We start from the raw sequence: 144,179 nt of genomic DNA on the forward strand, positions 1-144,179 counted from the left end.
TTGTTTTTACCTACGATTCCCATAGCCAGAGCCCAGTCTCTCCATCAAACCGCTGCTGAATTATAGCAACCAATCAGAAAAGGACCTGAGAAAATTCTGATTGCAATCCAAAAAAAAGTGTTGCTTAGATAATTGTATACTTAATTGATGGTACCTAGTGAGGAACTATATTGGAATTTGAATCTTAATGTTTTTCAGTATGATGGCGGCCACGTACACTCAAGACGACCAATCATTTTACAAAATGTAGAGAGTGAATATAAGTAAAAGAATCTTCACCGAGATAGTGGTGAATCAGTGGAATCAGTTTTTACTTAACCTGTATCCTTTGTTGTGGTTTGGTAAGTCTTTTCTTCATTTGTACATTGTCAATGTACAGAGATTTATGTTTTCCTGTAACTTGATTTAATCCTAGATATTGTGATCAGACTGCAACACTAAAGAAGCAGTGCAGCCAATAGCCTACAACTTATTGGATGGGGTGGTTTCCTATTTGCATTAACATAAAAATATTCCACTCCGTGGGTTAGGCTGCATAGATGAGGGACCATCTCTCATGTTTATGCAATATGGGCACCACTAAACCAGTGTCAGTTGTCCATTCCTAATTGGGGGGAAAAGCGATGCTGGAGATCAGAGTCGCAGAGTGTGGAGCTGAAAAAGCCCAGCCAGTCAGGCAGCGTCCGAGAAGCAGGAGAAGGCCTCATTCTTGATGAAGGGCTTATATCTGAAACGTCAATTCTTCTGCTCCTCAGATGCTGACTGACCAGCTGGGCTTTTCCAGCAGGACACTTTTTGACTCCTTTCCTAATTGCCCTGGATCTGCATTCCCACAGGGACACTCACAGCATTATTAAAGAAGGATTTTCCAGATTTTGTCCCAGCAACAGTAAAGGAACACCAAGTCAGGAGCATGAGCAGCTTAGAGGGGAACATGCAGGTATGGTATTCTCATTTATCTGCTGCCCTTCACCTAGCTGGGAGGGATGGTAGGTTTGGATGCTTCCCACGCAAGAACTTTGGCAACTGTTTGCAGCACTGTTGCAGATGGTATACACAGCAGTTCCTGAGCTTCAGTGGCAGAGGAAGTGAATATTGAAGGTGGTGGTTGTGCTGCCAGTCAAGCAGCCTGCTTAATGGATGGTGTCAAGGTTTGAGAGTTCTGGAGCTACACTCATTCAGGCAAGTGGAGAGCATTCCATTTCTGACTTTGGAGCTCAGTTATTGATGTAGATTAATTGAAAATGGCACAAAAGCAAACACTGACTTATCTGCATATGCAAACATTTTTAGATACAAAAAGAGGTTACATATCACATTTATCTAAGCTGAATCCAATTTGTCAATTTTGCCAAACAAATCCATATTTATAATAGTGGCAGGCAAACAGTTGCAGCTGTCAGATCATCACCTTACTGAATGGTAGCATAGGCTCAAGGGGCTAAACAGCCTATTCCAATTTCTATATTAAAATACTTATTTAAAATCCAACCTGTATCATCTGAAAATATATTGTGTGCCTTTCAATTTCATTAAATACAAAGAATTGTTGAGACTTCAATGCAGAGACATCAGTGGTTACTATCCCTACCTGAAGCTGAAAAATTATAGAAATCACATTCACACACATTCCCCCACTTTATTCAGCTCTGTAATAACTTTGATCAGGCAAGTCAGACCCATTACAAATCCATATCAAATGTCATTAGCAGCTGAGTATCCAATTACCAGATCGCCCAAATAATCTACCAACCAATTAACAAGGACTGCCCAGGAGAGGCAGTACATCAGTAAAAGTTATTGTTCATGATTACATTAGACTACCTACTGTGTGGCAACAGGCCCTTTGGCTCAACAAGTCCACACTGATGATCCAAACAGTAACCCACCCGGACCCATTTCCCTCTGACTAATGCATCTAATGCTATGGGCAATTTAACATGGCCAATTCACCTGACTTGCACATTAGATTAGATTACTTACAGTGTGGAAACAGGCCCTTCGGCCCAACAAGTCCACACCAACCCTCCGAAGAGCAACCCACCCCACATTTACCCCTTCACCTAACACTATAGGCAATTTAGCATGGCCAATTCACCTAACCTACACATCTTTGGACTGTGTGAGGAAACCCACACAGACACGGGGAGAATGTGCAAACTCCACACAGACAGTCCCCCAGGCTGGAATCGAACCTGGGACCCTAGTGCTGTGAAACAGTAGTGCTAGCCACTGAGCCAACATGCCACCCCTTCTTTATATTCCTACTTTCTCCCTTTAGTGCCTTTAAAATCTTTCCTGAATATATTAAGGGACTTGACCCCCCACAAACTTCTGATAGCAGATATTTCCATAGATTCACTGCCCTTTGATTTCTCCTTATCTCAGTCCTAAATGGTATCCTGAAGCCATATCGCCTCATTCTAGATTTCAGTGTGGAAGCAGGTCATTTGGCCCATAGCAACCCTTTAAAGAGCATACCACCCAAACCACCTCCTTACAAGGTAGAAAGTCATTTATGTAATGATAGGCAATAAATGCTGTCCAGCCAGTGACACCACATCCCAGGAACAAACAACAAATGATAAACTAGCAATTGGCTATTAGCTGATATTAAAAGGTACTTGCCATTTTCCTAATATTATTATTTTAGCAACGTTCGCATAGAGATCTTTGCAAAACTATTAATACAAGTTGTTAAAATAACAACCTCATTCACAAGTTGAATGTTAATTGTTGTTTATCTTTCATTCATTCTCTCAAATGTGGACATTGATGGCTGGGCTAGCATCTGTCACCCATTATATTGTCCTTGAGACGGTTGCAATGGTCTGCCTTCTTGAAACACTGCAGTCCATGTGACATAGGTACACCCACAATGGTGTTTGGGAAGGAAATACAAGGATTTCACTCAGCAACATGGAAAGAATAATGCCAAATGAGAATGGTGTCCAGCTTGGACCAGAACATGGTGGTCCAATGTATCTGCTGCCCTTGGTCTGTGGGGTAGTAGATATAAAAAACGTTTGGAAGGTGCTGTGTTGATTGGGCGCTGTGCTGAAGTGATTGGGTATTTAAGGTGGTGGATATGGTGCTAATCAGAAAGCTTGCATTGTACTGGGGGGTGTCAAGTATCCTGAATGTCATTGTAACTACAGCCATCCAGATAAGTAAAACATTTAGCACCTTTCAGGGTCTAGATTAGATTAGATTACTTACAGTGTGGAAACAGGCCCTTCGGCCCAACAAGTCCACACCGCCCCGCCGAAGCGTAACCCACCCATACCCCTACCCCTACATCTACCCCTTACCTAACACTATGGGCAATTTAGCAATGGCCAATTCACCTGACCTGCACATCTTTTGGACTGTGGGAGGAAACCGGAGCACGGAGGAAACCCACGCAGACACGGGGAGAACGTGCAAACTCCACACAGTCAGTCGCCTGAGGCGGGAAATGAACCCGCGTCTCTGGCGCTGTGAGGCAGCAGTGCTAACCACTGTGCCACCATGCCGCCTACATAGTTCCTAACTTCTGTTTCTGGAGGAAGTGGTGGATGCAGGTAGTTACAATGTTTAAAAGATAAAGTGCACGAATAAGAAACATTTGGAGTGATACAGGCCAAGTGCAGGCAGGTGGGACTCGTTTAGTGTGGGATTATGGTTGGCATGGACTAGTTGGCAGAAGGGTGTATGTTTCCATGCTATATGACTTTATAGCAGGACAGGCTGAAGAGGCCAAAAAAAGTCACTTCCACCTGCTCCCAACTTGTCTGTTTGTATGTTGATAGTCGAAAATTCAGGAATGGCAATGCCAATGAGAGTCAAGGGAAGAGAATCAGGTGCCCTCTAGCTGGCAATTGCCATTGTTGGTATAATCATGAAAGTAATTCCTACACTGAGGAAGTTAAAATGTCAGAGCAGTCAGTTCCATGCTTTACTTCTCTTTCAGGGCACATTGGGGACTTTAGAGTTAAAAATCTCACGACCAAAAAACTTACTGCAACAACATGTGAAAGCCTGTACTCTTTCAATCCACACAGACAGAACTAATAGCCCTGGCCCCAACCCAGTTAACAGCCTTCCCCTCCCATTGTCTTACTTCCCCTCCATATTAGCATAGGTATGAGTTCCCCATGTGTAGCAGGCAAAACCTTTCTGCTTTAATTGCTTTCCATTAACACATAATCATGGAAGATATGATAATCTGTTTCTATAGTCCATTCACACTTTATTACAGGTCATTGACATTCAACAAGTTTTGTAAAATCGTAATTACCTACTTTAAGTTATGTGATGTCAGTCATCCATGTGACTGATAAATCTTTGTTCAATTCCTATAAAATGTACTGTCTTTGGGTGTAAGGCAGAGATTCAGGAAGAAGAGTTGCTACAAGTAGGCAGTCAGCTACTTTAGTGACGCTTTGAATCTCTCGACGGCTGTATGATAATAAAGCTACCGCTGTTAAACAGAAAATTTGTGTCATCTGGATTTGTGGAACAAAGCAGACACCAACAATCCCACACCTCAAACTGAAGCTTGAACGTTATGCAGCTCTTGTTTCTGGATATGGACTGTGCTGTACCTGAGGAGTTACAAGCCTTTCAGCATAAAGAATGCCACAGCTTTCCCATTACAGATGTACATAAATGATCAAACAGAGATGTTAAATTCATCAGAAAGAAAACAATGCTGTAGGATAGAGTATAGGAAATTGGAGTTGCAGAATGGAATAAAAACTAGCACTGTGACAACTTGAAAAATTTATTTCTAATAAAAAAACTTCTTTTGTTTTTTTTTTACAGTTTGTACATCAGCATTCCACATACATCAGGGATTGAAGTTTGTGACAAGGAGAAGGTCCATGCTCTTGACAATGCTGAGGAATTCTGGTCTTTACAAGCAGAAATCAATCTCCTATTTGTAGTGCGCGAAGCAGCTGTTTACAGAAAGTCTTGACTAAGCTGTATTTAAAGCTGCAGAATATAGGTCCTACAAACTTTATCCCCATACTTTCTGTAGGCCCTGGTTTAATCCTTTTGTGCAAATATCCAAACCCAAATGGTTTTGAAAGAAACAGCAGCATGACTTTTGCCTGAAGAAACTAAAATCTCAAGGGTTGCATTTCCTAGTCGGCATACATCATGATTACAATTACACAGCCTCTTCTCCTTCTGCTCATCTCACACTGCTGCTGCCAAAGGCATTATGCAAAGGGAAGAAAATCCACACCGTTCCCAATAGCCAGCTTTCTAAGGATTTTTGATGTTACTGGAGGTAGCATTCAATGTTAGACTTTCTCTCACAGCCCTAAATTCAAAGAAGAGGTTGCATATTGCAAATGAAAAAGCAAGTGGATTGAACAGTGCTTAGTAAGACTCCCACTTCAGCTCTGCTCTCCTGGTATTCTGACTGAAATGGTGCTTGGGTTCTTGTGGAAATTAGTAAGTTATGCTGGTAGCCCCTAACCGCATTGATTAACCTGGGTTTAGAAAGAAACCAGACTGCTGTCTAACAATTTTAATAAATTTCACCATCAGTACGTTTGATACAAAACTCAAAAAAAGTTAAGAGAAATCTCTCATTATCTGTCAGACTGGGAGACAACACCTGTGTCCTGTGGCAACCCTGGTGCTGATTTATTTAAAAACAAGGTTAAAACAGTGGTGCCAAGTTGCCTTCTAATGGTGATGGAAAGCCATGAGAATTTAAAAACATCCAGTGGAACAGTGCCAGACTGCATTCTGAATCTGATGCCTACAATCAAATGCTTGGCGTTAATTACCAACAGTAAGGCACAGTCTCGCATTCCTGGCAAACTGCATGCTGTCAACTTCCTGTTTCTCTTGAACAGCTGAGTGCAATATCTTCGAGGGTAAGAGCACAACAGGAGTGAAAACTAAACTGAATAAGTAAAAAAGCAAAAGAAGAATAAAACACAATATTTATTTGCCTATACCACTTGCCCAGTGGTTAAACATTTGAAATTAAGCTCATCATTTAGAATCCAGGCAGCATTAAGTCAAACAAAAAATAATCTGCACGTATCCAGTGTGCAAAAACTTAATCACTTTCAAAGAAGTCCCACTTTAAAAACTTAATAGCAGGACACATGTCAAATCAACAACCTTAAACAGACTAATCCTCAGTCTGCACTCCAGGAGTGACATTCTTTCAAACTATTCCCTACTGGGGAGAGCAGGAAAGAGAAACGCAACTAACACCTGAATTAGGAGATGTCTCCAGCCATCTCTCACAGCCCACATAGTTGGATTCCTGCATTCATGTCATCATTATCAAGTACTTTGAAAACTTTGTCTGTCTGTTTTTTGATTCCAGATTTCTTTTGTTCTGTAAAAAAAAAACAAATTAAATACAACATATGTCACACATTGGCAAATGGTTCATGTCAACTAGCAAAATGTCTCAGAAATAAAGCGTATAAACAGTATGTCAGAAACCCTCAAGTGCACTGCTGCAGTACTTCTGCAAATCAGCACAGCTCGTTGTGTCCCCTTGCAGGAAATTTATTTTAAAAGTAGCTCATAGATGGCCCAATGGAGGGGAACAAACAACAGAATATGCATCCATGACTTTGGCTAATGCAGCGCATAATTAGATTAGATTACATTACATTACAGTGTGGAAACAGGCCCTTCAGCCCAACAAGTCCACACCGCCCCGCCGAAGCACAACCCACCCACACCCCAACATTTACCCCTTACCTAACACTACGGGCAATTTAGCATGGCCAATTCACCTGACCTGCACATCTTTGGACTGTGGGACGAAACCGGAGCACCCGGAGGAAACCCACGCAGACATGGGGAGAACGTGCAAACTCCACACAGTCGCCCGAGGCAGGAATTGAACCCAGGTCTCTGGCGCTGTGAGGCAGCAGAGCTAACCACTGTGCCACCGTGCCGCCCACAAAAAAAAATTATGCCCAATTAGATGACAGTCATATTTGGAGTGAGGAAGTTCCACCAATACCTTTACGAACATAACTTTGTAATAATAACTTGACAACAAACCCCTGCTAGGGCTTCAGAATGAGTTCCCTGATTGGGCCAGATTAACAGCCCCAATCAGGGATCCCTGGTTGACAGATAAAAACAGGAGTGTTTCATCAATAGGTCCAGGAAGCAGGCCATGGAGGGAGTCGTTAGGGCCAACTTCCACGGTTACGTTAGGGCCCGGGTGTCCTTGGAGAAGGAGCATGCGGTGTCCACCGACACCCTGGAGTTGTGACTGGCCACTTGAGTGTTTCCTTCCCTTCTGGAGAGATTGGACCATTTCAAAAAAAGAAAAAGAAAAAAAAAAAATAAGTAGGGGATTCAAGCCCGGGTGTCCTTGGAGAAGAAGCACGCGATGTCCACCGACACCCTGGAGAGAAAAAAAATATAAAAAAGAAACAGGAGTGTTTCATCAATAGGTCCAGGAAGCAGGCCATGGAGGGAGTCGTTAGGGCCAACTTCCACGGTTACGTTAGGGCCCGGGTGTCCTTGGAGAAGGAGCACGCGGTGTCCACCAACACCCTGGAGTTGTTCAGGGAGAGGTGGGCACCGCAGGGAGTGGAGTGCATTATTTCCCCCTCCAACTCTATTTTGATTTAGTCCCTAACCTCCCCTTCACTGTTTGATCACACAGCATTTGATGTGAAGGGCAGTGCTTGTCGGGTGTTTCCTTTCTTCCTGGTGGTGGGAATTTGAATAAAGGTTCATGCACTTTTTGTCTTTCACTGTGTCTCACACCTGCACACACACACCATGGGTGCTGGGGAAAATATAAGCACTATCACAGTTAGGCGGTAGTGTGTGGGGTTAATATAAATTTTAAAAAATAAAAAAAAATAAACAGGACTGTCAGGGGTTCTGTTCACTCTGACAGCTGGGGGAAAAAAATACACAGGAGTATCCAACATCCTGACACTCAGAGAGCTGGCTCTGAGGGAGCTAGATCAGTGTGTGCGCAAGGACTCTCCTCCTTGAAGGTGTCTGAAGGTGTCCCTGGACCAGCTGCCCCCAAAAAAAACACAGAAGTGTTCACACAGCATTGCCCTTTGATGTGAAGGAGGGCAGTACTTGTCACTGGCCATTCAGGTGTTTCCTTCCTTCCTGGTGGTGGAATATAAATGAAGATTTAAGCCCTTGTTGTTTTTCACTGTGTCCGAACCTGCACACACACCACATGGGTGCTGGGGGAAAATAAGCACCACCGCTGTTAGGTGGTAGTGTGGGGAAAAAATTAAAGAAAAACAAGAGAGTCAAAGGAAAAAGAAAAAAAAAGATAAAACCAGAGGTATCAGATATCCTGGCTCTGAGGGAACAAGATCAGCGTCAAGGGTGCTCCACAAGTAAAGGGTGACTTGATGTTCAACAGAAACCAGGACACGTGTTCTATTTTGAACTTACTGCTCAGGTCACTGCGGTCCATCAAGATCTGAAGTTCACCATCACTTATCACTTGATCAGTGGATCCCTTCACCTCTCTGTGGGAACAAGTGACAAATCATGTCAGACAAGTGATGAACTAACAGCCATTTAACCAGTAGTCAAATTAAGCAGGATCAATTCCTTAATTTAAAATGGATTAACAGACTGGAAATGGTCAGCAGGTCAGGTAACACTCAAGGTCTGTAGTTGCAAATCATTAGCAGTTTGGCTCCCTCCAGTTGTTACCAGTCCAGCTACATATGTTCTGCTTTATTTCAGGATTCTGGAAAGGAGACATTATCAATATAACAAGGAGGACAAGTGTGTAATATAAGACGGAAGCCAAATTCAGGATCAACTGGAAACACGGCAGACAACTTTGAGACAGAATGGAAACCTAGGTCCCCAAAGTGTTGAGAAATGCCCAAAGGGTTAAACAATCTAATCTACTTTACCTTTCATGATCCCGAGACTTCAGCAACTCCATCAGCTCTGTAGAATCTAGACAGCTCCTGGACTGGTTCAATCCTGACTTGCCCCCTTTGAACTTATCTGAACAAGAATGGAGAAAGACCATTATGAATGAGACAACAGAGTACAAAGTTCTGAGGGTTCTGTGGGTAATACTGCCTTCCCCCACACAACAGGGTGTTGTACAATTTTTAAACTTTGTCCGCCCCAATCCAACATCGGCACCTCCAGTTATTCCCCCATAACAACCTTGGGGATCTTTTGCAAACAGATCGGAATTATCCAATTTCCATTAATTTGCAAATGGAAAATATCATTAAAATTGGTCACAGCCTGGTCAATATGGTAAATGGAAATTGTCACACTGGGTACAAGGTCCCTGGCACTGAGAGGCAGCAGTGCTAACCACTGAGCCACTATGTCGCCCTAATTTGTGCCTTCCTTGCTTTCTGGGGAAGACAGAAAGTGACCTTTAGAGAACAGAATTGCTCTACCTTAGGTTTAAGTGGGAAACCCCTAACTTTTAAGTGATCTTCTCTAGTCCTCGGCGTCCCCAAAAAGGGGGGAAGCATCCTCATAGCATCCAACCGAACAGGACTCTTTTGTTTTGATAATCTCAGTATTCTAAACGCCAATGGATATAGGCCCAACCTGTTTAATCTTTTATCACAAGACAATCCGGTTGTCCCAACAAACAACGTTATCTGAATGGCTTTCAAAGAAATTAATTTTATGTAATATTCAATAATTTGGACATGGAGCAGCCAAAATGGAAAAGATCATGACCCCAAGAAAGAGCAGGCACTGAACGCTAAATTATTAAACAAACACTAACTTTTATGTATCACCATCTTCTCGAGTCGCCTTTTTGCTGTGGCTTTCTCCACAATCTTCTCATCGATGGTATTGGCAGTTACCAGGCGATAAACTACAACCGGCTTAGTCTGACCAATCCGATGGCAACGATCCTGAGCCTGAAGATCTGCCTGAGGATTCTGGAAGGACACAAGGTGAGAGACCTCAGGTTTCACGACAGCATCTCCGTCATTCATCATCTGCCATTCAGGTAACAAATCTGAAGCAGCCACTAGCTTCCTGATGTCGCTAACACTCAAAAATGTTAATGATACTTTGGCATCAAATATAATTGCCACTGCAAACATACATTACACCAAAGTGAGTTGCCTTAAAAAAAAGATTCCAATACATGAGCATCTGATACAAGATCCAGCTAACACAATGACCTGCAAAACTGGCTACTGCCTACGAATCCACAGGGTCTTTAAAAGTGCTCATTCTTCAAGTTAAATCAGTGATTTTACTCAGCTATGAGGTCACCCTTGTAAAATGCAATTTTTAAGACTGCAAAGCCAGTACTCAACTCAAATAAGATGGACAGCTCTAAACTTACTTTAAAATATATGGCTGCATCATGAATAGGCTGGGGCTGTTTTCCCTGGAGCATCAGAGACCAAGGGGTAACCTTACAGAGGTTTATAAATACATGAGGGGCATGGACAGGACAAATGGACACGGTCATTTCCATGGGGTGGGGAAAGACCAGAACTAAAAAGGGCATAGAGTCAGATGTGCAGCATGGAAACAGATCCTTTGGTCCAACTTGTCCAAGCCAACCAGTTATCCTAACCTAATCTAGTCCCATTTGCCAGCACTTGGCCTATATCCCTATAAACTGTTCCTATTCATATATCCCTCCATATGCCCTTTAAATGCAGGGTGAGGGGAAAAGTATAATAGGGACATAAGGGGCATCTTTTTCATGCAGAGGATGGTGTGTGTATGGAATGAGCTGCCAGATGAAGTGGTGGAGGCTGGTACAATTACAGCATTTAAAAGGCATTAGGATAGATATATGAATAGGAAGGGTTTAGAGAGATATGGGCCAGATGCTGGCAAATGGGACTAGATTTATTTAGGATATCTGGTCGGCTTAGACCGAAGGGTCTGTTTCCTTGCTGTACATCTCTGAAGAGGGGATAATGCCTGGACAGTCAATCAACATTTAAAGTTTTCATTAGGAAGATACTTTCCTGCAAATTCTCATGTTGAAATACATCACTCAGTTCCAAATGTCAAACAGCACAGAGTACAGATGGAATGGGGACCTTACACCCAGATTCAAACCCCACCTACTCCACAGGCAATATAATGTCTGAACAGATTGGTGAGAAAATATAGAGTACAGATGGATTCTATGCAGTGTTATAGATCACTAATAAACTATAGGAAATTTATTCAGCATCTCAAAGCAACAGACTCGTCCACCATTAGTTCACTCCTGCACTAAGCAGAAGGTGACATTTACTAAAAACGTCCTGCCACCGAATGCTACACCATTCATTGTGCACAGTGTTAAAAATCCTGACTTCAAGTAACATTCCAAACTGCAGTTTGTTGATCAGCTACAGTAGGTTCTACCCAGTGCACAAAAAAACTCATCAACGTTCACAGGATTAACAGTAAACATCAGTTAGTAAATTTAAAGCTCTAAAGTCACAGTCAGTTACCAATACTTACCCAGTCACTGTCGTATATAATGACAGTGTCTGCTGCAGTCAGGTTAATGCCCAAACCCCCAGCTCGAGTGCTCAGTAAAAAGATGAAAACTTCAGGATCACTGTTGAAATTGTTTATCTGGGGAAAAAAGAAAAGTGGCACAGAAATAAAATACTTTCTAATGAGAATTACTGCTCTCCAACCCCATTGCCCATTCAAAATTCATGGTAGTGATATATGCAGGCTATTGTATCCAATATCACAACACAAGAGGACTAAGTAAAGAAACTCAGCAAGAGGGGAACAAACACATTTAATATCCCATTCCAGAGATAAACAGCCAAAATATTGAGAGACAGAGCAACATTCAGCCCAAACAGGACAAACAAGTCAGAGTGGAAAAGACAAGTTCAGTATCCAAACTGAATAGGGTCAGCATGCTCAAGGGTCTAAAAACAGAGAAGCATGTTTTCCTGAAGGACAAATGAACCAAATGATTTTTTTCTGCCAATTTCTTTCTCTGATATCACCAGTGAATAAATTTTTCCAAATTAATAGGTGGGATTCCTAACCGAGATACCAGTTTCCATAAATGTGCTCCTTTCTCCATCATCTGTTTCCTCACCCCATCATATCCACTCCAAGAAATAAAACACCAAACAACCATTCAGTTCCAGATTATATATCCCTGACTAATATTTTCCTCTTCAATTACATCTTCAGGAAACCATCAGCATCGGAAGCTACAAATGCCCTGTATTAATTCCTCTTAACATTGGTGCAAGTTAACCACATTTATTCATAAGCCTTTGTTCATTCAAGCTTCTTTAATTGGTTTTATTCTTTCAGTTCCATTTTCAACTCAGCTATCTATTTTAAAAGATGTTCACGTTGATAGAATGACTTCTTTAAAATGACATCCCTTGTATCTATTTCAGGTCAAGACTTGAAGGACATAACCAGTGGTATTCCACAGGGATCTGTTCTGATCTCTACTCTTTATGATTTTTATAAATGACTTGGATGAGGAAGTGGAAGGCTGGATTAGTAAGTTAGCCAATGACACAAAGATTGGAGGAGTTGTGGATAGTGTGGAGGGCTGTTGTAGGTTGTAACAACACATTGACAAGATGCAGAGTTGGGCTGAGAAGTGGCAGTTAAGAGTTCAACCTGGAAAAGGGTGAAGTGATTCATTTTGGAAGGTCCAATGTGAATGCAGATTACAGGGTTAAAGGCAGGATTCTTGGCAGTGGAGGAACAGAGGGATCTTGGGGTCCACATCCATAGATCCCTCAAAGTTGCCACACAAATTGATAGGGTTGTTAAGGTGGCGTATGGTGTGTTGGCTGTCATTAGCAGGGGTATGAGTTTATGAGCCAAGTGGTTACGCTGCAGCTCTATAAAGCCCTGGTTAGACTACACTTGGAATACAAAACAGCCTCGATTATCCGAAAGAGACGGGAGCAGAGTATTTTGTTCGGATAACTGATGGATAACGTTTTTACAAGACAATGAAATCTTGTTCAGATAATCCGAAATTTGGATAATTGTCGTTTGACTAACCTTACTTGTGCTTAGTTCTGGTCACCTCATTATGGAAAGGATGTGGAAGCTTTAGAGAGGGTGCAGAGGAGATTTACCAGGATGCTGCATGAGCTGAGAGCATGCCTGATCTGATGAAGTAAGGTTGAGACAGCTAGGGCTCTTCTCATTGGAGCGAAGGAGGAAGAGAGATGACTTATAGAGATGTATAAGATGTTGAGTGGCATAGACTTTTTCCCAGGGTGGAAATGACTATCACAAGGGGGCATAATTCTAAGGTGCCAGAAGGTAGGTTTAGGGGAGATGTCAGAGGTAGATTCTTTACATAAAATGGTGGGTACGTAGAATGCACTGCCAGCAGTGTAAGTAGAGTCAGATACATTGGGGACATTTAAGCGACTCTTGGATAGGCACATGGATGATAGTAAAACGAACGGTACATAGGTTAGTTTGATCTTAGAGCAGGATAAAAGGGCAGCACAACATCAAGGGCTGAAGGGCCTATACCGTGCTGTATTGTTATGTCCCATAACAATCAAATTTTCTCTTCTAGTAAGTGGCTGATTGGTTTAAGGGTCCTTGCACTATTATATTTTTCCATAATTGCACACGTGCCAGCCACTTATAGACAGCTTGTGTAAAAATCTTCATGGAAACTTTGGGTAGCTGGCTGGCTGCACATTTTAAAAAGGGAACAAAATTTTCATATTCCATACTGCTTAGAAATCCTAGCTAAAAATCTTAGCTAAAAAGCAGCAACAACTTTGGAGTGAAGTCTAACCTATTTTGGTGCGTACACTTTCACTAGTTTTGTTATTTCTTTTACAAACAAGAAAGCAAAAACTAAGAAATGGCAAATATTCAAGCTGCAGCCTGAGGGGAACATACATTTTCCTCACGCATTACATAAGACATGGAACCATCCAGCCGGCTGTATTTGTAGTCCCTCAAGTAGCAGTAGTCCATTAGGATGTCCAGCATGGATGTCATTTGAGAAAATATCAGCACCTGTTAAAAACAAAATCAGAACAGTCCATCAGAATAGAGCAAAGACCAAACTGTAGTAGTGCTCAGGGATGTTAAGCTTTTGAAGAGAGAATGTAGCTTGCAGCACTCAGGATAAAAGGACAGGTAAAGTGGAGATGGACTTTTACAGATGGCAGGAAACAGACAAGTCATTATAGATCGAATAGAATTTGCAGCCAAATGATAAGTGGCTTGATGTCTTATAGAATGTGTTAATATTACAGAATTGAACCCGTAGACCATCGCAACAACTTTCACATGCATTAAGTTTTACAAGATTCATATCAGATCTGCTGGAATGTCTGGTGAGCTTCAAAAGTGATGGAGAACAATCCTAAACAACCTGGTGGTGTAGTTTTTAATTCTTGTGGCAATCTGACATGGAGTTAAGAGTCTGGGTTTATCAAACCGCCCCACGTGCAGGTTACATGAGACATTAAAAATACCAGTCCTGATTTACCGAACATTATTTGAGTTTTAAGGCATTTTAATATCGACAATGTGCAGACGATATTCTGAATGGAATGTTAAGATGGGCTTTATCAGACTTCCTAAAATCAAAACTGAAGACCATAAGGTACAGAAACAGAAGTAGGACATAAAACCCATTGAATCCATCCGATGAAATCATAACTGACCTGATAATCCCCAACTCTACATTCCTGCCTGTTCCCCCATAACCGTTAACATTGCCTCAGATAAAAACGTCTTTCTCGGCCTTGAATAAACGTAAATACCCAACCTCAAACAGCCCTCGCGGCAGAGTTCCAGATTCACTACCCTCAAGAAATTCTTCCTCATCTTTGTCTTAAACGAGTGACCTTCTACTCTAAGATTATATCCTCAGGTCCGAGACACTCCACAACAGGCAAGACCCTTCCTGCAACTACCACAAGTTCAGATAAATGTGAGGTGGTGCATTTTGGGAAAGCAAATCTTAGCATGACTTATACACTTAATGGTAGGGTCCGAGGGAATGTTGCTGAACAAAGAGACCTTGGAGTGCAGGTTCATAGCTCCTCGAAAGTGGAGTCGCAGGTTGATGGGATAGTGAAGGCGGCGTTTGGTATGCTTTCCTTTATTGGTCAGAGTATTGAGTACAGGAGTTGGGAGGTCATGTTGCGGCTGTACAGGGCATTGGTTAGGCCACTGTTGGAATATTGCGTGCAATTCTGGTTTCCTTCCTAGCGGAAAGATGTTGTGAAACTTGAAAGGGTTCAGAAAAGATTTATAAGGATGTTGCCAGGATTGGAGGATTTGAGCTACTGGGAGAGGCTGAACAGGCTGGGGCTGTTTTCCCTGGAGCGTCGGAGGCTGAGGGGTGACCTTATACAGGTTTACAAAATTATGAGGGGCATGGACAGGGTAAATAGGCAAAGTCTTTTCCCTGGGGTCGGGGAGTCCAGAACTAGAGGGCATAGGTTTAGGGTGAGAGGGGAAAGATATAAAAAAGACCTCAGAAGCAACGTTTTCACACAAAGGGTGGTACGTGTATGGAATGAGCTGCCAGAGGAAGTGATGGAGGCTGGTACAATTGCAACATTTAAGAGGCATTTGGATGAGTATATGAATAGGAAGGGTTTGGAGGGATATGGACCAAAGGGTCTGTTTCCATGCTGTACATCTCTATGACTCTAATAAGGTCACCTCTCATTCTTCTAAACTCCAATAAGTTTTCTACGACTCAGTTCCCCCCCCCCCTTACCTGGGATCAACTTTGTGAACCTTCTCTGGACTGCCTCCAATGCCAGTGTATCTTTCATTAGATAAGGGGACCAAAATTGTTCATAGTATTCAAGTCTGATAAAGCTTTATCAAGAAAATTAAAGGCCATTACTCAGCTTACTTTCTCCATTACCTGAGTTTGTATTCTAGCTTAAATTAATGCAGGACACCTCCAACAATCCTCTGAGCTGCAGTTTCCACCAGCCCTCCTCCATTAAAACAACATTTGCTCCTAAACTCTGCCTGTTAAAAATGCATTATCTCACATTTCCCTACATTATAGTCCATTTGCCAGGTTTTTGCCCAGTCATCCATGTCCCTTTGCAGACCGGTCATGCTCTCCACTTGCCTTCTCATCTATTTTTGGGTCATCCATAATTGTGGCTCCTCAAATGAAGCCATTATGAGTAGAACTTAAAACCAAAAATGAAGCACTCACATTGCTGGGAGTGTACTATAGTCCCTAAAACAGTCTAATATAAATAGAACAGCAGAAATGTAGGCACATTTCAGAGAAGTGCAAAAATATTAGAGCAGTTACAGTGGGAGATTTCAACTTCCCCAACATTAACTGTGGTAGTCACTGTGTGAAAGGTTTGGAGGGAATGGAGTTGTTAAAATGCATCCAGCAGAGCTTTTCAAGCCAGTAAATAGAAGGACCTATAAGAAAGGGGGCAGTCTTGGACTTCATTTTAGATCATGAAGCTGGGCTAGTGGTTGAAGTATCAGCAGGGGATTATTTTACAGACAGTGATCTTAACCATAAGGTATGGAGTTAAATTAGGTCATTCAGCCCATCAAGTCTGCTCTTCCATTCGATCATAGTGGAATTACTTCTTAACCCCATTTGCTTCCCTCCTCCCTGTAATCTTTGAACTCCTGACTAATTAAGAACCCATTAAATATACTCAATGACTTGGCCTACATAGCAATCTGTGGCGATTAGTCCCATGGGTTCACCACCCTCCGAATAAGAAATTCCATATATCTCTAAAGAGACATCCCATCACTCGGGGACTGTGCCCTCAGGCCCTCAGTGGAAACATTCTCTCCATTTCCACTCTATCCAGGCTTAAGAAAATTCTGTAAATTTCAATGAGATCCCTCTCATCCTTCTAAACTCCAGAGTACAGACCTAAACTCCTGAACCACTCTTAATGTGACAAATCCTTTATTCCCAGGATTATTCATATGAACCTTCTCTGGACCCCTGCAGTGTCAGTACATCCTTCCTTTGAAATGGGGCCCAAAATGTTCCAAATGTGGTCTGACCATAGCCTTATACAGCCTCAACAGTACATCCTTGTATTCTAGTCCTCTTGAAATGAAAGCCAATATTGCTTTCTGTCTAAATTTATGTTAACCTCAAGAATGCTAGGGCTCCTACATCCCTTCCAGATTTTCACAGCCTGTCCCTATTTAGAAAACAGTCTACACCTCTAGTCTTCCTATCGAAGTGCATAACCTCACACTTTCCCATACTGTATTCCATTTGGCACCACTTTGCCCACTCTCCAGGTCTGTCCAAGTCTTTCCTGCAGCATCTCCACTTCCTTAATACTGCGCATCTCCCCGTCTATCTTTGTGTCATCTGCAAACAGCATAACGTGCTCTCTCTTCTTTTGTCCAAATCATTACTGTGTAAATAGTTGTGGTCCCAACACTGACCCTCGCAGAACTCCACTTAATCACTGGCTGCCAAGCTGTAAAAGACCCTTCATCTCTGCATTTTGCCAGTCAGCTAATCCTCTATCCGTGCCAGTACCTTGCTCCTAACCCCATAGGCTTTTATTCTATTTAGCAACCTCCTGTGGGGCACCTTGTCAAAGGCCTTTGGGAAATCTAAATCAATCACTTCTACTGGCTGTCCTTTATCTAAAAGCTGCACATTATCTCCTCAAAAGAATCTTAATAGCTTTGTCAGGCACAACCCCCTCCTTGACCAAGCCTTGCTGATTCAGCCCTATTTTATCAAACATTTCCAAGTATTCCACAATCAGACTAACCTGACCATAATTTCCTACTTTCTGCCTCTTTCCTTTCTTAAACTGGGAGATGACTTCAGTCAGTTTCTACTCCTCTGGTACCCTCCCTGATTCCAGTGATTCCTGAAAGCTGACCCCACCAAAGCTCCCACAATTTGCTAAGCCATCTCCTTCAGAACTCTGGGATGCAGTCCATCTGATCCTGGCTATTTACCCATCTACAGACTTTTCAGCACCTTCTCCTTAGTGATAGCCATTACTCATCTTTACCCCCTACCTCTCGAAGTTCTGATACGTTCCCAGTGTCTTCTACCATGAAGACTGATGCAAAGTACATATTCAGATCCTCTGTCATTTTCTTGTTTCCCATTACTATTTCTCCAGCCTCATTTTCTAGCAGTCTAAAATCCACTCTTGCCTCTCTCATTTTATATATCTAAAACAACATTTGCAATGTTCTTTTATATAACTAGTTAGCTTACCCCCATGTTTAATCTTTTGCCCTCTTATTTTTGTTTAGGTATCCTACACTGCCTTTTAAAGACTTCCCACTAATCTTCACCATACTTTTTCCTGACTTGCCATCTCTTGACTTGCCTTGTCAGGCACGGTTGCCTCATCCTCCCTTTATTAGGGCTGTTCTTCCTTTGGACAAATTTATGCTGTCTCCTGAATTAACCCCAGAAATTCCTGTCATTGCTGCTCCACTGTCTTCACTGCTAAGCTCCCCTTCCAATAAACTCTGGCCCACTTCTCCCTCATGTCTTTATTCAACTTTACTCAACTGTAATACTGTTACATCAGATTCCAACTTCTTCCTCTCAAAGTGCAGTATGAATTCTACCATAGAGTGGTCACTGCCCTTTAGAGTTCCTTCACCTTAAGCTCCCTAATCAAATTGCCGCATTACACATTACCAAATCCAGAATTGCCTGTTCCTTAGTTGGCTGTCAGACAAACTGCTCCATAAACCATTGTGCAGACATTCCACCAATTCTTTTCTTGAGATCTGCAACAAATCTGATTTTTCTCAGTCCACCTGCCTACTGAAGTTCCCTCAGGGATTATTGTAATAGGGCCTTTCTTACATGCCTTTTCTATCTCCTGATTTATTTTCTTCCCATATCCTGAATACTGCCAGGGGGCTTGTAGATAACTCCCATCCGGGAGTTATTTTCTTTGCGGTTCCTCAGCTCTCCCCACAGATTCCACATCTTTCAATTCAATATCACTTCTTGGCCATCAAATTTAATTTAATTTCTTGCTAGGACACGTATCCTTTAATATTTAGTTCCCAGCCTTGATCTCTTTGCAATCACGTCTATGAAACCTGCATCATACCTGCCAATTTCAATACTTTGCTACCAGCTCAGTTACCGAGTTTTGTATACTCTGCACATTTAAATACAACATCCTCGGCCCCGCATTGACTGTTCCCCCCCCTTCCCAAGGTTATCCCCTTATCGGTCTTGCCTGAAGTTAGATTCCTGACTCTTTCCATAATTGGTCCCATTACTTGTTCTGGAAACTGAAATGTCTTGTGGCCACGCTATTTATACTTTCCACTAAAGTGGAAATGGTTCAGGTGAAGGCCGTCCTGAAGGTACAGTTCCCTCCTGTCCCAATACTCATGCCAATGCTCCACGAAATGGAATCCTTCTTTCCCTCACCACTCCTCTAGCCATGCATTAGTTTCCCGATTCTTATCATCTCTTTGGCAATTTGCATTTGAAGCAGGCAATAATCCAGAGTTTACAACTTTTTGAAGTCCTCTTTATTAATTTTGTTCCTAATTCTGGATATTTCCCGAACCAGGGCTCTTCCCCTCCCTCGCCAGTAGCCTTTAAAACTGACTCGAGATGCCCTTCACCTTGACTCCTGGTACAACACACAATTTAACTCCTTTAGATTCAAGATTGTTCTGGAAAAAGACGTGGATGGGTCTGAAATCAAAGTAGTCAACTGGGGGAAGGGAGATTTTAATAAGATCAGATGTGATTTGATCAGAGTGGATTGCTAGCAGATACTTGCAGGTAAATCTCTCTCAGAACAGTAGGATGCATTCAAGAAGGAAGAGAGTGTACAGAAGCAACATATTCCAATAAAGAAAAAAAAACATCAAATCCCATAAACCCTGGAGTGAGGAATATACAGCATTGGATGGAAAGAGAAAAAGGGAGGCTTATGACAGATTCAAGGTCTCAAAGCAGCAGAATTCCCAGAGGGGCTCAGAATCTGCCAGAGGAACCTAAAAGGAAGATTGAGAGCCTAAAGTGAATACAAAAGATCACTGAGATGTAAAATAAAAGGAAATTCCAAGTTGTTTTACAGATACATTAAGGTTACAATTAAGATTTAGGAAGCACAAAATGGGGAAGGACTGATTTACATTAAGTTATAGAGTCATGGAGAGATGTACAGCATGGAATCAAATCCTCCCATTGTAACTGGCATCCACTCCAAACCCACCAGGACCTCAGAATAATGTTCTACCTTCCAAGATTTGGTTTTGCTGAACTCTGCATCACTACAGGTTCTAAATAAGTAAATTGACTGCAAGAGTTTTCTACTGGTCTTTGAGCAAATCAGCATTTCAAATAATGAGCATAGTTGAATGGAGAAGCACTACTCTATACACATAGGACAGACACATCACCTTGTGCCCTCTTCTCTGAAGTTCTGGCAGCATTCGGTCCAAAATAAGGAATTTTCCTGAGCTTTTCACCAACTGTTCATCTATCTACAAGGAACAGATTTAAGATGTCAAACAATACAATAAAGTCATATAATTTTTCACTATTTATCAAGCTTGTGGATAACTCAAGGATCAGTTGAGAGAAGCAAATTCCAGGCGGCAAGGTGGCATAGTGGTTAGCACTGCTGCCTCACAGTGTCAGAGACCCAGGTTCAATTCCCATCTCAGGTGACTGACTGTGTGGAGTTTGCACGTTCTCCCAGTGTCTGCTTGGGTTACCTCCAGGTGCTCCAGTTTCCTCCCACAGTCCAAAAATGTGCATGTTAGATCTCTTGGCCATGCTGCCCGTAGTGTTAGGTGAAGGGGTAAATGTAGGGGAATGGATCTGGGTGGGTTGTGCTTCGGCAGTTGGTGTGGACTTGTTGGGCCGAAGGGTCTGTTTCCACACTAAGTAATCTAATCACCTTAAGAATGCATAAGCAAAATTCACAGCAACTTAGGAATTCAAATATACAATCTTTAAAAAAAGTGGAAAACACAGTTAGCAAAATTAAGAAAAGTTAATCAATCAGTAGTTTTATAAACAGGTGCATAAAATACAAATGCAGTTGACGATAAACATACAGATCATTGGATGGTTGGATGGATGAGTAAAAATAACCTGCCCAATTTCCAAATCCTTACTTTGGGAGGGATTTGAAAAGGTCCTGGTGAAGGTTGACCCAGATAACACTCAGAACACCAGGGAACATGTAGGGAGTGAGTAATGTGTGGCGAGTGAGGGAGTCAAGTCAGTGAGACAAGTGAGGGGGAGATATTTGAATAGAATGGAGAAAGTTAAAAGATGATGATTTAACAGATCAGAATGTTTATTTGTTTGTAGTTATTGTTGCATGGGATGTGGGCATTGCTGGCAAGGCTAGCCTTTGTTGCCCTTCAAGCAGGCAATTTCAGAGGGCAGTTAAGAGGAATGAAATCTGCTACCTTATTTAGGCAGGTCCACATTACTATTTGGCGTGGAGTTACAAGTGGACCTGTCCAAGTAGCAGATTTCATTCCTGTAAAAGGATATTTATGAACCATATAAGCTTTTATGATAATCAATAGCTGTTTCCCAGTTACTGAGGCAAGTTTCAATTCCAGATGGATTAATTTCAATAAATTTTACCAGCTACGAAAAGGTTAAGGGATTGGAGATGGGGGTGCGGGGTTTGTTATTGTCACTACATATGAACCCACATCCCCAGAGCTGGTCCAATGACATCACCACCTGAATGGTACAGCTAAGATTAAAGGAAAAACATCTCCACTAGCCAGGCATCAATAACTAGATGATATAAATTTAAAAGTTATTGCAAAAATGGCAATAAGAGAACTATGAGAACATGGATTGTCCTACTAGAAATAATCCTTCACATTTGAAAACACGATGTTTAAAAAAATATATTTAAAGGGCTTGGATAGGGCAGAGAGGAATTGATGAGAAAACAAAAATAGGTTCACTTTTACAACCTTTTTGTTCCCCCACATAAAATAATACCCATTACTGGTAAAATTGGTAGTTAACCATTAACATCAGTTCTTAAACAAATTTTCCCCACATATTCAGGTTTGATTGGTGAATCGAAAAAAGCACTCCTTTCAAATTTGACAAGAAAACTCCAACTTTCCAATTTATTTCTAAAATTGGGTTCTGTCATGCAGCAAGTCACAGCCAGAAAGCTTGTTCACACATTCTGAACTTGGATGTGACTTGCACACATCTCTGTAGAAGAACAAATGGATTCAGATTTGTTGCTGCATGGACGATGCTCTTTTATAAAGACACTGATTTTCTTTCTTCTTTTTCCAAGCAAGATATTCTAGCAAGGGTTGCAGTATACAAGCAGCTAGCACTGCAACTGACTCCTGAAAGCAGATCTTATCAATAAAAGGGCAGACTTCAGGTAGACACTACAGCAAGTTCTGTCAAAAACAAATTGCTGGTGGAACTCATTAGGTCTGGCAACATTTATGGAGAGAAAGCAGAGCTAATATTGTGAATAAGGGTCACATCTCAAAAATGGGAGATAGTGAGGACTGCAGACGCTGGCCAATCAGAGCCGAAAAGTGTGGTGCTACAAAAGCACAGCAGGTTATGCAGCATCTGAGCAGAAGTCAATCTTGCGGGCGTAAGCCCTTCACCAGGAATGTCCATTCCTAATGGCTTATGCCCAAAATGTCAACTTTTGCTCCTCAGATGCTGCCTGATCTGCTGCACTTTTGTAGCATCACACTTTTTGACTCTCATCTTAAAGCAGTTAGAGTTACAGTTTCATCTCTACAGATGCTGCCAAACTATTGAGTTTCTCCAGCAATTTGTTTAAGATCGTCAGCACCCACACTTCTTTGTTTTATTTAAGTTCACTGCATCTTCAAGACATAAATCAAAAATTAACCAATCCATTATTAGTGACCAGAGCAACTAAAAATCTGACTTTTTAAACATTTTTCTTTTAATTTTAAATGAACATTTGCTAAGGATTTAAAAGTCTGACAGAGAGCTCCACAAAAAGCTTGAAATAAACCATCACAATTGTTAAATTAGTCCAAATTTTTCTTAAAACAAAATAAAACAAATCTATTTCAGTGATGTTCAAAGTGAAAATCAATTCTTGGGATCAGTTACCTGCCGCTAAAGTACACAGATGGAGGAAACTCAACCTTTGTGCCATAATGGTCAAATATTCTAAGTGAAAATAACCCAATGCAGAAGCAGAGGTTGGGGGCTGGGTTTCCAGTGGATACAAAATACTGAGAGTCAGTTGAGAACATGAAGGAAATCACACATTTTCACCTTAAACTCCTGGGTTTTGGGGTCCAGTGGGTATTCGATTAAATAAGGATGGTTACAACACTTTCTGAGGAGCATCAGTACATTCTGCAATTTCAGGTGAACCTCCTTATCTTGTGGGGTATACACATCCAATACAGGCCTGGTGAGAAAACAAACCGCAAATTATTTTTAGAACATCAGCTAAGAAAACTGTTCACTCTCAGCTCTGGGTCAGTGGTGACAATCAAGTCCAGCCCCAAACCAGAAACTTCAGCTCACAAAAACAGGACTGGCACGACATCACAGTACTATAAGAATACCACACCTTTCAGGTGCTACGCTAAGTTTCAGTGGTGTGTCAAAGATCACCTGGCACACATTTTCAACATCGGGGGAAGTTTCCCATTGGTCAATATTATATAACCATTGACAACAAATCTGGTCTTTCTTTTTTTCAGTATTACAGCCATGAATACACTCCAGAAAGACATCAGTGGCTAGAAAGCATGGACCTACAAAGGCTAAAGATAGAATGGCTACTTAATGCTCAAGATTCCAATACAGCAATCATTACAATTGGGTCCTGGAAGAGAGATGGTGCACCTCAAAGATTACTGCAGAACAAGGTACCACCAAATGTTTACAGTAAGCAACTCAGGGTGTTGCACACTTTATGCCATATCTTTCATGTAATATGACAATCAGCCATAGATTCAGACAGTGTATCACAAACCATCAACACTTCAGCTCAATGGTTTTTCTGATGCAAGGTCATTTAAGTGTGAAAACACATTCTCTTTGATGATACTGCCAGGCCTACTGAGTTTTTCAAGTATTTTCTACGTGTATGTCAGAATTCCAGCATCCACAGAACTTGGTTGTTTGCCACAAGCTATCATTTAGGTATTCAGGTACTGAAAAGGTGCAGATCCTGAATGATTTAGTTGTTTCTAGTGAGCAGTTATAACTGGTCATATCGTTGTTGGACAGGAGAGAGCAGAGCCAATGAGCTTAGTTCTGGTAACTTTAGTAAGTGGGCTTATTTATAGGCATAGAAGATTCTACCTCAACCACCATTTACAAACCAAACTCAAAACAGCTGAAAGACATAGCATTTTGAAACATTGGAAGATTATTGGTCTATTTTTGTGTGTTGGTATTTTGACACCAATATGAAAATGAAAGCTATAAAGGTGATACTTCCTACCATCCAGAAGTGTAGTGTCTTGACCAGCCACACCTGAACAGTGCTGGCAGCTCTCCCAAAAGTACCAGGTTGTGCTGCCTAGATTGAGCAAAGTAACTTCATGATGGGCACATCAGTCAAGCTTGGTCCTGCCCTTTTCCAAGATAAATACAAGCATCTTCCAGCAGAGGTCACTAGACAGCGAACAAGGTAGTAATTCATAGGCATTTAAATCAATAGGCAGCTGCAAATCCTCAAGGCTTCCCCCCAATCTAATTGATGTTCTTAAATAACAAAACTAAAGAAGATATATTTTTATTAAGAGCTTTTATCTCTCTGGAGGAAGCTTCAAGCCAATCTGCATCCAAAAGGTCAAAACACTAGGGGTCCTGAACGAAAGAAAACATCTGAATCACAGCAACGTGGTTAACCCTTAACTACTCCTCTAGGCGATCAGGGATAGACAATAAGCATTGTCCCAAGTAACACCACACATCTCCCATGAACAATTTAAACAAAGATAAACAAACAGATCCATTTTGGGATCCAAAACATTACTGTTAAAGAACAGGCCTCCATTAGAAGAAGACTAAAATCAGTAGAAACAAAACCAGTGATATGACAGTAAGATGTTGCGAACCACTAAATCAAGGATGCCCAAAGTAGAGGCTGGAAGCTGAGGATGCCAGCCATGAATTCTGCAATGGCTGACTCCCATTCCCCCCCTTTAGTTATAGATCTCCTCCCACTCCAAACATATACCAATGAGTCACACTATTTTCAAGCTCAGAAATAAGATAATAGAAGGAAAAGTTTGGGAGGCACTGTACTAAAATTATTTTTGAGACATGAAATAATACTTTTAAAATTGAAGCCAAGTAATTCAAATTCACAGAGGAGCTCACCAACACTACAGAATTACACAGAAACTGCTTCTGTTTCCATTTTCTGCCCCCATGCCTCCTGAAGAAAGTCTGACAGTAGATCTCATCATCCAGAACTGCCCCATAACCTCCAATCTTAGGTTCCTTCCCACCTGGCTCACCCAATCACAGCCTGTGATAGACCAGCAAGAGGATGGAAAGAACTTACTACTGGAGGAGGAATAGTGAGAGCAGAAGAAACAGTATCATGAAACTCCTCCAATCAGATTCTTAAATTCTGTCTCTCCTACGCCTTTTCTCACTCTCAAATGAAACATTAGTGCCTGCAATCATATAACATCACTTACATTATGGATGCTCCATAGCCTAAAGCAATATGTACAAGGGCAAACATGCTGAATTTTAAAGGGCTGAGAGGATAGGGACTATTTTGCTTGTTGCCCCTATAAACTTTGAGTCACGTATCTAGCAACCTATTCTGTTCATATTTGACAGCTGTGACAACATCACAGAAACTGACACATCCACAAATCAATTCATCCTACCTCCCAATGTAAATGAATCCTTTAAATAAAATCCAAGATTTGGATCATTGATTAAAAAAAATTAATCTGTTCTTTCTTGGTCATATTCTGTGGATGAATTTTCTTTGGAATCCAGTGTTCAGTAGTTTATGGGATTTCTTTCCTATAATTAAGAGCAAAATATTATCTCCTGCTGTCAGTAGGGTGGTAACTCACTGAAGTCAATGTCTTACTGTATAGACTTGCCACCTCAGTGCCACAAGGCAGTGCTTGTAACCACTTCACAGTAGCTGTCACCAGCTACTCTAATCTCAAGCCCTTTGACTAAAGTCAAACATATTGGACAACTGCATAATAGACTGAGAAATAAAGCATTATTCACACAGTACTCATCAGATCAAAATGTTACAAAATACTTTATAACAAAAAAGAATTTATCATATTGGCGACTGAATTTGCCAATGCATGCAAAAACAAGAGCCCACAGAAACCAAAAGGGATAAACAGTTCCTTTTCTGGCAGCATTCATTAAAGACTGAACACTAAGAGACACTGTCTTTCACTTCTTATCAAATTGTGCCAACAAATTCAAACCATGTTGAGTTTCAACATATCATCCAAAGGATGGTTTCCTAGACAATGCAACATTCCCTGATGACTGTCAACCCAGCTCAGGGTTGTTCAAACTGTGGGCAATAACTCCTAGTGAGATCATGGGATAAAGTTTTGGGGATGCAACATTCAAAACATTAATAGCAGCCATGTGGAAGACAGCAACCAAGTTCCTCCACAGGCATCCTCAGAAAGAACCCTAATCAGAGGAACAATTTGGGGGCAGGGCAAGGGATGGGGGCAAATGTACAATTTGAGAATTGTAACAACAGTATCCCCTGCCTATGTGAAACTTGTCAAACTCAATTGGCACAGTGCATTTCTCATCTGCAGTACAGGCAGAGTGATTTGAAAACTATTTGCAAGTCAAACCATGGAAAATGGTTTTAACAAATCTTTCACCCTCAGCAATCTAATTGCTTTGCAAACAAAGAACAAGGTAGAAAACATGATCATGAATAGGAGACTAAGTCTCAAGTATGGTTTCACAAGCTTTTGAGTTAAATTGGAGGAAAGAACAAAATGCCTCATTTGTCTACAGGATTGTCAAATGAAAGCAAGATTACAAAATACAGTAGTGAAGATGGTCTTAATTTATCATTAAAAGTTCCACCCAATACAATAACTACAGAGTTGCACTTTTGTTTCAGACATTAAAATGGGATCACATCACGAGGAAAAGAAAATTGAAACGACTGACCTAGGTTGTGTGTTGAACTCATGACTTTTGACTCAAAAGAATGTGAACAACAGAGTCCCTGAGGTTATTGTCAAGTATCAAATTGTGGTTATGCTTTGTTTAATGTTGTGATTTTGTCCTTCAGGACGAGCCACATCCCAGTCACCAACCTCTGCTCATGGGCATTCTGCTGCACTACAGCAATCATCTTCTCCAAATCATCATCATCATAATCCTCTGTATAATTCACCAGCTTCCTGCTTCGACGTTTCGGTCGACCTGTAGGGGTTAGCTGAGGTTTCTCCTGCTTGGACTGATCAGAGATGGAAGAGATGAATAAACAATTGCAGCAAACTCAAAACCTCAAAAGAGAAAAAAGAACATATAAATGAAGTGTCTTTCATATTTTTATCGTACCTCTTGTCCCAGTAATGTTGAGATGGTTTTATTGACGATGGCTGTATAGAAAGACTCTTGTTTTTTGCTTAGAGGAGCATAAACCACAACCTCCCGTTTTGGAGGAATTTCCAGAGTGACATCAGATTTCAACCTCCTCAGCAGGAATGGAGTCAGGATCTGCAACACCGATAATAACCCATTCAGAATTTGACGAACACCATGGCGCACACAGTCTAGATTTTGACTGACGGTGCCTGTCACTCAGGGTGCAGGTGAACCTCCCTGGTCAGAGCTACAGCTAGCTACAAAGTCTCATACTGATGGATCAGTCACTAAAATCTCCAGATTGGGCACTAACTCATGTCCCAGGGATGAAAATGTTTCTCAGAGTACACTGCAAGTCACACAGGAACATGTACCAAGCAAAACACTTAACTGTAACTTGGTGCTTGCTTATTTAATTCTGGATGAGTTCAGATTCAGTGCTAGATTCGAAATTACTTTTTTGCCGTTCATCTTTTCACAGGGAATTACAAATAATTTAAAAAGTCAATATGTTGAAAATGTCAGGTCTTGTTTCCCATTTACACTTCAACAACTGGCCCTGGACTGTGAACAAATTTCATTTACGCTGAGCTGCATTGCAATAAACCATTTCAGAGTCCAGAAAGGAATTAAAAAGGCTCAAGCAAGTGATTTAAAGACAAAGAACTTGGAAAGGTTAGTTTTGAGAAAGCAGGCAATGGAATGACGACAGTTCAGAATTAGCATTCTGCAGAACTTGACAAAAGTAGCTGCAAAACGTCCATCCAGCAAATGAGAATCACTGGGGGTAGGAGGAAGGGTAAACCTTCAGGGACCAGGTGGAAACCGGAGGTTATAGACAGATGAAAAGAAGCACGAGAGCTTTACAAAGATGTGGCATATGGAATATATCGTATCGAGAGATGGTGAAGACAGTGAGAAGGGAAAAACATCCTTTCCACGCTCTCAGTGGCATAGCTCAAGTTAAGAGTTTCTTTACAAAACAACTCTGCATTTATTCCAAGGCATTCTATATTATCCTACACAACAATGATAACTTTTTGTTAAATTAAACACTTTTTGCGTTTCCCTTATCAACTCCATTTTTAATACTCATTGGTATAGGCACCATGGTGGGGTAACTTATAAAACTTTGAATAGGATAGAATAGAATGCCTACAGTGTGGAAACAGGCCCTTTGGCCCAACACGTGCACACCGACCCTCTGAAAAGGAACCCACCCAGACTCATTCCTCTACTGCTATACATTTACCCTTGACTAATACACCTAACCTATATACATCCCTGAACGCTACGGGCAATTTTTTTTTAGCATGGCCATTTCACCTAACCTGCACATCTTTGGACTGTGGGAGGAAACCAGAGCACCCAGAGGAAACCCACACAGACATGGAGAGAATGTGCAAACTCCACACAGATAGTCGCCCGAGGCTGGAATTGAACCTTGGTCCCTGGCGCTGTGAGGCAACAGTGTTAACCACAGAGCCACAGTCTGCCCCCTTTGTATTTTTCATGTAAAAGTACATGTGACAATATGACTTGGTGCACTACCTGTGCTATCCCATTTCAGTTAAGCTTGTCTCAAAGTCATTGTTAATTCTGGGTTTCATGGCTTAATTTTTAAATGATTGAATTCGTTTTTGCTTAATACTAAACTGATCAGGTTTTAAACATCTTTTAATCCACAATTTCTTCCCATTCTCTTCAGTGGGGTCATGTGCACCACTGCTTGTATGTACACAAGGTAACAGGTGTGCCAACTTTAGCAAAGACAATTTTCTTCTTTTCTGTCATGGAGGTGCTCCGTTCTGAAGAAGAGTTACCAGAATCAAAATGCTAACTTTGCTTTCTCTTCAAAGATACTTCAAGACCTGCTGAGGTTTGACAGTAATTTCTGCTTTTGTTTCAGATGTCCAGTATCTGCAGTTCTTTGTTTTAATAAAACCCATTTGACTTGCTAATGGTAATCAATGATTGTAACCAAGGTTAGTTACCTTGAGACTTGCTTTCCATTCCAGATCTTTAACTGAATTTAAATTCCATTCAAATATTATGACAGGACTTGCCCATCACAGAATATGAACACAAATCTCTGGATTACTAATCCAATGAAATTACTGCAACACCATTTCTCACACGTACTAAAACATGGTGCAATTTCACTGCATTTTCCAACGAGCACCTTAACAGCTCACTCCCAATGCAGAGAAACTAAAAGAGGGAGACGGTTTTGTCAGCAAAAAATCTGGTTAAGAGCAAGGGTGGAGTTCAGGTGCAAAATATCACAAGGAGGACAGGGGAGAGGATGGAGACCCACACTACCATTTTGAAAGATTCTGGTATAAACAAAATTAATTTCCTCTGGAGACTCCTAGGATCGGGATGGGACCATTCGCCGCCGACGATTAGCCACTGCCCTTCGACCACCGAGCATAACTAAACTATATAAAATGGTCGTTATATTGGTTAAGGTAGTGTTTGTGTTGTTTCAGTAACAACTTATTTTCGTTACAAGAGAGTTTTTTTTAAGTTTGTTTTTTTTTCCCATTTACCCTCAAGTCTTCAAAATGGAAACAGAAATTATTAGTAAATGTGGAAATAAGAAGTTTTACCACAATGGTTTTATATATGTTTTTGATAAACTATCCAAGAGTGATTCAAGTATTAAGTTTTGCCGATGTGAACAAAGGGGCCGATGTAATGGACGGATCCACACCAAGAGTGGCACTGTGATAAAAACAATAAATGAACACACATTCCCCTTCTGCAGCAAGTGTCCAAGTTGCGAAAGTGAAAACAAGTTTAAAACATCATGCAGAAGAATCGCAGGAAGTACCTAGTGTTCTTATTAACGAATGTGCAGCTGATGTCCCTCAGCATCTTTACCAATGACAAGCAGCATAAAGAAAATAATTCGATGAAAAAGGAATGATATTAGTTTAGCGCCACCAAACCCTACTGATCTTCAGCATTTGGTGATTCCAATTACATACAAAGTATATAAGCCGGATAACAGAGCAGAAGAAATGAACTATCAAATGAACTAAAAAATTTAATTGTTTAATATTAATGCAACTGCCATTATATAAAGGTTTTTAAAATATATTTCCTTTTTCTGGTTAAAGTTTGTAACTCATTTTTATATAAAAACCAATAAGATGATATTTATTTAACCTCTATTATCAATATGTAGTGGTATAAATAAAAGGGGACTGAGAAGTATGAAAGAAACAGGTTGGGGGGGGGGGGGGGGGGGGGGGGGGGGGAAACAATCAGTATATATTTTTTTTTCCCAGTGGCGAATAGTCTCCAGAGGTCAAATGACCCCAGTGGAGAAACACTGGTGGAGAACTGGCAGTGGCTAATAAATCAGCGGCAAATCATCACCAACCCCCTAGAATCTGATCTGGTTGGGTAATTGTGTTGTATCATTAGAATCAACCAGTTCAGAAGAGGCCATTTGGTTCATCAAGTATGTACTACCAAATATATACTACCAAATCAACATGAGTCCAGTTTTCCAGCAATAGGCTCATTGCCTTAAAATGTTAGGACATTTTAAGTGCTCATCCAAGTACTCTTTAAAAGGTTTGAGGTTACCCATCACAACTACCCTCCCAGGCAGTGCATTATGACTCTCTGGGTGAAACCTTTTTCCTTAAATCCTCTCTAAACCTCCTGCCTTTTACCTTTACCTCTGTTATTGATATTTCAACTGAGGGGAACAGCTACTTCCTATTCATTCTGTCCATGCCCCTCAACCTTACACACAGCAAAAGAAAAAGATGGGAACATTTATCACCAAACAATCGCAGAGAAGTAGTTTGTCTATATTAAAATAATTTTGGAGATGATTATGGCAAATGTGACAGGAATTAAAGATAATTGAAAGAACAACTCCCCTGTACTGTTCACAGCATGTCAAAAATTCATTTAACAAGACATAAATTAAGACTAGGGAATAACAAATCAGGATGTTTAGCGACAGAAGAATGACAATTCAGCTTGAACTGCACATTTTTTTAAAAACTTGCTTGGAGAATTTGATCCACAAAACCTGTTCAATATTCCATGAAAACAGTAAACAGGCAGCTTTATGTTTAACATGTATCAAACCTTACATTTTTCTAAAAAGCTTGAGGCTCACTGCAAGAGGATTAGTTTTACATGGCCCACAGCAGATGTGGATGGGTGATAGTAGGCGGGATTAGAGGTAGTTGAGGAGCTAAGTGCAGTTAGAAGTACTGAATTCTCAATACTTAAGTGCATCAACACTGAGAGGAGGGCCTATCTTTGGTAGTATTAATCCAGTCATGGTCCTAAAATTAGCAAAAAATGGGAGGTGCTCTTGGGTCTGGAAAACACCTGGGGAAGGGGTATGCTTCCAGGGACTGGTAGTGGTATTGGAAAGGCAAACTATAATCCCAAATCAGATGTAAAAACCTGCAAACATCTCTCGCCTCCAATATTTGTAGCATTTCAGGATTCTTAGTAATCTCAATATAGTCACTGTTTTAACAATATCCTGAGGGAAGAATATAAAATGCATAAAGAGAAGATGATGAAGCTAGGAGCATTTAATGGCCATTCAGAGCCAGTACAAACTTGAATCCTTGGTTCCCTCAAGGTAAACCTTAGTTAGAATGTTCCTACACAGTTACTAGGTTACAATCCTGGAACGTCCTCTCCACCCTAACCCCAAAAGGAAGGCATGCATTGGTGTTCCTTACAGAAGGGTACAGAGTTTCAAGATCTCAGATGATACAAAGAACTTAGAAGGATAGTAACTGAGGAGGATGATTAGTGATGTCAAGGGGATATAAAACATGTTGGTGGTGGGGACAGTCAAATTTCAGAATCCCTACAGTGCAGACAGAGGTCATACAGTCGATCGAGTCTGTACCAACCCTCTGAAGAGCACCCCACCATATCCCTGTTACCGCATATTTAGCCCACCTAGCCTGAACACTACTGTACAATATAGCCTGGTCAATCTACCTAACCTGCACAGCTATGTATTATGGGAGGAAACTGAGGGCACGTGGAAAAACCCAGCGAAGGCAGACTGAGCAAACTCTTTACAGTGACCAGAGACTGGAATCAAATCCGGGTCCCTGGTGCTGAGAGGCAGTAGTGCCAACCACGGAGCCACCATCACAGGCAGGTTAAATTTACAAATAGTTCTAACTTTGCCATTCTTTCTGAATAGAAAGAATGCGGAGTCCTCTGATTGTTGGTGCAACTTGATTTGTCTGCGCGCTCATCTCTACTGGAAATGAAGAACTCATTAATTTAAAATCTGAAATATTGTTATCATTCATGGCTCAATGTTGCTTTCAGCTACTTTGAAAGAGCGACAATTTAGGCAACTCTATTACTGAGGAATGCATTTTATCATTATCTTTAAAAGCAAAATTTTAAACCCAAGTAGTTAAACAGGTTTGAAGAGAAACAAAAACAGACAAAACCTCTCAAAATTTATCACAGCAATCTAAAGGTGGATCCATGCAATAATTTATTGATAGACTTTGCAGACTGGTTATTAGTATTTACTGTTTACTAGTTTCCAATTGTTACTTTAATTGTTAAGTCACAAATATTTGCATTCCTATTTGTTCAATACGAAATTTGAGCAAACTTCAGTTCAAACCATTGGTGGACACCATGTCCCTGGTAATATGAACACTTCTAATACCTCATGGGTTTATCTCATGTTATGCTGCAGTGGCCATACCAAGCCCAGGGCTCAGACAAAGAAATTATAGGATAGAAACAAACTCAACAAAGAATAAACAGAACATAGAACAGTACAACACAGTACTAGCCCTTTGGCCCTAGATGTTGTGCCAGCCTTTTATCCTACATACCCTTTTTGTACTACTTTCCAAGTGCCTATCCAGGAGTCGCTAAAACACCCCGATGTATCTATCAGACATATTACCACACCTGGCAATGCAATCCACACACCCACCACCCTCTGTGTGAAGAATCTACCTCTGATATCTTCTCTAAACCTTCTTCCAATTATCTTAAAAAGTTATGCTCCCTCATGATAGACATTCCCACCCCAGGGAAAAAAAAACCTCTGTCCATCCATACTATCTATGACTCTCATTATCTTATACACCCTGTCGCCTCTCACCCGTCTTCACTCCAAACAGAAAAGCATTAGCTCCATCAACCTTTCATAAGACGTGCCCTCCAGTCCAGGCAGCATCCTGGCAAATGATTAGATTCTCTACAGTGTGGAAACAGGCCCTTCAGCCCAACAAGTCCACACCAACCCCCCGAAGAGTAACCCACCCAAACCCATTTCCCTCTGACTAATGCACCTAACATTATGGGCAATTTAGCATGGCCAATTCACCCAACCTGCACATCTTTGGACTGTGGGAGGATACCGGAAGAAACCCATGCATTCACTGGGAGGATGGGCAAACTCCACACAGACAGACAGTCGCCTGAGGCTGGAATCGAGCCCACGTCCCTGTCGCTGTGAGCCACCGTGCTGCCCACAAGTCTCCTCTGCATCCTCTCTAAAGCTTCCACAACTTTCCTATAAATGATGCAAAAGAACTGAACACAATATTCCAAGTGTGGTCTAACCAGGGGTCTATAGATAAAATTCAATTTAACTCTAACATCATACTTTCAGCTGTTTTGAAAGTATTTTAACTTGATATCTAAATACTTAGAACAAATTTGCAAGAGAGATTAAGCACTTTACATTGTACATGCAAACATAACACTTATAATGCAAAATAAGGTTTTGCAAAAAGGAAGGACGTGTAATTCAAAGATTCTGATAGAGATACAGACAGGCCCAAAGATGGTAAAATAAAATACCCAATGGACTGAAATTTTCATACTGGTTGCAAAGTATGTCTGGTAAAGATACAGACAAAAACTCTTACAGTACATTCAAAGAAATTGAAAAGATCCTGCAAATGAATAGCTTCAAAGTGGAACAAAACATTAAAAGTGCATAAAGAGACACAGACAGGAAAACAACATTGGTGGGGAGTACAGATGTCAAAAGACAAACATCAGAATCACATTTGTAGGTGATGCGCTTGAAAGAATATTTCCATAAAAAGAAACAAACAAAAGTGTACCTGGTGAAGCATGTGCAGAATATTTTGTTCCTGCTCGCTGGCAACTATATCTTCAACATTTTCTGTGATGCTTGTAATGTCAAACCAAGATTCAAAACTGGGGAGAAACAAAGATTGAGTTTATCACAAAGCTAGTTCTTAAACATCTATTTTGCTCCTCTCTCAATTTCAGTCCCTCCCATAAACGGGTCTGGGTCTGCTGTAAAATCAGGAGAACACCCTTTAACTGCCTGATATCTGGACAAACATTAGCAAGACTGAAGAACGCAACACAGAACTATTACAGCAGTTACTATACCAATTTTATCAAGTCACAACTTATTTCCCTCAAGAGGCATGAATATAATTAAGCATGCAGAGAATTAGGTTCTAAAGTTGAACCAACAGTTGGCTATTTTAATGAGAAAAGAACCAGTGAATTGATACATAAAACAACAAAGGACAATTCTCACTTCACTCTATAGACAGATTTCCAGAGGTCCAACTAACTAAACAGGTTCTGGTGACTGGTACAGAGTTTTAACACTAAGTGGGAAACTAGTTTAAATGCAGACAATTTGATGGGGAAAAACACATTATGATAATACACCGAAGTAGGAGATTAGCATACCTTCGTAACATAGCTTAAAAATGTGTTGCTGGAAAAGTGCAGCAGGTCAGGCAGCATCAAAGGAGGAGGAGAATTGACGTTTTGGGCAGAGGTCCTTCTTCAGGAATGAGGAAAGTGTGCCAAGCAGGCCAAGATAAAAGGTAGGGAGGAGGGGCGTTGGGAATGCGATAGGTGGAAGGAGGTTAAGGTGAGGGTGATAGGCCGGAGAGGGGTGGGGCAGAGAGGTTGGGAAGAAGATTGCAGATCAAGAAGACGGTGCTGAGTCCGAGGGTTGGGACTGAGATAAGGTGGGGGGGGGGGGGATGAGAAAGCTGGAAAAATCTGCATTCATCCCTTGTGGTTGGAGGGTTCCTAGGTGGAAGAGGAGTCGCTCTTCCTCCAGGCGTTGTGTTCCCATGGTCTGGCGATGGAGGAGGCCAAGGACTTGCATGTCCTTGGCGGAGTGGGAGGGGGAGTTAAAGTGTTCAGCCACAGTACGGTTGGGTTGGTTGGTGCGGGTGTCCCAAAGGTGTTCTGAAACGTTCCGCAAGTAGGCGGCCTGTCTCCCTAATGTATAGGAGGCCACATCGGGTGCAGCGGATGCAGTAAATGATGTGTGTGGAGGTGCAGGTGAATTTCTGATGGATATTGAAGGATCCCTTGGGGCCTTGGAGGGAAGTGAGGGGGGAGGTGTGGGCGCAAGTTTTGCATTTCTTGCGGTTGCAGGGGAAGGTGCAAGGAGTGGAGGTTGGGTTGGTGGGGGGTGTGGATCTGACAAGGGAGTCGCGGAAGGAGTGGCCTTTCCGGAACGCTGATAGGGGTGGGGAGGGAAATATATCCTTGGTGGTGGGGTCTGTTTGGAGGTGGCGGAAATGACGAAGGACGATCTGATGTATCTGGAGGTTGGTGGGGTGGTAGGTGAGGACTAGTGGGGTTCTGTCCTGGTGGCAATTGGAGGGGCGGGGTTCAAGGGCGGAGGAGCAGGAAGTGGAGGAGATGCGGTGGAGAGCATTGTCAACCACGCCTGAGGAGAAATTGCGGTCGTAACATCAAGGTACAGAAGACCCTTTGACAACAGCAGATACACTCCGTCAAACAGCATGGAAACAGACCCTTCGATCCAAATAGTCCATGCCAACCATAATCCCAAGTTAAACTAGCCCCACCTACCTGCGCCTGGCCCATACCCCTCCAAACCATTTCTTATCCACATACTAACCAAAGTGTTTTTCAAATCATTGTAACCATATCCGCATTCACCACATCACATGCAAATAGAGGATTGATATAATTGTTCATTCATATCTAGCACAAAAATGAAACACGAAAGGTGGTCTGACCATGGATAATGAGGGAAGCTAGATTGTATTAGATTCAAGGGGCAGCACGGCGGCTCTGTGGTTAGCACTGCTGCCTCACAAGCACCAGGGCCTGGGTTCAATTCCAACCTCAGTTGTATGGAGTTTGCATATTCTCCCCAGGCCTGCGTGGGTTTCCTCCGAAGTTCCAGTTTCTTCCCAGTCCAAAGATGTGCAGGTTAGGTGTACTGGCCATGCTAAGTTGCCCCATAGTGTCTAGGGATGTCCAGGTGGTTAAGCCATGAAAAAGAGAGAGTCTGTATGGGATACTTTTCAGAAACTTGCTGTGACCTTGTTCACAAATGGCCTGTTCCCACACTGTTGGGATTCTAAAAGGATGTGCAAGTTTGCAAACAAGGGCAAACAGAACTGAGGATTAGGAGCATTTAGCCCTCAGCAAAGGAAAATAAAGAGATTAAATGTGGGGACAGGGAAACTACACGAGAACAAACTTTTGGGGAACACAGTTTGAATGTAAAGGAAAAAAAAAATTAATAAAAACAAAATTAAACTTGGTTAAATCCTGAGAATTTATCAATCTAAATCCCAGAGTACTGAACGGAAGTGGCCCTGGGAAATAGGGAGTGCAATAGACAGAATGGTCCCTAAAATGAGGTCCAACCTTGAATCCCAATTTCCCCAAGACCATTTCCCTTCTAACATTAATTTTCTTCAGTCCTTCCTATCACTAGACCCTGTATTTTTCAACATTTTTGGGATGTTACCAAATATGTATTTAATTGGTTTGCCATCTTTGTTCCCCATTATAAATTCCCCTATGTATGACAGTCAGGCACCTACATTTGTCTTCGCTAATATTGCTTTCTTCACGTTCAAGCTGATCATACAAGTTTCTGTGGATATGTTCCCCACAAGCTTGTTCTCTTATTTTGATTTTCCCTCTCTATTCTTCTGATCTTCCTTTGCGGAAACCTAAACTGTTCCTAATCTTCAGTTCTGCTCTTACTGGCAAATCTGTACACTCTTTTCTTGACTCTAATACATCACAACTTAATATGCAATCTTAAATCTGTGCCAAAGAATTCAGTTGGTACCGAGAAAATACTTCCTGCTGTTTCTTCACAGTTGGCATTTGGCAAAGTGAGCCAAACTAAGAATTCATAACTTTTCCTTCCAAAAACATCCTGTGGAATTCTTGCCAGGCCTAAAGGAAATTAAAAGCTAACAGAAAGGAAATAGCAATTGGCACATCTTTGAGGTTTTATTTATCCCAGAAGCTTTGTTTTCATGATATGGGGTAGACCATTTATGACTGAGAAAATCTTTCTCAGTCGTAAAAAGATAGTGAACCTGAAGAATTCTCCACCATAGAAAACTATGGCAGCCACGGTACTGAATATATTCAAGGAAGGAAAGAGTTTTAAGATTTTAAAACATCAAGAGGCTGGAGAGGAAACAACATTGAAGGTGGAGGATCAGTCATTATCATATTGAATGGGGTAGCATGGTGGTTCAGCAGTTAGCACTGCAGCCTCACAGAACCAAGGACTCAGGTTCAATTCCAACTGTGGGTGACTGTCTATGTGGATTTTGCATAGTCTCCCAGCCTCTGCGTGGGTTTCCTCCGGGTGCTCCGGTTTCCTCCCACAATCCAAAGATGGGCAGGTTAGGTGAATTGGCCATGCTAAATTACCCATATTGTTCAGGGCTGTGTAGGTTAAGTCGAGTAATATGGTAGAGGAGTAGGTCAGGGTGGGTTACTCTGAGGTTTGGTGTGGACTTGTGGGGTCAAATGGCCTCTTACCACACCGCAGGTACTGTATGAATGATGGAGCAAACTTGAAGGGCTGAATGGACTACACCTGCTCCTAACTTCAATGTTCATCACTCAAAGCAATGAACACCTCAACTAATCACAGAATTACTGCTGCTAACTTAAAAAAAATCTAATTCAGCATTTCGTTGGATAAAAGTTACATGATGAGGGTAACACTTAGAACAATGATTGAAAGGGGTGGATCAGCACCATTTTGGAGAACACAAAGCCGAGCCCAGCAGTATTCTGGGGAGGACAGATGTGAACCAGAGTACAAACATACACTGGCAACACTCAACCAGTCAGGCAGCATCAATGGAAAGAACAAATAGATCTACTTTCTGGAAGTGAGCAGGCTTCTGTGGAACAGATCATCGTCATTATTCACAAATCAGCTCGCATGACTATTATGGACACCTGAATCAAAGTCACACAGCACGGAAAGAGATCCTTCGACTCAACTTTTCCCTGCCGACCAGATTTCCTCAACTAAACTAGTCAACAAAGACCAGAGGGCAACAATAAAGGAAATAAGGATGGAGAAGATTAAATGTGGGTAAGCTAGCCAATAATATAAAGGAAGACTGTAACAGTTTCTTTAGAAATATAAAGGGCAAAAGAGAGGCAAAATGGACATTAGACTGCTGGAAAATGATGCAGGAGAAATAGTAATAGCTAACAAGGAAATGGCTGAGGAACTGAATGATTACTTCACATCAGTCTTCACAGTGAAAATCATAAGCAATATCCCAAAATTTCAAAAGAGCGAGGGGGCACTGAGGAGTATGGTGGCCATCACCAAGAAGAAGGTGATAGAAAAACCAAATGGCCTGAAGGTGGATAAAACACCTGGACCAGATGGATTACACCAGAGTTCTAAGGGAGATAGCTGAAGAGATAGTGGAGGTGTGAGTGGTGATCTGTCAGGAATCACTATAATCAGGAAGAATCTCAGAGGGCTGGAAAATAACTAACATGACAACCCTGTCTAAAAAAAGTGAGTAAGGCAAAAGATGGAAAATTACAGGCAGGTTAGCCTAACCTCGGTCGTGGGTCAGATCCTGGAATCCATTGTGATGGCTGAGATTGCTAAATACTTGGTAAAATAGGGCAACGTCAATCTGGTTTCATCCAGAATTCTGAGGAAGTAACGAGCAGGTTAGATGAAGGAGAGCCAATGGATGTTAACTATCTGGACTTCAAGAAGGCCTTTGATAAGTTGCCACACAGGAGACTAGGAGTAAGATAAGGGCCCATGGTGTTAGAGACAAGATGCTACGTTGAGTATAGCTTGGCTGTTTGGCAGAATGCAGAGAGTGGGGATAAAAGGACTCTTCTCAGGATGGCAGGTAGTGATAAGTGGTATTCTGCAGGACTCAGCGTTGAGACCACATCTTTTCACTTTGTACATTGATGATCCAGATGAAGGAACGGAGGGTATTCTGGCTAAGTTTGCAGACAATACAAAAGATAGGTAGAGGGACAGGTAGCACTGAGGCGGTGGGGAGGCTGCAGAAGGAATTAGGACAGGTTAAGAGAGCAGACAAAGAAGTGGCAGATAGAGTACAACATGGGACAGTGTGAGGACATGCACTTTGGTAGGAAGAATAGAGCCATGGACTATTTCTAAATGGGGAGAAAATTCATAAGTCTTAAGTACGAAGAGACTTGGGAGTTCTAGTCCAGGATTCTCTCAAGGTAAACGTGCAGAGTGAGTCAATAGTCAGGAAGGCAAATGCAACGATGGCATTTATTTTGAAAGGATTTGTACATAAAAGCAGGGATGTACGTCTGAGGCTGGTCAGACCAGAGTTTTGGGCCCCATACCTCAGGAAGGATGTAATGGCTCTGGAGTGTGTTCAGAGGAGGTTCGTGAGATTGGCCCCAGGAATGAAAAGCGTAACATATGATAAAGGACTGTGGGTCTATACTCCATGGAGTTTAGAAGGATGGGGGGGGGGGGGGCGCGGGATCTAACTGAAACCTAGAATAATGAGCAGCTTATACAGAGTAGATGCTGGGAAGAGGTTTCCACTGGTAAAACAGACTAGGACCTGATGGCATAGCCCTAGAGTAAAGGGAAGAACTTTCAGAACAGAGATAAGGAGAACCTCTTTATCCAGAGAGTGATGATTCTATGGAATTCATTGCCACAGGAGACTGTGGAGGCCAAGTGATTAAGTATATTTGAGACGGAGACAGGTAGGTTATTGATTGTCAAGGGAATCAAGGGTTACGAGGAGAAAGTAGGAGAATGGGGCTTAGAAACCTATCAACCATGACTGAATGGCAGAGCAGACTCAATGGGCTGAATGGCCTAATTTCTGCACCTATGACATATGTTCTTATTTGGCTCATATCTCTCTAAACCTCTCCTTCAAAGCCATCAATTGTGATTGGGGATTCCCTAGTCAGGGGCACAAATGGACATTTCTGTGGCCTACAGGCAGACATCAGAATGATGTGCTTCCTCCTGATGCCAAGGGGAAAGAAAGTCTCGGAGAGGGTGCAGAATATTGTCAAAAAGGGGAGAGAGTGACCAGCAGGTCACTGTACTCGTTGGTACCAAAAACAAAAGGAAGAGAAAGAGAGACAAGGCTCTGTATAGAGAATATCAGAAATTAGGCAGGGGGTTAAAAAGTAGGTCCTCGAGGGTAGTAACATTTGGATTACTCCCAGTGCCATGTACTTGTGAGTAGAAATAGGAGGATAGAGCAGATGAATGCGTGGCTGAAGAACTAGTGCAGGGGGCAGGGATTCACATTTTGGATCATTAAGATCCCTTCCACGCCAGAAGAGACCTAAGTAAGAAGGATGGGTTGCACTTGAATTGAAAGGGGACCAATATCCTGGCACAGAGATTTGCTACTGCTACTCAGTTAAAAAATAAGTCTGGCACAGTAGAGAAGTATCGCAAGTTAAGTAGTCAAGGCAGGCAAAAGCAAGGCAGAGAATGAGGTAAAACAGACTTAAACTGCATTGAAATAAATGCAAGAGGCCTGATAGGTAAGACAGATGAACTCGGCTGGTTGGGAATAGGGGAATAGAGATATCATAGCTACTATAGAAATATGGCTTAGGGAGGGGCAGGACTGCCAGCTTCTTTGTTACAGGGTATAGATGCTACACAAAAGAAAGGAGGGCAAGAGAGGAGGGGAGTGGCATTTTTGGTTAAGGGTAACATTACGGCTACATTTAAGGAGGATATTGCTGGGAGAAGGTCCAGTGGAGAAACATGGGTAGAAATAGGAAAGGGATGATCACCTTATTGGGATTGTACTACAGGCCCCCCAGTAATCAGTGGGAAATTGAGAAACAAATATCAGGTGATCTCAGGTATCTGCAAGAATAAAAGGGTTGTAATGGTAAGGGAATTTAACTTTTCAAACATAGACTGGGACTATCATATAGCATTAAGGACTTGGATAGAGAGGAATTGGTTACATGTGTACAAGAAAATTTTTTCTTATTCAGGATGCACCTACTAAGGGAAGGTACAAAATTTGACTTTCGCTTGGGAAATGAGGCAGGGCAAGTGACTGGTCACAGTGGGGGAGCACCTTGGGGTCAGCAACCATTATTCTATTAGTTTTAAAATAGCTATGGAAAACATAGACCTGATCTAAAATTTAAAGTTTAAATTGGAGTAAAGCCAATTTTGATGGTATTAAGCTAGAACGTTCAAATGTTGACCAGGAGAGGCTATTTGCATGTAATGGTACGGGTAGCAAGTGAGAGGCCTTTAAAAATGCAATAACAAGAGTTCAGAGACACATATTACTGTTAATGCAAAGGGTAAAGCCTGTGGAATGCTGGATGAAGAGAGAAACTGAGGCTCTGGCCAAGAAAAAGAGAGGCGTGTGTCAGGTATAGACAGCTGGGATCGAGTGAATTCCTAGGGCAGTAGGAATATACCCAAGAGGAAATCAGGACGGCAAAAAGGGACAAGATATTTTCAGCAAATAAGGTTAAGGAAAACCTAAAGAGATTCTCCAAATAAACTAAAGGGGTGAGAGAAAAAAAAAATAATTAGGGAGAGCACAGGACTCCTTAGAGATCAACAAGGCCATCTATGGTTAGAACCACAGGAGCTGGGTGAGATACTAAACAAGTATTTTGCAACAGTATTTGTTGTGGAGAAGGATACGGAAGCCAAAGAACTTGGGGAAATAAACGGAGATACAAGTGTCCATATTACTGAAGAAGTGGTGCTGAACATCGTAACTCAAAAAGGTGGATAACTTTCACCACCCTGTCTAGAAGTGATGCCACTTTCAAGGAATCACATACCTGTACCCCTTTCTGTTCAACAACTCTACCCAGGATTCTATCATTAACTGTGCAAGTATTGGTCATCTCTTCAAAAAATGCTCAATCAAGTTTGAGACACATGATTTCTCTCAGACAAAGCCATGCTGACTATCCCTAATTAAAGTTAAAAGTTTCGCAACCTCAGGTTATAAACTAACAGGTTTATTTGCAAAGAACTAGCTTTCAGAGCGCTGCTCCTTCATCAGATAGCTAGTGAGGCAGGGTCATAAGACACAGAATTTATAGCAAAAGATCAGTGTCACACAATTAAAATGATATATTGAACAAACCTAGACTGGTGTTAAGTCTTTCATCCTTTAGAATGGGTTGTAGGTTTTGATTCAATAATATGTAAACCCTAGAACTTCTTTTAAGTCACATTCCCAAGATAAGCTAAAGTTTTATGCAAAAAGGTGATATCTCAGGTCAGACAATGTATTAAAGGTGTGGGGCTAGAGTCTGTCTGTATCCCAATCTCAAGTCAGACTGGTTTTATTGGGTGGCACGGTGGTTAGCATTACTGCCTCACAGCGCCACAGACCTGGGTTAAATTCCTGCCTCAGGCAACTGACTGTGCAAACTCCGCACATTCTCCTAGTGTCTGCGTGGGTTTCCTCCAGGTGCTCCAATGCAGCCTTCGGGATATGCAACAATGATAGCCAAGTTCGCTACCAACAAGAATGGCCTCAACCAGGACCATGGGTTCATCTAACACTACAGGTACACACACACATACACACCATCCCACTCACATCCTCTCACAGGCTTACACTCCGTCACACTCACTCTAACGAGCAGGTACTCTCTCTCCCCCTCAAATGCAAACACAAGTCTATTGGGTGAATTTGCATAATAGTATTTGCAGGTACATTATATTTTTACTCTAAACGCAGATAGTCAATCCATATAACATTTTATAAATTGCACAATGGAAAGAGAACCAATCTGACTTAAGATTAGGACACAGACTCTAACCTCCAACCTTTAATGCATGGTCTGAGCTGAAATGTCATCTTTTTTAAAAATAAAACCTGAACTTACCGAGAATGTGACTTAAAAGACATTCTGGAATTTACATATCAATGAACTGAAACCTGTAATATTCTAAAAGATGAAAGACTTAACAGCAATCTAGGTTTGTTCAATGTATTGTTTTAATTGCATGACACCGTGATCTCTTGCAATAAATTCTGTGTCTTATGATCCTGCCCCACGATGAAAGAGTAGCACTCTGAAAAGCTAGTACTTCCAAATAAACCTGTTGGACTATAACCTGGTGTTATATAATTCTTAACTTTGTCAACTCCAGTCCAACACCGGCACCTTCACATTATCCCGAATCGGTTCTTGCCTTTCCAAATGAATGCAAATCCAGCATCTCAAAATCCTCTCCAACAACTTACCTACCACAGACATCATGCCCACCAGCCTGTAGTTTCCTGACTTTTCCTTGCAGTCTTGCTTAATTAGTCCTTTTAAAAGCTTTCCTCTTCCACCTGAAACCTATGCCCTCTAGTTTGGGACTCCCCTACCCTGGGGGAAAAAAAACCTTAGCTATTCACCTGATCCGTACCTCTCATGATTTTATAAACCGCTAGAAGGTCTCCCCGGAGTCTCCAACCCTCCAGGGAAAATAGCCCCAGTCTGTTCAGCTTCTCCCTATAGCTCAAACCCTAGCAACATCCCTGTGAATTTTTTCTGAACTTTTTCCAAGCTTAACATCTTTCATTAAGCAGGAGACCAGAACTGAATGCATTATTCCAAACGTTGGCGTAGCCAATGTCCTGTACAGTCAATGAAGTTCTTCTGAAGCGGAGTTAGTGTTCCTAGTAATGTAGGAAATGTGGCAGTACATTTGTGCACACACCAAGCAACCACAAATGTGATAACAACCAAATATTTTGTTTGTGATATTGATTTAAATGTTGGCTGGAGATAATTCTCCTACCTTTCTTCTAAATAGCACCATTGAACCTTTACAACATTCTGTAAAAGGTAGACCAGAGCTTGTTTAATGTCTCATTCTGACAGTTCAGCTTGCTCTCAGGACTGGACTTAAGTGCCAGTCTTGATTTGTGCTCAACTACTGGAGTGGGACTCCCACAGCCACACCTTATATGGCAATTTCATATACAAATATATTCCAAAAGCATCACAGAGGCAAACCTGACAAAAGGAACAGCTATTAGAAGAGGCAACAAAAATAAAAAACTGGTCAGAAACAAGAGTTGTAAATGGAGAGGAAAGAGGACAATGCAATGCAGAGCTTCCACTACTTTCCACAATATCAATTGCTGCCAAATTCAGGACTACTTGGAGTTTGATTAAGACAATTCAAGTCAACAGGAGACTTCATTCCCCTCAGCACAGCTCAGGAATTACTTTGATCATTAAGTCACAAATTCATAGTGTACAACACAGAAACGTTGATAATGATCTGTCCAGTTGAGAAGCCTGTTAAAAAGGTCCACAAATGCCAACTCCCAGGTTAACATATCTTTAAATTCCATTCACCTTTGTGCATTTGTGTAAACTAGGATTTGATTACAGAACTACAAGGCCACTGCATCATTCATTTTTCTAATTCACCACAACTCATGGAACTCGAATTTGGCCTGGTGAAGTGAAATGCTGTGGAAAAATGTGTCCTGGAATTAAACAGCAAGCCTTTTCCCTATTTTTATGTTTGTTGAAAGCCCTCTGATCATCCCATCAGCCTATGTCTTGAAGAACCACTGCACCAAAAGGCTAATGCACCTACATGACAAATCACAACTGAAGTTACTGCCCTAAAGCTTAGCAGCAATTTGACAGCATGGTACAAGATGATCTTTCCCTTCTTAACATAAAGGAACACATATTCCTATGGCAATCCCAGTACATTAATCTTGGGATCTTTTACTAACAACTCTGCTACAGTAGGTGGTGCCTTTGACAGAAAAGATCTAGTAAATTCAAAACAGTGAAGCACCCAATCCATTCACAGTGGTTACCTTTTCAAGTCATCAAATACATCAGGCAGTAGAAAGTTGAGAAGTGACCAGAGTTCAGCCAGGTTATTCTGCAGGGGAGTTCCAGTCAACAGCAGTTTGTTGTCAGTGTTGAACCTTTTCAACTCCTGAATAAGGCGACAATTTAAGTTCTTGATTCTGTGGCCTTCATCCACGATGAGGTATTTCCAGTGACAATTCTATTTGATGAAAACCAAATGCAACTGTCATAGAGAAGTTTCAACTGTGGACCAACACAACGAAAACGTAAAATAAAGTCATCCATCCCATTCTTTTCTGACAGGCATTGAATCCTACTAGAACACAGCTCCATAGGAATCAAGATTTCACATAATGGCCACTCATGACCAATCCCAGACTTCACAGCAGCTTGACTCAGGACATTACAACCCAATGGAATATACAGTTGAGTCACCTGGGCAGCAGTAATACTGGAATATTTCTTCTGCCCAGGATTTGTTCATGAAAAAAGAACTAAGAAGTCTGAATCAATCTGGATTTAAAAGTTAATTCACTTTGAAGGTATTCATTAAAAGTGCAAAAATAATTTGTCAACGACATTGATTTAGATTCAGGCATAATGAAGAAAACTTACAGCTTGGAAAACCAGCCTATTACTTCTACTAGAAAAGTGCACACAAATGGATGAACTTGCTGATCTTCACACTAGGTTCAAACAGAGTGGTCACTGATGCACTATACCAGATAACTACACAGAATCAGATGACAAATTCCAAGTATTGCCAGAAGAAATTAAGATAAAGGCAACAAGGATGACAGAGTGTACAGATGTTGAGTGAGAAGATCAGCCATGATCTAGTTGACTTACAGAGCAAACTAGTGAGACCAAATGTGCTCCTCGCCCATGTGAAAACTTTACAATGCTCATTAACACTAAACAAAACTAACGATACTGCACATAAACAAAAATCAGTAAAACTAACCAATTTTAATGAAATTAAACCACAGAGACAAGTACCCACTCCAACATCAATCAGTGCTCACTGGTTTCAGCGATCGAATCTCAAGTCTGTTCCACAGCCGAGAATTCCATTCTGCATAATTGCTACTATCTTTGTAACAAATCAATTTATAAAGAGGGGATTTTGACAGAAAGGCCTCATTTATGAAATGTGTTTTATGCACTTGTCCTGTAAGCCAGAACCCTTGACCTTTTGATACATAACCAGAACACTATCTGATGCAACTAAAGAAACAGCTGCTTACATACCTGAAAGTGTTTCCTGTCCCTCATGGCTATTTCGTAAGAAGTGATAACAACTGGTAAAATGTGCAGAGAGCCTTGTCTTTTATGGATTTTACGCAGACTTTGTAAACGATCTTTCTGGTTCCCATGATAAAGCAGCACTGGAATCTGAGATACAGAGGTAAACATTAAAATTCACTCAAAACACACATCAAGACAAGGGGCTATTAGAGATCAGTCAGTCTCACCTCTGGTGTGAACCTCTTAAACTCAGATACCCAATTTGGGAGAGTAGATAGAGGGCCACAGACAAAGAAAGGCCCTGGAACTCCTCTATCCACCATCATGGCTATCATAGCAATGCACTGGACAGTCTTCCCCAGGCCCATCTCATCCGCCAGAATCCCATTAATACCGTTTTCCCACAGCATCTGAAACAGAAAAATAATTGCATTAGGATGCCTCCAAAGTATCAACAAAAACTCACCTTAAAAGATAACTTCATTATATTTAGTTTTTCTACCACACTGTGCAACAGATGAACAGTAATACAACAAAACCAAAGTGTATGCTCACTGGCTGGTCTATCAGGTTAGCCAAATGAGTCATAGTGGGGAAATTCCCCCACCCCTGGAAACTAATTCCAAGATCTTGACAGAAACAAGAGAATAGATCAGGAAAACAGAAAAGATCAGGCAATTTTCCACCCGCAATCACAGTAATGCTTTCTGTGGAAAATACACACAAGGACAGATCAGCTCAACTTTAACAGCTATTCAGACTACCATTTTCATTTCAGACTGATCACTTCTGTACAGGAGCAGAGACCTTTCAGCATGCATTGATCATCACCCTGGGGTTGGGGGAGCTGAAGAGGGCACAAAACACTCCAAACTCAACATCTGCAAATAATGTCCTAGTGTGCTCAACATCTCACTTAGGCAAATTCTGTCTCTCTATTCCGAACTTTAATGTCTAACTGAACCTTACAGTCCCAAAAGCAATGTCAAAATACTGTAATATTGAATAAAGGGATTGTAATTTTAGACAAGCTACTACATATATTCTTTCAGAAGACAGTGAAGAACAGTGAGACAGGGATAGTGGATACACAAACAAGTTGCCCTGCTATGTAAAGTTTTCAAAGCAAAATGTATTAATTTCTTGCTATTGTACATATCTGAAAAGAAGACAAAATCCCTTTCATAGAGAGAAAGAGAAGAGTTGGCAGGTGAAAAAAGGAAGACAGAGGGACACAAAGAGAAAGAGACTAGTGAGCAAGATAGAGACAAAGCAACCTCTCCCTCAACTGTGTCATGGGTTCTTCACTGAGTTGCTAAACAAGTTCATCACATTCAAAGGGAAACTCTCAGATCTTTATGGAAACCACAAACTACTAAGATCCTTGCTGGACAGTCAAAATGATTTTTAAAAAAACACAAATATTTTCAAAGATATCCTGGGCAGCTATCTTCATCTCAAACGGATTAGGTATGAACTCCAACAGCAGGTGGCTTGTATTTATCCATTTTGTACTAACCACTATTCCAGACAGGAGTAACTCAAAAAGAGACCACCTATAAGCTGGATATCACTTCATACAGCACCATTTAAAATTAAGCCAAAGTCTTCATAAGTTGAACAAAAAAGGTAGAACGTTAACAGCAATAACAGACAGTGCCACAGTTACCACCAAGACAGAATATCCTGTAGCAAATCCATCCTAGTGAATCTGAACAAAGGTCACAGCTGGCTGATGTTTGGTCATTTTATTTTTAAAAAACTGTTTGGTAGGCTTTTGGTTTTTTTTAAAAAGCACATGGTAACTTTAAAGTCTGCATTTCTACACAGAAATCAACATTCTGTCCGATAACATTCAGGCTGCTGTGAGGCCATGCAGAGTTTATCAGAAGCATTCTTGGTGAATGATCAATAGCCCTCTCGTGTCCCCTGTAAGCAACAGGTCAATTGCCAGCTAAACACAAAATTAGAAAAACACAAGCACAGTCAACTCACCCGAAGCCACTCCATTCCCTCCACCTGGTAGCACCTCATTACTCCTCCTTTGAAGAGTTTGGGCTGTTGATATGGAACTACTTGACCATTCACTTTCCTTACTGGGTCCAGGAGGTGCTGAGAGTTATGGCGCACAGTCTGGGCTAGTCGGTCTTTGATGGCAAAATTGGAATCTTGACTTTTCTCAATATCTGCAGCTTCAAGCTTTTTGGGAGCTGTTACAGCCCCATTCTTTATTGGAAACGTTAAAAGAAAATGACAGAAATCAGAGTTATATATGGATGTCAGTTTAACATCATATATGTTAAACGGGAGTGCAACTAGTGAATATTTACACCATCCCTCAGCTAGTTACAAACTATTTTCACAGAGGGCTACATCTCAGAACTAAATGAGTTTGGCCCAGAATAGATTCAGCAAGCCACAGAGGTCTCTTAATTTTCCCTATTCTTGATCAGATAAAGCCACACTGTTGGGTCATTGAAAAAGAAATTTTACTCTACCACACCTAATAATGAGCTAGAAATCACTTCATTCAGTACCAACACCCCTCACATTGAGCCAGTAACTTGCATATCAAATGTGTAAGACCATGTTAGATAAAAGCAGATATACAAGGTTTACTCAACAACTGCTTTGAAGAATTGGAAAGTCAATTTTCTCTACTACTTGACCACATTCTCCTCTTGAAATAAACAGCCTTGTCCCAAAGAATGTTCATTGTGGGGGGGGGGGGGGGCACTGGTAGGTCTCCAGTAGCACAGAAAACATTAGCACATCACCCAAATATAATCCTATAATCCATTGTTCCAATATGTAAATTATGTGCATTCCTAAGAAATCACTAAATATGGAGCAAGGAAAGGGCTTCAGTTGATGTTCAAAATAAAAGGGCTACAAGGCTAGGCTCCAAATTTCGTACGAGCAGTTTATTTCATTTAATTTCTCAGATGGACTGAGAAACATATGTTGCAAGTATTATGCAAACAAGAGGACATCTAGCAGCAATGCACAAAAACAACTTCTGTCCTTATCCTATCCAGATTTACAAGTGTTTCTACTTCTATCTCCATGATTACAACACTACACAGAATTAACTTAGTAACTTACCTCATCTGTTCTAGCCTTTTTGACCCTTGACAAAATGTCCTAGAAAAAGCGAAAGTAAAATCAGCAGGATTTGTGACAGGTCTTAAATGCTTTTTTGCAACACGATGGCTCATTGGTTAGCACTGCTGCCTCACTGCTCCAGTGACCTAAGTTCAATTCCACACTCAGGTGACTGCGTGTGCAGTTTGCACATTCTTCCCAAGTCTGCGTGTGTTTCTGCCAGGTGCTCCAGTTTTCTCCCACTGTCCCAAGATGTGCAGGTTAGGTGGATTGGCCATAATGTCCCAGGATGCGCAGACTAGATGAATTAGCAACAGATATTATGGGGACAGGCTAAGGGGCTGGATCTGGGTGGGATGCTCTTTAAATTATTGCCGCAGACTCTTTATGCACTAGTGTTTCTATGATCTTGCTTTTACAGTGTAAAATAATAAAATAAGCAAATAAGAGATACTTAAGCATACACCTCCCACAAAAAGAGTGGAAAGCTTTTAAAATTTCTAATGGGGTTAATGCCAATTTAAGTAGCATGGTACCTTTTAGAGGTCAAGAATACATTAAAAAAAAACAATAGAAATGGACAGATCTAATAGTCCCATAGTTATTATTAAAATTCTAATAAATTACTGCAGTTGCTGCTAACTACACCAAAGGGATTTTAGTCCACATGGTGAGGACGTTGATGATCAAAAGAGAAAGAATGCTCAGTGGAGAAATTAAAATATAAATGTGGTAAGATGCAAGAATCTTAATGAATCACAATATAAGCAATGCATTTAACATGCAATCAGCAATAATTGATGATATAGGCAAAACGTTACAGCTTCTGCTAAAATCGTAGTTCCCCCATGATTAACACAGACAACATACGTGGTGAAGACATCATGAACTTTGTGAGAACTACAAGAGACCGGCAACAAAAAATAAAACCACTTAATGTTAAAAGCCGCCAGTTGACAGACAGGTGTATAGTGAACTGAAAGGAAACAGACAAGTGGAGGCTTTTGCATTGTTAGATTTGGCTAATTCAATTAAGAAATTCATGGGACACAGCAATGGCATTTATTGCCTGATCCTTGTGCCATGTCCACAGATACAGAGTGTAACTTCTTTAAAAAAAAGTTGTTATCCAATTACAATGTGATTGACAATTTCCACCATCCACAAAAACAGTAGGGACAGCCCAAAAACAAGTGAATTGCAGAGAGCAGACAGAGCATCACAGCTGGACAGCCCATTCAAGTTCACAAAAACAGAGAAAGTTAACAAGATGGCCGGCTAACAAAATGAAGAAGTGTCAAATAAAAGATCATCCAAGTGCACATTAACGGTTTCTCACTCCACAGATGCTGATTTACCAGTTCTGAATTTTCTGTCTGTACTTCAGATTTCCTTATCGCTTTGCGTTTCTACAAGAACAATGGCCTTGTTAAGCTAGCACTGGAACATTGATATAAATGGTCTCAACGTTTGTTAATATGCGTGTCTCTATGATTCTTTTATATTAAATGCACCCAATGAAGGGTGAAAGCAGTGACAGATATTTAACTCAGCCATCTAAGAGATCCACATGATTAAGTCTGCGACAGAATCCTGGAAGGGCTGCAGTGGAAAGAACTAAGACAGACATTATGGCTTCCTTCAATATGGATGACATCAAGACAAGAAACTAAATTACATGAAGTGGAACAGGTACATTACCTCCTTACTGATGTAATCAGACAGATTGTATGTTTCTTCTTCTCTTCCCCTTTTCTTCATTGCTTTTTAAAAAAAAATAAATCAGAAAGCAACATCCTTAATTAGCTGGTGTGCATCCTCCAAAATGCATGAAAGCAATATAACATTTATTATCTTTGAGGACATCACATGCTCAACCATATTGTAATGGTGGAAGTGATACATATTCCTAATTACATGAAGGAAAGTTATTTTTATCAATCATACTTATTCCAAAGATGAAAACTTAATCAAAGTTTGTGAGAAGATTTGTAGCTCGGGTGCTCGTTGTTGTGGTTCTGTTCGCCGAGCTGGGAATTTGTGTTGCAGACGTTTCATCCCCTGTCTAGGTGACATCCTCAGTGCTTGGGAGCCTCCTGTGAAGCGCTTCTGTCATGTTTCCTCCGGCATTTATAGTGGTTTGAATCTGCCGCTTCCGGTTGTCAGTTCCAGCTGTCCGCTGCAGTGGTCAGTTAATTGGGTCCAGGTCAATGTACACTCATCCACAGATTCAATCAATAAGCACATCAACCTGGACCCACTATACCGATCACTGCAACGGACAGCAGGAACTGACAACCGAAAGTGGCAGATTCAAACCACTACAAATGCCGGTGGAAAGATCACAGAAGCACTTCACAGGAGGCTTCCAAGCACTGAAGATGTCACCTAGACAGGGGACGAAACATCTGCAACAAATTCCCAGCTTGGCGAACAGAACCACAACAATGAAAGTATTGCGTCTAGTTTTGATCAACATATTTTGAGAACAGAACCACAGAAAATGCAAACAAAATTTACAAGGATGATACAGAGCTGCAGTTTTATGTGGAAGCTAAGAGTGAACAGCTCTTCTAAAAGAAAAGGCGGAGGGAAAATCTATGCTCTTAAATTAAGGAAGGCTTGGATACAATAAATTAAGACCACATGACCATAAGACACAGGAGCAGAAATTAGGCCATTCAGCCCAGAGTTTGCTCCACAATTCAAATCATGGCTGATAAGTTTCTCAACCCCATTCTGTCCGTAACCTTTGATCCGAAAGAACCTAACTCAAATCTTAAATACACTCAAATGACCTGGCCTCCACAGCCTCTTGTGGCAATGAATTCCAAAGATTCACCACTCTCTGGCTGAAGAAGTTTCTCCTTAACTCCATTCTAAGAAGTCTTCACTTTACTCGAAGGCTGTATCCTCGGGTCCTAGTCTCTGTTATCAATGGAAACACTTTCTCAACATCTACTCTGTCCAGGCCTTTCAATATTCTGCAAGTTTCAATTAGCTAGCCCCTCATCCTACTAAACTCCTTTGAATGTAGACCCAGAGTCCACAAGATGTTCCTCTAGTGTTAAGCTTTTCATTCCTGGGACCGTTCTCGTGAACCTCTTTTAAACACGTTTGAGGGCCAGTACATCCTCAGAAATGGGACATAAAACTGCACACAATACTTCAAAATAAGTCTACTTCACAAAGTCTTTAGGTGCAAAAGGCCATTTGGTCCATCATACCAGCACCATGTAATAGAAACAGTGCAATCTCCTGCACTCCTTTCTAATCCAATCCAAATAATCAACCAGTCCCCTCTTAAATGCCTCAATTGAAGCCGCTCCACCACATTTCCAGCCAGTGCATTCCAGACGTTACCTACTAGCAATGTGAAAATGCTTTTTCTCACCTCTACTTCAATTGCACATGACTTTAAATCAATGTAAGCTTTTTCTTTAAAAAGATTTGGTAACAAGTTCACCCTCCACCCTGTCTAGCCCACTCATTATTGCGAAAACCTTTACCAAATCTCCTCTCTGCCTACTCATCTCCAGGAGAACAGTCCTAACTTCTTCAATCTATCTTCATAGCTGAAGTTTCTTCTCCATAAAAGCATTTTTGTAGAGTGTTTCTACACTCTGATGCATTCCCATTTTTCCTAAAACACAAAGTGATATATACAACTGTACACGGTACAGCAGCTGAGGTCCAACGAATATCTTTACAAATTCAGCACCACCTTTACAAATTCAGCACTTGCTCTATGACTCTATTAATAAAGCTGAGAACACTGTATGGTTTAACTACTCTCTTCACTTGTTCCCCCCCCCCAACTTCATACAATCTGTGCACATATACACGCAGGTCCCTCTATTCCTGCACCCCCTATTTTGTATTCTCTTTCAATGTTCTTCTTACCAAAAGGCAAATCTCCAATCTCTCTGCATTGAACCTTCTCTGCCAGCTCTCCACCCATTCCACCAACCTGTCAAAGCCCTTTTGAAGTTCCAATTGACATCCTTACACAGTTCAACACACGAGGAGAAAGAAGAAATGCTAATCAGCCATGATTAAATAGCAGAGTGGACTCGATGGGCCAAATGGCCTTACTTCCACTCCTATTTCTTATAGTCTTAAGAATTTTGTTTACGCAGAAAGCAGCGAGAATGCAGAATTCACTTTTACTCATGGTTGACATGTATAATTTGGATGCATTTAAGGATAAGTTAAATAAACAAAGGAAAATAAATTGAGGATCATGCTGGCAGTAAGATGAAGGAATCAGATGGAGGGGAGTATTTGAACCAAATAGTTTATTTTTATGCTTAAGAATTGGTTCATTATAATTCAAAAAGAGATAGTGAATAAAAGTAAGTCAGACATAGCTTTACCTTCAAATAGAAATACAAGTTTTGGTATTGGTGCTGATATTCTCTTGGTACCCAGTGAGTTTTTACCACCAACATACACTTAATACTCTGCAGGAGATTAGATCTTCAGCGACACTGCCTCAATTTATGCTAATGAGTTACGAGTCTGCACACTGTTAACGTGCCTTTACAAGATTAGCAATTCCGCATTCTTGGATTAATAGAAATTGTATTATTCCAAATACAATTTGAAACACTAATTACCTGCAAGCTCCCCTCCAAGCCACTCACCATCCTGACTTGGGAAAAAAAATCTTTCACTGTCACTGGGTCAAAACCTTTGTATGCCCTCCCTAATGGCATTGTGAGTCAACCCATAGCAGGTGGAATGCAGTGGTTCAAGAATGCAGGACAAGAGTGAGGACTGCAGATGCTGGAAACCACCCCCTCCCCAACCTATCTCTCCACTCTGGAGGCTCCCTGCCTCCATTTCTGAAGAAGGGCTTTTGCCCAAAACATCGACTTTCCTGCTCCTCTGTTACTGCCTGACCTACTGTGCTTTTCCAGCGCCACTCTAATCTAGGTCCAAGAATGCAGCTCACCAACACTCCCTCAAAGGCAACTAGAAACAGCCAATAAAATGCCAGCCAGCGACACCCATATCCCACAAATGACTTTTTAATTGATTGTCAAATATTCAAAGTTATTTCACAAGACAGTTTAAAACAAATGTATACCTGTTTCAGTTTCTTGTACTGACTGGTTGTCCCCTTTCACCTGGGCACGAACAAAGTAGTGTTAAATTCATGGTTTTATTAGAAATCTCACTCTGGAAATTTAATTAATACGTCACAATTTCTTAAAAGCTTTACAAATTCAACACCAGCATTAAATTTCACCCAGTAATTTTAAAAAAATGGAAATCCCCCAAACCTTGCAACAACTGAACAAATTCCCTTTGCATCATGCCAAACGTCAGCCATACTCTGTCCTTGTGATAAAGGCTTCAAAATATCAAAAGATGCAAATTAACAATTAGGAAATGAAGCAGAAGAAAGTATTTTAGGGAGGAACAAATTACTGCACATGCTGGAGATCACAGCGGGTCAGACAGCATCCATGGAGTCAGCAAGATAACGCTGAATCTGGATGACTCTTCAGAGTTGAAGCAGTGTGGGCAGAACAGCATTGCAACTATAGTTTTGATGTGAGAAGTGAGGGTTGAGGTAGAGGGTAGTGAGTGCTTAGAGCTGGTAAAGAAAAGATGTTGATAGTTCAGGTTAAATGATCGGAATGTGAGAATGGCAGAACAATGGTATGTGTCTCCCGCCAGACGTGACAGCCAGTGGGGTGGGGTGGGGGAGGACAACAAATGATAGCAAGCTAAACAATTTAAGAAGTCTTCCACTCAATATTACGTCCACAAGGTTGTAAAGTGCCTAGTCTAAAGATGAGATGCTGTACTGAAAACAACAAAACTACACATACTGGGAGACCCCCATTTCCCCCATACCGGGTCATTTTAACACAGGTCTGTCCTCAGTATGTTGTAGTATACCAGTGAGTCTCAGCATAAACTCAGACTAGGCACTTTACAGCCTTATGGACTTAATTTGGAGTTCTTCTCTTTCTTTTACCTTGTTAGCATGTTCCCCCTCCCCCACTCCCGCTACCCCCCCAAAAAAATCCCACTTACTGTGCTTTCAACTCTGGGAGACACACTATTCTAACTTAGTCTGAACTATCAACATCTTTTCTTCACCAGCATGTTACACCCACGGGGCAGCACGGTGGCTCAGTGGTTAGCACTGCTGCCTCATACAACCAGGGACCCAGGTGCGATTCGACCCTCGGGCAACTGGCTGTGTGGAGTTCGCTCCCTGTGTCTGCATGGGTTTCCTCCAGGTGCTCTGGTTCCCTTCCACAGTCCGAAGATGTGCAGGCCAAGTGAATTGGCCATGCTAAACTGCCCATTAGTCAGAGGGAAATGGATCTGGGTGGGTTACTCTTCAGAGGGTCGGGGTGGACTTGTGGGGCCGAAGGGCCTGTTTCCACACTGTAGGGAATCTAATCTAATCACTACCTCCAAATCACTTAACCTGAACTCTTCTTAACCACACCTTCCAAAAGCTATAGCATAAATCCTAGGAGAAAGTGAGGACTGCAGATGCTGGAGATCATTCCTGATGCAGAGCTTATGTTCAAAACATCGATTCTCCTGCTCCTCAGATGCTGGCTGGCTGACTGTGCTTTTCCAGCACAACACTCTTCGACTCTTTAGCATAAATCCTATCCCCCCTTACACTTCACTTCAACTCTGATGAAGACTAATCTAGGCTGAAAATGTTAGCTTGCTCTCTCTCCACAAATGTTGTCTGGCTTGCTGTAATCTCCAGCATTTGTTATTGTCAAAGAAATTAGGGAATTGCCAGGGAGGTCACTTAACAAATAAAAGGAGTCCAATGAAGTAATTAAGGTTGAGTGCAAGAGGGAAATTGAATTGAAAAATAGAGGACAAGTGGAGTTGATCAATTAAAAAATGCAGTAGATTTGATGACTGTTTCTTAAAGGTTTATCTGTGACAGTATATATTATAAGAACCTTTCCATAGCACTCAACTACAATAATTCCCAACGTAAAGCTTTCAATCTATTACCACTTGAGTTGAAGCCAGCAGTTTTCTCTTTTTTTCGAGTTTTGCTTTTCTTTGCTGCTCCTGTTAAAAACAAAGACATCAACTATTTGGTAATCTAGTGCATCAAAGAAGGTATTTTATCTTGAGTATTCAACCACAATTTAAAAATACTAACATCACAGACAAATCCACTCTACCATCCAGGGTAAGATTTCAGCAATTGGCCCTTGGAAAGAAAGGATATCCTATCTTTTCTTCATCCTGTGCTGAAACCAGTCTCCTGCTTACAGTTAGCCACAAAGTGACCCGAAGTGCAATCCTGAAGTCTGATAGTCCTGGACTGAATTTAGTTCTGTCAGATCATACCTCTTTGCCAAACCTTACACTTTTAAGCAATCATCACTGAATAAGCAGTAGGTAAAAGGAGTGATAACTGATTACTGCCCTGCATATACAAGGGGGTATAAAACCAACTGTCTCACCTCGTACTATCTAACTCAGAGAACTGGTTTGAATGACTCCAAGTCATTGCAGGCAATGTCTTTATTCCCCAAAGATTAAAAGGCAACAAAATCATTACTATGTCATCATTCAGATTGATTAGACAAACCATCAAAAAAAATTGTAGCCCTAAACTTTCAACCTGATGTAGCAAAATCTTTCAAGTTTAAAGTTTCAAACTGAAATAGTTATGAGGCAGGTAACAGGACTTCAGTAAGGTGTTCGACAAGATTCCTCATGGTAGACTAGTTAGTAAGGCTAGATCTCATGGAATACAAGGAGAACTAGCCATTTAGACACAGAACTGGCTCAAAAGGTAGAAGACAGAGGAGGTGGTGGAGGATTGTTTTTCAGACTGGAGGCCTGTGACCAATGGAATGCCACAAGAATTGGTGCTGAGTCCACTACTTTATTTATGGAAATGATTTGGATATGAACACAGGAGGTATAGTTAGTAAGTTTGCAGATGACACCAAAATTGGAGGTGTAGTGGGCAGCAAAGAAGGCTATCTCAGAGTACAATGGGATCTTGATCAGATGGGCCAATGAGCTGAGGAGTGGCAGATGGAGTTTAATTTAGATGAATGAGAGATCCTGCATCTTGGAAAAGCAAATCAGAGCTGGACTTATACACTTACTGTAAAGGTCCTGGGGCAGTGTTGCTGAACAAAGTGACCTTGGAATGCAGTTTCATAGTTCCTTGAAAATAGAGTCGCAGGTAGATAGGATAGTGAAGAAGAAATTTGGTAAGCTTTCCTTTATTGGTCAGAGCATTGAGTACAGGAGTTGGGAGGTCATGTTGCGGCTGTACAGGACATTGGTTAGGCCACTTTTGAAATAGTGCATGCAATTCTGGTCTCTTTCCTATCAGAAGGATGCTGTGAAACTTGAAAGGGCTCAGAAAAGACTTAAGGATGTTGCCAGGGTTGGAATATTTGAGCTATAGGGAGAGGTTGGGGCTGTTTTCCTTGGAGCGTCAGAGGCTGAGGGGTGACCTTACAGAGGTTTATAAAATCATGAGGTGCATGGATAGGATAAACAGATAGATAAGGTCTTTTCCCTGGGGTGGGGTGTCCAGAACTAGAGGGCATAGGTTTAGGGTAAGAGGGGAAAGATATAAAAGGGACCTAAGGGGCAACTTTTTCACACAGAGGGTGATGCGTGTATAGAATGAGCTGCCAGAGGAAGTGGTGGAGGCTGGTACGATTATAGCATTTAAAAGGCATCAGGATGGGTATATGAATAGTAAGGGTTTAGAGAGACATGGACCAAATGCTGGCAAATGGGACTAGATTAAGATAGGATATCTGATTGGCATGGACGGGTTAGACTGAAGGGTCTACTTCCGTGCTGCATATCTCTATGACTCCATAATGGAATGAATACATAATTCTGTTTAGGACAGCACAGAACAAAAGTAGTTTACATGGTAGATTAAATCATGTGAGACCCTTAATCTATACAGCCCCTACCAGATTGTGGACCTTAAGCAACCCATTTCATCACCTTCCAGTAACTCTCCTCTGATATAATCTCCACCTAGCATTTAATCTCTTGCAAGGTGGAAGAGGGTAGTGCCTTCGAAGGTTATTTGAACACAAACAAAAAGCCAGAAATATATACCAAGCCTACCAGGCTATGACATGAAAATAAAACACATTGCAATCAATAATCCAATTTTCACTATTCATCCTTGGCTGACCAGCTCTAGGAAAAAGTGAGAACTGCAGATGCTGGAAAGTCAGAGTTGCCATCCACCTACCTTCACCCCACCCTCCTATTTATCTCTCAGCCCCCTTCCCCCTCACATTCCTGATGAGCAGCTTATGCCTGAAACATTGACACTCCTGCCTCAGACGCTGCCTGACCTGTTGAGTTTTGACTGGCTCTAGACAACTGCCCACCATACCGTTGCCTCCAAAAGGAACCAAATATAGACAGAGAAGCTACCTCCAGCTGCTGTTGTTCCATCTTAGTCAACAAGAACTTGGAATAGATGTTACTCTTCTCCAGTAAGTGCTGTAATCGCTTATAACGCATTTCACGCGAGTCCTTTTCCCAAAACATTTTGGCCTGGAAAATAAAATTGAGTCACTTCAGATATTTGAAATACTAATCTATACTGCAATTTATTTCTTGTTTCTATTAGCTCCTAATATTTTTTAGAATAGTAACCCTTTGAGTACAAATGAGTAATTTCATTCTCGCACCCATTCAACCAAAGCAGAAATATATACATATCACACTAAAATCAGAGACGTGGTCAGGTCCCATATGCTTTGCAGTCTTCATCATTTCATTTTGTTTCCTATGATATTAAGAATTGTCTAAAGATTGGCATCTAAGGATGTGAGAATTTAGAAGGATTGACACTTCTGGCTGATGATCGTAAGACAAACCTTTGCACTGCCATCTCATTACCACTATTATTTGGAGATGGGGGTTTCCATGGAGTCTTGTCCTCTAGGAAGCTGTTTAATTATCACTTCTCAGAACTATTGCCAGGACGTAGCACTTCGATCTGATCTACTGACTGTGAAGTCACATGGTCTTCTATAGCTGAGTCCTCAAGAAGGATTACACCCAAAACGTTGACTTCTCCACCTCCAATGGGATTGAGGTGCATAAGTTATTATCTATTTTTACATTTTCCAAAATTGCTAAATCCCCTGGGCTGGATGGGATTTATCCTAGGATTCTCTAGGAAGCCAGGGAGGAGATTGCTTTGATCTTTATGTCATCATTGTCTACAGGAATAGTGCCAGAAGACTGGAGGATAGCAAATGTTGCTCCCTTGTTCAAGAAAAGGAGTAGAGACAACCCTGGAAATTACAGACCAGTGAATTTTACTTTGGTTGTGGGTAAAGTGTTGGAAAGGGTTATAAGAGATAGGATTTATAATCATCGAGGAAAGAATAAGTTGATTAGGGATAGTCAACACCGTTTTGTGAAGAGTAGGTTGTGCGTCACAAACCTTATTGAGTTTTCTGAGGTGACTAAACAGGTGAAATAAGGGTAAAACAGTTGATGCGGTGTATGTGGACTTCAGTAAGGTGTTTGATAAGGTTCCCCACACTAGGTTATTGCATACAATACAAAGGCATGGGATTGGGGGTGATTTAGCGGTTTGGATCAGAAATTGGCTAGCTGAAAGAAGACACAGGGTGGTGGTTGATGGGAAATATTCATCCTATAGTTCAGTTACTAGTGGTGTACAGCAAGGATCTATTTTGGGGCCCCTGCTGTTTGTCATTTTTATAAGTGACCTGGATGGATGAGGGCGTAGAAGTTAGTAGAGGTTAGTAAATTTGCGGATGACACTAAGGTCAGTAGAGTTGTGGATAGTGACAAAGGATGTTGTAGGTTACAGAGGGACATAGATAAGCCACAGAGATGGGCTGAGAGGTGACAAATGGAGCTTAATGCGGAAAAGTGTGAGGTGATTCACTTTGGAAAGAGTAACAGGAATGCAGAGTACTGGGTTAATGGCAAGATTCTTTATAGTGTAGCTGAACAAAGAGATCCTTGAAAGTTGGTAGGGTTGTTAAGAAGGCACATGGTGTGTTAGCTTATATTGGTAGAGGGATTGAGTTTCGAAACCACATTTGGAGTATTGTGTACACTTCTGGAAGGATGTGGAAACTTTGGAAAAGGTTCAGAGGAGATTTACTCAGATGCTTCCTTGAATGGAGAGAAGGTCTTATGATGAAAGGCTGAGGGACTTCAGGCTGTTTTTGTTAGAGAGAAGAAGGTTGAGAGGTGACTTAATTGAGACATGTAAGATAATCTGAGGGTTAAATAGGGTGGAGAGTGAGAGCCTTTTGTCCTCGGATGGTGATGGCTAACACGAGGGGACATGGATTTAAATTGAGAGGTGATAGATATAAGACAGATATCAGAGGTAATTTCTTTACTCAGAGAGTAGTAGGGGCATGGAACACACTGCCTGAAACAATAGTAGGCTCACCAACTTTAAGGGCATTTAAATGGTCATCGGATAGGCATATGAATGAGAATAGAATAGTGTAGGTTACATGAGCTTCAGATTGGTTTCACAGGTTGGCGCAATATCAAGGGCTGGAGGGCCTGTACTGCACTGTATTATTCTATGTTCCTGATACTACCTAGCTCGCTGTGTGCTTCCAGCCTCTTTTCTTTTACTCCACACTGATCCAACTCCCTCAGAGGCAGCTCTCAGTATGAACAGAACCCCTGACACTCCTGTTTATGTTTTTCCTTTTTTCTTTATATTTTCCCCAGCACTCATGTTGTGTGTGTGCGCAAATGTGAGACACTGTGAAAGACACAAGGTGTACAAATCTTTCCAGCCTCTTGCCAGTTTACTTCCATAGTTTAGCATGCATGTAGTCCTGTGTCATATCTTAACTGGCACCTTTTTAGATATGCCTGATGACAACATGCCTTCCTGCACTTTCAATGAAACCAGGGTTATTTCCGTGGCTTGACAATAAAGGTATAATGAGAGATATGAATAATTACAAAAGGATACAGACTGCAGTCAAATATAATTCATCTGCTGGACTACATGGTGTTGTGGATTCCCAGATCTGTGTTGAACCTGTCCCAGTTAGCATGGTGGTAGTGCCACAGCAAAGTGATAGATTGTGCCCTCAGGTTTTCAACTTCACCGGGACTCTGCTATGATTACTCCCACCAATATGGTGGAGGACGAATGCACTGTTAGGCAGATTGGTGACATGAGTCCTGGTTACTTGATTCTCTCAGTCAGTCCTATAGAACTCAGCCAGCTTAGTCAGTTGTGATACTACTGAATCACTCGTGGTAATGAGCAAGTTCTTAGAGTACGTTTTGTGTTTGTTATGGTTCCTTCAGAATACTGACTCACCAGTTGAAGGAAAGTAGATGTTAGCATCTCACTTCAATGGTTAATGCGTAAATTTTCTTTCCAGACATTATCTCAACTGTCCTGCTTATTAATATCATGGTCTTGCTGTTATATTTGTGAACATTTCAATTTACAGTCTACTTCAGAGGAAAGAAATCCAACTTAGTTTGTATTTCTGAACTTAAACTTCCAATATCATAAATACCATTTCATTTCAATCTTCACTCCCCAAACATAGCAGTTACATTATGGGATGGAATGAGTTTAAAGGGAGCAGTCCTGTGTGCAGCACAAGCAGCAGACCTGCTGGGTTAAAAAAGCCTGTGCTGCAAGACTATGAATTCTACACAGCTTTGCTGCAGCAACCACAGCCGCAGACTACTGTAACGTAAACAAACCTGTTGCATCAGCTTTCTCTCCTCCTCCTGTCCTTCTTTCTCCAGTTGCCTTTCCTCTTCCAACATACTGGCTGTTATGATCTCATTTACTTCAGGCTCAGCCATCTCACTAGACTCTGAAAGGAAACAAAGGCCAGAGCACTGATTTAATTGAATACAAATACCCTACCTGTTGCTCAATAAAGTCACTGTAAATGAGCTCCCAAGCCACGCATAATAAAGAATTCCCAGTTTGATAAGTTAGAGCCCAGGTGTCCTTGGTGAAGGAGCATGCGGTCTCCACCAACAACCTGGAGTTGTTCAGGGAGAGGTGGGAGCCGCAGGGAGTGGAGTGCATTATTTCCCCCTCCAACTCTATTTTGATTTAGTCCTTACCCTCCCCTTCACTGTTTTGATCACACAGCATTGCCCTTTGATGTGAAGGGCAGTGCTTGTCACTGGCTACTCGGGTGTTTTCCTATCTTCCTGGTGGTGGAAATTGAATAAAGATTCATGCACTTTGTGTCTTTCACTGTGTCTCGCACCTACACACACACACCATGGGTGCAGGGGAAAAAAATAAGCACTACCGCACTTAGGCGGTAGTGTGGGGGTTTAATTAAAAAAATTTTTTTTAAAAATAAATAAAGAGGGGATAGCATTGCCCTTTGATGTGAAGGGCAGAAAAAAAAACAAAAAAAAAAGAATTCCCAGTTTGATAAGTTAGAGCCCAGGTGTCCTTGGTGAAGGAGCATGCGGTCTCCACCAACCTGGAGTTGTTCAGGGAGAGGTGGGAGCCGCAGGGAGTGGAGTGCATTATTTCCCCCTCCAACTCTATTTTGATTTAGTCCCTGCCCTCCCCTTCACTGTTTGATCACACAGCATTGCCTTTTTTGTGAAGGACATTGCTTCGTACACCTTGCGTCTCACACCTGCACACACAAATTTAAAAAAACGATTAAAAAAAATTAAAGAATTCCCAGTTTGATTCTGTTGAATGGCCTGAGATACCATATTATACTCAACTTTGCAGGGAAAGGAATGCCGGGGGCGGGGGGGTTCATCACAATAAGCAATTGCACACTCTTCCATAAAGGGAACAAAAGAACAACTTCTGAAGTCCATCAATGATCATTCGCTCAATTTACACAAGAATGACTACGCAATTAGGATACTCAAAGTTCCCACACAAAGGCAAAGCCTCACAGTAGCCCAACAGCCTGTAGCCCAATTCCAGCTGGAGAAACAGCACTTTTTTTCTACCTCAGCACCAGTCTTCTGGACTCAGTGCTAATTTCAACAGTTCACTTCCTGCCCACTGCCTGTATGTTTCATATTACTTCTTTCAACCAGAGCTGACCGTTATTCTGTTTTTAACATTAACACTGACCCATCATATACTGCTTCTCCACTGTTACTCTTTGCCTTTTGTTCTGACAGCTTTGATCTCTTAACTCCCAATATTTCTCAGACATTGTCTTGTATTCCATTTACCCTGTGCACCATACATCCACTCCAACTCCACCCCTTTTGAGAGATTAAAAAGCACATTTATAACTTTTATCAGTTTCAAAGAAGGACATCATTCAATTGAAAACATTGACTGTTTTCCTTCACTATTTCTTCTTCAATATGGCCAGATCAGCTGTTTCTACAGCAGTTAATAACTGTCTGTGTGTAGTTTGCACATTCTCCCTGCGCCTGCGTGGGTTTCGTCCAGATGCTCCAGTTTCCTCCCACAATCCAAAGATGTGCAGATTAGGTGAATTGGCCATGCTAAATTGACAGTAGTGTCAGGGATGGGTAGGTTAGGTGTATTAATCAAGGGTAAATGTAGAGTAAAATAGGTCTAGGTGGGATACATTTCAGAGAGTCAGTGTGGATTTGCTAGGCTGGAAGGGCCTGTTTCCACACAGTAGGGATACTATACATTAAAACTATCAGAAACAAAACAAAGTGTGCTGGAAAAACCTCAGATTCTGGCAGTATATCTGTGGAGAGTAGTCAGAGTAACACTTCAGGTCCAGGTGACTCTTCTTCAGTTCAGACATTTATCCAGCAATTTGTTTTAATTCTCCAAATTTTTCTGACTTTATTCCACATCTTGTTGATCTGTACCATTTGTAGAGGCAAAACAGTTACCTGCCAACTGGTTTCCACCAGGGCCTGCCAATAAAGCAGTGAATTCTGATCATGGGTATCATCAATTTATGATGATTCCTGAAGGGCTTATACCCGAAATGTCGATTCTCCTGCTCCTCGGATGCTGCCTGGCCTGCTGCGTTTTTCTAGCACCACAATTCTCAACTATCATCAATTTATTGCCTAGTTCAGTGATTCCTCCTGTAAACAGTTTGTGCTGAACATTAATAAAAGCAGGAAATGCCAGAAAAAATATCCAGGTCTGGCAGCATACATGGAGACAGAAAGAGTCAACCTTTCAAGTCAAGGATTTTCCTCCACAATTGAAGGATGATAGTTTGAAGCAAATGAAAAGGGGAAAGCTGTCAGAACAAAAGGCAAAACTGAAAAGATTTTGTCTTTTGTACTAGAAGGCTAGTGATGATTGTTGCACTAAAAAAAGACTTGCCTAATTGGCAGAATAATCAACAATTTCATCCAAACTGAACTAGGATTGCTTAGCACTCAAAAACAGAAAGAAAAAAGTGCCCCATTAACCAGCAGTAACACCTTTAGTACTGAAAAAAAGACCAGTATGGAGAAAAAGTTCACTGCATGTCATAATTTAAAGGTGACTCATTTGTACCTATTGTAAAGAGACAAAAAAACTCTTTAGAGACAACAAATAATTACCAGCTATTTCAGAATGTCAGGAAACATTTCAACATCAACATAATGTGAAGTTTGTAATCAACACCAATCTAATAGAATACATTAAAACAATCAATCACAAAAAGAGGCTCTGTATAGGCACAAGCTGCACCAAAAAGTAAGCACCCTGAAACATTTCCAATGAGTAAGTAATACGAAATTTAATCTAGTTATATAAGTGACAAAGTTACTCATTTTTTTAAAATCAAAGTTTTAAAATGAATTATAAAGGAGGAGGAGAGAGACAGACAAACAGATAGGGCACAGTAGACATAATAGGGCCAGCAGGGACAAACAAGGCAGAGAAAGTGAGGACTGCAGATGCTGGAGATCAGAGTTGAGTGTGGTGCTGGAAAAGCACAGCAGGTCAGGCAGCATCTGAGGAGCAGGAGAATCGACGTTTCGGAACAAACAAGGTGGCCAGGACCAGAGTAAAGCAGAGAGCGCAGGAGTGCTGCAAGTGTGGTGAAAGCTAGAGATGGAAAGAGATCTGCAACCTAGGATAAAAATATTAAAATTGAAAAGGTGCTGAACTTAATCCCAATTGACAATTCAGAGGGGGAAGTAGAATTTAAAGTGAACATACAGTACTTAACACTGCTCTCTTCACAACAGTATGCTGATCTACCCAAATGTGGCCAAACTAATTAACAGGCAACATAGACTGAAGCACTCTGATTTTAGTGTTGCAGAGCAGTCAGCCAATCAGTATTCAGTTCAGAATTACATTAACTTATCCAAGGATCCTGTCTGAAAACGATAAATTGGCAACTTGTGGCCTGTACACAGAAAGCTGCGACCAGCGTTGCTGACTGAATTTTACAGCAAAAACAACCCACAGATGGAGGTGTCACTGCAAAGATAAAAGGTAGACACTTTTCGGAGTGCCACTCAACCTACCCGGGGCTGAACTGGGGTCCAACAGCTTCTGCTCCGCGCTGAGGTTCATTTCCAGACAACAACTGTTTGGTTCACCTTCAAAGACAGTGAAACGGGAATGTTAAACTAGAAACCGACACACACCGGGAACGGAGGGTAGAGGGTCAAGGAAGAAAAGGACCAGAGAGAGAGAGGGGGAGGGGGGGGAGGCGATGTGTTCCTGGGGCTGGGCTACCCTCCTCACTCGGCCATTCAGCCCCAAAGGAACAACCCGAACCGGCCTCACCAGTCAGCCTGGATCCTCACACCCACTATCTCTACCTCCCCCCTCTCCGGCTCTTACTCTCTCGGTCCCTCGGTGCCGGGAATATTTTCGCGCCAACGTTTCGGCCTGATCCACCTGAGGAGCTCAGGTTCCAGGGGGGATGGAGTCCCCCTGACAGTCCAGTGGGACCTGCCCAGATTTATCATGCACATCACTAAAATCACTTTCATATTATCAAAGGTAAATTCACGACCTCGCTCCTTCCGCCAGGATGTCGGTTTGTGTGACTTACATTCATTCGCACGACCCTCGCGGCCCCCCCCGTTTCTTTCGACCACATGGAAAATCCCAGTTACAAAACCATGTGTTGCCGGAGCGCGCACGCTGGCCTGGCAACAGAGGAGGAGGCACGCACGTTAGCCTTGCGGGGGGGGGGAGGGGTGGGGGCACGCACGTTGGCCTGGTAACGGAGGAGGCACGCACGTTAGCCTTGCGGGGGGAGGGGTGGGGGCACGCACGCTGGCCTGGCAACAGAGGAGGAGGCACGCACGTTAGCCTTGCGGGGGGGGGAGGGGTGGGAGGGGTGGGGGCACGCACGTTGGCCTGGCAACGGAGGAGGCACGCACGTTGGCCTTGCGGGGGAGGGGTGGGGGCGCGCACGTTGGCCTTGCGGGGGAGGGGTGGGGGCGCGCACGTTGGCCTGGCAACGGAGGAGGCACGCACGTTGGCCTTGCGGGGGAGGCGGAAGCGGAGGCAGGGTTGATGATGTTGGCGGTGTGAGGCCCTGCACCAGTATGGCGGTTTGTAGGTGATTACTGCTGAAGATTCAAACTGGATGGGGCAGGCTGTGGTCGCCGAACTTACAAAACTCAAAATAGAAACTGAGTGGACAAGGATGGAATTGACAACTGTCCTTCTGTGCGTCTTTGATTTTGATTTGATTTATTGTGTTACATGTACTTAAGTAAAGTGAAAAGTTTAGTTGTGCGACCAGTACGGCCAGATTGTAGCAAACAAGGACATGTAGGTCATAAAGTTAACAATCACACAACACCAGGTTATAGTCTAACAGGTCTAATTGGAAGCAGTAGCTTTCGGAGCGCTGCTCCTTCATCAGGTGGTTAAAGGAGCGTCGTTCCGAAAGCTACTGCTTCCAATTAAACCTGTTAGACTATAACCTGGTTCTGTGTGATTTTTAACTTTGCATACCCCAGTCCAACACCAGCAGGTCATAGGGTGTTTCGACAGAGCAAAGCATACAGGTTACAGCATACAGGCACATGAGGTACACCAAACAAGATCAACATTAACCTGTCAGGCCTGCATGTGACTCCTGACATGTGGTTTCCTCAAATGGCTTTGCAGTATTCATTTGTGTCAATACTCACCTGTCTATTATTTTACAATCTTTACTTCTATTAATATGTTGAATAGCATACAGAAGAAGTACTGAAGCTGACAAGGTCACAATAAAATTTGTGTCCATCAAAGTGCCCATTACCAAGAGTGGCTTTGTTCTGCTACTACTGAGTGAGATGGAGGCCTGAAGGACAGACCTGTCAGACTAGGCATCTGATTGGTAGTGATAGAGCATACAAGAGTAAAAAATCTACTTGACCTTTACCGCACCAATCAACCTAGTTATTGATGGTCTTCATAGTAGTGACAAATGTGCAGTCTTGTGGACATGAAATCATATCTTTATACTACATGGATGTGAGCATAAGAGATATAGTTAGTAAGTTTGCAAATGACACCAAAATTGGAGGTATTATGGACAGCGAAACAGATTGCCTCAGATTACAACAGGATCTCGATCAGATGGGCCAATGGGCTGAGAAGTGGCAGATGGAGTTTAATTCAGATAAATGCGAGGTGCTGCATTTTGGGAAAGCAAATCTTAGCAGGACTTATACACTTAATGGTAAGGTCCTAAGGAGTGTTGCTGAACAAAGAGACCTTGGAGTGCAGGTTCATAGCTCCTTGAAAGTAGAGTCGCAGGTAGATACGATCGTGAAGAACGTGTTTGGTATGCTTTCCTTTATCGGCCTTTATTGAGTACAGGAGTTGGGAGGTCATGTTGCAGCTGTACAGGACATTGGTTAGACCACTGTTGGAATATTGCATGCAATTCTGGTCTCCTTCCTATCAGAAAGATGTTGTGAAAGCCTTCTTAACAGCACTACCCACCTGGATGGCAACCTTCAGGGATCTATGTACTTGGACTCCAAGATCCCTCTGTACATCCACACTACCAAGAATCTTTCCATTGACCCAGTACTCTGCCTTCCTGTTATTCTTCCCAAAGTGCATCACCTCACATTTAGCTGCATTGACCTCCATTTGCCACCTCTCAGCCCAATTCTGCAGTTTATCCAAGTCCCCCTGCAACCTGTAGCACTCTTCCACACTGTCCACTACTCCACCGACTTTAGTGTCGTCTGAAAAGTTCCTAATCCATCCACCTATGCCTGTGTCTAAGTCATGTATGAAAATGACAAACAGCAGTGGTCCCAAAACAGATCCTTGTGGCACACGACTAGTAACCGGATAAATAGAAAAAGTCTTTTCCCTGGGGTCAGGGAGTCCAGAACTAGAGGACATAGGTTTAGGGTGAGAGGGGAAAGATACAAAAGAGACTTAAGGGGCAACCTTTTCATGCAGAGGGTGGTACGTCTATGGAATGAGCTGCCAGAGGAAGTGTTGGAGGCTAGTACAATTGCAACATTTAAAAGGCATTTGGATGGGTATATGAATAGGAAGGGTTTGGAGGGATATGAGCCGGGTGCTGGCAGGTGGGACTAGATTGGGTTGGGATATCTCGTCAGCATGGATGGCTTGCACCGAAGGGTCTGTTTCTGTGCTGTACATCTCTATGACTCTACCTTTGTCATGCAAAATTACACAGATTCAGAACAAGGTTTAGTGGGCCACAGACACAGCAGAATTCCAGTCAATTGTAGTCTGTAACATCATGGCCTGACATTTACCACAGTCTATTTGAGCCATAAAGCCAAGAGACCAAACCTAGTTCAGTAAAGAATATAGGAAGGTATACAAGGAGCTGAATCAAATATTCCTCAAAATGAAATGTAAAATTGGCAAAGATAAAGCACAGAACTACATAATCCTAAACAGCTGAGGCAACATACAATATGTAGAGCTAAGCAATCCCGCAACAAATAGATCAGATCAAAACCCTGAAGTCATGCCAATAGTACATGCTGATATAATTAAATACCTATAACTGGAGGACAAGGCTTCGTGACCACTGAGATCAATGATGGTGGAACACAGCACATCAGTGTAAAAGAAAAGGATGATAGTTCTGCAACTATTGAAAGTCAGAAGTGCCGAGTAGATGATCTATCTTGACCTCCTCTTGAGATTCTCAACATCACGCTTGCATCATCAGTCGATTCAATTCACTTCATGCAAAATCAAGAACTAGTTAAATATGTCATTATGGCCTGACAACATTACAGCAAAGACTTGTACTGCAGAACTAGCCAAGCTGTACTAATATAGCAACACTAACATCTATCTCGCAATATGGAAAATTCCCAGAATGTATTATTACCCCATTTGTCTATTCTGGAACATCAATAAAGTAATGGAAGGTGTTATCAACAGTGCAATCAAGCAGCACCTGCTCAGCAATAGCATGCTCAGTTTGGGTTCTACCAGCAGCACTCAGCTCCTTACAGCTTTGGTCCAAACATGTACAACAGTACTGAATTCCAAAAGTGAAGTGAGACTGACTGCCCTTAACATCAAGGAGGAGAAAGTGAGGACTACAGATGCTGTCCACCCCAGTCCAACACCAGCACCTCCACATCATCCAAACCTATAAACAGGAGAAAATGTAAGTAGCATTTACAAGACGGGTCAGAACAGAATGCCTGCAGCCAATGGGAAATATTGAAAGGTTCAGGCATTAAATCATTTCAGATTAATAAAGGTTATATTCCAACAGGGGAAATGCTGTTGTGTGGTGACTGGATTAATGAAGGGATAATGATGCAGTACACAATAGTTTTAATTTAACACAGTGTTGTAAGTTAATGTTAATAGTGTTAAAAACAAGTTTTATTGTCTTCAGCATTTCTGGCCTGTCAGATACTTCCCATACCCCGATATGATCCTCAGGCTAAAAAGCTTGACAATCCCTGGCATGGAATATCAGAAGTGATCAATACAAATAGCTCAAATACTTTCAAACAAAATAGAGAAAGAATTAGAAGAAATGTGTAAAGCCAAGATGAGGCACATAGAATTTAAGAAGCTTTCTGTAACATAATCACAAAGCAATCCAATAGGAAATTCAGAGGGTAACTTGCAACCTCATAGAGTGGATGAGACATAGTAAAGATGTACTGAAGGGGAGATTCAGCGAGCATGTGAGGGAGAAGGGACGATTATGAACCAGAGTGACCAAACAAAGTAAGGTACACTTCAGTAGTTCAGAGATTAGGGATAAAAGGTTGGTCGTCATTGACTTAACAGAAGAAAAATCGTGGACAGGAGTAATTTAAGAAGACACCTCGCTGCCACATTCTTCAAGGTAATTAGGGATGGGTAATAAATGCTGGCCAATAACATCCCACTCACCCAGTGAATGAATCAAAATTCTACAAAACCATGGTCTTTGCAATAAATCACATAAGAAATACATTACTTCCAATCTACCTTCTCCAACCTCATTTCCACTCTCTAACAACAAACACATACCTCTGCCCAAATCCTGTGCACTGATAAAAATAACTCAGAAGTCCCTCTACTCCTTTCTTCCTGGGTCTACTGAACACCCACACCACATCCTGCCCAGCTCCCAAACCTGCCAATAATGCTACTGTGGCTTTACTCACAGACTGCTATGGCCACCATATTCAAGGCCTTCTGGTCCCCAGAAGTACAAAATAACCACTGGTTAAATGTTGGTTTCTCATTGAGTATGTTCTGATCCTGGTGGAGTCCAATCGGAACTATATTACTGAAAACATACAAGGAAGTCAAGAAACTGGATTGTTTTTAGCTTTTACTTAAACATTTAATCCAAAATCAATATAAATTAATGGGCAAATTGCAATGGATATAAATAATAAATTGCACAATTAATAGAATTTCAATAAATGCAAGGTGCTACGTTTTGGAAAAGCACATCAGAGCAGGACTTATACACTTAATGGGAGAAAGTGAGAACTGCAGATGCTGGAGATTAGAACCCTGATGAACAGCTTATGCTTGAAATGTTGACTCTCCTGCTCCTCGATGCTGCTTGACTGGCTGTGCTTTTCCAGCTTTTCCAGCACCACACTTAACTCTTATGCACTTAATGGTAAGGTTCCGGGGAGAGTTGCTGAACAAAGAGACGTTGGAGTGCAAGTTCATAGTTCCTTGAATGTGGTGTTGCAGGTAGATAGAATAGTGCAGAAGGCATTTGATATTCTTGTCTTTATTGGTCGGTGCATTGTGTATAGGAGTTGGGCGGTCATGTTACAGCTGTGCAGGACTTTTGGATGATTGCATGCAATTCTGGTCTCCGTCCTATAGGAAGGATGTTGTGAACCTTTAAAGCGTCCAGAAAAGATTTACAAGGATGTTGCCAGAATTGGAGGGTTTGAGCTACAGGGAGAGACAGAATAGGCTGGAGCTATTTTCACTGGAGTGTTGGAGGCTAAGGGCTTATAGACGCTTATAAAATCATGAAGGGCATGGATAGCATAAATAGGCAAGGTCTTTTCCCCAGGGCGGGGGTGTCCAAAACTAGAGGGCATTGGTTTAAGATGAGAAGGGAGAGATATAAAAGGGACCTAAGGGGCAACTTTTTCATGCAGATAGTGATGCATGTATGGAATGAGCTGACAGATGAAGTGGTGGAGGCTGGTACAATTACAATATTTAAAAGGCAACTGGATGGGTAGATGAATAAGAAGGGTTTAGATTCGATTCCCTACAGTGTGGAATCAGGCCCTTTGGCCCATCAAGTCCACACCGACACTCTGAAGAGTAACCCACCCAGACCCATTTCCCTCTGATTAATACACCTATCACTATGAGCAATTCAGCATGGCCAATTCACCTAGCCTGCACATCTTTGGATTGTGCGAGGAAACCGGGGCACCAGCAGGAAACCCACGCAGACCCAGGGAGAATGTGCAAACTCCATACAGACAGTCGGCCGAGGCTGGTATCAAACCTGGGTCCCTGGTGCTGTGAGGCCGCAGTGCTAACCACTGTGTCACCGTGCCGAGGAATATGGGTCAAATGCTGGCAAACTGGACTAGATTTATATAGGATATCTGGTCTGCATGGATGAGTTGGACTGAAGTGTGTGTTTCCATGCTGTGTATCTCTATGACTCTGTAAGGAGCCATGTAGAGACGTAACAGAAAATAACGGGCAGCCTCTGAATGTAGAGTGTAGAAACAGGGTCTGAAAGTGAGGACTGCAGATGCTGGAGATTAGAGTTGAGTGTGTGGTGCTAGAAAAGCACAGCAGGCCAGGCAGCATCCGAGGAGCAGGAGAGTTGACGTTTCGGCCAAAAGCCCTTCATCAAGAATGAGGCTGTGAGCCAAGGGGCTGGTTTGATAAGTAGGTGGGTCTCGGGGGGGAGGTAGCTGATAGATGGATGGAAGTGGGGGCAATGATGATAAGTCGGAGAGGAGGGTGGAGCAGATAGGTGGGAAGGAAGGTGAACCAGTAGGACAGGTCATGAGGGTGGTGCCGAGTTGGAAGATTGGATCTGAGATGAGGTGGGAGGAGGAGAAATGAGAAAACTGGTGAACTCCACATTGATGGCATGAGGTTGAAGGTCCCAAGGCAGAAGGTGAGGCATTCTTCCTCCAGGCATCAGGTGGTTAGGGAGTGGCGATGGAGAAGGCCCAGGACCTGCATGTCCTTGATGGAGTAGGAGGGGGATTTGAAGTATTTAGCCACAGGACAGTGGGTTGATGCAGGTGACCCCGAGCTGTTCTCGGAGGTGCTCTGTGAGTAGGCATCCTGTCTCTCCAATGTAGAGGAGACTGCATCGGGAGCAACGGATACAGTAAATGACATGTGTGGAAGTGCAGGTGAAACATTGATGGATGTGGAAGGGTCCTTTGCGGCCTTGGACGGAGGTGAGAGGGGAGATGTGGGCACAGGTTTTGCAATTCCTGCGGTGGGAGGGGAAGTGCCTGGAGGGGAGGGTGGGATGGGGGGGTGGGGGGGAGGTGGCGTGGACCTGAAGAGGGAATCGCTGAGGGAACAGTCCTTTGGAAAGCAGATATGAGTGGGGAGGGAAATATATCTCTGGTGGTGGGATCCGTTTGTAGGTGGTGGAAATAGCGGAGGATGATGCAATGTTGGTGGGGTGGAAAATGAGGACCGGGGGGGGTTCTGTCCTTGTTGCGGTTAAAGGGGTGGGGTTTGAAGGCGGAGATGTGGGAAGTGGATGAGATGTCCTGGAGGGCATCATCAACCACATGGGAGGGAAATTGCAGTCTTTAAAGAAAGAGGCCATCTGGTATGTTCTATGGTGGAACTGGTCCTCCTAGGAACAGATGCAGCGGAGGCAGAGGAATTAGGAATAAGGGTGCAGGAAGCAGGGTGGGAGGAGGTGTAGTCCAGCTAGCTGTGGGAGTTGATGGGTTTGTAGAAGATGTCACTGTTGAGTCAGTCACTGTTGATGGAGATGGAGCAGTCCAGGAAGGGAAGGGGGTGTCTGAGATGGTCCAGGTGAATTTTAGGTTGGGGTGGAATGCGTTGGTGCAGTTGATGAACTGTTCAAACTCCTCATGGGAGCATGAGGTGGCGTCGATGCAGTCATCAATGTAGCGGAGGAAGAGGTGAGGAATGGTGCCAGTGTAACTGTGGAAGATGGACTGTTCCATGTATTCGACAAAGAGACAGGCATAGCTGGGGGCGATGCAGGTGCCAATGGCTACCCCTTTTGTCTGGAGGAATAGGAGGATTCAAAGGGGAAATTATTGAGGATGAGGACCAGTTTGACCAAATGAATGAGAGTGTCAGTGGAAGGTACTGGTGAGGATATTGGGAAAGGAAGAAATGGAGGACTTGGAGGCCCTGGTCATGCCGGATGGGGGTGTATAAGGACTGGATGTCTATGGTGAAGATGAGGCATTGGGGGCCAGGGAAACAAAAGTCTTGGAGGAGGTGGAGGGGTGGATGGTGTGGGGAGTTCCTGCAGTAAGGGGGACAGGACAGGACAGTATCAGGTGGACAAGAAAGCTTTAGAAGGATACAGGCCTAAGGAAAAAAAGAAACAAAGATTATAAAACTACAAAACAAAAAAAATACAAAAAGAAAATCATATCAAAACAAACATTATCAAACCACAAGAAAAGTTTATATTATAGAAACAGAGAATATTTTGTACAAACAAATAACGAAAATGAAAAGAATCAAACAAATATTATAAAATCATAAAATTTGTAATAAAAATTTTGAACAAACATTACAGAGCATTTTATATATGATGATAACTAAGATTCACTAGGACCAATCGAATATTTACAATGAATCAATGAGCTCGGGGAGACCATAAGTGGATTGAGGTCTCTAAATTCAGTTTGTTTTGAGAGTTCGTTCTTCCACTGGGCAAATGCAACAGTGAGGACATTGAGGTGTACCATGGTAACAAGAATCAGCAGCACAGACAAATGTGACATAAGTCAGAACCTCTTATGTACATTTATGAGCTGGATTAGGCCTATTCTGGTGGGTATGTGTAGCCTAATATACAAGGTGGTGTTGATGACATTACATTGGGCTGTTTCATACTGATAAGTGCTAAGTGAGGTTGTGAGGCAATATTCCCCTTCTCCCTTGTAGGCTACCTGGGTTATGTTGGTGCACAGATTGCGAGCCTCTATGAGGCAGTTGAGGCATGTTATCACAGTGCATGTTTATTTGAATAAATTGGATACGGGCATGTTATCACAGTATTACTTTGTTGACATTCATTCAAAATGGTGCCTATGAGCCTTCTGTTCTTCTCTACCATGTACAGTCGGGTGTCTTCATATCCTATCCACAGATCCTCATGTATAGTGCCTATGTTTTCTACTTGAATGCCCTTAGTCCCATTCAGTCATGCGTGGTTATTGGGAGCCCTAATACCATCCCCAATGCTTTCCCGGGAGTCCCTTTACAATCATCATTGACCCAGACCTTAGTCAGTCATCTCATTTGGCAGTCTGATAATTTGGGGTGTTTCTTTGCCTTAAATAAATGTTCTCTCTGTTTGTCCCTGATCCAGAATGGAACCTGTCTCTGTCTAACCTGATCCAGATTTTCCCTCAACTATTCTATCATCCATTGTCCATATATACCCAACAGGGTTTGGTTCTGCTGTCTGCCGTCATCTTCCAATTTCCCTTTTATTATCTGGTTTATTGTTTTGGCCTGTCCTTCTAGCACAGCTACCATAAGGCTACCAACTTTTCCCACTAGTTCTCCCTTGGCATCCTGCCAACTATTTTCATTAATTGTGTCCAAGATCTGTCTTACTTGTCAGATCAGGACTCCAAACTTATTGTCCAGGTCGGCCAAATCAAGGGCATTAATGGTTCATTCCCCTGCCCCATATGCTTGCTAGGCATCTTATCTTGGGGTACCCATTGTTGGAGAATCCCCAGGTAACAGTGATCTGAGCTACCATTTTCTTTTTTGTATACTTCCCGCCAATTGTTGCATCCAAACATTATACTCTTAGTGGCGTGTATCTACAACACACCATCCTCACATTCGCCAGCATCCGGTGGGCTAAACCATAAATATATTTATTTGATGTCTCATGCACATAGTTCCCAATAACGATTACGGTCCTGATAAGGTATATCTTGATTACGTACTGCGCAGTCATGGTTATCCTGGAGTGAGATTCTGTTGTTATCCTTGTTTAATAGCTGAATAGTTTTGAAATGTAATGTCTACTATGCATATGCCCTAACCCTCTCCCTTTTTTTTTAATCAGAAACAAATAACAAACAAAAGCATAGGAGTGGAAACCCCATGTGGAATGTCAAACTGGGTGTTTAGAAGCCTGGTAGGCTCCAACCTTGGCTTCTAGTGGTGTGGTGAGGATTTTATAAATGGCCTGACCATGAAGTGGTTAGGGAAGACTGAAATGAGGTGTTCATGATGACCAATGATTTAAGACAAGTGAAGATGAAAGACTAATATGAGGTGATCAGCACGACCGATGATTTAAAGATGATCTCTCAAAAGATTAACAATTTAAAATTAACTGAAGAATTGTAGCCTGGTCAATCCCACCAGCGTACACAGAAATAAGAGTTGAAAGACATATGAGATGTATGCAAGATTGGACCATCAGAAACAGTTACACCTTGCCTTGAGAATCTATCAGGAGCTGTTTCATCACCTGAATTAGTGAGTGAGTGCCAGGCAGGTGCCCAACAGTGATTCATCAGTGTATCCTGAATCCTCTTGTTTCTTGAGGCATGACCATATTGAATACCCCCAGTTCCCATGTTTGTGTTCTGCCATGCCCCCTACTGGAGACATCTGGAATTACCATCTGGGAGTCTGAGCTCGTCCATTTAGTCTGAACTAGACATCTTGTGATGTCACGTATCCATGGTGTGGGGATGCCATTAGGGGTCTGACTTATAGAAAGTCAGTGATGTTCGTTCCACCTGCCTTTCAGGGGCTTATCAGGGAGATAGTGAGGACTGCAGATGCTGGAGATCAGAGCTGAAAAATGTGTTGCTGGAAAAGCGCAGCAGGTCAGGCAGCATCCAAGGAGCAGGAGAATCGACGTTTCGGGCATAAGCCCTTCTTCAGGAATCAGGGAGTCCTGTCATATTTCGACTGTGAGGTGTTTAAGCTATGGTTAGTTAGTTCATAGCGAGTCATCCCAATTTGTTACAGAGTCTGCCACTGAGTCATCTAAAGTGTCCAGGAGTCCCTTAGTCATTGAAGCAGCAGTTAATGGCAGTGTTGGAATGGTATAAACTCCGTCAGGGGTGCAGTCTGACTGAGAGAATGTGTTGGTGGGTGTCCATGGTCTTGTTGTCTGTTTTAGGGCAGTGTCATCTACCATAGATATATTAAGATGGTAAGAATGGCTGTGTGGTGTGCCATAGGCTTTTAACTGATTGCCATGGTACCAGCTGGCTATTCCCGTGGCTAGTAGAACCTTGGAGACCAAGGGGCTAGCTTTATCCACCATCATACGGGGACCGAATATTTAGGCGCAAGAAAAGAGTTAGGATTATAGATGTGTAGCATTACCTGCTGACCTATGAGGTTCTCAACAGGGTTAACCTTGCTTACTTACTTTCTTTTTCATCCCTGGCCTGACAGCTGCTGCTAACTGAATGGCTTTGATATTCTTGATGAGCTGCCTGCATGACGTTTTCATTGGTGGGGCAGTGGATTCTGTGAGATTGGGGCTGAACAGGTAATTGATTCCTTTCATGGATCGATCTGTCATCAGGGTATGGGGGTACACCCTGTTAATCCGGAGATGGTGTTGTATACCATCATGAGGACAATTGGAAGTACCGTGTCCCGGGTTGTTTTATTCTGGCGCACTGTCTTCCTAATCATCCCTTTCAGAGTATGGTTCATCCTTTCCATGGTCCCACTGGATTGGGGGTGATATGTAGTGTGGAATTTCAGCTAGTAGCTGTCCTTGAGTGTTGGTCATGTACATCCCACAGCTGGTGATCTGACTGCCATCCTCGACAGTGGAGAATACTTCTACGTAAATTCTGAAGCCTCTGTCAGTCTGGTTATCCTTTTGTCTCATCCCTGACCATTTTTCCTGCTCTATTAGGCATAAAAGGGCTAGTTGTGCATTTGGTGGCTTTGATTTGGCAATCAGGTGGATCTCCTCAATAATTTAGGTTATCAGCTAGGAAGCTGGACACCTTGGTACATTTGACCATGATGTCCCAAGCTTGAAGCAGTAGAGTCCATCATGTAGCTCGAATCTGGCTCACTGAGCCATCTTTGATTCAACCATCCAGCAGGAGCTGGATTGCAGTCTGTTTGGTCAGTATGGTCAGTGGGTTTAAGCCCTTGGTAAAGTCGAAGTATTGGACTGCACAAAAGACTGCGAAGAGGTGCCGTTCGTACATGGAAATCCCTTGTTCCAAAGGCTGTAGGACCCTACAGGTGTAGGCCACTATGCCTTGCCTACAGTTCTTGTAGTAGAACAGCAGCCATCATCTGGTCTGTGGCTGCAACTTCTAAGGCGTGTGGTAAGTCAGTGTCTGGTGCTAGTAAAGTGGGTGCTGTTGTAAGGGTGTGTTTTAAATCAGTCATTGCCTCTGTGTGTTGAGATGTCCAACAATAGGTAGCGTTCTTTTTGAACAACTCTGAGTATGGTGAACCCAACAATGTGGTTCCTGCACTATCCCACTAAATCTAGGGAAGATCAAAGTGCACTGATATCTCGGGGGAGTGGGAGTCATTCTATAGTCTCTATTTGCTTTCGGTCTATCTCCCCTTTCCCATGGGTGACTATCGTTTCCAATTTTTTGACCTTAGGATGCAGAATTTGTGCCTTTTTTGGATTTAGTTTGCATCCTAGCCTGTATAACAGATCAAGTAACACATCTAGGAGCTGGATGTGCTTCTCCTTCATTTCTGCTTGTAGAAGTCTATAGAAGGGGTAGCATGGTGGCTGGGGTAGCATGGTGGCTGGGGAAGCATGGTGGCTGGGGTGGCATGGTGGCTGGGGTGGCACGGTGGCTCAGTGGTTAGCACTGCTGCCTCACAGCACCAAGGACCTGGGTTTGATTCCTGCCTTGGGTGACTGTCTGTGTGGAGTTTGCACATTCTCCCTATGTCTGTGTGGGTTTCCTCCAGGTGTTCTGGTTTCCCCTTACAATCCAAAGATGTGCAGGCCAGGTGAATTGGCCATGCTAAATTACCCATAGTATTAGGTGCATTAGTCAGGGGTAAATATAGGGAAATGGATCTGGGTAGGTTACTCTTCGGAGGGTTGGTGTGGACTTGTTGGGCCAAATGGCCTGTTTCTATACTGTAGGGAATCTAATTTAAGTAGATTGTCTATATAATGTATTAGGTGTAACCTTTCTTCAGGACTGAAACATCAATTTCTCCCCCTCCTGATGCTGCCTGGCTTGCTGTGTTCTCCCAGCCTCCTGCCTGTCTACCTTGAATTCCAGCATCTGCAGCTATTTTGTCTCTACATATTGTATTAGGCAGTCAGACTGGGAAAACCTTTCTAGCCCCTTGGCTAACTGTTGGTGAAAAATCGAGGTTGAGTTATGAAACCCTTGGGATAGACAAGCCCAGGTGTACTATTGTTCTTGGAAGGTAAACACAAATTTGTACTGGCAGGACCTATTCAAGGGTATGGACCAGAAACCATTACTGATATCAAGTACTGTGAAGTACATTGCTTGCTTGGCCTGTTTCATTCTTGTGGCTGGGCTGGTAGCTGGTCTGGTGCAGTGAGAAGGGTGACTTTATTGAGTTCTTGATAATCGTTGGTTAAACATCATGAACCATGTGGTTTCCTGACTGGCCAAATTGGAGTATTATTAATGGAGGCTATCGGTCTCAGCACTCCTTGCTATAACAGCACTCCTTGCTATAACAGACTGTCAATCATTTTGGCCACCTCCCCCTCTGCCTGTGGGGGAAAACCGTATTGTTTTTGTGGTTTTGGGTCAGGTCCCTTGATTATCACCTTTCCCGGGATACGCCCACAGTCATGTTTATGCTGGGTGAATACCCATTTATGTTTTACAATTACATCTCTCATAACCAGATCCTTGGTTATTGTCAGGGGATTAAACCAAAACTCCCCTATCATGCTGACTCGATTAGCATAATGGCCTGTTGAGATGATGGTTGGGGCATTAATGACTGGAGATAATTGCCATACACAAGCATTCACTGGGTCAAAACTCAGATTAAACCTAGTCACATAATCATATAATCGAAGCCAAGTATGTGTTTGGCACCTGGGGGAACGGTCGACTAAAATAGCAGGATGCTGGCATGTAATGTCACCTAGTTTAAATTTTATCAATTCTGTAATGTATCTTTTCTATACATGGCCGGTAAACCCATTGAAAGCAATAGTCCCTGTGGTCTGTCAGGGCATAAATCTGGGGGTGTTCAGGGTTGTGTGGGATCCTCTGGTGTCCCAAAAGAATTTAACAGGGTGGCCTCCTACCTCACCATTGACTAGTGGTCTACCTACACTATCCCACTTCATGTTGCAGACCCATACCGGGGAGGCTGAAGCCTGGCACGATCGTGCGGCTGCATCATAGGTTGGGAGGTGGGGGTCAGTATACGCATTGGCCAGTGTCCATGGTCTGGACCATAGCCTGTGGAATTGGTGTGGTGCTGGAAAAGCACAGCAGGTCAGGCAGCATACGGGAGCAGGAGAATCGACCATTCAGGCCGAAGCCCTTCATCAGGAATGTTGGTTCCATAGGCAAGCACTGAGGAAGGGGATGTGGCTGTGGTAGCAAGTCTGGAAATGATTAGATTAGATTCCCTGGAAACAGGCACTTCGGCTCCTCGAGTCCACACCGACCCTCTGAAGAGTATTCCACCCAGACTAATTTTTCTACATTTACCCCTGACAAATGCACCTAACACTATGGGCAATTTAGCAATACCAATTCACCCGACTTGTATATCTTTTGAAATGTGTGAGGAAATCAGAGTACCTGGAGGAAACTCATGCAGACACGGGGAGAACGTGCAAACATTCCTAGATGGTAGCCTGAGGCGGGAATTGAACTGGTTCTGTGAGGCAGCAGTGCTAACCACTGAGCCACCGTGCCGCCCTAACCACTGTGGGTTAAAGAGCTTATGCCAGAAACATTGATTCTCCTGTTCCTCGGATGCTGCCTGACCGACTGCATTTTTCCAGCACCACACTCTCGATTCTGATCTCCAGCATCTGCAGTCCTCACTTTCTCCTTCCTGCCAAATTAAGCCTTCTCATGCTAGTTGGTGATCCCCTTTATCACCTTTGGGTGGCGCTGCGGGCAGTGGTTCCCGTGGCTGTGAGTGCAGCCACACATGGGCTCAACATTCCTGTTCATAGTGTCCTGTGTGCCCACAGTGTTAGCACCATGTGTTTCCTTGCTGTGTCCCTCAATCTCTCCCTGTGGGTGGCTGTGTACGGTGGAGCTGGGTTTCTTTGGTAAGAGCTTCCCCCTTTTGCCTTCATTCCTCCACACCGGGCCCTGGTTGGAGGTTCAGAAAGGAAGCATTTTCCCTCCTCTCTCTACCTTGCCTTCCTTCAATTGTTGGGCTTCTTTCTGTCACACCCAGGACATTCTCCTCAGAATCCATGCCTCATTGTGGCTTGGCTCTGCAGGATTGAAATTCACACTGGCCTTCCTGCTCTCCTCGGCGGCATGGAAAAACTAGAGTCCTAGACCACTTAGCTGAGTCAGCTTCGGATAACTGACCCCAGTCTCAGTCTCCATAGATTCCTATGAAGTGCACCCATAATGACAAGCAAAGATAGTCAGGTTCCCCCTTTTGCCTACACTTGTTTAACCCATCTACACGGTCTCCCTTATTATAGCCAATTTCAGTCAGGATGGTTGTTTTCCTAACAGTGACAGTTCTGTCCCCTACATTTAGTGGTACTGCTATTGCGGACTGTTGCATTTCAATGAATTCCAATTCCTCTCTCTCGTCCAGCCCATGTAAAACTTTCTGCTGCCTGACCCTCTCAAAGAACGTAAATGGATCAGCTGAAGGTTCAAAGTTGGGAATCTTTTTCACGATCTCTGCTAACTGTGTTATGGTAAACGGGCTGGTGTATGTGATTGCTGGGGCTTTGGTGTCCCCGACCCACCTTTCAGTTATTATCGGGTTCATTGCGACGGGGGGTGTTCCTGGGCGCTGAAGGAGTGGACTCCTCTGCGAAGTGTAGAGGTGGACCCCAATCCTCCATGCTCCTGGCATATGGTGGACATATTCCCTGACCTCATAGCAGACTATCCCTTGTTCTGTTCCCTTTTTCTCGAACCTCTCCATATGTGCACATTATTCCATTTCGAATTGAGAGCTGAGCTTTTAATTTGTCAATCTACTGCAGGCACTTGGTGTGGTCTGCAGCGACCTGCTTCTTCTCCCTGTTTGTCTGGTGTAATACTTTGACTGCAACTTGCAAATTTGCACATTTGTTCTTCAATTGGCTTGCTTCCTTCTCAGCTGCCTCTTTCTCTAACACTGCGTGCTGACTATCCTGATATGCTGATTCACAATGGGACTGCAATTGCCCCTTGTGGAGCAGGTTTGTCTGATTGCTCTGGTCCTGATCTTTTTTTCAACTTTAACTCTGCAATCTCCCTTTCTGCATCCTCTAATTCCTTATAGACGATTTTTAATTCCTGCCCTGTGCCTAGTAACTGCCTTAAACAGCACATTATCGTGATAACGTTCTCAAGTTTGGAAACCTGCTTTCCTTGAATTCTCCCGATACTTCTGCCCTAGGCATCCTGGTCCCATTTCACCATTGCAGCAAACTCCTGCCCGTATGGCACATTTTCCTTGTTGGTATTCTGCCTCAGTTTTGTTTCCCATTCGGAACAATCCTCAACTCTGGCATCTTTCTCTGTCATATTCAACTAAACTACGGTGTAGAGGGGTTGGTTCAGTCTGAAGGTGCTCCATGTCCTGGTCCTAATCCAACCGGGCAGTACCAACTTTCGTTGATTTTACCTTAACTAACTAACACACACACACACAGTGTCTTTATCTTTGAAAGAACAGTTCAGTTTAGACCTTTCTATTCCAATCGATTTACTTGAATTCCTGGCCTTCGTGTAGGACAGCTGTCCTCTTAAAACCGCTCAGGCAAAATCTCAAGGAATATTAGGTTCCACTGGATTCGATCTCAGAGCAACAAAGTCACTTCTTATCGAGGTCCCATCTGGGTCACTAATTTGTTGCATCTGCCACAGGTGTGTTTGAACTCTTATACGAGCAAAAGAACTGGAGTCGATTCTTAATAGTAGCAAAACAATAATATTTGTTTAGTTTACACATTAATATTCGAACAACAAATACACTATGAACTAACGATAAGCACTACAAATCTATCTTATGCTTTAACTTAACTTTGGATGATCATATACCACCACACTGCAACGTGAGTGGGCTCCACATGGTGATATCGTCTGGTCTTCTTCCGATTGTTTCAGAGGTGTCTTCTCTTCAGGCGGTTATTCTCAACTTAGCGCCCTGAGTGTGGTTTTGCGGCGAATCTTATACTCCAAAGTCTTTGCGCCTTTTTTACGAAGGCCTTGGTAGTATCTTTCAATGGATTGATCAGGTTCAATTACCCTGATTGATCAGACCCAACAAAATGTTGTCAAGTTGAGGTGGTTGTTAGATGTCTATTACTGGAAGTGCTGGTGCATGTAGCCTCTTCCAGATAAGGGTGCAAGGCACCTCCCTGTCAGGTGCACACCTTGTTATTTCCGAGTTTCCCAGGGACGACATTCCATTGTCCCATTCAAACCCAAATTTGGGTGTGTATTGTAGGGTCTGCAGCTACCTGGTTTGTTTGCTAATTACCTGTTGGTAGCTGCAGCCATGTCTGGATTCTACAGCATGTTGATTAGCACAGTCACTTTGGTCAAGGCTGGTTTCCAGTTCCCAGCTTGTTTTAATCATTGTCCATCTTTTTTAATTCCATGATAAATTCATTCTTTTCCATCATAAGTTCATTATCTTGAGTGGCTTGTCCATCACAGTAGGTCAGGTCAAGAGGATGGTACCAAATTGGAGGGTTGGATCTGGATGGAGGAGGTGGGGAGGTATGGAAACTTGTGAAGTCAGTGTTGGGATGGTGCCGGCGTAGCTGTGGAAGAGGGACTGTTCCACGTATCCTATGAAGAAGCAGGCATAGCTGGGTACCACTCGTGTCCATAGCTGGGTACCACTCATGTGTCCATAGCTGGGTACCACTCATGTGTCCATAGCTGGGCACCACTCATGTGTCCTCTTGTCTGAAGGAAATGGGAGGATTTGAAGGAGTTGTTGAGGGTGAGGACTGGTTGTTGAGAGTGTCGGTGGAGGGAGACTGGTTGGGTCAGCTGGAGAGGAAGAAATAGAGAGCTGTTAGGCCTTCATCATCATGGATGGAGGTGTAATGGGACTGGGTGTCCATGGTGAAGATGAGGTGTTGGTGGCTGGAGAATCAAAACTCATGGAGGACTTGGAGGACATGGGTGGCGTCTTGCATGTATGTGGGGAGTTCATGGACCAAGGGGGAACAGAACAGAAACAAGAGATGAGGAGATGAGTTCAGGGGGGCAGGAGCAGGCAAAGACAATCTGTCAAACGGGACAGTCAGATTTGTGGATTTGAGTCAGCGTCGGATAACAGGTTCCACTGGATTCGATCTCAGAGCAACAAAGTCACTTCTTATCGAGGTCCCATCTGGGTCACTAATTTGTTACACCTGCCACAGGTATGTTTGAACTCTTATACAAGCAAAAGAACTGGAATCGATTCTTAATAATAGCAAAACAATAATATTTGTTTATTTTACACAATTAATATTAGAATAACAAATACACTATCAACTAACAATAAACACTACAAATCTATGTTACGCTTTAACTTAACTTTGGATGATCATATACCACCACACTAGAACATGGGTGGGCTCCATATGGTGATATCATCTGGTCTTCTTCCGATTGTTTCAGAGGTGTCTACTCTTTCGGTGGTTATTCTCAACTTACCACCCTGAGTGTGGTTTTACAGTAGTTCTTATACTCCAAAGTCTTTGCACCCTTTTAGGAGGGCCTTGGGAGTATCTTTCAATGGATCAATCAGGTTCGATTACCTTGATCAATCAGACCCAACCAGATTTTGGCAAGCTGATGGCAGGGTGGTCATTAGATGACCATTGTTGGAAGTGCTGGTGCACGTAGCCTCCTCCAAATAAGGGTGCAAGGCACCTCCGTGTCCGGTGCACACCTTGTTATTTCCGATTTTTCCAGGGATGACATTCCATTGTCCCATTCAAACCCAAATTTGGGTGTGTATTGTAGGGTCTACAACTACCTTGTTTGTTTGCAAATTACCTGTTGGTAGCTGCAGCCGTGTCTGGTTCCTACAGCATGTTGATTAGCACAGTCACTTTGGTCAAGGCTGGTTCCCATTTCCCAGCATGCTTGAATTATCATCCCTCTTTTGTAAGTCCATGATATGCTCATTATTTTCCATCATAAATTCATTATCTTGAGTGGCTCATCTGGCCACAGTAGGTCAGGTCAAGAGGGTGGTGGGGAGATATGGAAAGTTGTGAAGTCAGTGTTGGGATGGTGCCAGCGTAACTGTGGAAGAGGGACTGTTCCATGTATCCTATGAAGAAGCAGGCATAGCTGGCTCCCACGCACATGTACATAGCTACCTCTTTTGTCTGAAAGAAATAGGAGGATTTGAAGGAGCTGTTGTTGAGAGTGAGAACCAGTTCCGCCAATCGAATGAGAGTGTCAGTGGAGGGGGAATAGTTGGGTCAGCTGGAGAGGAAGAAATGGAGGGCTGTTAGGCCTTCCTGATGGTGGATAGAGGTATAATGGGACTGGATGTCCATGGTGAAGATGAGGTGTTGGGGCCGGAGAATCAAAACTCATGGAGGACTTGGAGGACATGGGTGGCATCTTGGATGTATGTGGGGAGTTCATGGACCAAGGGGGATGGAATGGAATTGAGATATGACGAGATGAGTTCTGGGGGACAGGAGCAGGCAGAGACAATCTGTCGATCGGGACAGTCAGGTTTGTGGATTTAGGGTAAGAGGTAAAACTGGGCTGCACAGGGTTGGGGAACTGTGAGGTTGGAGACTGTGGATGGGAGATCCTCAAAAGTGATGAGGTTGTGAATGGTTTGGGAGATGATGGCTTGGTATTGAGAGATGGTTTCATGGTTGAGGGGGCAGCAGGAGGAGGCGTTGGTGAGTTGATGTTTGGCTTCAGTGAGGTCGAGGCCAGTGCGCCAAATGACCACTGTACACCCCCTGTCAGCTGGTTTGGTGCTGAGGTTGGGGTTGGAGCGGAGGGAGTGGAGGGCTGCAAGCTGTGAGGGTGGGAGGTTGGAGTAGGTGAGAGGGGTAGACAGGTTGAGGCAGTCAATATCACAATGGCAGCTGGAGATAAAGAGGTTGAGGGAGGATAAGAGGTGAACACGGCGTGTCCAAAAGGATGGAGTAGATTGGAGGCAGGAGAATGGATCTGGATCTTTGGAGGATGGGTGGGAGTCGCAATCAAAAAGTAAGCATGAGGCGACGTCAGCGGTGGCAGTCATAGGAGTGAAAGTGGTGTGTTCCACAGCAACCGTGGGGGGCAGAAATGATGTGGCTGACAGTGTTTGTGGAAGTGGTATATTTGGCAGTGTTTGTGGAGGCGGTGGTTTCGGTGGTGTTAGCAGAGGGAGCATGGTTGGTGGTGGCCATGGAGGCAACATGGATGGGGCTATCCCGGGAACTGACATCAGCGCGGCGGTCGCAGAGACGGAAGTAGCGTGTTCGGTGGCAACTGCGTGGGTGGAAGTGTCGACACAGCAGGTGGTGTTTGTGGAAGCGGTGGTTCCGGTGGTGTTCACAGAGGCCACATGGTTGGCGGTGGCCGCGGTGTTCTCGGCAGCGGTTTCCGCGGTAATTATGTCATTGTTTGAGGCAGTGGTGGCGATTGTAGTGGCCGCATGGATAATGGAATCCAATCGGTTCCAGAGAGGGCCGGTGAAGGGGTTGGAGTGTTGAAGATTCCCGGGTCTGATTACACATCTTCCCACTCCCCTTCCTGTAAAGATGTGGTCCCTTACTCCCAATTCTCTGCCTCCACCACATGTGCTCCCAGGAGAAGCAATTCCACTCCAGGACATCCCAGATTTCCTCCTATTGCAAGTTCCCCTCCCACATGATCAATATTGCCCTCCATCGCATCTTCTCCACTTACTGCACCTCCGCCCTTGAACCCCACCCCCACCCAACTGCAACAAGAATAGAACCTCCCAGTCCTTACATTCCACCCCACGAATCTTCAGATACAGCGCATTATCTTCCAGCATTTTCTCCACCTACAAGTGAGACCCCATCAACAAGCATATGTTTCCCTCCTCTCCCTTGACTGCATTCCACAGTGACCATTCCCTCCACGACTCCCTCGTTAGGTCCACACTCCCCACCAACCCACCCTCTACACCTAGTACCATCCCCTGCTGCCGCACGAGGTGCAAAACCTGTGCCCACACTTCCCCTCTCATCTCCGTGAGATCATTTCAAATCCAGCACAGATATTCCTGCACACCATCCCACCTCATTGCTCTTGGTCTACTCTACACTGGGGAGACTGAGCACCAACTCGGGGAGTGGTTCAGGTAACATCTCTGGTGTGCATGCACCAAACAATCTTATCGCACCCAGCCAACCACTTCAACTCCACCCTCGTACTCCCCAAATGACATGCAAATCCTGCCCCCCCACCCTCCACCACCAAATCAAAGCCACTCACCAACTGGAAGAAGAATGCCTCATCTTCTGCCCCGGGACCCAACAATCACATGGCATCAACATTGACTTCACGAGTGTCTGTATCACCCCACCCCCACATCATCCCAGATCCAACTCTCCAACTCAGCACCACCCTCTTGACCTACCTGTCCATCTTCCTTCCCACCTATCCACTCCACCCTCCTTATCAATCTATTATAATCACCACCCACTTGCATCCACCAATCGCCATTGCACCGACCTTTCCCCCCAGCCCTAGCCCCTCCTCATTATTGATCTCTCATCCCCCTTCTCCCTCCACATTCCTGATGAAGGGCTAATGCCCAAAACATCAATTCTCCTACTTCTCGAATGCTGTGCTTTTTTCAGCGCCACAGTTTTCAACTTTTAAATTGATATTGTCTTAAAAGAAAGTCTTTTTAGTCCTTTTCTAAGACCACCTTCAATAAAACAATGTGACTACATGGACAAACTATTTCTCATTCCAAATTCTGACTTCAAATTAGATGGCTCCCAAAACGTTTTATGTTTTGAGAAGCTTTTCTTGCTAAACCACTTTTTTTCATAACATCATCTTTTTTACAGCAGGTGAAAAATAGTTTTTAATCTTACCGATATTCTTGTACTGATTTCAGTTGAATGTAACTGTCATGTGAAGTCTCTGTGAAGATAATCCCATTTTTACAGAATGCTTCTTTGTCCTACTCTTTTGTCCACACTATCTGACTCCTGGGTGACATTATACCCAAAGCATTAGTCTCACTGCATTGATTGTCTGTTAAGCCTTTCATCTGTTAGAATACAGTGAAACTATCAATTTTTCAATGTATAATTTCAGTTACATTACACTGCAAATTTTTGCTATAAATTCTGTGTTATGATCGAGCCCTCCACTATCACCTGATGAAGGAGCGTCGCTCCGAAAGCTAGTGCTTCCAATTAAACCTGTTGGACTATAACCTGGTGTTGTGTGATTTTTAACTTTGTACACCCCAGTCCAACACCGGCATCTCCAAATCATGACTACTGAAAGGAGACTTCGAAGAAACGTGGAAGGCTGTGATTGAGCAGTCAGATGGGAATAAACGAATGTGAGAGGAAAAGGAATCGGTGGTTTCAATTGTAGATTTAATTGAGAAAACATGGGAGGAAACTCCAGGGAATCGTCAACACGTTCATGGGAATGGTTGCCTCAAATGACCTCCTCTTGTGTTGTGGACCCGGTATATAGTCAGACATGGAGAAAGTGAGGGCTGCAGATGATGGAGATCAGAGCTGAAAAATGTGGTGCTGGCAGCATCAAAGGAGCAGGAGAATCGACATTTCGGGCATAAGCCCTTCTTCAGGAATGAGGAGGGTGTGCCAAGCAGGCTAAGATAAAAGGAAGGGTTTTTGCCCGAAACGTCGATTTCGAAGCTCCTTGGATGCTGCCTGAACTGCTGTGCTCTTCTGCTGTGCACTAATCCAGAATAAGATAAAAGGTAGCCTGGAGGAAGAGCGCCTCATCTTCCGCCTAGGAACCCTCCAACCACAAGGTGTGAATGCAGATTTCTCCAGCTTCCTCATTTCCCCTCCCCCCACCTTTTCTCAGTCCCAACCCTCGGACTCAGCACCGCCTTCTTGACCTGCAATCTTCTTCCACCCCCACCCCCTCTTGGCCTATCACACATTCCCAGTGCCCCTCCCCCAAGTCCCTCCTCCCTACCTTTTATCTCAGCCTGCTGGACACATCCTTCTCATTCCCGAAGAAGGGCTTTTGCCCAAAATCTCGATTCTCCTGTTCCTTGGATGCTGCCTGATCTGCTGCACTTTCCCAGCAACACATTTTTCAGATAGTGTCCGACATGTCATTTATGGATCTTTGTGTAATTTAATCTGTTTCCTAATTTGCCCGTGGACAGTTCGTCTCTTTTCTCTCCCTGTTTCCGATTCCTGGGTCAGTTTAGTCATTTGTTTGTGCAACTTACAGAGTGTTTGATTCCAGTTTGAGAGATATTCCTTCCGTGACAGTCGAATCAGATCGTTGGCTGGGTTGGAGCGAGGAGGAGATTGCTACGAATTGGATTTGCTGACTTGGTGGTAAATATTTTCCAGTCCCATTTTATCACAGTAAGTGATACCAAATTCAGGTGTCGGATTTTGGGCTGGTTTAGTGTGCTGCTGTGTCCCTGTTCTGTCTCAGTCGGTGTCTCAAAAATGTTTAAGCTCTGGTCTCCAGCCTCTGCAGTCCTCACTTTCTCCCTGTCTCGAAAATTCTGTTTGTCATTCGATTACACCGCGTATTGTCTCGGACTTTATGTGAGATCAGCTTTAATATGTCGGTAAATCATCTGATGTCAAGTTCTCGGGGTGTTTCAAAATGACAGGTTTTGCTACGACATTTTTTGTGCTCAGCAAACTTTCTTTTTAAATCGCAAAGCGAGTTAGTTGAAGGCCATTAAGCGAAACAGCACTAATCGATTAGATTAATTCACATTGTTCTGTAGTTTGAAGGGTTCCTGTGTGCAATAAACTCGAGGCGCCTCCTATGAGAGTTCGATCAAATTCACACCATTACTGAAAATTAAACGAGAAGGTTCTGTTGACTATTAAAAGAAGTGGTGGAAAGATTGAATATTTTCGTGCGATTGGCTTTGCGGTTACTGTGAGTCTGCATCTTCTGCTTGTTTCTCACTTGGCCGAGAGTGTTCGACTTTAAGAGTCGTTAAAAATGTTTGGCTCATTTCTCATTCAGATTTCACAAACAAATGAAAACAGAATTCGGGTGCAGTATTTTAGCACTGTTTAATGCTCTATCTCTGGGTCCGTCTATTAATGGTTCAAAAGCTCTGTTTTCTATCTGGATAAGTTAAAAATCACACAACACCAGAGTCCAACACCTGATGAAGGAGCAACGCCCCGAAATCAACCACTTCCAATAAACCTGTTGGACAGTAACTATAACCTGGTGTTGTGTAAATTTTAACTTGTCCACCCCAGTGTCCAACAGCGACACCTCATTCCACCTGAATGAAAGTGGATTTCTGAATTGCAGATCTCACTGACGCTTTTACAGCGGCAACTGAAGAACTCCCGGTAGTCTGTCCCAGAGACCAGGAGTGTGGCGGTAAGAGCAACCCCATTTCGGAGGACATCTCACTTTTTTATATTCAACGGGATTTGATAGCAAGGACTCAGTTTGAGAATATGGAATTAATCATTCAGATGAGATTTCTTCATTGACTTGTGAATCTTTGGAATCACAGTCTTAGAGAGCTATGGCTGTTCGGCTATCAAGGAAATTCAGAGATTGCTCGCTTTTTGGGATTTGAGGGACACAGGGAGAGTGGAATTGGGGTGGTAGATTTTGAGTTATGATTTTCTTGAGTGGCAGATCAGGATCAAAGGGCAGATCGTCAGACAGATGTACAGCAAGGAAACTAACTTCGGTCCAACTCGTCCATATCGACCAGATATCCGACCCGAATCGAGTGCAATTTGTCAGCATTTGGCTCACATCCCCTTAAACCCTTCCTATTCATATTTAAAAGGCATCTGGATGTGTACATTGTAATTGTATTAGCCTCCACCACTTCCTCCAGCAACCCATTCCATACATGCACCACCCACTTTCTGTTTCAAAAAGTTGCCCTTTAGATCCCTTTTAAAATTTTCCCCTTTCACCCCAAAGCTATGTCCTCCAGTTCTGGACTTCCCCCACCCCAGGGAAAAGACCTTGTCTATTTATCCTGTCCATGCTATTCATGATTTTATAAACCTCTATAAGGTCACCCCTCTGATGTTCCAGGGAAAACAGCCCCAGCGTATACAACCTCCAACCCTGGCATCATATTTGTAAATCTTTTCTGAACCCTTTCAAGTTTCAAAACATTCTTCCAATAGGAAGGAGACCAGAACTGCAGACATTATTCCAAAATTGGCCTAACCAATGTCCTGGACAGCCGCAACATGATCTCCCAACTGGGTACTACATGAGAAAATGAGGGCTGCAGATGCCACAGATCAGAATCAAGTGTGGTGCTGGAAAAGCACAGCAAGTCAGGCAACATCTGAGGAGCAGGAAAATCCCCATTTCAGGCAAAGTCCTTCATCAGGAATGGGCCAGGGTACTGAGAGATAAATGGGAGGGGGGGGGGTGTGAGGCAGGGGGAAGGTAGCTGGGAATCTGATAGGCAGATGAAGGTGGGGATAGAAGGTGATATTTCAGTGAAGAGGGTGGAGTGGATAGGTAGGGAGGAAGATGGACAGGCCTTCTTCCTGCACCTGCGTGCAGCTTTTTAGCTACTGGTGCACAAGAACACCAAGGTCTCTGCATCTACCCCTTACCCACGTTATACATCATCTGCTATGCATTTGTTTACCCAACTTATCCAAAGCACAGTGAAACTTGTGACATTTGCTTCCATTTGCCCCATATCCCTTTCCTATCCATGTACCTCTCCAAATTTCTTTTAAATATTGAAACTGTACTTACTTCCACCACTTCCTCTGGCAGCTCATTCCATATATACACCACACTCTGTGTGAAAAGGTTGCCCCTTATTCCCTTTTAAATCTTTCCTCTCTCACCTTAAATCTATGCCCTCTAGTTTTGGACTCCCCTACCCTGAGAAACAAAACTTGGCTATTCACTTTATCATTGCTCTTCATGATTTGATAAACCCTCTATAAGGAAACCCCTAAGTCAAATGTGGCCTTACAATGTCTCATACAACCATAACATGACATCCCAACTCCTGAACTCAGTGTGCTGAACAGTGAGTGTAAGTATGCCAAAAGCCTTTGTCACCACTTTCAAGGAACTGTTTCATGTATTACCCCAGTAGTCACTGGCTGCTATTCAGAAAAAGACACACTTCTTCCTAATCTTTGTTTCCTATCTGCCAACCAGTTCAATATCTCTTTCTTTGTTTGGACACTAATGCTGTGTTTTGTTCAATGGTTCGGAACTTGTCCCTTTTCAGTGTCTCTCAGTTTCTTCCCTTTTTCACCTTTTCAACAGGCGGTTTGGAGACATGGAAGTTTACAGGGAAATGATGAGTGAGAATAGGCATCGGGGAAAGTTTCTGCTATTTTTCCACACAGGTGGGGAAGTAACAGATAATGGTATCTCACTGTGATAGGCTAGTTAAATCACTGATAGATGAGCTAATGTGTAAAGTAGTGGACCAGTGTGGCAGACGATTAGTTTAGTTTAGGAAGACGAAGCAAGCTAATATGATTGGTTATGCTAATGCCATCAAATAACTGCAGGAACTGGGTACTATAAACTGCAGAGGATTGAAAGTGGGTAGTTGGGAAGCCATTTTCTGATTGTCACAGTTTTTTTTTGCAAATAAAAGCTTAACTTTGTGAAGGATTTTTTGCTTCCAATAATTCCCACAGAGTTTTGGGTGATCTTTCCACAAAGACTGTCTGGCATTTGACTGGAGAAACAGAACAGTGCAATGAAGTTTTCAATGTCATGAAGATTTTATTGGGAGATGTTGCTATATGTTCAAGTCAACAAATAACCCACTGTTGTATCTAGTGATGCAGAAGTACACCCGTGTATTAGTGGAATGTTGTGTTGATTTTAAAACAAGTTTGTATTGATTCTATTTAATTGTTAAATCCTTGAGCATTTGCGACCTGCCTGATGAGCACCTTACTCAAACATGGCCCTTCAGATGAAAAGCTTGGCAGCTGAAAGCTTCCTGGGGTGGAATAGCAAAGTGATGAATACAAATGGCTCAAATACTCTCAAAATCACATCTAGCAAAGAGAATTGAAAGAAACGTGAAAGGCTGTTATTTGAGCAATTATATGGGAAAGAATCTGAGGTGTTTGAAGTGTAGACTTAATTGGGAAAACATGAGAGAAAATTGCAGTGGATCATCGACACATTTATGGGATGGTTGCGCCAAGTCCTATATATCCAATATGTGTTCCTAAGAGTATTCTATTAATTTGTGTAATTGCCCTGAGCTCCTCCTACTCTAATCTGTGTCCTGTAATTTTGCCTGTTTGTCTCCTTTCTCTACCCCTCCATTGCACAAACGTAGTTACTTGTTTGTGCAATTTACAGAGCAGACTATCTGAGTTTAGCTTGTAATATTCCTTCTGTGACTGTCTAATCACTCAAAGCATATTCTATCCAGATCATTGTTGGATTGGAGTGAGGAGAGATCGGTACTGACTTGTAGGGAAGTATTTTCCAGTCGCGTTTTATCAACACAATTGAATACGGAATTGAGGTATGAAATTTTGCGATAGTTAAGCATGCTGCTCTGTCCCTGGTTCAGTCTCAGTCGGTGTTTCGAAATCTCTGTTTGTCACTGGATTACACTGTGAGTAGAACTTGTGTGACACATGTTGTGAAGTCATCTAATGTGAAGTTCTCAAGCCTATATGATGTAACTATTTCTAAAATGCTGATTTTTGCCACAATATTTTCATTGTTTCCTTCACTTAGCTTGTTTTATGATTTTTTTCGAAAAGGCCATTCAGTGATGAAGCACTGGTGTGCTAGTATTGATTAATTGAGGGAAGGTACCATGTTGCTCTGCACTTTGAGGGGTTCCTGTGTTCAATAAACTGGAGCTGTCTCAATGTTTTTTGTGAGCGATTGGATTTAGGGTTACTATGAAAGTGTTTTCTGCTTGATCTGAACCAACCAGGAGTGTTTGATTTTAAGAATTGCTAAATGTCTGACTCATTTCTCGACCAAATTTCATAAACAGAAATCAAACAGAATTCGGGTGCAGGATTTTGTTTAATGCTCCTTCCCTGGGTCTATCTGTTTGCAATTCAAAAGCTCTGTTTTCTAAATTGATGGAATTGAATTTCTGAAATCCAGAACTCACTGGTGCTTTTACATCAACAGGTGAAGAAGTAACTGAAGCGCCGGAAGTATGTCAGAGACACCAGTGTGTGGTGGTAAGACCACTCCTAGTTCTGATGCTGTTTCTCTTTTGTATCAAACTAGAATTGAAAGCATAGACTGTTCATACCAAAGATACATGACTCCCTGTTTGGCTTGATGGTAGAAGTCTGTGACTAGTGGCTATTGTCTACAGGAATTAATGCAGGGTCCCTTTCTTTTTTGATTATACATCCAAATTTGATCAGAGTGTGGGGGGAATTATAAGTGAGCTTGTAAATGACAAAGGTTTGCCACATTGTTAACATTGAGAAGGAAGATTTCAGGTTACAGGAGTGCCATAAACGATTTTATCAGTGGCAGATGGAATTTAACCAGACAAGTTTGATATAATGCACTTGGGAAGAAGTAATAAGTCAAGAGGACTCAGTGAATGGCAAGACACTAGGAAGCTCAGAGGAACAGAGGGATCTTGAACTGCTTGACAACAAATCCCTGAAGGTGGCAGGGCGTGTTAATAGGTTAGTTATGAAGGCATATGGGATACTTGCCTTTATCTGTCATGGCACAAATTATACGAGCAGGGAGGTTATGTTGGAGTTGTACAGAATTCTAGCTCGGCCACAGTTGACTACTTTGTGTAGTTCTACTCACTGCACTGTAGGAAGAATATGATTTGTAGTGCAGGGGGTGCAGAGAGGACTCACCAAGATTAGATTCCCTATAGTGTGGAAACAGGCCCTTTGGCCCAACCAGTCCACACCAACCCTCCAAAGAGTAACCCACCCAGACCCATTTCCCTCTGACTAATGCACCTAATGCTATGGGCAATTTAGCATGGCCAATTCATCTGACCTGCACATCGTTGGACTGTGGGAGGAAACCAAAGCACCCGGAGGAAACCCACGCAGACACGGTGAGAATGTGCAAACTCCACACAGACAGTCACCCGAGGCTGGAATACGAACCTGGGACCCTGGTGCTGTGAGGCAGCAGTGCTAACCACTGAGCCACCGTGCCATCCTAGATGATATCTAGGTTGGGGCATTTCAGTTATGAGCAGAAGCTGGATACGCTAGGGTTGTATTCTGTAGAGTCGAGAAGTTTGGGGTGGTGGGAAGCTGGTAAGAGGTGCTTAAGATTTCAAGGGGCAATGGACAAGATGAATAGAAAGCAGCTGTGACCCTTAGTTGGAGAATCAGTAACAAAGGTGCATCATTTTAAGTGAAAGTAGGTTTTGAGAGAATTTGAGGAAATTCTAAGAGGGTGGTGAGGATGTGGAATGCCCTGCCTACGAGGGTAGTTGTAGCAAGAAAGTTCACAACCCTTTCAAAGTACTTGGATGTGCACTTAATGTTAAAATTAAGGCTATGAGCTAAGTGCCAGATAATGGGTTAAATGTAGACTTAAAGCCTTTTCTATAGGTGCAGACTCAATGGGCCAAAGCACAGCTTCAGTTCTGTGGGACTCTATAATTCTACGACTAGGAAAAAGCTTCTTCAGATTAGACGGAATGAGTAGCTTGTGGAGTGCAGAAACTTCTTAAGAGTTGTATATCAGAGGGAGCATTGAAGGTATTTTCATGGGAATGAGGATGAAGAGCTTAGATTCTGATTAGGAAAAATGCTATTCAAGTTCTATATTAAAAATTAGAAACAACAAGAGCAATATGTTCTTCTACATAAATATACAAGTTAGGAATACAAGTTAAACCTGCTCTACTGTTCATTAAGATCGTGGCTGATTGGTTTGTGTTCCCAATCCACTGTACCTCATCACCTTTGATTCATTTGTCTAACAAAAATGCTGCTATGACACTCTTAAAAATATTAGTTGTGGGGGATCCAAGATGGCGGCGATCTAGGAGGATCGCATTGCAGAGCTCCACACCACAGCACAAGCAGGACGAACCTTCAACCTGCCCATCTGAACCATATCCATGATCTTTCTGGAGTCCCAGGAAACTTTGAAAAGTTGACTTACCTTCATTTCCTGCCATCCAGAGATACCGAAAAAAGGAGGAGGAGCATCAAAGGCCAGGCCCACAGCCCAGCCTGCAGGATCCTCAGATTCTATATTACCTTCCAAGCCCTGGTGAATGAGCTCATGAAATCTTACGAGATATTGGGGAAACAAATAGAGAAGTTTTTATGCTCGATGGATCATGCGACACTAAGGCTCAGTGACTTGCGGTTCAAGTTCCTCCTTTCTGGAATGTTACTGCAGAAGGTTATGCTAATGACTTGATTAAATGGTGTACCTGGAATATCGAGGGAAGTCACTCACCAATTAAGAGGAAGAAGGTACATTTGAGCCTTAGAAAGAGAAGGTGGATATTGTTATGTTACAGGAGACACACTTGGATGATAGGGAGCATTTGAAATTACAGCAGAATGGTTTTGATTGAGTTTATTTTCATCAATTAATACCAGAAGTAATGGAGTGGCTATATTGGTAAGGAAGAATCTCTCATTTAAGTTACTAGAGTGTGTTAAAGACATACACGGGAGGTTTGTAATTCTTAAAGCTTTGATAAATGGGGAAGAATATGGTGTTTTAATGTTTATTGTCCCCAGCTCATCCCCTTAAATTCTTGGTAGAAGCTTTTTCTAAACTGATAAGTCTTGAGTCCCGGCACATCATTATATGGTGAGATTTTAACTGTCTCATGGATCTCACAGTAGACAGGTTGCTCAAAGATGTCTCTACTCTGTGTAAAACTAAACAATTAGTGGATCGTTATGTGGAGTTAGGGTGGAGATGCCTCCAGCCAACCCTACAGACAAGGATTTTACATTTTTCTCCAATCCACCAGATGTCACACCAGGATTGTTTTTTTTCCCTGACTTCTGTGGCAAGCCTGGACTTGGTGGCATCTTGTTTGATTATCATTGATCATTCTCCAATGTACCTGTTGGTTAGGATTAAGGATGTTACAGTGGGTTCGAGGCACTGACAAATGGATCCCTTTATCGTCAAGGATAGTACGTTTGTGGAGTATTTCTCTCGAGAATTTCGGATGGGTTCCTAGACATTAACTCCGGCTCGGTTGATAGTCCATCCATCCTTTGGGTAACTGCCAAAGCCTATGCCGGGGTTAGTTATTTCCTATTCCACCAGTAGAAAGTAGCAGAAGGTGGAGCAGCAACGTCTCCTTGAAGCACGGTTGAAGGCAGCCGAGAAAGCCTACTTTGACAGTCTCTTGTTGGTCAAACTGCAGAGGATTATGGCACTGTGGTCTGCATTGAATTCCATGCTCTCACAGATGGCAAAGAAGAAGATTGCTTTTGCAAAGCAAAAGTTATATGAGCATAGTGACAGGCCAGGCAAATACTTCGCATATCTTGCTTGGAAAAGGAGTGCCCCACAAGCCATTATGGCAATTAGGGAAGGGTATGGGAACCTGACATATGACTCTAAATTAATGTGGTATTTTAGAGATTTTACTCTGTTATCACCATCTGAGGGTTGTGAGGAGAGGTGGGCCAAAATGGAATCTTTTTTTTAAGGATCTGAAGCTCCCGGGTGTGACCTCTGAACAAGAGTCCTTTCTCAATGCCCCTTATCAAAGCAAGAGGTGGAGGAAGCTGTAAGGCAGCTTCAGAGTTGAAAGGGGCCTGGTCCTGATGGACCTCCCAGCAAATTCTCTCAGGATTTTATAAATATATTGTCAGGCCCGATGCTCAATATGTTTAATGATTCATACGGTTGTGATTGTCTTCCGTCATCTCTGAGAGAGGCCAAAATTTCCCTTATTCTTACAAAAGGAAAGGTCCCGGAGGACTGTGCTTCATACAGGCCCATTTCACTCTGAGAGGATTTTAAAGTCCATGTTTAAGAGTCTTGTGAAGGCTGGAGACTGTGTTCTATTGTTAAAGAGAATCAGACGGGCTTCATAAAGGGCTGTAGATCCTCCAATAATGATCGGAAGCTGCTTAATGTAATTCATGCAAGTCAACAATAGTCAATACAGAGATTGGTGATTTCTCTAGATGTAGAGAAGGCATTTGACAGAGTTGAGTGGTTTGGTTTGGGTGAAATCTTTATAAAATGGTTAAAAGTTCTCTATAGTGGCCCTCTCACGGTGGTTATCACCAACTGGGTACGATCAAGCAATTTTGACATTTTCAGGGACAGCTGGCAGGGCTGTCCCCTTTTGCCATTGCTTTTTACATTGGTGATTGAACCATTGGCGGAGGCCTTTCATGGGGATCCTAGTATATTAGCTCCAGAAGTGGGGGCAAAGTTGCATAAGACTTCATTGTATGCGAACGATGTCCTAATTTTTTTTTGTCAAGTCCCAGCAGTTTGAGTGCCTCGCCTGATACATTGCATTTGGTACCTTTTAGGGGCATACCTACGTATAACTATGGGAGGTCTTACGAAGGAGCTAGCTCTTGAGGGCTAATATTGATTCCCATTTAAGTAGATTTTGTGTATTTTGTGTATTTGGGCATATTCATTACTCCAGTTCTGGATAGGTTGTTCTAAGTCAATTTTATTCAATTTGACAAAATCAAACAATCCCTTCAAAGATGGGAGGCACTTCCAGTCTCGTGGTTGGGTCAGATAACGCTTATTAAGGTGAATATTCTCCTCCGTTTGCTATATCCTATACGGATGCTCCCCCTGACTTTCAATAAGCAAATATTCAGGAGACTGAATGGCTGGTTCAGCTCCTTTATTTGGCTTTGTAAGTGGCCCCTCATTACATTAGCTAAACTGCAACTGCCTCACAGGTTGGGGGGGGCGGGGGGTGGGGTGGGGGGAGTGGAACTTCCAGACATTGAAAATTACCAACTAAACTCACTTTTGTCCTAAGTGAGTGATTGGGCCTGTGGGGATCCTCTTTCAATATGGTTAGATATCACAGCCTCCCAGGCAAGGTGCCCCCTTACCAGTTTGCTGTTTTTGGACAAAATGAGGACAGTTAGGGAATATTGCCATAACCCAGTAGTCATCAATACTGTTAAAGCATGGAGGGCAATTTGACAGAGGGAAGGCAATATTGGCAAAACATCTTTTACACCTTTTAGTGAGTATGCTGGGTTTTCAACCAGGGATGATAAATTCAGGATTTAAACGTTGGGCAGTGAGGGGTGTGTCTTGCATGGGGGATTTATTTGAGGGAGATGTAATGATGTCCTTCGAACAGCTTGTATTGAAATACAAGCTATCTAATAGGGACCTCTTGTTTTTTTCCAAGTTAGGGATTTTACTTTTTAAAAAAAACTACACTTGTGATTGATCTCTACAAATCCGACATTGGAGGGGGGGAAATGTGCTCAGTGCTAAGACTATACTTTGTCAGTACTTTATATCATCAATTGGGGGGTGCCCCCTCAGATGACTATGATCCCCTCTGCAGGGTGTAGGAGGGAGAGCTAGGTGTTGAAGTCTCCTCTGAGGCGTTGGAAGATATTTGGGAAAATGCAAGAAAGATATCAATTTGCAATAGGACCCATGCTTTACAGTTGAAGATTCTCCACAGGGTCCACTTGGCTCCGGGTTGTTTGTCAAAATTTAAACCAGGGTTATCTTCATATCCCAAATGCAAGTCTGTATGGGCACTCTTACCCATTGTCTCTGGTCTTGTGGTAGGCTTCAAACGTATTGGAGTGCTATGGCGGGTGCAGTGGAGAGGATTTTGGGTGTAAGGATGGAAAAGGACCCGATCTCGCTCCTTCTGGGTCTGCCCAGTGTGTTCTCTGCAGTCGTGCAGAAGAAACATCGTTTCAGTATCCTCACTTTCTGCGCAAAAAAAAGAATATTTTGCTAGGTTGGGTATCTGAAAAGCCCCCCAGGCCTGTCAGGTTGGCAGAAGATTGCTGTGGAGCATATTCCCCTGGATTTTCTCACAAATCTGGTACACCACAAAACTGAGAATTTTTATAAAGACATGGCAGTCCTTTTTGGAATACCTGGACGCAGATTTATCAGCCACACTAACAAGGGCTTTAATACAGCCGTAACAATTGTGTTTGACGAGTCCAATATCCGGGGAGGAGGAACTGTGAACATAAGTGTCTTGTCTGGCTGAGTTGAGTTATTTTTATTTATTTATTTATTAGTTTGGCTATTATTTATTTAGCTAAATAGCTAGTTTGGTTTTCTTCTATATATGTTTATTCATTTGTACATGAGGGTGGGTTGGGTTTTTAAACTTTTTTTTGTACAGCTTTGAATTGTATTGTTTAGTATTTGTACTATTAAAAAGTCTGTTTCAATAAAAATATATTAAAAAAATACTAATTGCCCCTACCTCCACTGTCTTCGGTAGGAGAGGAGCTCGAAGTTGCACAACCCTTAGACAGAAGAAAAATTCTCTTTACCTCTATCCTAAAAAGGCAACTCATACTTTTTAACAGTGGCCCCTTGATCTGGATTCACCTACAAGATGAAGTATTCTTTCTATAACTACCTTATCAAGACTATTCACAATCTTGTACACTTTAAATAAGACATTGTTTACTCACAGATTTATAGAGATGTACATGATGGAAACAGACCCTTCAGTCCAACCCGTCCATGCCTACCAGATATCCCAACCCAATCTAGTCTCACCTGCTAGCACCTGGCCCATATCCCTCCAAACCCTTCCTATTCATATACCCATCCAAATGCCTCTTAAATGTTGCAATTGTACCAGCCTCCACCACTTCCTCTGGCAGCTCATTCCATACACGTACCAGCCTCTGTGTGAAAAAGTTGCCCCTTAGGTCTCTTTTATATCTTTCCCCTCTCTCACCCTAAACCTATGCCCTCTAGTTCTGGACTCCCTGACCCCAGGGAAAAGACTTTGCCTGTGTATCCTATCCATGCCCCTCATGATTTTATAAACCTCTGTAAGGGCACCACTCAGCCTCCAATGCTCCAGGGAAAACAGCCCTCCCCTGTTAAGCCTCTCCCTATAGTTCAAATCCTCCAACCCTGACAACATCCCTGTAAATCTTTTCTGAGCCCTTTCAAGTTTTACAACATCTTTCCAATAGGAAAGAGACCAGAATTGCTTGCAATATTCAGTGGTTAGCACTGATGCCTCAGTGCCAGGGGCCCAGGTTCAATTACTGCCTCGGACAACTGTCTATGTGGAGTTTGCACATTCTCCCCGTGTCTGTGTGGGTTTCCTCCGGTTTCCTCCCACAGTCCAAAGATGTGCAGGTTAAGTAATTTAGCCATGCCCGTAGTGTTAGGTGTATTAGTCAGTCGTGAATGTAGGGGAATAGGTGTGGGTGGGTTGCTCCTCAGAGGGTCGGTGTGGATTTGTAGGCCGAAGGACCTGTTTCCACACTGTAGGGAATCTACTTTAATATTCCAACAGTCGCAACATGACTTCCCCACTCCTGTACTCAATACTCTGGCAAATAAAGGAAAGCATACCAAAAGCCGCCTTCACTAACCTATCTACCTTCAACTTCACTTTCAAGAAGCTATGAACCTGCACTCTAAGGTCTCTTTATTCAGCAACACTTCCGAGGACCTTACCATTAAGTGTATAAGTCCTGCTAAGATTTGCTTTCCCAAAGTGCAGCACCTCACATTTATTTAAATTAATCTCCATTTGCTATTTCTCAGCCCATTGGCCCATTTGGTCAAGATCCTGTTGTAATCTGAGGTAACCCTGTTTGCTGTCCACTACACCTCAAATTTTGTTGTCTTCTGCAAACTTACTAACTGTACCTTTTATGCTCGCATCCAAATCATTTATGTAAATGACAAAAAGTAGACGACACAGCACTGATCCTTGTGGTACTCCATTGGTCACAAGCCTCCAGTCTGAAAACCAGCCCTCCACCACCACCCTCTGTCTTCTACATTTGAGCCAGTTCTATATCCAAATGGCTAGTTCTCCTTGTATTCTGTCAGATCTAACCTTGCTAATCAGTCTCCCATGGGGAACCTTGTCAAACACCTTACTGAAGTCCATATAGATCACATCTACTGCTCTGCCCTCATCAATTCTCTTTGTTACTTCCTCAAAAAACTCAATCAAGTTTGTGAGGCATGATTTCCCACGCACAAAGCCATGTTGACTGTCCCGAATCAGTCCTTGCCTTTTCAAATAAATGTACATCCTGACCCTCAGGATTCCTTCCAACAACTTGCCCACCACCGAGGTCAGGCTCACCGGTCTATAGTTCCCTGGCTTGTCCTTCTTAAACAGTGGCACTACGTTAGCCAACCTCCAAGTCTTCCGGCACCTCACCTGTGACAATCGATGATACAAATAACTCAGCAAGAGGCCCAGCAATCACTTCTCTAGCTTCCCACAGAGTTCTCGGGTACACCTGATCAGGTCCTGGGGATTTATCCACCTTTACCCGTTTCAAGACATCCAGCACTTCCTCCTCTGTAATATGGACATTTTGTAAGACAACACCATCTATTTCCCTATATTCTATATCTTCCATATTCTTTTCCACAGTAAATACTGATGCAAAATACTCATTTAGTATTTCCCTCATTTTCAGTGGCTCCACACAAAGGCCGCCTTGCTGACCTTTGAGGGGCCCTATTCTCTTCCTAGTTACCCTTTTGTCCTTAATGTATTTGTAAAAACTCTTTGGATTCTCCTCAATTCTATTTGCCAAAGCTATCTCATGTCCCCTTTTTGCCCTCCTGATTTCCCTCTTAAGTATACTCCTACTTCCTTTATACTCTTCTAAGGATTCACTCGATCTCTCCTGTCTATACCTTACATATGCTTCCTTCTTTTTCTTGACCAAACCCTCAATTTCTTTAGTCATTCAGCATTCCCTATACCTACCATCCTTTTCTTTCCTTTCACCCTAACAGGAATATACTTTCGCTGGATTCTCGTTATCTCATTTCTGAAAGCTTCCCATTTTCCAGCCGTCCCTTTACCTGCGAACATCTGCCTCCAACCAGCTTTCAAAAGTTCTTGCCTAATACCGTCAAAATTGGCCTTTCTCCAATTTAGAACTTCAACTTTTAGATCTGGTCTATCCTTTTCCATCACTATTTTAAAACGAATAGAATTATGGTCACTGGCCCCAAAGTGCTCCCCCACTGACACTTCAGTCACCTGCCTTGCCTTATTTCCCAAGAATAGGTCAAGTTTTGCATCTTCTCTAGTCGGTACATCCACATACTGAATCAGAAAATTGTCTTGTACACACTTAACAAATTCTTCTCCGTCTAAACCCTTAACACTATTGTGGGAGATTAGAAACGTAGTTTCTGCAGGTGGTGGTGGTTAGAGATGTTGTTTTTGCAGATGGGTGAGGGGGTGTTGTGGGGGGGAGGGGAAGGGGAACATTACACAAACGGTTGCGGGATCCTTGCAGCATACTTAAGGTTAAGATTTTAATGAATATAGAGGTTTTTGTTTAAGAAATAGTTTTTAACCAAGAAATAACTTTAAAGTGTTGTAGGTGACCACAAAAGAAGCAGTAGGGGTATTTCACAATAAGCTAGATTCGTATTTCGCAATATGATAAGGGGAACTGGATAAAATAACAGGCAGGCTGTAACAAACAAGGACAAGGACTGCAGGGTAGTCAGATAAGGAAAATTAAAGAAAAACAAGAAGTAATCTGCTTATGATGGGATAAGACTAGACTAATGGGAAAAGGGAGGTGTGATTCCGCAACTTGCAAACTGAATAAAGAATGCCTACATGCTTTGTAATTTGCGCTATTGCGAGCCTGATTGCTTGAGCAAACATCCGTTCTTGCAAGGCCGTAAAGAATAAAATGTTCTTGTTTCCAAGGCTTTGTCTCAGGCTGAATTGTGAGTGAGTTTTGTTCTCACACTATGGCAGTCCTGGTCTATGTCTGGAAAGTTAAAATCCCCTACCATAACCACCCTATTATTCTTACAGATAGCTGAGATCTCCTTAAAGTTTGTTTCTCAATTTCCCTCTGACTATTATGGGGTCTATAATACAATGCCAAGAAGATGATCATCCCTTTCTTATTTCTCAGTTCCACCCAAATAACTTCCCTGGATGTATTTCCGGGAATATCCTCCCTCAGCACAGCTGTAATGCTATCCCTTATCAAAAATTCCACTCCTCCTCCTCTCCTGCCTCCTTTTCTGTCCTACCTATAGCATTTGTATCCTGGAACATTAAGCTGCCATTACTGCTCATCCCGGAACCAAGTTTCTGTATTTGCTTTGATATCCCAGTCCCATGTTCCTAACCATGCCCTGAGTTCATCTGCCTTCCCTGTTAGGCCCCTTGCATTGAAATAAATGGAGTTTAATTTATTAGTCCTACCTTGCTTTCTGCTTTGTCCCCACCTGCCCTGACTGTTTGACTCAACTTTGTTCTCAACTCTACCAGTGTTAGATTGAAACTTTCCTCATTATCTCGAGATGTGGTGACATCAGTGCCTGTAAAATTGCAGCTTAATATTTCTCATTTTTACATCCAATTCCTCTGATAATAAAAGATAGTATCTCACTAGATTTTGTGATTATATGCTGCACCTGCATTTTAACTTCTTGTGACTAATGCACCCACGCACCTAGATCCTTAGAATTCTGCAATTATTCTCAGTTTAAGTAATACCATGCTTTTTTCATCAGTGGTGTGAGATGTCACCAGACTGAAGGGGAGGTATGGGAAGGAATATAACAGTGATAGGCAACAGTGGAGCCAGGGCGATAGATACTGTTCTCTGGGCTGACACCAAGAGTTCTGAATGTTGCCTGTGTGATGCCAGATTTGAAGAGCATCCTCATATCTGGAGATGAACATTGGGTAAGAAGTTTCAGATTGGGTCATTGTGGTTCACATTTTTAAAAAAATTGTAATTAGAACTGAGAACTGAGAATTAGAACATTCACATGTTCTGCCATGTGAATTTGGGAAGTTGAAGATGAGATTTAAAAATCAGGACCTCAACATTGATAATGTATTGACAGTTTCCTGAGCCATCTGCCAATTAAGGATTAAAAAAAGGCAATGGAGATTGCAATCAAATATATGGTTAACAGGTATGGGGGCGGGGTGCGGCTCTGATTCATTGGCCACTGCAACCTGTATTCAGAAGGGAAGGAGCTGAACTGAAACTGGACTGGGATCAGCTTCTAGCAAAGTTGTGCTGTGGGATATGCATCCAGCATCAAATGAAAAGCAGCACAATGGGAAGAAATGATCCAGATAAAGGGAGATTCAAAAACATTATATTTACTTTTTTCTGTAGAAATTTCTGAAGGAAGTATCCTTTGCCTTGTGGATATCTTTTCTCACAAAATGAAATAAATATACATTTAGAAGGAACCAATTTAAGCAGACTTTCTTGATTAATGAGTGAGTTTATTAGTGAGTAAATGTGAGAAGTGAATACGCAACATGAATAGACAGATTAGAAAAGGGAAGCGAATTCAAATCAAGTTAAAAGATATACAAAAAGTCTCTGGGTTATTTATGAAGAATAGATTGCAAAATTTTGCAGGATGATACTGGTAGAATTGACACTGGTATTTAAGCAGCTGAGTTTGAGTTTTAGTTTTGCACAGTAGCTGAAACTCTTTTTATCCCATTTCATTTCAGTAGTTACTGGTTTGTTGACTAGCTTCTCGCATTAAGCAACACATTTTCTTTTTTTCTACCTACAGAGCAAGGATGTTTTCTTCAATAATTGAAGAGTCAGCATTTCTGACATGTAATTTTGAAAAAGAACAGGTCTCTCTAGCATTATGGATCAGCAGAAGTTGTGTTAGTGATCCAGATCATGGCAGTAACAGGACCATGATTTGGATAGGCAGAAGACTAGCCATAAAGAAACTGGGAAAGAGTCAAACTATTGAAGAAATCAATAAACCAAAAACTAATAGCTAGCTTTTGACTGCATGCAAATTGGACTTTACTATCCTTCTTTCTAACTTATTCTCTTTATCACAGAGAAGATGAAGCTTTCTGAGTATTTTACACGAATTGGCTACACAGGACCTTCCTACAACACTGACCTGGAGACACTAAACATGATACTTGAAAAACATGTCACATCTATTCCCTATGAAAATCTCAGTCCACACTGTGGAGAAACAATTGAGCTCAACATGGAAGCGATCTTTAATAAAATGGTGAGGAAGCATCGAGGTGGCTGCTGTGTGGAAAATAATGCATTATTCTACTGGGTACTAAAGGAGATGGGGTACGAAGTGATGTTTATACCAGTACGATTGTACAAACCAGCAAAGGATAGTTATGAATCCTACCCATCTCATTGTGTCCTCATAATCACCACTGATTCTAAGCGTTACATGGCTGATGTGGGCTTTGTTTCATCCAACCAAATGCGACAAGCCCTGGAGCTGGTATCAGGCAAAGAGCAGACTCAGTTTCCAGGTACATACCGTCTGACTGAAGATAACAATATCTGGTATATGGATAAAACTGTAAGAAAAATTTACATTGAAGGTCAAAGCACTAACAATGAGTCTCTGCAGAACCAACCTTCCTACCAAAAACTGTTTTGCTTTGACCTCAAACCTTGTCGAATTGAGGATTGTCAAGACAAATTAACCGACTTAATAACAACTCCTGGGGCCATGTTTAAAGAATTATCCTTTGTTTGCTATCAAACCCAGAATGGCATGAAAACTCTGAAGGGTACAACCTACACTGAACAGATCTATAATGGGAGAGATGGAAAGGACCTGAGAACCTCCGTAACTCTGACTGAAGAGGAATTACAACATGCAATCAAGGAGACATTCAACTTGGTTTTGGACAAGAAGATAACACCTGTGAATAATTTTACTTGTTTCCTGATTGAATAACATCAGATAATAATCTCCAGCATCATATTTCCTCTTCTGAAAGTTAATGCATTATAGGAGTTCAGATCTGTCAGGTTTACCAATTTCATTGGGGAATAAATCAGTAATTTTGTTAGGACTTGTACAATAATATCACGCATGAAAAATCAATTTATAGATTTAAAGATTAATCATTTTATAGTTAAATGATGGCAATTTATAGATTTACCTTTAGTCTTATTGGGGTGAAGTGAAATCAGTTTACTGGTTTCAACGGGTGCTGCTCTCCATTGTATTGATGACATAAACTGCAAACTACTCATCTAAAATCTCATCAACTAATTAAAAGCCTTGGATTTTGTTTTCAGAGAAAAATAATTTAAAATAAGCTGGGACATTATGAGATGATTACTAACCTGAAAATTTACTAAGGGATTTCAAGTAGCATTATCTAAAGTAGCTTGAAAAGGTTATCTCGGGGTAAATACCTGAGCATGAATATTAATCAACTAGAAGGTATAGCCGACATTGAGATCTCTCTGGTGATGAAGCCTTTTGTTGCTGAAACAAAAATTTAAATCTGAAATGTGTCCTTCAGGGGAGGATTTCTGTACATGGGGATATCTGAGAATGAGCCATCAAAATTCTCTGGAAAAAAAATTGATTGTCGTCTTTGTGATCCAACAGCCAGGTACAAAAACCTCCTGTGAGAAGCCATCTTTATAAACCTGCTGGCATTGCTCCAGGGGAGAAAAAGACAGCGAAAAGCTTGGAGTAGTATCCAGTAACATCAAGAAGGAATTTCTGTGGTGACTGCTTCTGCAAAAAAAGTGATCATTCCTGAGAGAACGTTGATGGCAAACCAAGAGATTTCCACATTTTTAAAAGCTGACGTATAACTGTTTCCAGATGAACAAACACAGTTCAACATTTAATTCCTTCCTTTTAAAAAAGTGAACTTTTTTCTCCTATTCAACCTTACCCCACCTTGTGCCATTTGATACAGTTATACCTTTTGCTGAGGATCTTAACAAATAAATTAAATGTGACTAATTCAAGGAATTTTGTCTCGTTCTTTATAGCTTTGAGACATGTTTAAGTGCATGTTGAATTCAGAAGAATACCTGTTTGATATTTCATCTGTTATTGTCTGTGTGCCCAGGAACCGTGTGTTATGACCCATTTAGGAAAGTGTGCTGAGTCTCAAATCCCATGACAAAAGTTAAAGGTTTAATCAAAGTGTAGAGTCCTACATTTCGCCATCTCTTGCACTCAAGTGAACCAATAATACTGATTGAGTTGCCATACTTTACAGGAATGGCTTTGTTACATATAACACACCTGAAGGCCTCCTTCTTTAGAGACCTCAATTTCCCTTCCCACGTGGTTAAACATGCCCTCCAACACATCTCGTCCACATCCCGCACCTCTGCCCTCAGACCCCACCCCTCCAACCGTAACAAGGACAGAACCACGCTGGTGCTCACCTTCCACCCTTCCAACCTTCGCATAAACCAAATCAACCGCCGACATTTCCGCCACCTCGAAACAGACCCCACCACCAGGGATATATTTCCCTCCCACTTTCCGTAAAGACCGTTCCCTCTGTGACTACCTGCTCAGGTCTACGCCCCCCTACAACCCACCCTCCTGTCCTGGCACCTGCTCCTGCCACCGCAGGAATTGCAAAACCTGCGCCCACACCTCCTCCCTCACACTATGTGTGCAAACCTTTGATCTCTCTGCCTATACATTCTGTGCCTGTCTGCATCTCTTCACTTCACTTGATGAAGGAGCAATGCTCCAAAAGCTTGTGCTTTCAAATAAACCTGTTGGATTACAACCAAGTGTCATGTGACTTCTGACCATTACCAGGAATCGAGTCTGAGGATAGCTCATTGCTCATCAATTGCCCTGCAATCAGTGGACCTGTGGAGTTCACAATATAAGATACCTGGTGTCACAAGGGCAAATAAAGTCGAGGAATTAAATGCATGGTTCAAAGATTGGAGTGGTCGAATGTGTACCATTGACACCTGTACGTGCTTAAAGTAAGCTGTTCTGATAGGACAGGCTTTACTTGAACTGTGCTGGGACCAGTGTCCTTGCGAATTGAACAACTAGAACTGTAGAGACAGTTTCAAAACTAAGTAAAACTGGAGTGGATTTTCACAAAGGGTTACATCAGCCTACAAAATAAAAGAATTTGGCAGCATTGAAGGGCAGTTATTTATGTAATAATATCCAAAGTGAGAAAGGTAGGGATGGAGTGTACAGACAAACAAGAAGCAGTAACTAAGATCAAGGTTGATATAAAAGCAAAATAACTGAGCCTTCAATGCATGTAGTGTTCGGTAGAAAATAAATGGATAAATAGACATTAATGGGAATGCTCTTATAGTCATTACAGAAACATGTTTACAAGGAAATCAGAGCTGAGAACTAAATATTCAGGGATATTGGACCTTGAAAGGACAGGCAGGAAGGAAAGTGTGGTGGGTAACTTTGTTCATATTGGATGGAATAAGTATGAAAGCAAGAAATGATCTTGGATCAGAAAATGGAGAATCCATATGGAGGAGATGAGATAGAATAAGGTGAAGACAACAGAAATAGGAGTACTCTATAGGTTTACTATCAGGAACTATACTATAGGACAGAATAAATCAGGAGATATAAATTCAGCATGTTAGTCATACAAAGAACAAAGAAAATTACAGCACAGGAACAGGCCCTTCGACCCTCCATGCCTGCACCAATCCAGATCCTCTATCTAAAGCTGCCGCCTATTTTCTAAGGATCTGTATCCTTTTGCTCCCTGCCCATTCATGTGTCTGTGTAGATATATCTTAAATGACGCTATCATTCACACCTCTACCATCTTCACTGTCAATATATTCCAGGCACTCACCACCTTCTGTGTGAAGAACTTTCCCCATCTCTCTCTCTCTCTCCCCTAAACTTTTCCCCTCCAACATTGACCTTGTCTTTCCTAGTAATCAAGTCCTCCACTCTGGGAAAAAGCTTCTTGCTATCCACCCTGTCTACACCTCTCGTGATTTTGTGGGTCCCAATCAGGTCCCCCCCTCAACCTCCTTCTTTTCAATGAAAACAATCCTAATCCACTTAATCTCTTCTCATTGCTAGCACCGTCCATGCCAGGCAACATCCTGGTGAGCCTCCTCTGCACCCTCTCCAAAGCATCCACATCCTTTTGGTAATGTGACAACCAGATCTATACGCAGTATTTCAAATGTGGCCAAACCAAAGTTTTATACAACTGTAACATGACCTGCCAACTCTTGTACTCAATACCCCGTCCAATGAAGGAAAACATGCTGTATGCCTTCTTGAACACTCTACTGACATGCATTGCCACCTTCGGGGAACAATGGACCTGAACAGCCAGATCTCTCTGTACATCAATTTTCCCCAAGACTTTTCAATTTCCTGTCTAATTTCCATTTCCTGTCTTGAATTGCATCTTTCAAAATACATCACCTTGCATTTGTCCGAATTGAACTCCATCTGCCATTTTTCTGCCCAACTCTCTAATTCTGCTGTATTCTCTGACAGTCCCCTTCACTATCTGCTACTACACCAATCTTAGTGTCATTTGAAAGCTTGCTAATCAGACCACCCATACCTTCCTCCAGATCATTTATGTACATCACAAACAACAGTGGTCCCAGCAGGGATCCCTGTGGAACATGACTGGTCATGGTTCTCCATTTTGAGAAGCTCTGTTCCACTACTACTCTCTGTCTCCTTTGCCCAACCAGTTTTCTATCCATCTAGCTAGAACACCCTGGACCCCATGTGACTTCACCTTCTTCATCAGCCTACCATGGGAAACCTTATCAAACGCCTTACTGAAGTCCATGTATATGTCATCTACATCCCTTCCCTCATCAATCAACTTTGTCACCTCTTCAAAGAATTCTATTAGGTTTGTAAGACATGACCTTCCCTGCACAAAACCATGCTGTCTATCACTGATAAGCCCATTCTCTTCCAAAATAGGCATATATTTTATCTGTTAGTATCTTCTCTAGTAGCTTCCCTACCACTGACATCAGGCTCACCAGTTTGTAATTACCCGGATTAGCCCTGCTGCCCTTCTTAAACAAGGGGACAACATTAGCAATTCTCCAGTCCTCTGGGACATTTCCCGTGTTCAAGGATGTTGCAAAGGTATCAGTTCAAGCCCCAGCTATTTCCTCTCTTGCTTCCCTCAGTAAGCTGGGATAGATTCCAGCTGGACCTGGGGACTTGTCCACCTTAATGCCTTTTAGAATACACAACATTTCCTCCCTTATTATGCTGACTTGACCTCGAGTAATTAAAGATCTATCCCAATCCTCAACATTCGCCATGTCCCTCTCCTCGGTGATTACTAATGCAAAATACTCATTAAGAATCTCACACATTTTCTCTGACTCCATGCATATCTTTCCCCCTTTGTCCTTGAGTGGGCCAACCCTTTCCCTAGTTACCTTCTTAGAGTTATAGCATCATAGAAATGTACAGCATGGAAACAGATCCTTCGATCCAACCCGTCCATGCCGACCAGATATCCCAACCTGCCAACACCCGGCCCGTATCCCTCCAAACCCTTCCTGTTCATATACCCATACAAATACCTTTTAAATGTTGCAATTGTACCAGCCTCCACCACTTCCTCTGGTAGCTCATTCCATACATGTACCACCCTCTGGGTGAAAACGTTGCCCCTTAGGTCTCTTTTATACCTTGCCCCTCTCACCCGAAACCCATGCCCTCTAGTTCTGGACTCCTTGACCCCGGGGAAAAGATTTTGCCTATTTATCCTATCCATGCCCCTCATAATTTTGTAAGCCTCTATATAAGCCCCAGACTGTTCAGCCTCTCCCTATAGCTCAAATCCTCCAATCCTGGCAACATCCTTGTAAATCTTTTCTGAACCCTTTCAAGTTTCACGACATCTTTCCAATAGAAAGGAGACCAGAATTGCATGCAATATTCCAACAGTGGCCTAACCAATGTCCTGTACAGCCACAACATGACCTCCCAACTCCTGTACTCAATACTCTGACCAATAAAAGAAAACATATCAAATGCCTTCTTCACTATCCTATCTACCTGCACTCCATTTTCAAGGAGCTATGAACCTGCACTCCAAGGTCTCTTTGCTCAGCAACACTCCCTAGGACCTTACCATTAAGTGTATAAGTCCTACTAAGATTTGCTGTCCCAAAATGCAGCACCTTGCATTTACCTGAATCAAACTCCATCTGCCACTTCTCAGCCCATTGACCCATCTGATCAAGATTATGTTGTAATCTGAGGTAACCCCCTTCGCTGTCCACTAGACTTCCAATTTTGGTGTCATCTGCAAACTTACTAACTGTACCTCTTATGCTCGAATCCAAATAATTTATAAAATGATGAAAAGTAGAGGACCCAGCACCGATCCTTGTGGCACTCCACTGGTCACAGGCCTCCAGTCTGAAAAACAACCCTCCACCACCACCCTCTGTCTTCTACCTTTGAGCCAGTTCTGTATCCAAATGACTAGTTCTCCCTGTATTCTATGAGATTTAACCTTGCTAATCAGTCTGCCATGGGGAACCTTGTTGAACGCCTTACTGAATTCCATATAAATCACATCTGCTGCTCTGCCCTCATCAATCCTCTTTGTTACTTCTTCAAAAAACTCAGTCAAGTTCATGGGACATGATTTCCCACACACAAAGCCATGTTGACTATCCTTAATCAGTCCTTGCCTTTCCAAATACATCCACATCCTGTCCCTCAGGATTCCCTACAACAGGCTCACTGGTCTGTAGTTCCCTGGCTTGTCCTTACCACCCTTCTTAAACATGGCACCACGTTTCCTGCACCTCACTTGTGACTAGCGATGATACAAATATCTCAGCAAGAGGCCCAGCAATCACTACCCTAGCTTCCCGCAGAGTTCTAGGGGACACCTGACCAGGTCCTGGAGATTTATCCACCTTTATGCGTTTTAAGACATCCAGCACTTCCTCTTCTGTAATATGGACATTTTGCAAAATGTCACCATCTATTTCCCTACATTCTATATCTTCTATGTCCTTTTCCACAGTAAATACTGATGCAAAATACTCGTTTAGTATCTCCCCCATTTTCTGCAGCTCCACACAAAGGCCGCCTTGCTGATCTTTGAGGGGCCCTATTCTCTTCCTAGTTACTCTTTTGTCTTTAATGTCTTTGTAAAAACCCTTTGGATTCTTGCTCCTTATATATGAATAAAAGGCTTTGTGATTTTCCTTAACCCTGCTTGATAAGGATATCTCATGACCCCTTTTAGCCCTCTTAATTCCTCGTTTCAACTTGGTCCTGCATTCCCGATATTCTTCCAAGGCTTTGTCTGTCTTTGGTTGCCTAGACCTTATGTACGCATCCGTTTTCCTCTTAGCTAGTCTCACAATTTCACTTGTCATCCATGGTTCCCTAATCTTGCCAATTCTATTCCTCATTTTCACAGGAACATATCTCACCTGCACTCTAATCAACCTCTCTTTAAAAGCCTCCCACATATCGAATGTGGATTTCCCTTCAAACAGCTGCTCCCAATCTACATTCCCCAGCTCCTGGTACAGTTGGCCTTCTCCTAATTTAGCACTATTCCTTTAGGACCACTCTTGTGTTTGTCCATGAGTATTCTAAAACTTATGGAATTGTGATCACTAATCCCAAAGTAATCCCCTGACTGGGCTCATTCCCCAACACCAGGTCCATTATGGCCACTTCCCAAGTTGGACAATTTACATATTGCTCTAGAAAACCCTCCTGGATGCCCTTACAAATTCTGCTCCATCTGAACCTCTAACACTAAGTGAATCCCAGTCAATGTTGGGAAAATTTAAATCTCCTATCACCACCACCGTGTTGCTCCTACATTTTTCTATGATTTCTCTATATATTTGTACTTCTATCTCATGTTCACTGTTGGGAGGCCTGTAGTACAATCCCAACATTGTTACCAAACCCTTCTTATTTCTGAGCTCTGACCATGTTGTCTCACTGCTCGAGTCTTCCATAGAGCCCTCCTTCAGCACAGCTGTGATATCTTTGACCAGTAATGCTGTTTAACCAGATTTTAATGGGTGATTTCAATCTTTATGAAAATTGGATTGATAGAGGTAGCCATCAGAAACAATCCAATGTACATTTTGGACAATTTCTAAGAACAAAGTTATGGATACAATCAGTAACCAAGCTATTTTGGATGTGGTGATGAATAATGAGGTAAGGTTAATAAAAGATCTCAGTAAAAGATTCCCAAGGACTGTAACATTGAAGAATTTAACATTCAAATTGATAATGAGGTATCTGTTTGGAAAAACTGTGTTGAACTAAAATAAATTTAATTACAAAAAATGAGTGTAGAATTGGCTGGAGTGGACTGGGAAAAGGTATTTAGCAGCAAAAACAGCTGAATAACAATAATTAAGGATTTACATGAGGTCTATATTCCAGTCAGGAATAAAGATTGCAGGAGGAGGATTAATCAACTGTTGGTACCAGGGAACTGAGATAGTATCAAATTGAGAAGAAAAGCATACAATTAGTCGAAAACTAAACTGACTGAGAAAGTTAAAAATCCAAACAAGAAGTGACCATAAACAAATGAATAGGAAGGATGTAATCATTGAGAGTAAACTGGCAAATAATGTAAAAAGGGACAGCAACAGAACTGGCTTGAAGACAGAAGACAGAGGGTCGTGGTGGAGGGTTGCTTTTCAGACTGGAGTCCTGTGATTATTGGTGTGCTACAATAATCGGAGCTGGGTCCACTGTTTTTCATCGTGTGTATAAATGATTTGGACGTGAACATAGGAGGCACAGTTAGTAAGTTTGCAGATAACACCAAAATTGGAGGTGTAGTGGACAGTGAAGAAGGCTACCTTAGAGTACAATGGAATGTTGACCAAACTCGATGGAGTTTAATCGAGAGAAATATGAGGTGCTGCATTTTGGAAAGGTAAATCAGAGCAGAACTTATACACTTAATAATAAGGTCCTCGGGAGTGTTGCTGAACAAAGAGACCTTGGAGTGCAGGTTCATAGCTCCTTGAAACTGGAGTTGCAGATAGATAGGATAGTGAAGAAGGCATTTGGTATGCTTTCCTTTATTAGTCAGTGTATTGAGTGTAGGAGTTAGGAGGTCATGTTGCTGCTGTACAGGACATTGGTTGGGCCACTTTTGGAATATTGTGTGAAATTTTGGTCTCCCTTCTGTAGGAAGGATGTTGTGAAACTTGAAAGGGTTCAGAAAAGATTTACAAGGATGCTGCCAATGTTGGTGGGTTTGAGCTATAGGGAGAGGCTGAATAGACTGGGGCTGAGGGGTGACCTTATAGAGGTTTATAAAATCATGGGGGGCATGGATAGGGGAAAAGACAAGGTCTTTTCAAGGTGGGAGAGTCCAGAACTTTAGGGTAATTATGTCTCTGCCTCAATTAATCCGATCATAGCTCATCCCTTCACTTGCTATTCGGCTGTTGACACTTAGGGTGGGCAATGCATGATTTAAAAGGGATCTATAGGCAACTTTTTCACATAGAAGGTGGTGCATGCATGGAATGAGTTATCAGAGGAAGTGGTGGAGGGTGGTACAATTACAACATTTAAAAGGCATCTGGATGGGTATATGAATAAGAAGGGTTGAGAGGGACATGGACCAAGTGCTAGCTTTGTGGGTGGCACGGTGGCACAGTGGTTAGCACTGCTGCCTCACAGCACCAGAGACCAGAGTTCAATTCCCGTCTCAGGCGACTGACTGTGTGGAGTTTGCTCCGGTTGCCTCCCACAGTCACAAAGATGTGCAAGTTAGGTGAATTGGCCATGCTAAATAGCCCGTAGTGTTAGGTGAAGGGGTAAATGTAGGGGTCTGGGGGGTCGCGCTTCGGCAGGTCGGTGTGGACTTGTTGGGCCGAAGGGCCTGTTTCCACATTGTTAGCAATCTAATCTAATCAAATAGGACTAAATAGAACATAGAACATTACAGCGTGGTACAGGCCCTCGATATTGCATCGACCTGTCGTACCAATCTGAAGCCCATCTAACCTACACTATTCCATGTACATCCATATGCTTGTCCAATGACGACTTACAGTTGGCGAATCGACTCCCGTTGCAGGCAAAGCATTCCATACACTTACTGTGAGTAAAGAAACTACCTCTGACATCTGTCCTATATCTATCACCCCTCAATTTAAAGCTGTGCTCACCGTCACCATACTTGGAAAAAGGATCTCCCTGTCCACCCTATCTAACCCTCTGATTATCTTATATGTCTCTATTAAGTCACCTCTCAACCTTCTTCTCTCTAACGAAAACAGCCTCAAATCCCTCAGCCTTTCCTCATAAGACCTTCCCTCCATACCAGGCAACATCCTAATAAATTTCCTCTGCACCCTTTTCAAAGTTTCCACATCCTTCTTATAATGCGGTGACCAGAACTGTACACAAAACTTCAAATGCGGCCGCACCAGAGCTTTGTACAGCTGCAGCATAACCTCATGATTCCGGAACTCGATCCCTCTATAAATAAAAGCTAAAACACTTTATGCCTTCTTAACAACCCCATCAACCTGGGTGGCAACTCTCAAGGATCTGTGTATCTGGACACTGAGATCCCTCTGCTCATCTACACTACCAAGAATAGTACCATTAGCCCAGTACTTTGCATTCTGGTTACTCCACACTAAGTGAATCACCTCACACTTGTCCACATTAAACTCCATTTGCCATCTCTCAGCCCAGCTCTTCAGCTTATCTATTTTATCTCTGTAACCAACAACATCCTTCATCACTAACCACAACTCCACCAACCTTCGTATCGTCTGCAAATTTACTAACCCACCCTTCTACACCCTCAGCCAGGTCGTTTATAAAAATGACGAACAGCAGTGGATCCAACACCGACCATTGCGGTACACCACTAGTAACTGGACTCCAGGATGAACATTTCCCATCAACCACCATCCTCTGTCTTCTTTCAGCAAGCCAATTACTGATCCATACTGCTATATCTCCCACAATCCCATTCCTCCGCACTTTGTACAATAGCCTATTGTGGGGAAACTTATCGAACACCTTGCTGAAATCCATATACACCACATCAACCAGTTTACTCTCATCTACCTGTTTGGTCACCTCAAATAACTCAATAAGGTTTGTGAGGCATGACCTACCCTTCACAAAACCGTGCTGACTATCCCTAATCAAATTATTCTTTTCCAACACTTTACCGACATCTGAAGTAAGGCTCACTGGTCTATAATTACCAGGATTGTCTCTACTCCCCTTCTTGAACAGGGGAACCACATTTGCTATCCTCCAGTCTTCTGGCACTATTCCTGTAGACAATGACGATTTAAAGATCAATGCCAAAGGGTCAGCAATCTCCTCCCTGGCTTCCCAGAGGATCCTAGGATAAATCCCATCCGGCCCAGGGGACTTATCGATTTTCATACTCTGCAGGATTTCAAACACCTCTTCCTTGTGAACCTCAATCACACACCTAGTCTAGTTCCACTCCAACTTCCAACTCCAACTTCCTGCTCATTCAACGTGCTGACAAAAACTCTCTTTTCTTTTCAGACATCAAGATGCAACACCTCAGAGATACCCACAACTCTCTGGAAGATTCCTCCCCACCCCTTGCCTTTTCTCTGACTCCATCCTCTCTTCCTGATCTTCCATTCTGATGCTGAATGTTCTGGACTCAGCAAAAGTCTTAGTTCTATTACTCTATGCACTCACCTCAATGAATTCCAGGCATGACGTGATGTTGAATGCTTCTTCTGTGCCATTTGCCTCTGTGATCATTTCTTTGGACGAGAGTCCTCTCCCCATCTTACTGACCACGTCACCTGCTTCCAATACTCTTCCCCTCCACCTGGATATTCTTCTCTGGCCTCTTTACCTGCAATCGACCCTTTCATTAAAAACTGTCAATGTGATATTGGTTGCCATAAGTTCCCAGTCGCCTTGCCCATTCAAAACTACCTATCTCCCTCTGAACTAACTGCACTCCATGCTCTCATATCGAACCCTGACTTTGTAATCAAGCCTGCTGACAAGGGTGGTGCTACCGTTATCTGGTGTCCTGACCTCTAAATTGTGGAGGCTGAGCACCAGCTATTGGACACCTCCTCTTACCTCCCCCTGAACTGTGACCCCATCACTGAACACCAAGTTGTTGCTTCCACAATGGTCACTAAACTTATTTCATCTGGTGATCTACAGCCCACACCCTGACTACTCCACTGTCTGCAAGCTCATAGTTCCCCAACCTCTCACACCCTGTTTCTTCCTCCATCCCAAAACCCACACAAAGGACTGCCCAGCACACCCTTTGTTTTTGCCTGCTCCTGCCCCACAGAAAATGCAAACCAAACCACCTCAACTCAATTTATTTTCTCCCCCTGTCCGATTCCCACTTATATTTGTGATTCTTCCCAAGCTATGCGTCACTTTCAGAATTTCCAGACTCCAGCCACTGTCTCTTCATAGATGTGCAAATCCCCTTACACATCCATCCCCCATCAGGATGGTCTCGGGGCTGCTTCTTTCTGGAAAAAAGGCTTGAACTGTCCCCATTCAGTACCCTCCTCCTCCTCTTTCATAGAACTCATCATAGAATCCCTACCGTGTGGAAACAGGCCCATCAGCCCAGGAAGTCCACACCGACCCTCCGAAGTGTATCTTGGGTCTGCAAGGACAAGTTAGACTGAAGGGTTTGTTTCCATGCTGTACATCTCTATGACTAAGAACATCTTTAAATATATAAGGAAGGATGAGTCCAAAGTGAACACAGGCCCCTTAGCGAATGAGACTGGAGAAATAATAATAGGGATTCAGGAAATGGCAGAGGAATTGAATACATACATTACAAAATTAATAAATAATCAAGTGACAAAAGATGGGGAGGAAATAAAGACAATAACTATAACTATAGAAACTAATGCGATTAGTACCTGTCATTGGTAAATTAAACTGATGGTGACGTAAGGAAAATTATTTTTGTGAATGAATGGTTAGGATCTAGGATGAATTGCCTGAGAGTGTGGCAGAGGCAGAGGCAGGAGGAGGATTATGCAGTGTATATGGAGGTTGGTGGGGTGGAAAGTGAGGACCAGGGGGGTTCTGTCCTTGTTGTGGTTGGAGGGGTGGGGTTTGAGGGCTGAGATGTGGGAAGTGGATGAGATGCCCAGGAGAGCATCATTAACCACATGGGAGGGTACATTGATGACTACATCGGCACCACCTTGTGCTCCCATGAGGAGTTTGAACAGTTCATCAACTGCACCAACACATTCCACCCCAACCAAAGGTGCGTTGCACTTCGGTGGGTCGGCGTGGACTTGTTGGGCTGAAGGGCCTGTTTTCAAACCATAAGTAATCTAATTTGCCATTACAAATTGGAATTGGGTAAAGTCCAAAGTGATTGGTAAAGCTACAATGAAGGGATTGGCTAAGTTATCTTGCATGGAGCTAGAATAGGCTGAGTTGCCACCTTTACACCATGATTTGAACATTTAATTTGAAAATACACGAAACCTCCTAGATTTTCAAACACCTTTTAAAAGTGACCTTTATCTGCACCATCTGTTATCCCTATGTTTGGTACTTAAAAGAAATGCCTTTTAACATTAGCTACAAACCCAAGAATGTGTATTCTCTGTCTCATTGCAGTCATTATCTATCTTATTGTCTAGATCCCTTATATCTGTACTGAATGACAATGCGAGTGTAATGTGTATATTGGTGGCATGGTGGTTCAGTGGTTAGCACTGCAGCTTCAAAGCACTGGAGACCCAGCTTTGATATCACCCTCGGGTGTCTACCTGTGTGGAGTTTGCACATTCTCCTGTGTCTGCGGGGATTTCCTCCAGGTGGTCTGGTTTCCTCCTGTCCAACAATGTGCAGGTTAGGTGGATTGACCATGCTAAATTGCCCACAGTGTTCAGGGATGTGCTGGCTAGATGGATTAGCCATGGGAAATGCAGGGTTACTGATAGAGGTTGGGTCTGGATGGGATGTTCTCTGAAGAGTTGGTGTGGACTCATTCAGCCAAATGGCCTGCTTCTATACTGTAGGGATTCTATAAAGATTAATCATTTTGATTTTGTGTCAGTCCCCTCAGGGACTGATTAGTTTAGCCACAAACTCCTTAAAACCTCTGGACTTTCTGAAGTGGAATTGCAGCTCCATTTCTTTGAGGATGTACCCAGCGATTGCCATCCAACAGCAGTTCTCAATTTAACCAGTTATCCAGGTCTAATTTTCACCAAAGTAGTGCACCTTTGTGAAGCCTCCTCTGCTTGCTCCTGACGGTCTGAATGGTGTGGACCCAGCATAATCATATTGATCCGAACCATCAGTAACTGCCCGAGGCCAGTGCTGGGTCAATCAGTTACTGCAAAATAACAGAGGCACCAGCAGTAACCAGATGTTACATGCCCCTGTTAGGTGTACTTCCAGTGATTTGATTTGATTTGATTTCATTTCAATTATTATCATGACAATTTATGACAAATACTGTGAAAATTATTGCTTTTTAAACTAGATCAAGTGGCTAGCCCTCCCTCTTCCCAAGCACCGGAGCTGCACAGGCACTGAAATGAGCAGTCTGCTCATTATTGTTAGAACTTAGGAGGAGATGGGTGAGGTCCTCAATGAATATTTCTCATCTGTGTTTACCGTGGAGAAAGACATGAAGACTTAGGAACCTGGGGATGTCAGTAGTGATGTCTTGGGGACAGTCCATATCACAGTAGAGGAGGTTTTGGACATATTAGAATGTATGATGGTGAATAAATCTACTGGTCCTGACCAGATATATCCAAGAGGAGAAAGTGCAGACTGCAGATGCTGGAGATCAGAACTGAAAATGTGTTGCTGGAAAAGCGCAGCAGGTCAGGTAGCATCCAAGGAGCAGGAGAATCGACGTTTCGGGCATGAGCCCTTCTTCAGAAAAATCCAAGAACCTGGCAAGAGGCTAGAGAAGAAATTGCAGGAGCCCTGGCTGATATTTTTGCATCATCATTAGCCACGGGTCCCGGAAGACTGCAGGATAGCGAATGTTATTTAAGAAAACCTGGGAACTATAGACCAGTAAACTTAACATCTGTGGGAGGTAAGTTACTTGAGAAGATTCTGAGGGATAAAATATACATGCATTTGGAGAGCCAGGGTTTGATTAGGAGTAGTCAGCATGGCTTTGTGTGTCGGAGATCATGCCCCACAAATTTGTTAGAGTTCTTTGATGAGGTAACCAGGAAGGTTGACAAGGTCAGGGTGAGAGATGTAGTCTATGTAGAATTTAGTAAGACCTTTGATAAGGTTTCACATGGTTGGCTACTCTGGAAGGTTAGGTCGCATGGAATCCAGCAAATTGGATATGCAATTGGATTGATGGTTGGAAGCAGACAGTACTCGTGGAAGGATGCTTGTCAGACTGGAGGCCTCTGAATAGTGGTATACCTCAGGGGTCGGTACTGGCCCAGTGCTGTTTGATATCTATATCAATGATTTGGATAAGAATGCACAAAGCATGGTCAATAAGTTTGCTGATGACACTAAAATAGGTGGTATTGTGTACAGTAAGGAAGATTATCAGAAATTTCAGTAGGACGTTGATCAGCTGGAGAAGTGGGCCTAGAAATGGCAAATGGCAAAACATTTAAAAGGCATTTGGACAAATACATGGACAAGAAAGCTTTAGAAGGGTACAGGCCTAAGGAAAAAAGAAACAAAGATTGTAAAACTACAAAACAAAAAAAATACAAAAAGAAAATCATATCAAAACAAATGTTATCAAAACACAAAAGTTTATATTATAAAAACAGAGAATATTTTGTACAAACAAATAACGAAAATGAAAAGAATCAAACAAATATTATAAAATCATAAAATTTGTAATAAAAATATTGAACAAACATTACAGAGCATTTTACATATGATGATAACTAAGATTCACTCGGACCAATCGAACATTTACAATGAATCAATGAGCTCGGGGAGACCATAAGTGGATTGAGGTCTCCAAATTCAGTTTGTTTTGAGAGTTCGTTCTTCCACTGGGCAACTGCAACAGTGAGGACAGTGAGGTGTACCAGGGTAACCAGAATCAGCAGCACAGACAAATGTGACATAAGTCGGAACCTCTTATGTACATTTATGAGCTGGATTAGGCCTATTCTGGCGGGTATGTGTAGCCTAATATAGAAGGTAGTGTTGATGACATTACATTGGGCTGTTCCATACTGATAAGTGCTAAGTGAGGTTGTGAGGCAATATTCCCCTTCTCCCTTGGAGGCTACCTGGGTTATGTTGGTGCACAGATTGCGAGCCTCTATGGGGCAGTTGAGGCATGTTATCACAGTGCATGTTTATTTGAATAAATTGGATACGGGCATGTTATCACAGTATTACTTTGTTGACATTCATTCAAAATGGTGCATATGAGCCTTCTGTTCTTCTCTACCATGTACAGTAGGGTGTCTTCATATCCTATCCACAGATCCGCATGTATAGTGCCTATGTTTTCTACTTGAACACCCTTAGTCCCATTCAGTCATGCGTGGTTATTGGGAGACCTAATACCATCCCCAATGCTTTCCCAGGAGTCCCTTTCCAATTATCATTGACCCAGACCTTAGTCAGTCATCTCATTTGGCAGTCTGATAATTTGGGGTGTTTCTTTGCCTTAAATAAATGTTCTCTCTGTTTGTCCCTGATCCAGAATGGAACCTGTCCCTGTCTAACCTGATCCAGATTTTCCCTCAACTATTCTATCATCCATTGTCCATATATACCCAACAGGATTTGGTTCTGCTGTCTGCCGTCATCTTCCAATTTCCCTTTTATTATCTGGTTTATTGTTTTGGCCTGTCCTTCTAGCACAGCTACCATAAGGCTACCGACTTTATTTCCCACTAGTTCTCTCTTGGCATCCTGCCAACTATTTTCGTTAATTGTGTCCAAGATCTGTCTTACTTGTCAGATCAGGACTCCAAACTTATTGTCCAGGTCGGCCAAATCAAGGGCATTAATGGTTCATTCCCCTGCCCCATATGCTTGCTAGGCATCTTATCTTGGGGTACCCATTGTTGGAGAATCCCCAGGTAACAGTAATCTGAGCTACCATTTTCTTTTTTGTATACTTCCCGCCAATTGTTGCATCCAAACATTATACTCTTAGTGGCGTGTATCTACAACACACCATCCTCACATTCGCCAGCATCCGGTGGGCTAAACCATAAATATATTTATTTGATGTCTCATGCACATAGTTCCCAATAACGATTACGGTCCTGATAAGGTATATCTTGATTACGTACTGCGCAGTCATGGTTATCCTGGAGTGAGATTCTGTTGTTATCCTTGTTTAATAGCTGAATAGTTTTGAAATGTAATGTCTACTATGCATATGCCCTAACCCTCTCCCTTTTTTTTTAATCAGAAACAAATAACAAACAAAAGCATAGGAGTGGAAACCCCATGTGGAATGTCAAACTGGGTGTTTAGAAGCCTGGTAGGCTCCAACCTTGGCTTCTAGTGGTGTGGTGAGGATTTTATAAATGGCCTGACCATGAAGTGGTTAGGGAAGACTGAAATGAGGTGTTCATGATGACCAATGATTTAAGACAAGTGAAGATGAAAGACTAATATGAGGTGATCAGCACGACCGATGATTTAAAGATGATCTCTCAAAAGATTAACAATTTAAAATTAACTGAAGAATTGTAGCCTGGTCAATCCCACCAGCGTACACAGAAATAAGAGTTGAAAGACATATGAGATGTATGCAAGATTGGACCATCAGAAACAGTTACACCTTGCCTTGAGAATCTATCAGGAGCTGTTTCATCACCTGAATTAGTGAGTGAGTGCCAGGCAGGTGCCCAACAGTGATTCATCAGTGTATCCTGAATCCTCTTGTTTCTTGAGGCATGACCATATTGAATACCCCCAGTTCCCATGTTTGTGTTCTGCCATGCCCCCTACTGGAGACATCTGGAATTACCATCTGGGAGTCTGAGCTCGTCCATTTAGTCTGAACTAGACATCTTGTGATGTCACGTATCCATGGTGTGGGGATGCCATTAGGGGTCTGACTTATAGAAAGTCAGTGATGTTCGTTCCACCTGCCTTTCAGGGGCTTATCAGGGAGATAGTGAGGACTGCAGATGCTGGAGATCAGAGCTGAAAAATGTGTTGCTGGAAAAGCGCAGCAGGTCAGGCAGCATCCAAGGAGCAGGAGAATCGACGTTTCGGGCATAAGCCCTTCTTCAGGAATCAGGGAGTCCTGTCATATTTCGACTGTGAGGTGTTTAAGCTATGGTTAGTTAGTTCATAGCGAGTCATCCCAATTTGTTACAGAGTCTGCCACTGAGTCATCTAAAGTGTCCAGGAGTCCCTTAGTCATTGAAGCAGCAGTTAATGGCAGTGTTGGAATGGTATAAACTCCGTCAGGGGTGCAGTCTGACTGAGAGAATGTGTTGGTGGGTGTCCATGGTCTTGTTGTCTGTTTTAGGGCAGTGTCATCTACCATAGATATATTAAGATGGTAAGAATGGCTGTGTGGTGTGCCATAGGCTTTTAACTGATTGCCATGGTACCAGCTGGCTATTCCCGTGGCTAGTAGAACCTTGGAGACCAAGGGGCTAGCTTTATCCACCATCATACGGGGACCGAATATTTAGGCGCAAGAAAAGAGTTAGGATTATAGATGTGTAGCATTACCTGCTGACCTATGAGGTTCTCAACAGGGTTAACCTTGCTTACTTACTTTCTTTTTCATCCCTGGCCTGACAGCTGCTGCTAACTGAATGGCTTTGATATTCTTGATGAGCTGCCTGCATGACGTTTTCATTGGTGGGGCAGTGGATTCTGTGAGATTGGGGCTGAACAGGTAATTGATTACTTTCATGGATCGATCTGTCATCAGGGTATGGGGGTACACCCTGTTAATCCGGAGATGGTGTTGTATACCATCATGAGGACAATTGGAAGTACCGTGTCCCGGGTTGTTTTATTCTGGCGCACTGTCTTCCTAATCATCCCTTTCAGAGTATGGTTCATCCTTTCCATGGTCCCACTGGATTGGGGGTGATATGTAGTGTGGAATTTCAGCTAGTAGCTGTCCTTGAGTGTTGGTCATGTACATCCCACAGCTGGTGATCTGACTGCCATCCTCGACAGTGGAGAATACTTCTACGTAAATTCTGAAGCCTCTGTCAGTCTGGTTATCCTTTTGTCTCATCCCTGACCATTTTTCCTGCTCTATTAGGCATAAAAGGGCTAGTTGTGCATTTGGTGGCTTTGATTTGGCAATCAGGTGGATCTCCTCAATAATTTAGGTTATCAGCTAGGAAGCTGGACACCTTGGTACATTTGACCATGATGTCCCAAGCTTGAAGCAGTAGAGTCCATCATGTAGCTCGAATCTGGCTCACTGAGCCATCTTTGATTCAACCATCCAGCAGGAGCTGGATTGCAGTCTGTTTGGTCAGTATGGTCAGTGGGTTTAAGCCCTTGGTAAAGTCGAAGTATTGGACTGCACAAAAGACTGCGAAGAGGTGCCGTTCGTACATGGAAATCCCTTGTTCCAAAGGCTGTAGGACCCTACAGGTGTAGGCCACTATGCCTTGCCTACAGTTCTTGTAGTAGAACAGCAGCCATCATCTGGTCTGTGGCTGCAACTTCTAAGGCGTGTGGTAAGTCAGTGTCTGGTGCTAGTAAAGTGGGTGCTGTTGTAAGGGTGTGTTTTAAATCAGTCATTGCCTCTGTGTGTTGAGATGTCCAACAATAGGTAGCGTTCTTTTTGAACAACTCTGAGTATGGTGAACCCAACAATGTGGTTCCTGCACTATCCCACTAAATCTAGGGAAGATCAAAGTGCACTGATATCTCGGGGGAGTGGGAGTCATTCTATAGTCTCTATTTGCTTTCGGTCTATCTCCCCTTTCCCATGGGTGACTATCATTTCCAATTTTTTGACCTTAGGATGCAGAATTTGTGCCTTTTTTGGATTTAGTTTGCATCCTAGCCTGTATAACAGATCAAGTAACACATCTAGGAGCTGGATGTGCTTCTCCTTCATTTCTGCTTGTAGAAGTCTATAGAAGGGGTAGCATGGTGGCTGGGGTAGCATGGTGGCTGGGGAAGCATGGTGGCTGGGGTGGCATGGTGGCTGGGGTGGCACGGTGGCTCAGTGGTTAGCACTGCTGCCTCACAGCACCAAGGACCTGGGTTTGATTCCTGCCTTGGGTGACTGTCTGTGTGGAGTTTGCACATTCTCCCTATGTCTGTGTGGGTTTCCTCCAGGTGTTCTGGTTTCCCCTTACAATCCAAAGATGTGCAGGCCAGGTGAATTGGCCATGCTAAATTGCCCATAGTATTAGGTGCATTAGTCAGGGGTAAATATAGGGAAATGGATCTGGGTAGGTTACTCTTCGGAGGGTTGGTGTGGACTTGTTGGGCCAAATGGCCTGTTTCTATACTGTAGGGAATCTAATTTAAGTAGATTGTCTATATAATGTATTAGGTGTAACCTTTCTTCAGGACTGAAACATCAATTTCTCCCCCTCCTGATGCTGCCTGGCTTGCTGTGTTCTCCCAGCCTCCTGCCTGTCTACCTTGAATTCCAGCATCTGCAGCTATTTTGTCTCTACATATTGTATTAGGCAGTCAGACTGGGAAAACCTTTCTAGCCCCTTGGCTAACTGTTGGTGAAAAATCGAGGTTGAGTTATGAAACCCTTGGGATAGACAAGCCCAGGTGTACTATTGTTCCTGGAAGGTAAACACGAATTTGTACTGGCAGGACCTATTCAAGGGTATGGACCAGAAACCATTACTGATATCAAGTACTGTGAAGTACATTGCTTGCTTGGCCTGTTTCATTCTTGTGGCTGGGCTGGTAGCTGGTCTGGTGCAGTGAGAAGGGTGACTTTATTGAGTTCTCGATAATCGTTGGTGAAACATCATGAACCATGTGGTTTCCTGACTGGCCAAATTGGAGTATTATTAGTGGAGGCTATCGGTCTCAGCACTCCTTGCTATAACAGCACTCCTTGCTATAACAGACTGTCAATCATTTTGGCCACCTCCCCCTCTGCCTGTGGGGGAAAACCGTATTGTTTTTGTGGTTTTGGGTCAGGTCCCTTGATTATCACCTTTCCCGGGATACGCCCACAGTCATGTTTATGCTGGGTGAATACCCGTTTATGTTTTACAATTACATCTCTCATAACCAGATCCTTGGTTATTGTCAGGGGATTAAACCAAAACTCCCCTATCATGCTGACTCGATTAGCATAATGGCCTGTTGAGATGATGGTTGGGGCATTAATGACTGGAGATAATTGCCATACACAAGCATTCACTGGGTCAAAACTCAGATTAAACCTAGTCACATAATCATATAATCGAAGCCAAGTATGTGTTTGGCACCTGGGGGAACGGTCGACTAAAATAGCAGGATGCTGGCATGTAATGTCACCTAGTTTAAATTTTATCAATTCTGTAATGTATCTTTTCTATACATGGCCGGTAAACCCATTGAAAGCAATAGTCCCTGTGGTCTGTCAGGGCATAAATCTGGGGGTGTTCAGGGTTGTGTGGGATCCTCTGGTGTCCCAAAAGAATTTAACAGGGTGGCCTCCTACCTCACCATTGACTAGTGGTCTACCTACACTATCCCACTTCATGTTGCAGACCCATACCGGGGAGGCTGAAGCCTGGCACGATCGTGCGGCTGCATCATAGGTTGGGAGGTGGGGGTCAGTATACGCATTGGCTAGTGTCCATGGTCTGGACCATAGCCTGTGGAATTGGTGTGGTGCTGGAAAAGCACAGCAGGTCAGGCAGCATACGGGAGCAGGAGAATCGACCATTCAGGCCGAAGCCCTTCATCAGGAATGTTGGTTCCATAGGCAAGCACTGAGGAAGGGGATGTGGCTGTGGTAGCAAGTCTGGAAATGATTAGATTAGATTCCCTGGAAACAGGCACTTCGGCTCCTCGAGTCCACACCGACCCTCTGAAGAGTATTCCACCCAGACTAATTTTTCTACATTTACCCCTGACAAATGCACCTAACACTATGGGCAATTTAGCAATACCAATTCACCCGACTTGTATATCTTTTGAAATGTGTGAGGAAATCAGAGTACCTGGAGGAAACTCATGCAGACACGGGGAGAACGTGCAAACATTCCTAGATGGTAGCCTGAGGCGGGAATTGAACTGGTTCTGTGAGGCAGCAGTGCTAACCACTGAGCCACCGTGCCGCCCTAACCACTGTGGGTTAAAGAGCTTATGCCAGAAACATTGATTCTCCTGTTCCTCGGATGCTGCCTGACCGACTGCATTTTTCCAGCACCACACTCTCGATTCTGATCTCCAGCATCTGCAGTCCTCACTTTCTCCTTCCTGCCAAATTAAGCCTTCTCATGCTAGTTGGTGATCCCCTTTATCACCTTTGGGTGGCGCTGCGGGCAGTGGTTCCCGTGGCTGTGAGTGCAGCCACACATGGGCTCAACATTCCTGTTCATAGTGTCCTGTGTGCCCACAGTGTTAGCACCATGTGTTTCCTTGCTGTGTCCCTCAATCTCTCCCTGTGGGTGGCTGTGTACGGTGGAGCTGGGTTTCTTTGGTAAGAGCTTCCCCCTTTTGCCTTCATTCCTCCACACCGGGCCCTGGTTGGAGGTTCAGAAAGGAAGCATTTTCCCTCCTCTCTCTACCTTGCCTTCCTTCAATTGTTGGGCTTCTTTCTGTCACACCCAGGACATTCTCCTCAGAATCCATGCCTCATTGTGGCTTGGCTCTGCAGGATTGAAATTCACACTGGCCTTCCTGCTCTCCTCGGCGGCATGGAAAAACTAGAGTCCTAGACCACTTAGCTGAGTCAGCTTCGGATAACTGACCCCAGTCTCAGTCTCCGTAGATTCCTATGAAGTGCACCCATAATGACAAGCAAAGATAGTCAGGTTCCCCCTTTTGCCTATACTTGTTTAACCCATCTACGCGGTCTCCCTTATTATAGCCAATTTCAGTCAGGATGGCTGTTTTCCTAACAGCGACAGTTCTGTCCCCTACATTTAGTGGTGCTGCTATTGCGGACTGTTGCATTTCAATGAATTCCAATTCCTCTCTCTCGTCCAGCCCATGTAAAACTTTCTGCTGCCTGACCCTCTCAAAGAACGTAAATGGATCAGCTGATGGTTCAAAGTTGGGAATCTTTTTCACGATCTCTGCTAACTGTGTCATGGTAAACGGGCTGGTGGATGTAATCGCTGGGGCTTTGGTGTCCCCGACCCACCTTTCAGTTATTATCGGGTTCATTGCGACGGGGGGTGTTCCTGGGCGCTGAAGGAGTTGACTCCTCTGCGAAGTGTAGAGTTGGATCCCAATCCTCCATGCTCCTGGCATATGCTGGACATCTTCCCTGACCTCATAGCAGACTATCCCTTGTTCTGTTCCCTTTTTCTCGAACCTCTCCATATGTGCACATTATTCCATTTTGAATTGAGAGCTGAACTTTTAATTTGTCAATCTACTGCAGGCACTTGGTGTGGTCTGCAGCAACCTGCTTCTTCTCCCTGTTTGTCTGGTGTAATACTTTGACTGCAACTTGCAAATTCGCACATTTGTTCTTCAATTGGCTTGCTTCCTTCTCAGCTGCCTCTTTCTCTAACACTGCGTGCTGACTATCCTGATATGCTGATTCACAATGGGACTGCAATTGCCCCTTGTGGAGCAGGTTTGTCTGATTGCTCTGGTCCTGATCTTTTTTTCAACTTTAACTCTGCAATCTCCCTTTCTGCATCCTCTAATTCCTTATAGACGATTTTTAATTCCTGCCCTGTGCCTAGTAACTTCCCTAAACAGCACATTATCATGGTAATGTTCTCAAGTTTGGAAACCTGCTTTCCTTGAATTCTCCCGATACTTCTGCCCTAGGCATCCTGGTCCCATTTCACCATTGCAGCCAACTCCTGCCCGTATGGCACATTTTCCTTGTTGGTATTCTGCCTCAGTTTTGTTTCCCATACGGAACAATCCTCAACTCTGGCATCTTTCTCTGTCAAATTCAACTAAACTACGGTGTATAGGGGTTGGATCAGTCTGAGGGTGCTCTATGTTCTGGTCCTAATCCAACCGGGCAGTACCGACTTTCGGTGATTTTACCTTAACTAACTAACACACACACACACACACACACACACACACACACACACACACACACACACACACACACACACACACGGTGTCTTTATCTTTTAAAGAACAGTTCAGTTTAGACCTTTCTATTCCAATCGATTTACTTGAATTCCTGGCCTTCGTGTAGGACAGCTGTCCACTTAAAACTGGCTCAGGCAAAATCTCAAGGAATATTAGGTTCCACTGGATTCGATCTCAGAGCAACAACGTCACTTCTTATCGAGGTCCCATCTGGGTCACTAATTTGTTGCATCTGCCACAGGTGTGTTTGAACTCTTAGACGAGCAAAAGAACTGGAGTCGATTCTTAATAATAGCAAAACAATAATATTTGTTTATTTTACACATTGATATTAGAACAACAAATACACTATGAACTAACGATAAGCACTACAAATCTATCTTATGCTTTAACTTAACTTTGGATGATCATATACCACCACACTGCAACGTGAGTGGGCTCCACATGGTGATATCGTCTGGTCTTCTTCCGATTGTTTCAGAGGTGTCTTCTCTTCAGGCGGTTATTCTCAACTTACCGCCCTGAGTGTGGTTTTGCGGCGAATCTTATACTCCAAAGTCTTTGTGCCTTTTTTACGAAGGCCTTGGTAGTATCTTTCAATGGATTGATCAGGTTCAATTACCCTGATTGATCAGACCCAACAAAATGTTGTCAAGTTGAGGTGGTTGTTAGATGTCTATTACTGGAAGTGCTGGTGCATGTAGCCTCTTCCAGATAAGGGTGCAAGGCACCTCCGAGTTTCCCAGGGACGACATTCCATTGTCCCATTCAAACCCAAATTTGGGTGTGTATTGTAGGGTCTGCAGCTACCTGGTTTGTTTGCTAATTACCTGTTGGTAGCTGCAGCCATGTCTGGATTCTACAGCATGTTGATTAGCACAGTCACTTTGGTCAAGGCTGGTTTCCAGTTCCCAGCTTGTTTTAATCATTGTCCATCTTTTTTAATTCCATGATAAATTCATTATTTTCCATCATAAGTTCATTATCTTGATTGGCTTGTCCATCACAGTAGGTCAGGTCAAGAGGGTGGTACCAAGTTGGAGGGTTGCATCTGGATGGGGGGGTGGGGAGGTATGGAAACTTGTGAAGTCAGTGTTGGGGATGGTGCCGGTGTGGCTGTGGAAGAGGGACTCTTCCACGTATCCTATGAAGAAGCAGGCATAGCTGGGTACCACTCATGTGTCCATAGCTGGGTACCACTCATGTGTCCATAGCTGGGTACCACTCATGTGTCCTCTTGTCTGAAGGAAATGGGAGGATTTGAAGGAGTTGTTGAGGGTGAGGACTGGTTGTTGAGAGTGTCGGTGGAGGGAGACTGGTTGGGTCAGCTGGAGAGGAAGAAATAGAGGGCTGTTAGGCCTTCATCATCATGGATGGAGGTGTAATAGGACTGGGTGTCCATGGTGAAGATGAGGTGTTGGTGGCTGGAGAATCAAAACTCATGGAGGACTTGGAGGTGGCGTCTTGGATGTATGTGGGGAGTTCATGGACCTAGGGGGACAGAACAGAATCAAGATATGAGGAGATGAGTTCAGGGGGGGCAGGAGCAGGCAAAGACAATCTGTCAAACGGGACAGTCAGATTTGTGGATTTGAGTCAGCGTCAGATAACAGGTTCCACTGGATTCAATCTCAGAGCAACAAAGTCACTTCTTATCGAGGTCCCGTCTGGGTCACTAATTTGTTGCACCTGCCACAGGTGTGTTTGATCTCTTATACAAGCAAAAGAACTGGAATCGATTCTTAATAATAGCAAAACAATAATATTTGTTTATTTTACACGATTAATATTAGAATAACAAATACACTATGAACTAACAATAAACACTACAAATCTATGTTACGCTTTAACTTAACTTTGGATGATCATATACCACCACACGAGAACATGGGTGGGCTCCATATGGTGATATCATCTGGTCTTCTTCCGATTGTTTCAGAGGTGTCTACTCTTTCGGTGGTAATTCTTAACTTACCACCCTGAGTGTGGTTTTACACTAGTTCTTATACTCCAAAGTCTTTGCACCCTTTTAGGAGGGCCTTGGGAGTATCTTTCAATGGATCAATCAGGTTCGATTACCTTGATCAATCAGACCCAACCAGATTTTGGCAAGCTGATGGCAGGGTGGTCATTAGATGACCATTGTTGGAAGTGCTGGTGCACGTCCCCTCCTCCAAATAAGGGTGCAAGGCACCTCCGTGTCCGGTGCACACCTTGTTATTTCCGATTTTTCCAGGGATGACATTCCATTGTCCCATTCAAACCCAAATTTGGGTGTGTATTGTAGGGTCTACAACTACCTTGTTTGTTTGCAAATTACCTGTTGGTAGCTGCAGCCGTGTCTGGTTCCTACAGCATGTTGATTAGCACAGTCACTTTGGTCAAGGCTGGTTCCCATTTCCCAGCATGCTTGAATTATCATCCCTCTTTTGTAAGTCCATGATATGCTCATTATTTTCCATCGTAAATTCATTATCTTGAGTGGCTCATCTGGCCACAGTAGGTCAGGTCAAGAGGGTGGTGGGGAGATTTGGAAAGTTGTGAAGTCAGTGTTGGGATGGTGCCAGCGTAACTGTGGAAGAGGGACTGTTCCACGTATCCTATGAAGAAGCAGGCATAGCTGGCTCCCACGCACATGTACATAGCTACCTCTTTTGTCTGAAAGAAATGGGAGGATTTGAAGGAGCTGCTGTTGAGAGTGAGAACCAGTTCCGCCAATCGAATGAGAGTGTCAGTGGAGGGGGAATAGTTGGGTCAGCTGGAGAGGAAGAAATGGAGGGCTGTTAGGCCTTCCTGATGGTGGATGGAGGTATAATGGGACTGGATGTCCATGGTGAAGATGAGGTGTTGGGGCCGGAGAATCAAAACTCATGGAGGACTTGGAGGACATGGGTGGCATCTTGGATGTATGTGGGGAGTTCATGGACCAAGGGGGACGGAATGGAATCGAGATATGACGAGATGAGTTCTGGGGGGCAGGAGCAGGCAGAAACAATCTGTCGATCGGGACAGTCAGGTTTGTGGATTTGGGGTAAGAGGTAAAACTGGGCTGCACAGGGTTGGGGAACTGTGAGGTTGGAGACTGTGGATGGGAGATCCTCGAAAGTGATGAGGTTGTGAATGGTTTGGGAGATGATGGCTTGGTATTGAGAGATGGTTTCATGGTTGAGGGGGCAGCAGGAGGAGGCGTTGGTGAGTTGATGTTTGGCTTCAGTGAGGTCGAGGCCAGTGCGCCAAGTGACCACTGTACACCCCCTGTCAGCTGGTTTGGTGCTGAGGTTGGGGTTGGAGTGGAGGGAGTGGAGGGCTGCAAGTTGCGAGGGTGGGAGTTTGGAGTAGGTGAGGGGGGTAGACAGGTTGAGGCAGTCAATGTCACAATAGCAGCTGGAGATAAAGAGGTTGAGGGAGGATAAGAGGTGAACACGGCGTGTCCAAAAGGATGGAGTAGATTGGAGGCAGGAGAATGGATCTGGATCTTTGGAGGATGGGTGGGAGTCGCAATCAAAAAGTAAGCATGAGGCGACGTCAGCGGTGGCAGCCATAGGAGTGAAAGTGGTGTGTTCCACAGCAACCGTGGGGGGCAGAAATGATGTGGCTGACAGTGTTTGTGGAAGTGGTATATTTGGCAGCGTTTGTGGAGGCGGTGGTTTCGGTGGTGTTAGCAGAGGGAGCATGGTTGGTGGTGGCCATGGAGGCAACATGGATGGGGCTATCCCGGGAACTGACATCAGCGCGGCGGTCGCAGAGACGGAAGTAGCGTGTTCGGTGGCAACTGCGTGGGTGGAAGTGTCGACACAGCAGGTGGTGTTTGTGGAAGCGGTGGTTCCAGTGGTGTTCACAGAGGCCACATGGTTGGCGGTGGCCGCGGTGTTCTCGGCAGCGGTTTCCGCGGTAATTATGTCATTGTTTGAGGCAGTGGTGGCGATTGTAGTGACTGCATGGATAATGGAATCCAATCGGTTCCAGAGAGGGCCGGTGAAGGGGTTGGAGTGTTGAAGATTCCCGGGTTTGATTACACATCTTCCCACTCCCCTTCCTGTAAAGATATGGTCCCTTACTCCCAATTCTCTGCCTCCACCACATGTGCTCCCAGGAGAAGCAATTCCACTCCAGGACATCCCAGATTTCCTCCTATTGCAATTTCCCCTCCCACATGATCAATATTGCCCTCCATCACACCTTCTCCACTTACTGCACCTCCGCCCTTGAACCCCACCCCCACCCAACTGCAACAAGAATAGAACCTCCCAGTCCTTACATTCCACCCCACGAATCTTCAGATACAGCGCGTTATCTTCCAGCATTTTCTCCACCTACAAGTGAGACCCCATCAACAAGCATATGTTTCCCCTGGTGCTCACCTTCCACCCTACAAACCTTCGCATCAACCAAATCATCCACCGACATTTCCGCCACCTCCAAAAAGACCCCACCACCAGGGATATATTTCCCTCCCCACCCCTTTCCGCCTTCCGTAAAGACCGTTCCCTCTGTGACGACCTGGTCAGGTCCACGCCCCCCTACAACCCACCCTCCTGTCCTGGTACCTTCCCCTGCCACTGCAGGAAGTGTAAAACCTGTGCCCACACCTTCCCCCCTCACCGCCATTCAAGGTCCTAAAGGAGCCTTCCACAACCTTCAAAGTTTTACCTGCACATCCACCAATATCATTTATTGTATCCGTTGCTCCCGATGCGGTCTCCTCTACATTTGGGAGACTGGACGCCCCCTAGCAGAGCGCTTTAAGGAACATCTTCGGGACACTCACACCAATCAACCACACCGCCCCGTGGCCCAACATTTCAACTCCCCCTCCCACTCTGCCGAGGACATGGAGGTCCTGGGCCTCCTTCACCGCCGCTCCCTCACCACCAGACGCCTGGAGGAAGAACGCCTCATCTTCTGCCTCGGAACACTTCAACCCCAGGGCATCAGTGTGGACTTCAACAGCTTCCTCATTTCCCCTTCCCCCACCTCATCCTAGTTTCAAACTTCCAGCTCAGTTACTGTCTCCTTGACTTGTCCGACCTGCCTTTCTTCTTTTCCACCTATCCACTCCACCCTCTTCTCTTTGACCTATCACCTTCATCTCCTCCCCCACTCACCCACTGTACTCTATGCTACTCTCTCCCCACCCCCACCCTCCTCTAGCTTATCTCTCCACGCTGCAGGCTCACTGCCTTTATTCCTGATGAAGGGCTTTTGCCCGAAACATTGATTTCGCTGCTCGTTGGATGCTGCCTGAACTGCTGTGCTCTTCCAGCACCACTAATCCACCATTTTATGATCAGTTTCAATGTCAATATCCAGTTTGTCCAGTCACAACGCTCGGTCAACCTGCAGCCTTTTCCTCAAATTACACATAATGGGTACGTTGCTTAACTGTTAGAAATAATATTTACCATGCAGTTCTTTTTACCAGTTTCCATGGATTTTTAAAATCCATATCCATTAATAGGTACCATAGGCTAACTTATTCCAGACTGTACCTAACAGTTACTTTCATAACCTTTTTTAAAAGCCTTGAAGGAAACACGCATAATTGCCATCACACATTTCCACAATTTCCTGTGGAGCTCCTGCTGCCAATGATGCTAATTGTTCCATTCCACTATATTTAGCAATTACATTTCAGAATATCCCAGTGACATGTTAATTTCAATTAAAGAATGCTGCTTCTCCCAGCCTCTCAAACGTAAAGCCAATTAAACCCTGAGTCCTGTGATCCCATCATCCTTCCCAATTATCCATTTTAGGAGTTTGAGATCATGGTTACATTTGTAGTAATTTTCTGATAGCTTATTGAGTTTATTAGGGAGCAGCATCATAGAACCCCTACAGTAGGGAAAGAGGCCATTCAGCCCATCGAGTTCACACAGACCCTCCCAAAAGCAAGCCAACTGCTCCCCCCTCCCCCCAACACCACCACCACCCCTGAAACCCTGCATTTCCATGGCTAATCCACCTAGTTTACACATCCCTGGTACTATGGGAAATTTAGCATGGCCAATCTACCCTAACATATACATCTTTAGGTTGTGGGAGGACATCCATGCAGACATGGGGAGAATGTGCAAACACCACATGGTAGTTGAGTGGAGTCAAACCTGGGACCCTGGTGCTGTGAGGTAGCAGTGTTAACCACTGAGCCACTGTGCCACCCAGTAGCTTAGCTATGATACGTTAGATAAAGAAGGTATATGGTGGAAAGGGGCCTTTTGGCCCATCGGGTCCACACAGACCCTCCCAAGAGCTTCTTATCTGTTCCCCCCAAACCCTAAATTCCTGTGTTAGCTTTTAAGGGTAGGGAGGTTGAGTTTTGGAGCCATGAGGTCACACTGCAGCTGTACAAAACTCTGGTGCGGCTACACTTGGAGTATTGCGTAAAGTTCTGGTCACCGCATTGTCGGAAGGATATGGAAACTTTGGGAAAGGTTCAGAGGAGATTTACTAGGATGTTGCCTGGTATGGAGGGAAGGTCTTATAAGGAAAGTCTGAGCGACTTGAAGCTGTTTTCATGAGAGAGAAGGTTGAGATGTGACTTAATTGAGACATATAAGATAATCAGAGGGTTAGATAGGGTAGACAGTGAGAGCCTTTTTCCTCGAATGGTGAAGGCTAGCACGAGGGGACATAGCTTTAAATTGAAGGGTGATAGATATACGACAAATGTCAGAAGTAATTTCTTTATGCAGAGATTAGTAAGGGCATGGAATGCACTGCTTGCAACAGTAGTAGACTCGCCAACTTTAAGGGCACTTAAATGGTCATTGGATAAACATATGGATGATAATGGAATAGTGTAGGACAGATAGGTTTCACAGGTCAGTGCCACATCGAGGGTGAAAGACCTGTACTGTGCTATGTTCTCACTATACACCGGTGACAATTGGGGATGGTTCACTGATACCAGAGGACAGACAAGTTGTCAATATGGAACGTTTCGGTCTTATTAAAGTGGTTGGGAGAGCATCCTGCTCTCTATTGTGGTGGTGTTTGGGAACATTTCTCTCAGTCTTTCTCATCTACTTCTGATCTGTCTGCCACCTTCCTAGTGAAGACTGCTCAATGAAGACTGCTGTCTGGCGAAACTTACCTCTGTGCTGAAACTTGTCTATTCTTGGCTTCTGTGTGGATCCTCTGGTGCAGATTTGACCCAGCCCAAGGCAGTTACTCTAGCGTAGAATCTTGGCTTCTTAATTCCAAAGCGACTTCTTTGACCCCAGTGCGTAATGGTGGTATCTATGTCCACACTCTGACACGTCTTGCAGCGTCTACCATGACAAGGTTGTATGGAGTTGTCCTGAGAGCTGGGCAGCTTGCTACGAACAACGATCTGTTTGAGGTTTGGCGGTTGTTTAAAGGCAAATAGCAGAGGTGTGGGGAAGGTGTTGGTGAGGTGCTCATTCTCATTGATAATGTGTTGCAGGTCACGAAGAACATGGTGTAATTTTTCAGCTCCTGGGAAATACTGAACAATGAAGGGTACCCTGTCGGTTGTAGCCCGTGTCTGTCTCCTGAGGAGGTCATTACGGTTCCTTACTGTGGCACGTCGGAACTGGCGGTCGATGAGTTGGGCATCGTATCTCGTTCTTGTGAGGGCATCCCTGAGTACTTCCAGGTGTCTGTCACATGCACACATATATTATGTGGGGTGAATTTGTACTTGCAGGGTTACAGTGTACTTTGCTCAAAAACTGCGTGCATTCATGTAGAACTCTGAGCTCAAAAACTGCATGGATTTATGTAAAACTCTGTTATCTCACTTTTTAGATTAGAATCAATCTAAACATCATGGCATAGACAGAGAACACAGAGGGCCAAAACCTTCAACATATTGTCTAGCTATCACCACTGTTAACAGCTAACCCGAGAATGCAACTTTTTAATTTTCAATAAGGTTTTGTGATTTACACGTGAAAGAAGTGAAACTATCACTGTATTCTAACAGGTGAAAAGCTTAACAGACAATCAATTTTTCAATGTAGAATTTCAGTTACATCACACTCTAAATTTTTGCTATAAATTCTGTGTGTTAGGATTGAGCCCTCCACTACCACCTGATGAAGGAGCGTCGTTCCAAAAGCTAGTATGCTTCCAATTAAACCTGTTGGACTATAACCTGGTGTTGTGTGATTTTTAACTTTGTACACCCAGTCCAACACCGGCATCCCCAAATCCTGATAATAGACCACATCTGGTCCAGATGAACTTTTGATGTTATTTCAATGGGCATCATGACCTCCATTTTTAAAAATCCTCCTTTTGTTTTGTTTCAGGGAGGTGATGCCCGAGTAGTTTTATCATTGGATTGTTAATGGGTGGCACGGTGGCACAGTGGTTAGCACTGTTGCCTCACAGCGCCAGAGATCCGAGTTCAATTCCTGCCTCAGGCGACTGACTGTGTGGAGTTTGCACGTTCTCCCCATGTCTGCGTGGGTTTCCTCCGGGTGCTCCGGTTTCCTCCCACAGTCCAAAGATGTGCAGGTCAGGTGAATTGGCCATGCTAAATTGCCCATAGTGTCAGGTAAGGGGTAAATGTAGGGGTATGGGTGGGTTGCGCTTCGGCGGGTTGGTGTGGACTTGTTGGGCCGAAGGGCCTGTTTCCACACTGTAATCTAATCTAATCAGAAACCAGGGTAATGTTCTGGGATTCTGGGTTCAATCCTGCACAGCGGGTGGTGGAATTTGATTTCAATAAAAATCTGGAATTAACAGGTAATTGTGACCATCTGGTTCACTAATATCCTTTAGGGAAGGAAATTGTCATCCTAACTTGGTCTGGCCTAGATGTGACTCCACACCCCAACAATGTGGTTGACTCTGAATTGCCCTCTGGACAAGTAGAGATGGGCAACAAATGCTGGCCGAGCTGGCAAAACCCTCATCCTATGAATGAATAAATAAAAATATTAGACTTTTACAAAGTTAATTCATGCTGCAATAGCTGTTAAATAAAATTGCATGCTATATCGCGAACACTAGGAAAGTTCAGTTTTTAAGGGATCCCAACATGCAAAATTTACGACCCGTAGCCATATTTAAGATAGAGACGAGGTGGAATTTCTTCTGTTAGAGGTTAGTGAATTCAGTGGAATGTTTTGCAGCAGAGGTCTATTGAGGTTGGGTCATTAATTGTATTTAGGGCTGTGATATACAGATTTCGAGTCAGTGAGGGAATAACACTTATGGGGAATAAGGCAGAAAAGTTGAGTTACCATCAGCTCTGATCTCACTGAGAAGAGAAGGAGACTATTTGGTCCAGATGATCTACAAATAATTTTGTCTAATGGTCTTATACCCTGTGATGAAACGCATTTAAAATGGCCTAAAAATTTCACTTTCACCAGTTTGACCTGCCCCTGTTCTCAATCCCCACAGACTCACCTTAGAATAATATCCAGAGTTGAAAGGTATGATGCTGATAAAGCACAGTGGGTCAGGGAGCATCCGAGGAGTGGGAGAGTCAACGTTTCAGGCATAAACCCTTTATCCTAGTGCTGCCTGACCTGCAGTCAGAGTGATAGAGATGCATAGTTAGGATATCTGGTTGGCATGGATACCTTAGACCAAAGGGTCTGTTTCTGTGCTGTCACTTTCTCTGAGAATAGTATCCAGACAGGTTACCATTTGGAATTTAACAATCGTGATTGTGCTTGGTAATAACATCCAGGTCTCAGATTATGAGTTGCTCTCCCAAGTGAATTGAGTCCCCAGGGTGATGGTCCATCTTTATGAGTTATGCGAATTCTCAAAGGCCATTAAGCTTTACTTCCTGAAGAACAGTGGGGCAGTTTGGAAATTGTTATATCAGTCTTTCCCTCATCACTGTGTCTTGAAAACAGGAGAGTCTGATTTGTAAATCACCATCAAAATCAGTCACATTGATATTGGGATGATCACTGCCGGAATGACTTTCCAGTTTTAAAACACAGCTACAGACCACTGGAACACTGTCTCAGTTCTTTTTTTTTCCTGCCAAACTGCAGTAGTGCCTATTTCTCCTCAGCACTCGTGTCATGTGCGTGTAGGTGTAGGAGACAATGAAGAAACATTGAGTGCAGAAAACTTTACTCGTATTCCACGGCCAAGAAGAAAAACCATCGGAGTGGCCAGGGACAAGCAGTGCCCCATTCCTAAATGGCAAGGCCTGCATGAATGAAAGTGTGAAGGTGAGGATAGGGGTTAAATCAAAATGGACCTGTCTCAATTCTATGATGGTAAAACCCGATTAGGTTACAGATTGAACAATGAACTGAAAGATGCAGGAATGAGCGCCAAGAGAAAGCTGATTTATTGACACATTGGAAGTATTAAAATGAATTTCCTGATTTTCAGCATGTCAGTAATTAGATGGCAATTTAATTTTTCTTGTTTCTTAAGAAGTGGTAATGTGTTTTCCTGTTCCTTCCCTTTGTGAAATGACTGCAATGGCATTGTTATAAAGTTAAACTAGAAGCAGGATTTATTTCACAACTCTGAACTGTCGGGTGGGTAGGGTGTGAAACAAGCATACATACAAGCAGATACTGAATTATTCAACTACCAGCAACTTGAGTACAAAATAATTGATTGATACCAGTTCATTAATGTTGTTTCTTTAAAAGTGCATTTCAAAAAGTCCATAGCTGGAGTTAGCAGCCTGGAATTCCCTCTTGCCATCTCCTGAGCTACATTTCATCTGCAATATAGTTACCTTTTTGCACAATTTCCATATTATTTCACTGTCAATGAGACACAGAGGGAGACAATGATACCAGCTTCTGTGACATTCCTCTAGCGATTGTCCAAGTGAGATAACAGAGTTTTACATAAATTCATGCAGTTTTTGAGCTCAGAGTTCTACATGAATGTATGCAGTTTTTGAGCAAAGTGCAATGTAACTCTACAAGTACAAATTCACCCCACAAAATGTGTGTGCACGTGGGTCTTTGTCTGTCTGTGTGTCTGTCTGTCTGTCTGGGGTGGGGGTTGTGAGTGTGAAAAAGTGTGTGTGTGTGTAGTGAGTGCAGAGTGTCTTAAGTCTGTGAGGGGGTGCATCTGTGAGTGTGGGAGTGTGTGTGTCTATAAGTATGTGTGTGGATGTCTGTGCGCGTCTATGTGTACCTGTGTCCATGTGTATGTGAGAGTGTGTGTGTGGAGTGCAATGGTGATCACCTGTAATGTGACCTGAACCCAAGGTCCCAGTTGAGACCCTCCCTATGGGGACCGAACTTAGCTATCAGCCTCTGCTCTGCCACTTTCCTCTGCTGCCTGTCCCGAAGTCCACCTTGGAGGATGGTCACCCGAAGGTCCAAGGCTGAAAGTCCTGGACCACTGAAGTGCTCCCCAACTGGAAGGGAACCCTCCTGTCTGTTGATTGTTATGCGGTGCCCATTCATCTGTTGTCATAGCCTTTTCTCGGTTATCTCACTTTTTAGATTAGAATCAATCTAAACATCAGGTCATAAACAGAGAACAAAGGGGGCTAACACCTTCGACATATTGTCTACCTATCACCATTGTTAACAGCTAACCCGAGAATGCAACTTTTAAAAAAAGGTTTCGTGATTTACACATGAAAGAAGTGAAACTATCACTGTATTCTAACAGATGAAAGGCTTAACAGACAATCAATGTTTCAATGTATAATTTCAGTTACATCACACTGCAAATTTTTGCTATAAATTCTGTGTTATGATCGAGCCCTCCACTATCACCTGATGAAGGAGCGTCGCTCCGAAAGCTAGTGCTTCCAATTAAACCTGTTGGACTATAACCTGGTGTTGTGTGATTTTTAAATTTGTACACCCCAGTCCAACACCGGCATCTCCAAATCATGACTACTGAAAGGAGACTTTGAAGAAACGTGGAAGGCTGTGATTGAGCAGTCAGATGGGAATAAACGAATGTGAGAGGAAAAGGAATCGGTGGTTTCAATTGTAGATTTAATTGAGAAAACATGGGAGGAAACTCCAGGGAATCGTCAACACGTTCAAGGGAATGGTTGCCTCAAATGACCTCCTCTTGTGTTGTGGACCCGGTATATAGTCAGACATGGAGAAAGTGAGGGCTACAGATGATAGAGATCAGAGCTGAAAAATGTGGTGCTGGCAGCAACAAAGGAGCAGGAGAATCGATGTTTCGGGCATAAGGCCTTCTTGAGGAATGAGGAGGGTGTGTCAAGCAGGCTAAGATAAAAGGAAGGGCTTTTGCCCAAAACGTCGATTTCGAAGCTCCTTGGATGCTGCCTGAACTGCTGTGCTCTTCTGCTGTGCACTAATCCAGAATAAGATAAAAGGTAGCCTGGAGGAAGAGCGCCTCATCTTCCGCCTAGGAACCCTCCAACCACAAGGGGTGAATGCAGATTTCTCCAGCTTCCTCATTTCCCCTCCCCCCACCTTTTCTCAGTCCCAACCCTCCGCCTTCTTGACCTGCAATCTTCTTCCACCCCCACCCCCTCTAGGCCGATGCATTCCCAACGCCCCTCCCCCAAGTCCCTCCTCCCTACCTTTTATCTCAGCCTGCTGGACACATCCTTCTCATTCCCGAAGAAGGGCTTTTGCCCGAAACATCGATTCTCCTGTTCCTTGGATGCTGCCTGATCTGCTGCACTTTCCCAGCAACACATTTTTCAGATAGAGTCCGACATCTTTGTGTAATTTAATCTGTTTCCTAATTTGCCCGTGGACAGTTCGTCTCTTTTCTCTCCCTGTTTCCGATTCCTGGGTCAGTTTAGTCATTTGTTTGTGCAACTTACAGAGTGTTTGATTCCAGTTTGAGAGATATTCCTTCCGTGACAGTCGAATCAGATCGTTGGCTGGGTTGGAGCGAGGAGGAGATTGCTACGAATTGGATTTGCTGACTTGGAGGTAAATATTTTCCAGTCCCATTTTATCACAGTAAGTGATACCAAATTCAGGTGTCGGATTTTGGGCTGGTTTAGTGTGCTGCTGTGTCCCTGTTCTGTCTCAGTCGGTGTCTCAAAAATGTTTAAGCTCTGGTCTCCAGCCTCTGCAGTCCTCACTTTCTCCCTGTCTCGAAAATTCTGTTTGTC

General features: G+C 43.0%; 3 protein-coding genes across 10 annotated transcripts in view; 2 read left to right on the forward strand and 1 right to left on the reverse strand.

The window, feature by feature from the left end:
- Window positions 1-4,749: 4,749 nt before the first annotated feature.
- hells (helicase, lymphoid specific) lies at window positions 4,750-67,164 on the reverse strand. 3 transcript variants are annotated; one of them, XM_072557977.1, is made up of 23 exons: window positions 67,039-67,164; window positions 66,503-66,577; window positions 62,792-62,907; window positions 59,477-59,599; window positions 57,047-57,106; window positions 55,128-55,167; window positions 51,737-51,798; window positions 50,036-50,074; window positions 48,926-49,156; window positions 47,158-47,340; window positions 46,934-47,077; window positions 45,685-45,881; window positions 34,657-34,753; window positions 27,515-27,673; window positions 27,268-27,410; window positions 23,234-23,372; window positions 20,359-20,442; window positions 13,855-13,974; window positions 11,446-11,562; window positions 9,743-9,902; window positions 8,892-8,988; window positions 8,416-8,492; window positions 4,750-6,352 (listed from the first exon to the last, which is right to left on the reverse strand). In XM_072557977.1, exons 2-23 carry the CDS (start codon window positions 66,549-66,551, stop codon window positions 6,255-6,257), a joined length of 2,535 nt encoding a protein of 844 aa, XP_072414078.1. In that variant the 5' UTR covers window positions 66,552-66,577; window positions 67,039-67,164; the 3' UTR covers window positions 4,750-6,254. The 3 variants fall into 3 exon arrangements, with proteins under 3 accessions (XP_072414078.1, XP_072414077.1, XP_072414076.1); XM_072557976.1 differs by lacking the exon at window positions 67,039-67,164 and adding an exon at window positions 66,825-66,884; XM_072557975.1 differs by lacking the exon at window positions 67,039-67,164 and adding an exon at window positions 66,768-66,832.
- A 22,829-nt stretch (window positions 67,165-89,993) lies between these two features.
- Window positions 89,994-108,877, forward strand: LOC140463660 (arylamine N-acetyltransferase, pineal gland isozyme NAT-10-like). 4 transcript variants are annotated; one of them, XM_072557982.1, is made up of 4 exons: window positions 89,994-90,339; window positions 91,295-91,366; window positions 95,126-95,178; window positions 106,998-108,877. In XM_072557982.1, exons 3-4 carry the CDS (start codon window positions 95,154-95,156, stop codon window positions 107,876-107,878), a joined length of 906 nt encoding a protein of 301 aa, XP_072414083.1. In that variant the 5' UTR covers window positions 89,994-90,339; window positions 91,295-91,366; window positions 95,126-95,153; the 3' UTR covers window positions 107,879-108,877. The 4 variants fall into 4 exon arrangements, with proteins under 4 accessions (XP_072414083.1, XP_072414085.1, XP_072414084.1 ...); XM_072557984.1 differs by lacking the exon at window positions 95,126-95,178; XM_072557983.1 differs by lacking the exon at window positions 91,295-91,366.
- Window positions 108,878-143,548: 34,671 nt separating this feature from the next.
- The window catches only part of LOC140463659 (arylamine N-acetyltransferase, pineal gland isozyme NAT-10-like), a 20,192-nt gene continuing 19,561 nt past the window's right edge, over window positions 143,549-144,179 (forward strand). For all 3 annotated transcript variants that reach the window (XM_072557978.1, XM_072557979.1, XM_072557980.1), the window contains exon 1: window positions 143,549-143,994. The gene's annotated coding sequence lies outside the window, so the exon portion shown is untranslated. The remainder of the gene's footprint in view (window positions 143,995-144,179) is intronic.

Source organism: Chiloscyllium punctatum, chromosome 38 (assembly GCF_047496795.1).
Source record: "Chiloscyllium punctatum isolate Juve2018m chromosome 38, sChiPun1.3, whole genome shotgun sequence".
Classification (NCBI taxonomy): domain Eukaryota; kingdom Metazoa; phylum Chordata; class Chondrichthyes; order Orectolobiformes; family Hemiscylliidae; genus Chiloscyllium; species Chiloscyllium punctatum.

Excerpts from the sequence above, each read along its gene's own strand:
- LOC140463660 (XM_072557982.1), top strand. The coding sequence starts at position 95,154 with ATGTCAGAGACACCAGTGTGTGGTG. Across the intron at positions 95,179-106,997 it reads AGAGACACCAGTGTGTGGTG|AGAAGATGAAGCTTTCTGAG; the intron begins GTAAGACCACTC and ends TCTTTATCACAG.
- hells (XM_072557977.1), bottom strand. The coding sequence starts at position 66,551 with ATGAACCTCAGCGCGGAGCAGAAGCTGTTGGACCCCAGTTCAGCCCCG. Across the intron at positions 23,373-27,267 it reads CAGAATGCCCATGAGCAGAG|GCCTGTATTGGATGTGTATA; the intron begins GTTGGTGACTGG and ends TTTTCTCACCAG. Across the intron at positions 11,563-13,854 it reads ATGTAATGCGTGAGGAAAAT|ATAAACAATTTCAACAGTGA; the intron begins GTATGTTCCCCT and ends TTTTTTCCCCAG.